General features: G+C 39.8%; 2 protein-coding genes across 3 annotated transcripts in view; one reads left to right on the top strand and one right to left on the bottom strand.

Annotated features, from left to right (window-relative positions):
• Positions 1-25,903: 25,903 nt before the first annotated feature.
• EIF3H (eukaryotic translation initiation factor 3 subunit H) lies at positions 25,904-125,375 on the bottom strand. Of its 2 annotated transcripts, XM_052651709.1 has the most exons (8): positions 125,212-125,375; positions 91,785-91,941; positions 40,957-41,124; positions 39,290-39,389; positions 37,895-38,044; positions 29,918-30,038; positions 27,800-27,932; positions 25,904-26,129 (listed from the first exon to the last, which is right to left on the bottom strand). In XM_052651709.1, exons 1-8 carry the CDS (start codon positions 125,341-125,343, stop codon positions 26,032-26,034), a joined length of 1,059 nt encoding a protein of 352 aa, XP_052507669.1. In that variant the 5' UTR covers positions 125,344-125,375; the 3' UTR covers positions 25,904-26,031. The 2 variants fall into 2 exon arrangements, with proteins under 2 accessions (XP_052507669.1, XP_052507670.1); XM_052651710.1 differs by lacking the exon at positions 37,895-38,044.
• Positions 125,376-143,524: 18,149 nt separating this feature from the next.
• UTP23 (UTP23 small subunit processome component) overlaps positions 143,525-144,179 on the top strand; it is a 4,849-nt gene continuing 4,194 nt past the window's right edge. The window contains exon 1 of the mRNA XM_052651994.1: positions 143,525-143,712. Within this exon, the coding sequence (XP_052507954.1) occupies positions 143,525-143,712 (188 nt within the window). The remainder of the gene's footprint in view (positions 143,713-144,179) is intronic.

The raw sequence follows: 144,179 nt of genomic DNA, 5'->3' as shown, positions 1-144,179 counted from the left end.
TAAAACTCACAAAGAAGCCTGATATGGAGTAATATTTACCATACTCTAAGAATAAACAATAAGGAGAAAAAGAAAGGTGAGAGGGAAGAAGAGGAGGAGAAGAACACAAGAAGTAGGAGGAGGAAGGAGAGGAGGGGAAGGAGAGGAGGAGAAAAAGAGGAGAAAGACAGTGGCAGGGGAGGAGGAAGGCAAAGGAGAAAAATAGAGGCGAAAGGAGAGGTGGAGAGAGGGAGGGGAAGAGAAGGGGCAAGAGAAGAAAGCAATTACTGAGGTTTCACTATGTGCCAGACACCGCACTGAGAACTTAGAGATAATCTCATTCTGTTTCTACAACAATCCTGCTGCTGCTGCTGCTGCTAAGTCGCTTCAGTCGTGTCCGACTCTGTACGACCCCATAGACGGCAGCCCACCAGGCTGCCCCGTCCTTGGGAGTCTCCAGGCAAGAACACTGGAGTGGGTTGCCATTTCCTTCTCCAATGCATGAAAGTGAAAAGTGAAAGCGAAGTCGCTCAGTCGTGTCCGACTCCTAGCGACCCCAGCCTACCAGGCTCCTCTGTCCATGGGATTCTCCAGACAAGAGTACTGGAGTGGCTTGCCATTGCCTTCTCCAACAACAATTCTAGGTACTATCAATTATGCCCTTTTTACAATTAAAAAAATTAGATGAGAAGAGAGAAAGTAGCTTTTTCAAGGTCACCCTCAGAAAAGTCCAGATAAATTCATCCATGGCCTCAACAAAAAAAGCAGAACACACATAGTAATGGGTGATGGGAAGGCCTCCTGATGAGAGCATCTTGAAGGATGCTGGAGTGATGCAGGTTATCCAAAACTCTTGACCAAGGGAAATACATCGACAAGTATAGTGTGCAAAATACCAACAATAAGCAAGCCAGTTCTTGTCTTTATAAAATGTAAGTCTCAGAGTAGAGAGACTCATGTAGATTCTGAGAATTTTGTGAAAGAAGTTCCATGAAACTGAATACGTACACAGGTGAATCCTTTGTGGTGCTGGGGTCATCCACGGGATCATCCACTGCAAAGCTAAAGAAAGTGAATCCCAGGGCTCTCCTCTGAGTGAGGGATTAACATACAAGCTCCAATTTTCTCTTAGGGCTTTATTTCTGCCCCAAGGGTGTCCTCACAGAGGTGACGGTTTGAAAGAGGCTTCCATTCTGCATGGAAGTCTGGTGGTTCAGACAGTAAAGAATCTGCCTGCAATGCAGGAGACCTGGGTTCGATCCCTGGTTGGCAAGATCCCCTGGAGAAGGGCATGGAAACCTACTCCAGTACTCTTGCCTGGAGAATCCCCATGGACAGAGGAGCCGAGCGGGCTACGGTCCATGGGGTTGCAAAGAATCGAACGCGACTGAGCACGGCAGAGCACAGCCGCCTCTAGAACTGCAGGCAGATCATTCAATTCTAATCCATCTTTCAATTCTAGTAAGTCTTTTGGAGGAAGCCAGGCACAACTAGCTCTGCAGCAGCACCAATAACCACTTACAAACCATCAACATGTTATCTACCTGCGGATTCCACTGTTGGATTCTTTAATCTTTCATTCCTATCAATTTTGTCTCCTTGCCTGTAAAAGGGCTTTCAACTACCTGTACATCTGCCAAACTCCTTCACCTTCAAAAATGCAAACTCCTCCCTTGTTTAGTCTTTGCTGAGTTGGGATGAATGGCTGGTTGAGAAACACATTTCTTAACTGCTCGATACATGCAGCCCTGTATCTACAGTCTCCCATAATCCTCAGCAACGCTGAGAACAAGATATTATTACTCCCACTTTACCAGTGAAGAAGCAGGATCAAGGGGTTAAATAACCCCTTGGTAATACAGCTCTTGTCTTAAGAAATCTGGCTCTCTTCCCGTCTAGTGTTTCTGTCCTGGTATAGACCACCTGGAACCAGCTATCTGCCAGCCATGCCAAGGCTAGAAGTACCTCAGGGAATGGTGAAGCCTCATGGATACCTGCTGGCTGTGTTCAAATATAATGATATTCAAAAGCATCCAATGCCCTCCCTGAGGGAAGATTTACTTCCCTGCTCTGTTGGCAGCAGCCTTGGCAGGACCACTTGATTTTGCCAGAGCACAATGAAGAGCAAAGGAGATGTGTTCCCGTTTCCAAGCAGAGACTTGAAGAACCAGCTGAGAGTTTGCCACATTCTTTCACTACAAGTAACACAACTTTCAAGGCAGAGGCTGCTCCTGCAGTCTGAGTCACAGACTGAAGCCGCCCACAGTGGACACAAAGCATGAGTGCAAGATAAACCACTGGTTCACAGGTCACAGAGATGGTGTCACATGTCACTGCAGCATGACGGATGAGCCTATTCAGAGCTCTGAAACTCCAAGGGGCAGGTCCACTGCCCCATGGTTGTTAGCTTCCTAAATGTGTGACAAATCCTCGAGGGGCCATGGGCCTACAGTCAGGAGTCGGGAGTGAATTCTGACCTTGTCATTTACAACCTGGCCATGTATCTTGGTGATTTGCTTAACTTTTCTGAGCGTTCCTTTCCTTCCCAGGTGGCGCTAATGCTGAAGAACCTGACTGCCAATGCAGGAGATGCAAGAGACGTGGGTTTGATCCCTGGGTCAGGAATATTCCCTGGAGGATATGGCAACCCACTCCAGCATTCTTACCTGGAGAATCCCCTGGACAGAGGAGCCTAGCAGGCTACAGTCCATGGAGCTGCAGAGAGTTGGACATGACTGAAGCGACTTAGCATGCAAAACTGAGAATAACGAGGACTTCCCTGGAGGTCCAGTGGTTAAGACTCTGCGCTTGTCAACTCATCCCACCTTCTCCTTCCCCCACCTTATCCACAAATCTCTTCTCTACATCTGCATCTCCATTCTTTCTCTACAAATAGGTTCATCAGTATCATTTTTCTAGATTCCATATATATGCACTAATATACAATATTTTTCTTTCTGACTTACTTAGCTCTGTATGACAGACTCTAGGTTCAGCCACATTAGTACATATGACCCAATTCCATTCCTTTTTATGGCTGAGTAATATTTCATTGTACATAGATGGCTGTGGGAAGCTGCTGTATAGGACAGGGAGCTCAGCTCAGTACTCTGTGATGACCTAGAGGAGTGGGATGGGGGGTGGGAGGAAAACTCAAGAGGGAGGGGATATGTTTGGTTTCCTTTAGGCCCTCAGTCCTGTCTGACTCTTGTGACCCCATGGACTATAACCCACCAGGCTCTTCTGCCTATGGGATTTCCCAGGCAAGAATACTGGAGTGAGTTGCCATTTCTTTCTCCAGGGGATCTTTCCTACCCAGGGAAGGAACCCGGGTCTCCTGTATTGCAGGCAGATTCTTTAACAACTGAGCCACTAGGAAAGAGGGAGGAGATATATGTATACATATAGTTGATCCCCATTTTTGTATGGTAGAAACTAATGCAATGTCATATAGCAATTAATGATACTCTAATTGAAAAAAAAATAAAAAGATTTCATGTTTCCACTGCTGGGAGCACACGTTCTACCCCAGATTGGGGAACTAAGATCCCACATGCTGCTAAGCATGGACAAAAAAAATTGAGAAGAATGCCTACCACATATACATTTGGAGTGAAATGTAAAAGAGATAACAAATGTCAAGACCCTCACTGTCTTTCTGGTCATCCATAAACATCCCTCCAGCCAACTGCCATCCTGAAGTTCAACCAGGACACACAGATGCGATCACACACACCCAGCACGCCTTCTCCAAGTCCTCGTCGCATTCCCCACCCCGTGAGTCTTTTCTCCCGTTCCTGTCCTCATCCTGTTATGACCAGTGTTTAGACCATCCTGCCTTCCCTTATACATCTAGACATTCTCTCCTTTTCCCCCTTCCCTCTCTCCAGCACCCCGCCATCTCCTGTACCCACACCTAGACACTCACCTTCCTTCTGAAAACTTCCCTCCCTCCTCCAGTAACAACTGCCTTATTCAAGAGCCTCAACCTCCTTCCCTGCATCTGTAATCATCACTGAAATGCTGAACACAGCTGGATTTTCAAAGCCAATGGTTAATTGCAGGGAGCTGAGGGTAACCCAATGGCGGTTTCAAGTATTCAGAGTGTAAAATAATGAAGGTACTAGTGAGCACACAGCTGAAAATCATCGTACAACCCCCTGAACAGCTTCCAAGGGTTCTGATGAAAGTGCCTCTCCGCAGCTGGTGAGGTTTGTGCTTGAGCTTAGAGGCAGACAAGAGCCAAAGGCCACCCCAGGGAGATGCACAGTGGGGAGAGAGTAGCCTCAGACCTACAGGAGGATGCTGATAACTTCCCCAGTTACCACGGCAGCTGGGCTCAGAAAGGATTACGCAGGAAGTAAGCAGCAAAGTCTTTAATGAGGTGATGACCTTGAGGGGCTGAGTCTCTCCTCACCAGACACAGCAGTCCTCCCCACCGCATCCCCATTAATGAATGACCCCCACTAACACCCCTCACACAAAGAATAGGCCTAGCCTCCCATGGATGAAGAGGGAACCTGATCAAATATGTCATAGCCCAGCTGAGAGGTCTTGAGAACAGCCATTCTGTGCCCCCATCATGCCATTTATTTAGCTGCTTGTTTTTGGCTGTGCTGGGTCTTTGTTGCTGTGCACAGGCTTTCTCTAGTTGTGGCGAGCAGGGCCTACTCTGTAGTTGCTGTGCACAAGTTTCTCATTGTGGTGGCTTCTCATGTTGTGGCACCATGGGCTCTAGGTGCATGGGCTTAGCTGCCTTGCATCATATGAAATCTTTCAGACCGGGGATTAAACCTGTGTCCTCTGCACTGGCAGGTGGATTCTTAACCACTGGACCACCATGGAAATCCCCTAGTATACCATTCTTTGCCTAATCTGCAAATTTTCAGACCACAATGGATAGATAACATCCAAGAATTATTAATATATTACTCTACCAGCCATCATGTAGTTGTATAGATTTATCTACACAGAGGGACGTTTCCTGAAGAGTCTTCAACTTTTAAAATGCAGTTTTTAAAGTGTTTACTCTTTGACAGTCCTGGGGACAAAGCAATGAAAAACTCAAAGCCCCTGCACTCAAGGAGTTTATGGTCCAAGGAGAAGAAATTGAAACAAGCAGTTTTAACAGTGAGGTAGGACCAGCAAGAGTAGGGAGTGGGGAAATGAGAAGTTCTTGTCTTGTGACAAGTGCTCAAAAAAAGATTTAATGTAAATGAATTTTTTAACTGTGGAAATAATCAACAACTGGAACAAAGCACCAGGTACCTCCCTAGGACAGAGCATTTGTACCTTCTGTTCCTCTGCTGGGAATACTCTTCCCCCAGTGACCAGTGTATGAGCTTCCTGTTGCTGCTGTAACAAATTTCTATAGACTTAGCAGCTTAACACAACATAAACACATTCTATTACCGTTCGGGAGGCTGGAAATCTAAAATCAAGGGATCAGGGACTTCTTAACCACTGATCCAGCGGTTAAGAATCTGCCTGTCAGTGCAGGGAACACAGGTTCCATCCCCGGTCTGGGAAGATCCCACATGCCGTGGGGCCATTAAGCTTGCATGCCACGACTGCTGAGCCCATGCTCTAGAGTCTGTGCTCCACAGGGAGAGAACCCACTGCACCGAGAAGCCCACAAACCACAGCAAAGACCCAACACAGCCTAAAAAATAAAATTAAAAAATTGTTTAAAAGTAAATATTTTTTAAGAAAATACATAAAATCAAGGAACCATCAAGGTTGCATTCCTTCTGGAAGCTTCAGAAGAGAACCTGCCTCCTTACCTTTATCTGCATTCCTGGCCCCTCTGCACATCTTTCCAGCATCTTACTTTGGTAAGATCATATCTCCTACAGGTGACTCCGACCTTTTTGCTTCCGTTTATAAAAATCCTTGTGATGATCTTGAATTTGCTGAAAAACAAACAAAAATAACAGCCTCAAGATAATCTCCCCATCTCAAATCCTTAACCATGTTTGCAGAGTCTGTTCCACCAGCTAAGGCAGCACAGTCCCAGGTTCTGGGGAACGGGGTGTGGACATAATTGTGAGGCCATTATTCAGTCTTTCGCAACCCTCATGACTCCTGTTCTTAAATTCTCTGCTTAGACACTATTTACTTTTGAGGGTTTCTTGGCCAATCTAGCATCAAATAGACATACTATCTGTACCTATGGCACTCCCTATCTTCTTTACCCTAATTGATTTTTCCCCTTTATTTATCCCCATCTGAAATACTATGTCTTTTCTCATTTATTATTTATTGCCCCCCATCACCACCATCACCACTAAAATATAAGCTGCATGAAGGCAGGAACCTTGTTGACCCTGATGTCACCAGAGCCTAGAACAGTGGCTGGTACTCAATATGTCAAATAAATGAAAGACAGTAACCTACAGAAGAGATAACACTGATAGTGAGACGTCAGCCAGACAAAAGGGTAGTAAAGAGAAACCAGGGGTAAGAGAAAACATGAACCAGGCAAGACGCTCGGTTAACTCCAGAAACATCACTCTGAAGTGGACACTGCTGTGCTCAGCCGCTCAGTCATGTCTGACTCTTTGCCTCCCCATGGACAGTAGCCCATCAGATTCCTCTGTCCATGGAATTTTCCAGGCAAGAATACTGGAGTGGGTTGCCATTTCCTACTCCAGGGGATCTTCCTGACCCAGGGATAGAACCAGTGTCTCTTGCATCTCCTGCATTGGCAGGCAGATTCTTTACAACGAGCACCACCTGGGAAGCCAGACACTGATGGTTGCCCAAATAATAATCCATTCTTCCATTTCCCTTCAGATGGAACCACAGTTTTGAGCATAACCCACTACTCAGGTACACACACCCCGTACACACTGACGTAATGCTTTGCTCTTTGTCACACAGCCCCTGGCCCCAGGGAGCTGCATTTCCCAGCTTCCACATCAGCCATTGACTTGACCCATGGAGGTGCTGGTAGGAGATAGGAAGTGTAATGGATTAAATTATGTCCCTTCAAAATTCGTATGTTAAAGCCCTTACTCCCAGAGTGGCTGTATTTAGAGGTGGGGCCTTTCAGGAGATAATTATGGTGAAATGAGATCAAAATAGTAGGGGCCCTAATTTGATAGGACTGGGGTCCTTATAAGAAAGGAAGAGACACCAGAGTGCAAGCCCTCTCTCTGCACACAAGGGGAAAGACCATGTGAAGACATTGCAAGAAGGCAACAGTTGGCAAGCCAGAGAGGCCTCACTAGGAACTAATCTTCACAGCATCTTGATCTTGGACTTTTAGCCTCCAGGACCATGAAAATAAATGTCTGTGGTTTAAGCCACTCAGGCTGTGACATTTCCATTATGGCAGCCTGAGCTGACGAAGACAGGAGGGAAAGAGAAAGAAAAAGCCGGGGCATTTCTCTCCCTCCTTCCCTGACCCAGGCAGCTTTGTCTCATCAGTGGTTCCAACTGGACAGGCCCACATGGCCCCTGCGTCTGCCAGGTGACTGAGGTCCCATCTGTGGCCTTTGTCCCTATACCTATGACTCTCTGCTAACCTCTGGGTGGCCACATCATCAGTGTTGACTTTTCAGCTCTTCTTTACCTGTCTGATCAGTTCCCTGCATTGAGTCCCCTCTGTTTAAGAATGCACAAGGTTTCCTATCTCCCTGGTGGGACCCTGCTTGACATCTCTTATGGCATAGAAGGAACCAGCTCAGAGGATGTTAGAGGGCATGTGGGGGCCGGTTCACCCCTTGACCATCAAATTGCAGGGGGCAGTGTCAGAGCTCAAGGTGGGGCATAGCCAGGGAGCAGTGGGAGCCAACACAGAATCATTTGCAGGAAGAGGAGGGCCATTTTCAGGGCTCCATTTTAGAAAGATCACATTACAAAAGGCATCTACTCCTGCACCTGGAGAATTATTCTCTGTAGCTTACATGTTCCACATGGTTTCTCTAGCACTGCATAGACACTACCTAAGATTTCTCTTCCAAAAGGAATGACAGCGAGAAGGAGAAAAGAGACAACATATTGTTCCGAAGGTGACAGCTGGCCCTCCCACTGGCTCTGGACTAGACATCTGACTCGTAAATTGTGTCTAACTCCTAAATCTTGCCTGAACCACAGCTGACACAGTAGGGCATGCTGTGGAAACTCTTGTGTCCCCATATACACCCTTCCTCGCTTTGCAAACCCCAAATTCTTGTGCTTAAAAGCCAAGAACAGTAGGGGCTGAGCCATGCAAGTCAGAAACTCCCCAGTCAGCACTTTGAATACAGGATTTATCGATTCCAAGTTAGGGGGTCATATGGGGGATACAGCACATACCAGCTGGCAGCTGTAACTCAAGGGCCCACATCTTGATCTGCTCAATCAATCATACGAAGCAAGCAGAGGCCTGGTTGTTCTCTATCATCCTTCAGCAAAAGTTCTCCAGCTTTTCTCCCTCTCTTCCCTCAACTCTCTCTTCCTTACTTTTTGTTTGTTTGTTTGTTTGTTTTTGAGTATTCTTGGAAACTCTTCTCTGCCAATCACTGTCAGCAGCTACTCAGGCCCGGGGAAAGCAACAGCAGATGCACGATGAGATGTACCGACTTGGAGATGAGCCACGGGGAGTGCGTGGGAGGCCGTCCTCCTTGGGAGAAAGAGCAGATAAAACACTAGATGCTAATCCAGCCCCAAACACATTCTAATCTAGTAAGACTCATTCTTCAGGTGCGCGGACAGGCAGACAACGGAACTGAATGCTTCATCAGGCAGAACTGATTTCTTGTAATATTAGAAACGTTATTTTCCTCCAAGAGAAAGCTGCTGAGATTGCTATGCGTTGCTAATATATCTGAGGCAGAAGAGGACAAGACAACAGCCTCCACCAGGGGCACAGGAACTAAATGGAAACAGAAAGTGTTGGAGCTCAAGGTGGGGCCTCCTGTCCCCAGAGGCCAGGAATCAGCCGAGAAGCTCTAATGACAGATGTCCTTGATTATCAAGGTCAGAGGGTCCAGCTGGGGTGAACAGGTGAAGGGAAACAGGTTTTAAGGACACTGGCCTATTTACAAATCAGCTAAGCTTTGTAGAGTTTAAGAAAAGCCATGGATTTCAGGAAGAGGTTCAAAGGAAATTTGGAGAATCTCCTGGTCCCTCTCCCTCAACACTGATCTCACAAATCTGTTTGTCAGAGCACAAGAAGCATCCTCCATTGTCTACACAGGGTCACTCGCATACCAAGGACTCAGCAGGGCCCGTGGCTGGGAGACAGCAGGCTTGGGTGGATAAGACATCATTGGTCTAATGCTGGGACTCCTGCTGTCAGTTTCCAAATATTAGAGCAGTACAGAGTGTCCCTGAGACACACTCACAGGACTAACTTCATAACCTGTTTTGGTATTTCATTAGTTTTAATACAGGAGAGATGACTGGGACCTCTCCCAATACTGAGAGGCCCTTGATATCAAGGACTTGATAAAATCTCATCAATAGTACCTGCAAGTCCCAATGCTCCCCCTAAGGAGCAGATAGACTCAGGCTTCTTTGATACTTTATACATTGGGTTGGGCTTCCCTGGTGGCTCAGCTGGTAAAGAATCCACCTGCAATGTGGGAGACTTAGGTTCGATCCCTGGGTTGGGAAGATCCCCTGGAGAAGGGAAAGGCTATCCACTCCAGTATCCTGGCCTGAAGAATTCCATGGACTACAGTCTATGGAGTTGCAAAAAGCCAGACACGACTGAGTGACTTTCACTTCACACTGGGTTGGCCAAATGTTCATTCAGGTTTTTCTAGACTATCTACAGGAAACTTGAATTTTTTAGCCAACTCAATACAAGGTTTCAGTTGGGTCTCCTTAGAATGTATGCTTGGGATAGGAGTGGGGGTCTTTTTCCTGGAAAAAAGGATAGAAACATTCATTCCCAAGGGACAGAACATGAAGAATGAACAGGAATAATTCTTTTTTAAACCCCTAGAATTTCTATGACTTTTTCAGACATTTCCACCACCCCTCTCCCTCTCTCTCTCTGGAAGGTCCATAGCCCCAGACTCTCTCTCTCTCAAATACTCTTCTAGCCCCTCTTTCCCTGGCAACTACTGCTTGTCTTTCCAACCTAAGCCCCAGGAAATCCCTTCCTCCAGTGAGTCTTCCTGACTTTCACAACAACAGGCTCTTGCAATGTCACCCTGTGGCCTACTGTACTTCTCCATGGCTCTCATCACAACTGCAAGTCACCGATTGCTTTTGTGACTATGTTTAACGCCTGTCTCCCCCTCCAGACTGTCAACCCCAGGAAGGCAGTGACGGCCCCTCAGGTCTCCTGCTGCAGGAAAGGTGAGTGACCGCAGGCCCCAGCAGCCACGCTCATCTGCATCCACCATGGTGTTAGGACAAGACCTCCTTCCTTCCCGTGGGCTGTTTCCAGCCACTGACCAAGGTCAGCTAGGAATGCAGGCCATCCCTGCCAGGTGCGGGACTCCTCTGACAGGTGACTTCAAGGGTTCCCTGTTCACTCGGCCAAAACTTTCTCAGAAATGGGCTGCAGTCCGAGACTTGCTACCCAGACTCCTTCCTTTCCTCTCCTTCAAAAGTTCATCAGAAGGCTCTCCCCCACCCTTTTTTCTCTCTTTTCCTCCCCTTCTCTTTCCTCTCTCTTCCTAAGGACCCGGAGGACTCGCGCTGACACCGGCAGTAATTTCTGCTTTTTCCCCAAGGCCTGCAACAAGGTCTGGTGTACAACAGGCGCTCAATTACTATGTGTAAAATGAATACATGCTCTCAGAACAGGGGAAGATCAGCCAAAAGTGTGTGGATGAATCAGCATGGATTGAACTCATTCTCTGGGAAAATGACACCAGGAATACACCCTAAAGAATTGATACTAGCGCCCCATTATTCCTCAGAGCCGTTCATCATGCGCCATGCAAGCTCCAATCATCATGCTTTCCTCAGAGCCTTTGTATTGAGAATGACCATATCAATGGCTAGAGAAAGAAAGCTGTTCTTAACACTGCATCAGCACCAACATAACTACATTTCACTGAGCATCTCATGTGTGTTAGGCATTGACCACACAATTTATAAGCATAGATTTACTGAATTCTCATGACAGTGGTACTTTACTCCCATTTTACAGGTAAGAAAACTGAGGCTTAGTAAATCAGGATATGGTTTAAAAAAAAAGTTGAAAACTATTTTTGGCTTAAAATTATTGTATGTAAATACAAGTGCTATTCCTGACACTCCACACCTCCTTCTAGCTTTCAAAGGAGCTGATAAACCTTTTGAACAGTATCAAGTGCTGAGTCTGACTTCTGCATCTGAGTTCCTACTTAGCTTGGACCTCACATCAACCAGGAATACCCAAGACTTTCTTGATGAAGTTGGGCTTCAGGGACCCCAGGTCGTAGCAACAGACATGCTCTTACACAGACACTCCAGTTCTTACCAGTTCCAGGAAAACTAATTCAGTTGTCTTTCCCACAGTACAAAGCCCACTTGCTAACCTTTCTTGTCCCTGATAAAAGCTGGCATCAGCCCTTTCTAAGATGAGGCATTTTATTATTTTTAGTCTTCACATTATCTCTGTGACTGCATCCAGAATCCCCTTACTCTGAGCTTACTGTTTTAGCCAGGCAACTAGGAAAGAGTCTATTTTTATTTCAGCCTTCCTTTTCTTTTAAAACTAATAAACATGAAAATCTCTCTATCTCCTGACAATTTTTAGACTGGCTAGTTATCACAAGTGACCAAGAAAATTTGGCTGAGCTGCCCTTTCAGCAAATATTGAGATGGGCAAGTTACAAAACCAACAGATTCCCTTTTATTTAATTTCCCCCAATACAAAACTAAACCATAATATTAAAGAGTGTATTCAAGCAAAATCTAACACTCCCAATTCTCAAACCCCACTGTGGATACTGCTGGAAATCCTGCTGTGCCCACCCAGTTGGTTCCCACTCCTTAGTAAAACTGCCAGTGACAAGTGATATCACAGCCCTCCAGATGGGAATTCCCAGGTGACATTAGTGGTAAAGAACCTGCCTGCCAGTGCAGGAGACAAGAGATGCAGGTTCCATCCCTGGGTTGGGAAGATCCCTTGGAGTAGGAAATGGCAACTTACTCCAGTCTTCTTGCCTGGAAAATCCCATGGACAGAGGAGGCTGGCGGGCTACAGTCCATGGGGGTGCAAAGAGCTGGACACGACTGAAGTGACTTAGCACCCACACGCACTAGTGGGAATCCATTTGGTTCCAGGCTTATTTTGCCCCTGTGAGACCACCTCAATACGAGCCACTCAAGAGATGGAAGAAACCAGCTCACGAAAGAAAGAAAAGAGACCCTGTTCCCACATTGTCCCGCTGGTCTTTGACAGACTGCAGCCTTCCGACTCAGAGCTCTGAGGCTGCCAGACTTCTTTCGCCCTGAAGCCACATCTGGTTTCCTGATTCAAGTCTCTCCTTTGTCAGAAGGGTTTCTCTCCCAGCAGGGTTTCAGGTCCTTCTAATGCTTCTTAAGCCTAATTGGAGTCGGGGGTCTGAGACGTCTCAGCCGCAGTGGAGAGTCAGGTAGTCCCAGGGAGGGAGACCTTGGTCCCATTCCTAGGATTCGCCAGTTGTGTTGGCCAGGATCCTATGACCAGTGAGGTGAGCCAATCCCATAACCAGTTTCAGTACCTCAGTTTCCCCACTCATAAAATGTAGCTCTGGGACTTGGGAGTCTTAATGAGCATTGGCCCTTCCTGGATAAATTAACCAGGTGCCGGAAACATCTGTGGCTGAAAGCAGAGTCTGCTGTATAAACAGAATATAGTATTCTTATACACAGAACTGAAGCTAAAGCTCAAATACCAACTAAGCCTGACTTCATCCTTAGTCCTATTTAGTGAGCCTCTCGGGAAAAGTCAATCTCTTCTCCTCTGGACTAGGTTATATTTGAAGAACTCACCTTCTCATTTAGCTCACTCTCTTAGACTCAGGACAAAGGGTTTTCAGTAAAAAATAGAGGAACCAGTCATACTTACTGCACCACTCTCCATTTAAATCATATAATGTCATATAATGATACTCCAGAAATAAATATCCCCAGGAGAATGTGTGTTCCAAGGACATGAAGAATATCTGTCTTCTTCACCATGAAATCTGCAGAGTATTGATTCACAGAGGATACAAAAAAGGACTATTTGAACAAATAAATGCATAGATAATAGCCCTAGAAAACAAATACTATACATGTTTGCATAGTAATTAGACTGGGCTTCCCAGGTGGTGCTAGTGGTAAAGAACTCGCCTGACAATACAGGAGACATACGAGACATGGGTTCGATTCCTGTGCTGGGAAGACCCCCTGGAGAGGGAAATGGCGACCCACTTCAGTATTCTGGCCTGAAGAATCCCATGGACAGAGGAACCTGACGGGCTACGCTCCACGGGGTCACAAACAGTTGGACAAGACTGAGCGGCTAACACTCACTTTCATGGCATCTCCTTCCATGCTGTCTTCTGTTTATGACTTGTTAGGGCAGAAAATACTTGACAAACCAGAGAAGGCTTAACAAAGTCAACTAGACACAGCCAGCGGCAGATCAGGTCTCCAAATACCCAATTCAGTCTTCTTGCCTTTAGAACTCATTTGCTTTCCTTTGTCTAAAGTAAAGATCAGAAAACGATAGCCCTGGAGCCCAATCCAGGCCATTGCCTGATTTCTTTGTAAATAAAGTTTTATTGGGGCACAGCCACACCCATTCCTTTACATATGGTCTAAGGCTGTTTTCCCACTACAGAGACCACATGGCCCACAAAGCCTAAAATATCTGCTATCTAGCCCTTTACAGACAAAAACTTGCTGACCTCTGCTCTCTAATGACCTTTGCCTGGAATCCCATCAGTCCTCAAGGTGCTGGTAGACAGCTGCTACTAGACAGCATATTAAAAAGCAGAGACATCACTTTGCCAACAAAATTCTGGACAGTCAAAGCTATGGTTTTTCCAGTAGTCATGTATGGGTATGAGAGTTGGACTATAAAGAAGGCTGAGTGCCAAAGAACTGATGCTTTTAAACTGTGGTGCTGGAGAAGATTCTTGAGAACCCCTTGGACAGCAAGGAGATCAAACCAGCCAATCCTGAAGGAAATCAACCCTGAATATTCAGTGGAAGGACTGATGCTGAAGCTGAATTTCCAATAATTTGATCACCTGATGCGAAGAACTGACTCATTGGAAAAGACCCTGATGCTGGGGAAAATTGAAGGCAGAAGAGGGCAACAAAGGATGAGATGGTTGGATGGCATCACCAATTCAACAGACATGAGTTTGAGCAAACTCCAGGAGATAGTGAAGAACAGGGAAGGCTGTCGTGCTGCAGTCCATGGGGTCACAAAGAGTTGGACACAACTGAGCGGCTCATCAACATGGAGTTACTGGTAGAGACAAGGCCTCTGGGATCACATGATTCTAGTCACACAGCCCACACAGTCAATCCACCCTTCAGGAATGCTTGCTCCTGGGAGTGCAAGAAGCTTTACCCACATTGATTTAAAACAGACGACCAGTTATTTGTCCAGCAAAAATAGGTTTATTTGGGATCAACAAAGAATTGCAATGCTGCAACCACAGAAAGCTGTAGGCAAGTCTCCACAGAGCAAGGAGAAAACTCTTTTACAAAGGGGGAAAGGAAGTTGCAACGGCTGTAGTGAACAGAGCCACTGGAGCAAGTTCAAGTTCAAAGTATAGTGGCTTTTCACTGGCTGAGTTTTGACAGTCTTATTGGCTGAACTCTTGCCAGGCAAGAAGAGGAAGTCCCTCTTCTTCCTGTTGCTCTATGAGAAGGCTTGACCATGATCCTAGGAGGTGACAGCCCCTCTTCCGACCTCCTGACTCTTAACTGAGGGTTCCATTTATTTATTTTTACACATTATCTTATTTAATTCTCCCAACTGCTATGAGGTATGCATGTGTGCATGCTAAGTCACTTCAGTCATGTCCAACTCTGTGTGACCCTGTGGACTGTATGTAGCCCACCAGGCTCCTCTCTCCACGGGATTCTCCAGGCAAGAGTACTGGGGTGGGTTGCTAGGACCTCTTCCAGGGGATCTTCCCGACCCTGGGATTGAACTTGTGTCTCTTCTGCCTCCTGCATTGGCAGGCAGGTTCTTTACCACTGGCGCCAACATGCATAGTCATATAAAGACATATGATGCTAATACCACTGGACTGAGCAAAATGAAACTGCTAGTTTTTTGTAGGTCAAATGTTGGCAATTTCATGTAGGTCGATCAAGTCAATACTCTCCATTTTAAAAATGAGAACACAGGCGCAGCTGGCCCATTGGCACTCAGGCAAGTGTCCAGATACTAACCAGCTCTTTGGCTAGAGCAGCCACTGGCTATACTGCTTCTTCTTAAAACTACACTTTGTGTACCAAAGGTTGTACTAATACTGAAGTAAAGAATTAGTCTAAGGCTATTTAAACACAGCTTTTTTCAGATTTATTTGACCAGAAAAGCTCTGGGATCTTACACCCTTTCCCCCTGCCGCCAAGTATCACCTATAAACATCCCACAAAACTAGTCTTTCTTGGCAAAACACATTTTAGGAAACACCTCCACTCCCTCCATCCTTATCAAGAGCCCGCAACACCTCACAGGCATTGCCCTCCTCAGTATTCTGGCTGTAGCTACCTCCTGCCTCTCCAGAATGCCCACACAACTGCTCTGGGCATGCCCAATTTAAGACATGCTGTACCTTGCTCCACAGGCAAATGGAACTTCATTTTCACTAAAATAACCTGAATAGTTCTTGCTGTTGCAGGAATAGTTCTTTCCTGCTAATTCCATTTGCAGGAACAGTGAAGCTCCATCCTTGGGTGACTTTGGATGTTCATTTAATACACTTTCATCATCCCATACCTCCTATTTGTAATGCAAATAAACTGCATCTTCCATTAAAACTGCTTGCTCTCCCTCTAAATCCAAATTCTTTATAGGATTTATGTGCCGAATCAGTTGCAGGCTTTTTTCCAAAGGCAGAATCCAAAATCTGAGACTGCCTTTTAGTCCAGGTCAATCAAACAATGTGGTATTGTATATATACTCAGTGGAGTTTTCTTTTCTGCTTTTTAAAAGAAAATAATGGATAGTATAAAGTTTACAGTCAGGGCCTCATTACAAATTTTCTTCAGGAATACTATAAGTCCATACTTATGACATGCATTCCTCCCCTGTCCCCTCTTAAAATATTAATTTGATGAGGAGGTTAGAAATCTATCATAACCAATGACAGGCATCAAGGCACAAAAATAGCAAGGCTCGAGTGTAATATTTTATTGCCATATTTTGAAACAACTGGTTAGGCAGATGCTACTGTTATCTTCCAGTTACTTCTCATTTTTCCAGAGTTTTAAATGCAAGCTGTGACAAATAAAATTTCTATATGCTTTTCTTAAAAAAAAAAAAAATTTCAGAAAACACTGCACACACAAAAAAGTTGAAATAGAGAGGAAGAAAGGGATATTGGCAGCAAGCAAGATGAGAAATCTACTTTCAATGTCTCCAATGAGTTGCTTCGATGGCCCCAAGGCATGTAGATACGCCTTCCCCACGCTGGCCATGCAGTCTCCATCCAGAAAAGATTCTTTGCATCCTACAATTTGCAGTTGCTAAAAATGCACTCTGCTGGCTAATTTTATAAAGGTGCTGAAGAAATCCCATCATCAAACACTGAATCTTTCTCATACTCTGGTGTAACACTTAAATATGACCCATTATATCATCAACCCTCAAAAGATATAATGGGTCACGTTTCGGAGCTATTAGCTCAAACAGAATTGTGCATGATTTCAATGGACCATGGAGAGAGTATACAAGGTGGTTATTTTTTCCCCCAACATCAATATGCTTTTCATCATCAACTACGGGGTCACTGTTCAGCAATTATATTTTTGCTAGAAAAATATATTTGAATCACATTTTTAAAAAAAAATCTGACTCCTTGACCCTAATTAGGGGGAGTTGGGGATGAAGGTAGAAAACAAGATTATCACGATTCTTTTCCTTCCTCCTGCTGGGATTAAAACCAGAATTCAGTCACCCAGCCTTCACTCAGTTCCAGGATGTTAGGTGGCACAGGCTTGTTTCGTTTCTCTGAAGTGTTAATACCACTGCCTCTAGGTGGCCGCTGCCGTCGGGAGTCAGGTTAACAAGCCCTGCTATTGCTACCCTCTGAGCTCCCTGTGCATCTCACCTGCCTTTGTCTTCCATCCCTCTTCCTCCTTTTCCCCCACCACCTCCTTCCCCTTCTCTCCCACCTTCTCCTCTGCTGGTTCTGGCCAAGCATGCCTGCAGGCTTGGCTTCTCTCTGCTCTGCTCAGAATCCTTCTCCAGGACCTGACACGACTATTACTCTTAACCTCTAAAAAAGGTGGCTACTCTAAATTTATTGCATTATTTCTTCCCAAAATCATCTTTAAAAAAGTTCCCCAGGCCTATTTCAGACCTGAATTTAAACTCCCCAGGCGATAATGACACACAGCCAGATTCAGCCCCCACTGTTCCAGAGGAATCTTTCACAAGGCTCTGAAGCCCCTGGATGCTTGTTAAAATACCAGTTCAGCTCCACCCTCAGAACTCCCGATTCCTAAATCTGGCGGGAGGCCTGCAAATTTGCATTTCTGACAACCTCACAGGTGATGCTCCTCCAGGGACTACACTTTAGAGAACTATTGCCCATGGCTAAGTCCCTTAGGGTCAGGACTGCCTGTAATTCCAGCCCCAGGGTCAAGCACCAAGTGCTACACCTGTCTGCTGAATGACCACCAGAAAGTGCTCCAACGTTCATATGCACAGGACGGAGGAAAACACACAACAGTCACCATGTGGAAAGTTTAAGTTTGTGATTCTACTTTCATCCCACAGTGATGCTCCATTGATAACGCTAAAACCTACTTGCCTGTGGTGCTGCAAAAGACTCTTGAGAGTCCCTCGGACTGCAAGATCAAACCAGTCATCTTCAAGGAAATCAACACTGAATATTTATTGGAAGGACTGATGTTGAAGCTAAGGCTCCAATACTTTGGCCAACTGATGTGAAGAGCCAACTCATTGGAAAAGACCCTGATGCTGGGGAAGACTGAAGGCAAAAGGGGATGACAGATGATGAGATGGTTGGGTGGGTGGCATCGCCGACTCAATGGACATGAGTTTGAGCAAGCTCCAGGAGACAGTTCAGGACAGGGAAGCCTGGTGTTTTGCAGACATGACTGAGCAACTGAACAACAACAAAGTTAGACACAAAGAGGGATGCAGAAGAGCAGAACTGATGGAGTAAGCAGCACTCAATTCTTTTAAAGGAGAATGCCATTCTTAATTGGTTGGCTGGTTGACTTTTCTTCCAAAGGGTAATGAAGCAGGCATCCAGGACATAAGAGCATCGGGAGAAAAAAATCATTTTGTCCAAGTGTGTTTAAATGGGGAGCAGTAATTTACTGCTCACGCTAAATATATTTGGAAGCTATGAAGGATGTGCATAGCCAGCCTTTGATCCCCTTTAGCAGAGCAGCCCACAGTTGCCGCAGTCCGTGCACGCAAGATGGGAGACTGTCATCTGAGACGTGTGAGCAGGGCTTCGTCAAAATGCAAGGTAACACCTTCCCTTTCTCCTTCCCTTACCCCAGATGATTTCTGAATTTCTGAAGATTTGTGAATTCACAGCAGCAGCAGCAGAATGACATGAACATCACAAATGCAAATGTCTTTGTTTCTAACAAATTGCTCCAGTTCACTGCTCTCGCCTAAGTATAGGAGGAAGAGGGAGTGATCTCCACAGGCCATTTCACCCTAAGATCTGAAGGCAAAAGCAAAGGTAAGTTGTGGCGTTCCAACGTCTGTGTGTTTAAAACACAGACACACAGACACACACACACACACGCCCTGTCAAGTATCCTTTTCTATTGTTATGTACTTTTAATAAGACTGACATCTGCCTCTCTAAAGAAATATTTCACTGTCAAAAGAATCTAACTTAATTTTGTTTGCTTGAAGTGTTTTCATTTCAGACCAAATTTAGAATCCCCAGCCACCTGTTTACACCGCTCATCTCCAGCAAAGCGGCAAAAGCCCACCTCTGCCATCCTCTTCCGAGCTGGAACAGTCAGGTTGGGGGAGAGATAGTTATCAAAGGTTGTGAATTAGCCCCTAACATCTTGCTCTTTCTCAAGAATGTGTGACCATAGTGCTCCAAATGCTTCAGAGGACACACCTCAACTCCACGGGGCATCAGAGAACATCTCACAAACAGAAAGGTGGGAACATGAAGGGACAACACTTAACACTGAAGCTCTTTTAAAAATGTCAAGACACAGAATAATACAAGAGAAGAATGAATGATCTAGGCTATTTTGGAAACAATATTTAAAGCTCTTGGAGCCTGTTTCTTCATCAGTAAATAAGAGTGTGTGAGGTGGCCAACAGCTCAGGCTGGGTTCCCTCCTGTTCTAGAATATTATTAATGTATCTGCAAAGGAACTCTATTACCTTGCAAGGCATTCTCAAACCCACTAAGACCTAACAGCGAATAAGCCTTGGTATATACACGAGTTGGATTAGGTATTTTGAGGTTAAAAGGAACAGAAACCAACTCAAATTTGAAGGGGGAAAAAAGGCAGTGTTATTAAGAAGATTCAAAAGTGTTTTTCTAAGACCCAAAGGCAGGAATACAAACAGGCTTCAGAAAAGAACTGGAAATAGAAAATCCAAGTGTTAGGAACTTGGAAGCTCTTTCCCACCTTTGTACCTTTCTGCTTCTGCCTCCTAAGCTCCTCTCTGCTACTCACCATTTTGTAACCTATACTGCAAAATGTTTAAGAAGAGGTTAGATAGTCTTGTGAAGAAATGAGCCCAAATGGACATGAGAATCCTTTCATCTCAGTTACTATGTACCAGAAAAGGATCACTAATTGGATGAGGTGTCCACCCTGGTCTAATTATAAGGATGTTGGGGGTTCACCAGTGGGATCCTATGAATTTAGGGAGTGGGGTAAATTAGGGGGAAACAGTTCCCCAAAATTGGTGGAAGAAGGGGAGAGAATGGCTTACCACAGCAGAAGTGAAGATATCATACAAGCGGGAAGCTGTGTGCGTTGAGAACGATTTTCCTAGTGTTGTGCTGAGCAAAGAGGTTATGCCAAGTACTCACAAGAGAACTTAAGACCTGAGCTCCAGTCTTGGTCCTGCCACCTAGGAGTATGTGAGCTTTAACTAATCATACCTTTTTCAAGCTCGATTTCATCATCCCTGAGCAAAAACTACCAAGTACCAGATACATTGGCTTCATAACACATTTGTACACCTTTCCTATCCCAAGTGAGAAAACACACGAACAAGTACTTTGCAAACTGTAAAACAATTTATTAATGTAAGAAATTGTTTTAAAAGCTGTTTCAAATGCAATGTCAAATGCAATGTCATTCACTTTCTTTTCCACGTGTCTGGAGCTTTCGCCTCCAGACAGGCAGGCAAAGAATATCAGAGGGACCAGAAGCCAAAACACCACCACCCAACGATTAAGACCAGACTAGGTATCTTGTGTAGTAGCACATGCATTTTCGTATTTCTTAAGCCCACTGCCTCCTGAGAGTGCATTTGCATTATAGTACAGTGGGCAAGAAGTGGGAATCATCAGCTGCAATTCTCTCTGTATCTCGTTAGAGGCTTAGTTTCCCCTTAATGCACATGAAGACCTTTCATTAGCAGTAATGGTGGCTGCACGAATTGAGAAGAAAAATAGACCCTCACCATTTTGATCTAGGAGATGAGGTTACTGGGACACTTGCCCGACTGGAGAATTATGACATTCAGAGATGCATGATTCCATCAGGGGAAAAAAAAAATTAAAATCTTTAAGAATGAAGTGCAATTTAAAAAGCCTTAAAACAGAGAAGGGCAAAAATCAAAATCAAAGAATTACAAGCAGATTGAGTTTACGAATGGGTTAAGAAAGTGAAAGCCAAATGACAAGATAAACAAAGGTGGGGAAAGATTACTCAGGGGATCTGACAAAATAAGAACAGTTTCCAATACATACAAAGTAAAACGTTGGCAAGAAGACGACTCCGGCCCAAGAAGAAAAGACAAGGACCATTTACCGTCAGGAGCAGTAAACACTGCTGAAAGTTAAACAAATCCTTTGCCTTCAGGTCTACAAAGGAAGATGGAAGATGCCAGAAATGGCTGTGCCCTGGAAAAGGGTCAATGAAAAAAAAATATTACTGAAGGAAATAAAAGTGACATCTGGGTTTATGCCTTGAGGTTGACACAAATGCTAGAAGCAATAAGAATATTTTCCTACTGCAATCAACTGTAAAGAAGGCCTCTTGGAAATTGGATACCCTGCATTGTTAAGGGTCTGATGAAGCGGTCCTTTACCTTTGTCCAAATGTAAAAACAGCCATTTTTGGATTAAAACAGGAGAAAAATCATTTTTACCTTTCTTCACAGTACAGCATCCATGTATTACAATTTCTTTATACAGGGGAATTAGAGGGGTTGGTAGGGGAGAAGGCACATGGAAAGAAACTTTATCTGTTCACAGGCTGCATCTAGTTCAAGTCCATGGGTTCGCTAAGAGCTGGACACGACTGAGCAACTGAACTGATGGAGTACGAGTCCTAGAGTAAGCATGGATTCAACATCCCACTGCCATCCCCTCAACTCACAAAGGTTCCTTGCAATCCTTAAGTTAGTGAGGTTCTGAGGCTGCACCCAGTCTTTGGCAGTCTGCTGGCCATTGATTTAATGAAAAGATTGAAAATGGGCTGCCTACCTCACAGTTGTAAAAAAAAAGAAAAAAAAAAAAAGCAACTGACTTCAAAATCAAGCCCATCAAATCAAAACGGCAGTTCTATTAAACTGATCACATGAGTTCATGTGACAGCTTAACAGCCTCTGAGAACAAGGAGGATGTAGGTATTTAAAGAATTATCTGGGACAGACCAAATCCCCATAGAAAGGCCCAAACTCTGCAAGTTAGGGGTGGAGGCTCTTTGAAACCATTCCACATAGAAGGACTGTATTCCTAAAATCATGATGAGGTTTCAGTATAGCCATTGTGGGTTACACTGCAGAGCGAAGCAGGCTTAAGATGCGTCTGGGGACTTCCCAGGTGGCGCTAGTGGGAAAGAACCCGCTTGCTAATGCAGGAGACTTAAGGGACGTGGGTTTGATCCCTGGGTCGGGAAGATCCCCTGGAGGAGGGCATGGCAACTCACTCCTGCATTCTTGCCTGGAGAATCCCATGGACAGAGGAGCCTGGCGGGAAATAGTCCATATGGTCACAAAGAGTCAGACACAACTGAAGTGACTTAGCATACATCCACACAGGGAGTATGCATCTATGTAATAAGAAAGCTCAAGGCAACGGGTATTAGGCCACACCTGTTTGCTTCCACAATCAGCAATTTCCCAACAGCTCTGGCTCCCCAGGCCTCCTTTTCTACCTCAATGGGTCACATCAATCCCTGTCCCAATCGGTCTGAAGAGGCTCACTCCAGTCTGGGAGTCACTGCCAGATAAGCAGGTTCGAACTTCTCCACAGCACATTCTCAGGCTACAGGAAGCAGAAACCATTCATTGCTTTTCCTGTCTTTATTAATACTGAAAGACTCAGATCTTTAGCCTCCCCTTCATTATGTACCTATTAACCACCCCTTCCATACATGCCAAATAAAGAAGGAATCCTCTGCTCGCAAAGATGACTCAGTCACGCCCTCTATAGATGGACACTTAAGTTATTTACTAAAACAAGCCCTAGCAACCATTTGAAAAGTTAAGTCACACAGTCCATGTCTGACTCTTTGCAACCCCACGGAATGTAGTCCATGGAATTCTCCAGGCCAGAATACTGGAGTGGGTAGCCTTTCCCTTCTCCAGGGCATCCTCATAACCCAAGGATCGAATCCAGGTCTCCCACATTGCAGGCAGATTCTTTATCAGCTGAGCCACAAGGGAAGCCCAGGAATACTGGAATGAATAGCTTATCCTTTCCCCAGTGGATATTCCTGACCCAGGAATCGAACTGGGGTCTTTTTCATTGCAGGCGGATTCTTTTACCAACTGAGTTATCAGGGAAGCCCACGAACTATACAGTCCATAGAATTCTCCAAGCCAGAATACTGCAGTGGGTAGCCGTTCTCCTCTCCAGGGGATCTTCCAAACTCAGAGATCAAACCCAGATCTCCCACATTGCAGGTGGATTCTTTACCAGCTGAGCCACCAGGCAGGCCTCATCTTGACCCAATTTGAGTATTATCAGCCCCATCTCTGATAGAATTATGGTAGAAAGAGATGCCTAAAGGGAAAATTGATGAATGGTATATTCATATTTAATTTGAATGAGAAATGTTTACTGTAAGATGGAATTTACAGCTTAAGTAAAACATTCTTTCATGACATTCTCATATCCACACCCGAGTTTAATGCCAGCATGGTCTGAAAGTAAAGTTGACATAGGTTTTCCAAAGAATGTTATAAAAACATACTGTGAATAGTGTAGTAACATTTTAGAAGACACTAAAATTTAAATATTTAGATGTTGTACATGAGAAATTACTGTACATGAGCTCCATTAATGAGGTTAACATTAGATAACCACATCTCCATTTCCGAGCTTCAAAAAACGAAGACGAAAGTTCTTTTAGTTTTACCCCCATTTAAAAAGGACAAGGTATTTTGAGCAGGCTAAAAGATTCATTCTCTTGGGCATTTTTTAAGAAAAATGCCACTTTTTCTAGAGCCTTATAAAACATTATCTATGATTATGGGGTTAATATCAAACAGCTTTTGCTTTTCTTGGCTTATAACATTTAATTTTCCATTGATTAACATGCTAGCTTTTTCTGTTCTTTTTTGTTCTTGGGTAAGTAAATGATTTATTAGACCTGGTACTCAGTTTATGAGCTTTTCTCATTTCAACTTGAAGAAACTGCAAATATTTATAGAAGATGAGCCACATGTATTTGTTCCTGAAAAATGTCAGAATATAGCACTCAAATCAAATGCTGAACAGAAGCTATTCCTTAACACTACATACTGTGGAGATTTAATTTCCATTGACATGTTTTCCTAAACAGTTTTTCCCACTACAGTAATTCCTAACTCAAAAACTACTGAAATCTCCTGTTAAGTCTATGCTCACATATTACTGAGTTATGGGCACCTAAATAGTCATACAGAATTTCAGAAAGATTCCCATCTTTAAAAAATACAATAATGAATGAATGAATCCGTTAACCATATGCCACGAGGGAAACATTTCATAAGACTATGTTTGAACCAACTTTCTTTCTTTTTAGTTTGCTCTCTGATACTTTAAGGCCACTTTGTTTTTATTCACAAGGAAATTCTAAATCTAGGCAACAAGAATTCGGGAAATGAACCAACAGTCTACCACCCACAAAGGCAGGGACTGGCTCTATCAATAATCCCCTCTGCCTAACAGTCAAACTCAAATACATGCTCACTCAAATAAGGAATCACCATGGAGGGACTGAAAAGCAGTATAATGTTCCTGAAGGTAACATGGTAATAAAAAGCCTCAGAATTGTATATACCTCTGACCAGTAAGTCTGCTTCTAAGAATTTATCCTAGGAAAACAAATTACATGTGAGCAAAAACCAATATCCTCAGTGGAGAGCCACGGAGCACAGCCTTGTCACAGCTCCCACTGAGGCTGCTCCGCACCCACCACGGCCCCCTACAAATCTGCCGGTGCTCACACCACTCTACAATACACCTGCCTCCTCCTCTCATCTCCTCTGGACAAGCAGAGTCAGGCACAACCTGTCACTAGGCAGTATCCAACTCTTTGCAACCCCATAGACCACAGGCTTCCCTGTCCTTCACCACCTCCCGGAGTTTGTTCAAACTCATGTTCATGGAGTCGGTGATGCCATCCAACCATCTCATCCTCTGCCGCCGTCTTCTCATTTGCCTTCAGTCTTTCCCAGCATCAGGGCCTTTTCCAATGAGTCAGCTCTTCATATCAAGTGGCCAATCTGCCTAAGGGCACACTAAAGGGAAAAGAGCCAGGGTGGAACCCGGCTGATTGATCCCAGGGTCCCAGTGCTGCCTCCAAAATAATGTTAAAAAAAAAAAAAAGTCGCTTCTTATCTGTTACCCATTCCTTTTGACTATCTTTCTAGAGGCCATGTCTTCAAAGGGAAAATCACAGCAAGAGTCTCACAGGCATACCTCCACCATCTTGGTGACTCACTGATTGTGGTATACAAATGGCAGGATTTTTTAAAATTTTCTTTCAAACAAAAAATTATTACAACAGTCCTTTCCCTCCTAATGTAGTACCTATTTCTCAATTCCTCTTTCTTCACTCATAAAACTTGCTATTAGCAGAATTATTAATACATTTCATGGTATAAAAAATAAACATGAAGTCCTCAATTCAAACACACACACATAGAATGAATTTCATTTTCACACAAAACATGGTCCATTAGCAACATGATTTTTTTAAAAAATTCTCATCCCCACTGAATGGCCTATAAGCATGGGGACTGGCCAACCATCATCTGAAGAAATGAAAAGCCAGCCATCGGGAGTACACCAAGCAACCCCAGGCCTGAGAACAAGGGGTGCCAGGGCAGGAGCAGGAAGCCTGGGCTCCAGGTGCACTCACTGGTGAGCAAAGAAGTCCGAGAATTCATAGTAGGTGCCAGGGCCTCCAGGGCAGGCGTCGGACAAGCAGCACTGGGCTGGGCGGTTGAAATGTGGCACCGAAAAGGTAACAAATGTGATGAAGCCTGTAGGTGTGAACTGGTGAAACTTTTGGTCGGGCCTGCTTTATCTTCGGAAATACACAGGTGAGAGCAAAACAAAAATAAGCAGCTTAATATAATACATATATATATATACACACACATACATATTGTCTAAAACCAAATGAGCAAGCGGTCAAGATTGGTTTATTTTTATTTTATTAATTGCTAGAAAGACTTTCCAATATTCAAATGTGCTTCTTCTAGGAGTTGCCCCAGTGCGATCTTAAGAGTCTATGTTAACTTCTTTTTCTGGAAATTTCCTCTTCTTAGTTGTTGTATTCTTGAAGAGCCTGGGCCATGAAGAGCTTGCCTAAGTTCTGGGCAGTGAACTCCTTGATGTTCTGGCAGTAAGTGTTAATCTGGCCTGTGCATTCAGGAAAGGGAGAAAGAGTCATAATGTTCCACAAACTGCAAAATGACCTAGAATACTAGTCACATGATAAACTCAGCATAATACAGAATCATCGGAATTTTATTATGTTTTGAATCAATAACAAAAAAGCAGCAGACTCAAGGATATAGATAACGCACTAACAGTGGAGAGAGGGAAGAAGGGAGCAGTAATACAGAGGTAGGGGAATAAGAGGTACAAACTATTAGGTATAAAATAAGCTACAGGCTATACAACACAGGGATATAGCCAATATTTTATAATAACTACAAATGGAGTATAAACTTAAAAAAAAACTGAATCACTAGATTGCACACCTGTTACTTACATAATATTGTCCAGCAACTATACATCAATAAAAATTGTTTTAAAAGAGTTAAGAATTCTATTCACTCATAAGGGATAATAAACAATGTCAGTTGTTTTGAAGATAAGCTATCTTCCATTCTTGGTTACATGGAGAATGAAGAAAAATGACAACTTTTTAAAAGATAATCAGCAGTTACTAGCACATGTTAGTTGTCAATCAAAATGTACTGACAGTGCAGATCAGACCAACACTGTAACTAAGAGAAGTGAGAAAACAGCACTAGCTCTTCTCAGGTAGAAAGGAGACACCAATCAAAGCACGGTAAACTGACCAGATCCCCCTGCCCCAGATGTTAACAACTACAGGAGTTTTCAGTCCATGCTCTGGAAATATTAACAGCCTCCTGCTGCAACCCCAGAGCCAAGACAGAGCCAGAGTGGGGAGACCACGTGAGGGGAGGGCTCCATTACTGCCCCGAGTCCTCATCTGATGCGACAGTCACACATTTCTTAGAAGCGTAAGAAATACAATTTCGCTTAAACTGGACCTTAGGTAAGAAATGTGTCTCAGTTTTCCAAATTTAATTTATACGTGTACCAGAAAGCTTTAAGGAATTTGGAATTTTCTCCTGCTCTAAAATATGTCAGCAGAAATGAGAAACTGTAGAGGATCAGCTTTTCTGTGAGTTGGATTTTTACACTAACAAATCTCTTGGACAACTGGCTGACTGAAACAAACAGTATTCAACCACATTTACACACAAACAAGTTTTACAGCTAAGTAAGAGCATGAATGTTATACATTCAACATCAGGTCCTAGCACAGGACACAAGGCCTCCACTACCTTAAGGCAGTGTTAAATGTTAGGTGTCCCCAGAGAAACTCCATCCAGAGTTACACTCATGTTGCTACAAGACGAGTCACAGTAAGAGACGCTTCTTCGAGTCAAAACTACAGTTCATTTCAGACACCCACAGTCAGGCCAGGCTCAATCAGGCTAGAGCACCAAAAGAAAGGGGTTCCAGCTAAATGGTCTTTTCCATTATGGGACAATAAACACTTTTTCTTGGTTTCCATGTTAGATGATCCACAATAAAAACTTTCTCATTTTAGAAAGTTTATATAATCCCACCTCACCGAGGGAAGCACTGAAAGGACCTTAGAAATAACAAAGACTGACAAATTCTTAAATTTCAGAAATTACAGGTGCCAGATTCAAGTTCATCATTCCACCATTTGAAATACACTATCTTACTGTTAGTGAACCTCCCACCGTCTTCTGCTTCCTAAAGAATAAAGAAAACCAGCCATGCTCTGCACGGGCCAGCAGTACCTGCAATGAGCAGAGAATCCATCCTGGCAGGGGGCTGGTGCGGTTTGAAGAGTTTGGACAGATCCTCCTCAGGGAGCGGGGGTTCTCCTCGGCTCTGCCGCTGCATGTTCTCCTGCTGGCGACGCTGCTGGTACTAAAATTCAGACGGGGGACGGCTGGGTTACTATTCTCTACCCGAAGAGAAAAATAACACCTCCCTCACTTATGCGATCAGCAAAAATCCCACTGCTTTGAATTCCAATCTTGGTTTTATAAACGCAGCGCTATCTAATCCTTGCCTCTAAGAGGTTAAATATGGCGACGGTCGCAACGGTCAAAGAAAACTTCGTTATAAACTCTAGTGTCATTTTGAGTTCTAAGGGTCTAATCTAACTAATGATTTGGAAAAGCAAAACTGGTTATGTGAGGGGGCTTCAAAGGCAAAGAAGCTCAAGATGAGTGAGCAAAAAGGGAGGAACTTGACCATTTATGACAACAGGGTAATAACAGCACAAGTACGATTCATCCTAACTTACAGAACTACGTAACGAAATACCACAGTGTAGAAGTTTTTCAACTTTATCTCTCTTGACCAAAAGAACAAAAATATTGATGATGTTACTATTCTAACATCACTATAACAACATACTATTATTATAATAGTAAATACTATTATTATTCTTAACCACAGATAATCATCTGTGCTTTAGCACCACAGCTGAGAATGAATATTAACTCAGATAACACTTTAAAAACTTTCAAACTCTGGATTCTATGATTCAACGCAGAAAACGCGGGAGTATATATAAAGATATAGACCAACTATAAACTTACATTTCTAATTACAATCAACATGCTGCTTAAAACAGCAAACGGAGTAAGTCCATGCACAGCCTTAGAAGGTCAGGCAATGGCAAACCAGGGTAGGCTGGTAAAAATTTTAAGTTCTTAGGTTCCTGAAGAAGGGAAGTAACTTGCCTGGAGAAGATTTCTATTTAGTATGAGGCATGAGAATAGAAGTTAGACAAATCTAAAAAGGGTTATGAATGGTGCTAAGAACAAATGTCAAGTGTAAAAATTTATGACAGAATTTAAAAAAAAAACTCTCTTAAAATTGGTTCCCAGAATCAACTGTCTCATTGGTGACAGAGTCTCACAACTTGATCTTCCAGTTGAGCCTGGACTATAGGAAGGGCCAGTAGGAGAAAGGATCAAAATGGTTTTACTCTCCCCAGAGACATTCACCATTACCATCTTCATCACCATCTTTTCAGTTAAAAAATAAAAAGGTATTTTATAGACATATATGTGCTTTTTAAAATTTTATGTATGCTGAAACAATGTATTTTAAATTTCAGTAAATATATGAACACTGAAGTTAATTTTTAAATAAAATACTCTCAGAACCACTTAGTTGTGCTTAGAATTCTACAGTTACCAACACCTAAAGTACATTGTAATGAACAGACTAGTCAAACACTCGCATGGATGTACATCCTGGAATCAACTATCTATGAACCAAATACTAAGAATATTCTGGAGCAATATAGTCCAAAACAGTATTTCACAAACTGTGAGAGTCAATCATGTGGCCTTCAGGCAACACTGACAAAGAAAAGTATGACTGGCCAGAGCACTATGGATGTGCATATGAGAACATCCAGGTAATCCTAGGGCTTTTTCTGTATTATACTATCTATTTCACAGCAGTTGGTCTATTATTTCCTATCAAAATTGCCTGCTCTTAATCACAATTGCTCAGTTTTTTAAATGAACTGAAGATTGCTAACTGTACTGCAATAAGCCACTAGCAGACCTAATTGTTAGTAAAGAAATGAGCTGTGACCCTCCAAAATCTCTCTGCCTGATTTTCTCAATAAATGTAGCCCTTATTTGCATAACCTTGGCATTACCATCTGAGCTTAAAATATTAGCTCTCTTCAAGACAGGTATTTTTAAGTACAACTTGCAAATAATCTATTAGGAACATACTATATAAAGAATAATCTTTTAAAATATGATACAGAGTTCCCAGCTAAGAGTCAATGATTTATTAATTTAGGTCATTTTGAAGATGACTCTTGAAGGATCACACTTAGAAATGAATTCTATGTTAGCTGAATTTTCCCAAATACCAACCTGATGCTTCTGCTGCTGCTGTTTACTCGTGTTCCTCATGTATGTGTTGTATTTAACTATATCTTGGCTCATTTCATCCACTCTGTCCATCAGCAACTGGAGTGTCTTCCCCAAGTGATTGCTGAAATATAAAGTACAGATACTGACATGTCGAACAAAAAAGCTCTGCCACTGCTCTAATGTGTTCTGCCATTTGCTTAAAAAAAAAAAAAAAGCACACACATACAAGAAAGCAAGGTGGAGGAAAGAATGTGAGTCAGCATGTTATTAAACTTTTTGTATCAAACCCACAACTGTAACTACAACGGTATTTGAAATAGTTCAGTTTCTTACTGTCAGAGCATACACACGTCAGAGCAGTAAGCAGTTAAACGTAGCAGCAGCGGGTTATCTAAAATGTGTACTTTTGAACAACCAAGTTTAACCTAAGCTCAGTACTCCTGAATGCACTTCCTTAACCCCACCACGGCCCTCCCAAACTGTGCTCCAGACATTCGGATCAGAAGTCACAGAAAGGAAGAACCAGGCAAAGAGACTTGAAACTTCTGGCACGTGATTTCTCTACCTAGCTGATTCTGAAAGAGTAACAAAAGCATTATTCTGCAAGGCCAAATGAAGAGGGCTCCTTTCCCTCTATCCTTCCTAGAATCTGAAATACAGTCATTTTTCATCTTTTCTTCTCCAGAAATTTCGACTGTAGCTTACTTACCAAAATCTTCTTATAAAGTGATGCTAACAGTTTATACAATGCCCATCATATTCACTGATTTCCTCCTGCAACCATCTCCTACCATGGTAAGGCCCTCTACACAGAGATGCAATCTAAACGTAACTAGCTGACAAACAGGATTCATTCATTCATTCCAGAAGACTATTTACTAAATTACTATTATGTTCCAGCCTCAGTGTTGTTAACAAATAAGGAGACAACAGTGAATGAGACGTTCCTAGTCTTGGTCTTCACTAGCTTACAGTTGACAGGAAGAAGGGAAGAGATGAAATAGACACTTACACAGTATGGTCAGAATATTTCTTTTAAAAGATGACAGGTTGAAAGCAAAGGACTAGAAGGCATCAGCCATGCAAAAAGTATTCTAGGTGGAAGAAAGCACAAGTGCTGAAGGCCTGAGATGGGCAACAACTAGACAGATTTTAAAATATGGGGGCCTGGCATGGGAGGAACACAGAGACAGGTTAGGGAGGTCAGACAAGCACGTATGAGGAACTGCTGGCTGTCCATGCAACACTCCAAAAACACAGTGAGTGGGAATGAGACCCTGTGACTCTAATATGAACGGTGCCCTGGTGACATGTTTTGCCTTAAATTTTAAAATGACCACCCTGGCTGCTATACAGAGACTACACTGGAGAGTAGAAACCAGAAGATGATAAAGAGTCAGAAAACTAAGATCACGGCATCTGGTCCCATCACTTCATGGCAAATAGATAGGGAAACAAAGGAAACAGTGACAGACTATTTTTTTGGGCTCCAAAATCACTGCAGATGGTGACTGCAGCCATGAAATTAAAAGATGCTTGCTTCTTGGAAGAAAAGTTATGACCAACCTAGACAGCATATAAAAAGCAGAGAGATTACTTTGCCAACAAAGGCCCATCTAGTCAAAGCTTTGGTTTTTCTAGTAGTCATGTATGGATGTGAGAGTTGGACTATAAAGAAAGTTGAGCGCTGAAGAATTGATGCTTTTGAACTACAGTGTTGGAGAAGACTCTTGAGAGTCTCTTGGACTGCAAGGAGATCTAACCAGTCCATCCTAAAGGAAATCAGTCCTGAATATTCATTGGAAGGACTGATGCTGAAGCTAAAATTCCAATACTTTGGCCACCTGATGCAAAGAACTGACTCATTGGAAAAGACCCTGATGCTGGGAAAGATTGAAGGTGGGAGGAGAAGGGGACAAGAGAGGATGAGATGGTTGGATGGCATCACCAACTTAATGGACATGAGTTTGAGTAAACTCCGGGAGTTGGTGATGGATAGGGAGGCCTGGTGTGCTGTAGTCCATGCGGTCATGAAGAGTTGGACAGGACTGAGCGACTGAACTGAAGTGCTGGAAAGGATGAAGAAAAATTAAAACGCTCATACATTTGTGGTGAGAATGTAAAACGGTGCTGCCACTATGGAAATCAGTTTGGTGGTACCTTGAAGAGTTAAACGCAAAGTTATCATATGACTCAGCAATTCTATTCCTAGGTGTGTGTGTGTATATATATGTATATATACACACAATCAAAAGAACTGAAAAATCATGCTCGTACAAAAACTCATATGTGTATGTTAATACCTGCATTATTCAAAACAGCCAGAAAGTGGGAACAAGAAAAGGATAAATAAATTGTGATACATCCATATAATGGAATACTACTGCATGATAAAGAGAATAAAGTATTGATCCATGAATGAAACTTAAAGGCATTACACTAAGTGAAAGAAACCAGACACACAAGGCTACTTATAATATGGTTCTATTTATATGAAATGTCCAGAAGAGGCAAATCCACAGAGACAGAAAGCAACAAGTGACTGGAAGGGGACGGGGAAGTGAATTGGTATTGATTGCACAATGCTGCAAATATATTAAAAATGTGTTCCTTAAAAATGGTTAAAATGGTACCTTCATTTTCTGTGAATTTTATCTCTACTTTTAAAACTGCATACACACACGCACGAAATATACCGTGGTATTAGACAGCAGCAGTAGTGGCATGGACTAGCCAGTGGCAGTCAGCATGGAGGAAAGTGGGCAGAACTGAGCACGGCATCAAGGCTGACTCCCTGCTTCCTGGCCTGAGCAGCTGAATGGCTGGTTATAGCACTTAAGAGAGAAAAGAGACTGAGGAAGAAACAATGGGAATCCTGGGAATGAGTAAAATAAAATCCAGCTAAGATACGAATTCTATATGGATTCCATCTGTAACCTAAAAAAAAAAAGAAAGCGTTGACTCTTCATCTTAAATAGTAGAAAGAGCATAGATCTGGTCTCTGTGGGTGTGTGTAAATTAATCTTTTAATTTTAGGTCTGGCACTACCTACCTTACCTTGATATAGTAGCTTGGCCTAATGACTTAACCTAAAAATGAAGTGCTTTTGGCAAATTAAATCTTATTTCATACTTATCTTATTATAATTTTGTGAATCACCTTTAACTTTCAGACATTTCTTCTTCCTTGGAATCAGATTAAGTATTCATTCACTCTGTTTTATTTTTTCAAATTTCTTAATAGTCTGATTTTAATTCATCTATAATTTGAGCTGATAGTGCAAGATGAGGATTAAAAATTTTTTTTCCCAATATCTAATCAAATGTCCAGATCAACTGATTATTTACACTGCTTTCCAAATAACTTCTGAAATTTAACAACACTGTGTCCTCTAGCATGCATTCTTTCAACATACATTACTAAGTATATACTTACTTTCCCAGTCACACTCAAAACATTCTACTGAGAAGAAGGGAACACAAAGAGAGAAGTACAACACAGTGGTGGGAGACTCCATAATAGAAGAGAAGCATAAAAGATAGTTTGATAGGATCAGATTATGTGACAGTTGAATTCTGAGTTTTTGAAGGAGCTGGAGATGGGAGTTGAAGACAAGCAACAGGGGGAGGGACGCTTCAGCTACTGTGTGTAGGAAGCCTGTTCAGAGACACTGGCGTGAGAAGTGTGACCCATCTGCAGAACCACAATTACCTCAGTCTATCAGAAGCGCGGAAGAAGGGCAAGATGTGGGCAGAAGGGGAGCAATGAGCTGAAGAGGCAAACAGTCACACAGCAGAGACTCTTGGAAGCCAGGGCTAGAAGTCTGGATTCTATTCTAAGGACAAAGGGGACTCAGCCAAAATTCTAAGCAAAGGAGTAATGTGATCATACACTTTAGTTTTAGCAAGATAACTGCAACGAAACGGGAAAAGGTCAGAAGCAGGAAATTAAGAGACTGTGAAAGTAATCAGGAAAAGAAATAATGAGGCCCTAACTGAAGGCAGCCACAGACAAGGATGTAGATGAGATTACCCCAGGAATCACTTACAGGAAGACAGACCCCAAGAAACACATATTTAGGGATGAGCAGAGGAAGGCTAACTGTGGAGAAAGACAAGTAAGCCAGTAGTAGAATCCTAGACTCAAAATATTTCAGGAAGAAGCTGTTATCAACACATTAAATGCTTAAGAGTCTACCAGGTCCAGCAATACAGTGATAAAGTCATCTTGTATGGCTTGAGCAAAAACTCTATCACAGAATAGATGGAACACTGAGTGTTTAGGATACGTCGGAAATGAGTAAATAGAGAGCGACATGCAGAAAATCCTATTAAAAAGTTTGTAAAGGAAAAAATCAAATAAATGATGAAAGGAAATGGATAAACTGATATAAGGTCAAAAGGTGTTCTTTTTGGAACTTCGTCTTTTAAGATGAGAGAAGCTTAAACAAGTTTAAATGTCCTTACTTATTCTCAGGAGATGCACGTTCAAGTATTTAGGGGTTAAGTATCAGGTCTGTAATTTACTTTTAAATGGTTCAGGGAAGAACCCATTTATGTCTACAAAAAGAGTGGGTGCAAAGGTATACAAGTAAAGGTTTATGTGTGTTTACTGTATAATTTATCATTCTTTCAATTTTTCTCAAGAGTTGAGCATTAAAAAAAACCAAACTTTTTTTTTTTTTTTTAAATGGGGAAAGCCAGTCAACAAATGTAACAGGAAAGAACCAGCACAGAGAGGAGCTGGAGATACTCCGGAAAAAGGGTGCAGAAAAAGAGAGACCGGGTGAGACCTCATAGAGGCCGTGAACTCTCATGTTCACCAGTGAAAGAACTGAGGCCCCAAGAAATATGAAATACTGAAATTCACTACAGGATTATTTGTTACATAAGACATTTATACCCTGAAGTGCAAAGAAATTCAGAGAAGGGAAAGGTCAGCCCCAGTCCTTGACTGGGTGATGGAAGAGAGAGTAGAGACACAGGAAAAAGCCACTGACGAGAATTACTGCCACTGCCGAGAAAGATCGAGTATTTGTTTCCAGATCTCGTATCCGCGAGTCTGACTGCACCGATTTCAGCAACAAGAAAGGTACTACCAGAATAGACCTTCCCTCACCACCAAAAACTGTCTTTCCTGTAAAGTACTAACATCACGTGTTATACAGGTACATGTTATAGTGGAAGAGCGCGAGCACAGGGATGTGGACTGTGAACATATCATAACATTCTATTACCACGGTGCTCTTAAGCAATCTAACCAGCAAGAAATACCTGAAAATCTGCACAGTTCAGGTCTCGAAGGGCAAAAGGAATTAACAATAACAGATAACGTTCACAGGGAATCAGGTACATTACCAAGAGCAACTTTATGGGGATTTTTCAGTACCAGTGCAACCAGAATACTGAAACAGAGCTACGGTTCAGAGTCTCAATAATATAGTCTTTTCTTTTATTGCCCAGGAAACAAAGAACTGGAAGCAGAGAACTTAAGCAGCTGTGAGCCAGGACGCACAGTGACAAGCCTGCTCCAGCTGCAGCGTCAGTTTGTCCTTACTATCCTTCATGTATGATGCCCACACTTAGTTTACTTTTTTAAAGAGGAAATAAAAGCAGAATTTTTTTTCATGTGTGAAAAACTGAAGGCTTGTGTAACACATTTTAAAAAATTAATAAAGGCTGTTATGAAATACCAAAACTTCCATCTAATAAAATTGAGAATCAGAATTTTTCCAATGAAAGGGAATGTAGTATGTTTTATTCATAGCATAGAGCAAATTTATCAGGTAAATCAAAAAACTGATACACACATATGGGTTGTGAAAAGCAAGACCAAGCACAGTGTTTAAGGAGCTACTTCAGAATGATTTCTGAGGCAGTTTCTTAGAAAAAATTTGTATGGCAAATGATGATTAACATCATTGTGCTACTAATGTTAGAAATTAAAATTTGAGAGGCATGAAGGTTACATTTATTTCAGTGTTTTAAATTAGTATTATCAATTCGGGTCAATGTAGCAGTCCATTAATATAAGCACAGCTTCAAGGTTGCTTCTTTTTTTTCTCCCCAAAGGAATACCAATTTACTGTTTTAAATAGTTTCACATGGAAAGCTAAGGCCTTTTCCTATTTCACATAAAATACAGAAGATAAAAACTATAATAAAATAAATATTTGTCCTGATCTTAGTTGCTATGGGAACTATGAACAGTTTCTTGGCTATTATAAATGCTACTCTGGACAGACAGACACTGCAGACCAGCTCACTGGTAATGGGAAAGCAGAGAAGGGCTGTATTTGTTTTGTATGATCAATGAAGGAAGCTTGGGAAAAGGTGAAGACATAAATTATATAAGCAAAAGCTTTCACATAGTAAATTCAAAATTATTATATAACTATATACTTAATACATCAAATTGTAACCTTGCATGTTGAAAAAGGTTCTTAGCTCAGTGCTTTAAATACAGGTGTGCCGAGTGTGTTTGTGAAAGCAATGAAGAAAAATATGACCTTCTAAAAGAGACAAATTAAAGGACTATTATGAATGTATGTTTGCAGTCCAACAGTACACTCTTCAGTGCCGAACGAGCCTTGCAACCTGGCTGTATTACTTAGCACTCCGTTTACCATCCAGTTTCCATCTCCTTCCCCCGTAAAGACTTTCTAATGGTCTCTGTGCTGAGTTCATGCAATGGGAAGGTGGTTCTTCAACCACAGCCGCACCCGTCCTGGTGCGTGGACAAGAGCACTGGGCACACTGTGCTTCGGGGTTTATCCTCACTTGTCTTACACTGAGGAAGCACAAAGCCTGTATATTCTTTTGTAAAGCTTCTATCTGGGATAACTAAAAATCTGATGAATACCTGAGCTTCTGTTCCAAGCTGGTTGCTTTAAGAAAACACACCTTGCTTTTCTCAGCCGTTCAGCAACTGCATATTCATAGTTTACCTACACCTACCTGAAGATAGCTTCCTTCCGACACAGAGAACAATCACTAGCATCAAGCTTAGAGAGCATTTAGGAGGAGCTATATATTATGTATATATAGTTGACTCTGTTCATATTTCTGTTAAAAGCAATAAATGAGGGGAAATGAAACATTAATTCCACAAAGGAAATACCCTGTTTTGGCACACCTCAGTCAGCATTTTACCAATATAATAAATAGTATCTTAGCAACTAGATAGCTAAGGCAGTCAGGATGGGGCAAATTATGCCACCACTGTCTAAGCAAAAACCAGTGTCAGGTTCAGAAAATTCTAATTTTGGTTGAAAATTCAAGTTGAAAGTTTACTGCTAAACAGAGTCTACATCTGAACAAGGGCAAGTGCCACAGTAAAACAAACAAGCATTTCTGGTTTTCTCCTAAAGCATTATTAAGTATCCAGACATAACACCATAGCCTCTAATGTTGGTATACAATAAATAAGGCCGAGCCACATCAAAAAACCCCTCCTCCATGGGCATTTACCATCTCAAAGCAAAAATGACATGGCAAGGGAGCTGTCAGCTACAATGACAAGAGGTAATTAGTATTCAAACCTCATCTCACGTTATCAATAACCACGGTGCTCTTCCAGGCTTCCCTCATGGCTCAAACAGTAAAGAGTATGCCTGCAATGCCAGAGACCTCGGTTCAATCCCTTAGTCAGGAAGATCCCCTGGAGGAGGGCATGGCAACCCACTACAGTATTCTTGCCTGGAGAATCCCATGGACTGAGGAGCATGGGAGCTACAGTCCATGGGGTCACCAAGAGTCGAGACTAACACTTTCACTTTCATGGTGTTCTTCCTGGGATTTGAGCAGAGCTGGACAAGTACTACGTGCTGTTACTATGGCTCAAGAACCTCCCAACATGCTTAAGCCATTTTCCCCCCTTGTTTCAGAGGTAAGGTCTAAGTTAAAAAATCTTTTGCAGAAAGTGATTTAAAATAAAAATGGGGGCGGGGGAGACTTTTCATGAGACAGGGTTGCTTACCTGCTAGCAAGACTGAGCAATTCATGTTTGTCTGCTACAGCTGACTTCTTCTCTAGCTCCCACATTAGAACGTTGATCAGATGTGAATTTTTAATTACAATCGGCACTTCTTCAAACATGTGCTCAAAGGTGATATTTCCCTTTTTCAATCTGCGAGGCATGTTAAAAATACTTTATAGTCTGGTGGTCAGAAGTAAGTGTTAAAGTGACTATTTCATACATTTTACGTTATTCCTAATTACAGGCCCTCTTCAGGGTTTTTGTTTGTTTCATTAGCAATCTTTAAAAAAGGGAGAAAAACTAGAGATGTACAGAATCAAGCACAAGTTGAGTGATTTGAACAATTCGGAAAATGATGTGAGTTGGAGCTGTAAGACCAGAAAATAAGACTCTTAGCCAAAGAAACAATTCTTTCTTCATAATCAGCTATCTTTGAAATTTCACATACTAAAAAATGCAAATGTCATAAGAAATTATGCTATATAATCTATATCTAAAATATTTAAAATAAACAGCTAGAAAAGAGAAATACTCTCATTCTTGGAAAGTTCACTTTAAAAGCCAACTGAACTCAAAGAGATTAACAATGAGCAGGACACTCACAGGCTATTCCACACACAATGGTTGAAAACACAGGAAGAATGCAACTTCTCACAGTTTAATTATAATTACCATACCCAGGAGATGTTCATGAGTTAGCTTTTCTTTTAAAATTCTTTGTATCTTAATTTCTTTAGGAGCCAAATGGGAAATTAGTCATGAAGTGCCTGTCCCAAATGAAGTCAAAGCCACTAACTTTAATTTATTAAGAAATACATATTCTTATAATTAACAGAAAATTAAAGAATTCTGAATTTTAGAAAATTTTAATGTAAATATCCCAGTGCCATTATGCAGGATCACAAAACAGCTTTAATAATTAGTTCTCTGCATTCCTGTCATCCATGAAATTTCCCAAAAGCCACACTCCTTATTAAACCCTTAAAATGTTGAATCTTTCCACACCCCGTCCCCCACAATGAAACAGGAGGTCAGAAAATAAGACAAACGGCTCACAACCGTTCTGACGCAGAGCTTACAATCTGACAGCCGCTGAACACTCATCCCATCTCCTTTTATTTAATCATGCATTTCTTCAAATCCAGTAGCTAATTAATTCTCATTCTAACTGCATTCACCCATGGTGAGAACAACAGATGAGACATTCCATAAAGAACAGTTTAAACATGGAAACGGAGAGATCAAGGGGCACTCAGCCATGCAGACACTTCTACCGTCCACATGGCAGAGGCATTACCGCACCACCGCCAAGGACTCAATACATGTGGCAAACTAGTATCTTAAAAGAAAAACACCAGTCCTTAACATATGCCTTATAGGCCCCCAAACACTTACGCTTCGGGAGAAAAATCCTTTTCTTTACAAACTTCCATCAATTTAGGAGTCAGTCTGTATGCCTTTAGTGACAGAGACCCTTGGGCAGTTTTTATGGGATCTCAAATAAAGAAAAGAGAAAGAAATTATTAAGAATCTTGTCACTACCAGTGCTCAAACGACACTGGTTCTGAGCACATTCTGTTAATTATTGTACAATCTTGGCAAAATGAAGATCAAAATAAACATAAATGAAGAATAAAATAAAAATAAATGAAGATCAGAGCACAATCTGAAGCAGATTCAAAGCAATATAGCAAACGGTAAGTGAAAAGGCAAAAAACTATCATCCTACTTATACTAGGCAGAATAACTTCCTCCTGAAAGTATAAATATAAGATACAAAATACAGTTATTTTCAAATCTACTCAGCTGGAACCAGCAATCCTGACAAAGGTTAAATACAGCATATGTTCCATACATCTTATATATATCTTGCATAATTAAAAGAAAAATACTAATATTAAACATGAAAACTCACTGGATGCACTTGTGTATTTCCTTTGTCCCTAATTTAAATGAATGGCCCTGCAAACAATTTATCCATCCGAATAACCACTGTTCACATTTTTTTAGTTAAAGTAAATTCTAAAAACAAAACCATTAAAGTCAAGGTGCAATCACAAGTGTCTTTTTAGTTTTAGAGAAACTAATTTTGTCAAAACTAACTGCTTAAACACTCCAAGAGTAAGGGAGCTTAGCACTTGCTGCATGATAACGGCTCCGGCATGCCAATATTCGCCTAAAACCTGTGTTAACATTCATGTTGCCTGAAACTTAACACAGTGAAACTTTTAGCAATAGGTGATAAAATGAAAACCAAAATAGATTGAAACAAGTGGAAAATTCATCAAGGTCTGATGATGCAATGTTTCCAGCCAATATAAGTACACTTTAACAACTTGTTCTTTACTGTAATCCAATTGTTAACATACTGAAACAATTTGGGGGCAGCTCATAAGATTGATCGTATTCATTAGTATTTTTTCTGACAGATACTCAGGACGTTACATTTACTTCTCAGCTGGAAACTATATGCAAGTCTGCCAGATATGGCAAACTGTGAGTGTTTGGGGAGGGGGAAGGCTATAAAGCTGTTAAATTGCCTACAGTTCTGATACAGCACAGAACATCTGGTCTGGAGAGCTTGAGGAAACACCATTAAATAGGCCGAAAAGAAAAAAATCTTTGTGCTAAGAAACAGTCCAGGTTTTGTACGCTGCTGTCAGAGGTATAAAAAAAAAAAACAAAAAAAACTTGGCACACTGTGTTATGATTGGTCAGTCACGTACAGAGCCAGACACTCTAGCAATCGGGGTTTGTTAGACATCTGGTCTAGTTCCACCAGCCCCTTCAAATGAGGGAGGGGAGATGGAGGAATAAAAATGAAGCAGCTACTCCAGCATTCCAAAATGTACACATCAGGGCTCTGATAGCAAGAAAAATAAACAGAAAGAAGGAAACCCTGTCTAGACTTAGCTGCTGCTGAGGCTGCTGCAGAAACAGGGTTGGTATTTACTTGGGAAGGCCTGCCAGGCTGCTCTTAGAGGCAAAAAGACAGAAAGCAAAAATAGTAGTAGCAATAATATTAAGGGAAGAAAAGAATAATAAAGGAAACTCCTACTAACCGTAAATGAGAACGACAGATTCTTCAATGGCATGCTGGTAACTGAACTGAGAATCCAGAAGGGCCCGGGTGACGAACGAGCCGTAGTATGTGGACTGGTACCAGCCCACGTGGAGGTGGTCGATGTTTACATGGCGAAGGCTCCGCATCATCTCCATCTGATACTGGACTAGATGATGGGCATGAGAGGGACAGAAGAACAACTGTTTAGTGACATCACCCATATGAAAAAACAAGCCTTTTTGGAAACAAATTTCTATACAGCTATTTCTTATCTAAAGGGAACATTTTTCCAGATTTTTAAATTCATTCACTTTACACATAAAGAAAACAAATTAAGCCTTCAAATCATTAGGGCATTTCTTTTCTCATTAACCAAAAAAACATTCTGTAGAAACAGTATTAAAAATAATATTAATAGTAATAATAGTATATTAGTAGTAATATAATATAGTATATATTGTAACAGTAATTATATATACTATAATATATATAATATATACTGTATTATAATATTAATACTAATATTAACAAGTAATAATAATGCTTTATTGCAAACAAGTAATTATGTGGTCTCTTTTAAGAAGAAATTTATGAATTACTAAATTGGTTGGCTGTAAGAAGTTTTGTTTGAAAGAATAAGTTAAGAGCAGTTATCACTGTTTTCAACAAAGCTTTTAGAACTAAGAAGATAAAACAATCAAGAAAACTAACAGGGAAACAGTTAACTACTACACGATTTAAGTATGAATGGTACACAAGCTGCAGCTGATTAAAAATATAAGAATTCATTTTTGCCTTCGTCTGGTGCCCCCTGCTGCATGTGCTAAACTTTAAAAAAGAATTTTTTTCTTGTCTGGGAGTTCCTTTACGTTAAGTAATCAATATTATTTATTAGATAAGTCATATGCTAATCACCATGTATGGAACGGAACAGTTGAATTAACTTTTATTGTTAATGACTATAATGTACATTATTAACTCAAAGCTGTATTACTAGGAAAATCAGTGCAAACTGACAATACAATAAATAATGTATTTTAAAAAGCAATATAGCCCAATAATGAGTAGCAAATATGTAAAACAAGAGAAAATTTTATAGTTAGTGCAATAGTCAAGCTATTTCTGTATAATAAATGCACTTAAACATACTTGTTTAACTCAAAATCCAACCATTTCATTTTTAAAATTTTTAATCAGGTTTCAGCAAAAGTGGGTTAAATGTCATTTCCTTGGTCACAGTGCTATGGTTTTACAAATCAAACAAAATTCAGGATCAAAGAATATAAAAGAAACTTCCTCAGATGGACATGGTCTTTTCAACACCTGTTACTAGATAAAGAAATTATAAATCTGCTTATTCCAAAGAAAGTTGTACTTCTCATGATAAAAGATGGCAGCCAACTCATCAACTATTCAGAATTAAGTGCTTTTTGAAATTTTCTTTTTATATACAACATGATGGTCTCAAGAAGCAGCAGTATAAAATTAATACGGTGATCCTGTATCAATTATCTCTTAATTTTTTCACTCTCAAGCATATAAGAGATTCCCTTCCTGGCCAGTTAAGAGATTTCTATTGACCACACAAAACTGGGATAGAACCACTACTGTGATCTCTATTTTAAAATTTCACAACTCTTCTAAAGTAAAATCACTGATTTGGCTAGTAAAATTTAATTAAATGTAATTTATGAACGAAAAATTCTAACATTACCAGTAAAACAGGAGCCAGAGCTACTAAATTTAGTATTTATTCTAAACGGATAGGAAAGTGGAGATAGGGATCAATTATAAGCAACTGACAGTGCAAACACGATTGTACAGGATGAGCTTTTTTTAAAAACAGGAACTTCTTAAACATCTGTTAATGTACAATTTAGTTATAAAACAAGCACAAATTTCTACCAACTTGCAATAGTAATAAAGAAAAGACTTGGAGTCTAGCAATCTAGGTTCTCATGTTGGTGCTGGGATTTCTCTCGTGGGGAATCTTGCTGTCCTTCTCTGATGCTCAGTTTTCCCATCTCCAAAAAGATCTGAGAGCTCATCCCAGTCAAAACGCTCTGACTCCACACTGCTCACTGGCTATGCTACTTGTAAGTAATGATTTTTCTATAAACTAAAGCTGGGCCTCTAGCAGGCATTAACAATTAAAATAAAAATGCCATCTCTAAGAAATATTCTTTAATCTTACTGAGTCAAACAGCCTGAATACAACAGATTTAATAATAGCATTTTCAGGAAGCATGAAGTAAAATATCTTACAATTGGTAGCAAACATCCAGATTCCTTCTTCATACAGAGTCTTACCTACCTCAAAGCCCCCTGAATAAGGATAAGAAGGAAAATGAAGTATTTCTCTCAGCTAGAAAAGGGACTAAGAGATATGAGTAAAGCCTGTTGCCTTATGGATTTGCCATTGTAATAAAAATTTATTTTTAAGGTCACAAGAGCTTTCATATGATGAAAAAACAAATTTAAGGGTTAAGAACAATGACAGGGGAGTTAATAAAACTGCTCTTGAAAAATCTACAATGAACTGAAATTTCACTATTACACAAAAAATATGTGAAGTTGCAGGTCATTCTTCATCTTGGCTTAGACTTTAAACCATTTATTTTTTAAATTAAAAAACACATTAAAAAAAAAAAAATGAACGTCTTCTTGGCGGTATCGCAGGGAAAGAAAGGATCTAAAAGGACTGCAAGCGACCCTTGAAAAGGTGAGGCTAGCAGTGCCAGAGCTCTCAAGTGAACCTGGGGTCACTAAGGCCCAGTCCTGGCTGGAGCTACACACACGAGGCTCCAATAAATGCACAGTTTAAAGAAGCGGCGGTCAGTCGCTCAGTCATGTCTGACTCTTTGCAACCCCATGGACTGTAGCCCGCCAAGGTTCTCCATTCATGGGATTTCCCAGGCAAGAATACTGGAGTGGGCTGCCATTCCTTTTCCAGGGAATCTTCCTGAGCCAAGGATCAAACCTTGGGTTTGATCCAACCAATGTGTCTCCTGCATTGGCAGATACATTCTTTATCACTGAGGTACCCGGGAAGCAAAGCTTAAAGAAGCTACTTTGATTTAATTTAAAAAATTTTTAAAGAAGTCATATTTATCCTATTATATGCAAGCAAGAGACAACTCAAAAACAGCCAAGGCAATTTTTATCTCTGCAGCCTTTCAGGTCTGTGTCCTTGTTCTAACGTTCAGATAAGACATATGACCGTTGGCTCCTTTCTCAGTTTTTCCCCTCCTCCTCCAACCCAGCTTCTCAAAAAGTACAAAATCAAACCCTACAAAAGCTAAACTGTCTCAAAACTGTGCTCCCAACACTCCCACCAATCAACGTAGCTGAGCTGCCACACCAGCTGACACGCATTTATCCCTCTGACACGGCAGCAAACTTCACACAGGAAATAAGGGATGGTCATTCCAGATTCTAATCTCCCAGGCAAATGCCACTGCTTTAGTGGCTTTGCTGACGCCCCTCAGGAGTTATGCTGGAGGTGAAAGGGAGAGATACTGGAGGTGGGCAGGTGAGGGATGAAAAGGGACCAAGTTTAGCTAGGATACTGGATGAACTGGGATGAGAGGGGCTCATGTTACCTGGAAGGGACTGTGAGGACAGTGTCCCAGCCCACAGGCTTTGGCGAGTGGGGACTGCTGCTATTTCCTTCTCGTTCCCAGCCATCCTCACTTAACACCCCCTCACCCCTCTCTGGAGTTTTAAAAGAGGGGTAGAAAAGATGCAACTACACAGGGAGATAGGTTCACTCCCAGGCAGGGACGGCCTCACACCTCCGGAGGAAGAGAATCAGCAAGAAGAAACACAGGAGCAGGAAAAGAAGACCAGAAGCTCCTTGATACAAAGTGCCACAGCTCCCTACTGTGGAGTTAATGCGGATTAATGAAATAATAAACAAGCCTTTACTGGCAACTTTGCCGAGTTGGTTCAGGGTTACAGACACTTTCATTTTTGTTCTCAAGTTCTCGGATTTAACAGAAGCCCAGGCAGCAACTTCAACCAATGACACTCACTTCTGAGTTAATGGCTAAATATTTTTGGAGAACTTCCCAAAGATGAATAGCAAGGAAAAACCTTTTGGGAGAGGGAAATACTTCAAAATTTATTATAATACTCAACAGAAAGGCTCAGAATTGTGTAGTGAAAAGTTTATGAAAGAACATTTTAAACATTGTTCATTTAAAAAGCAAACACACCCTCCCGACTGAGGAGAAACAGTGCACAGCAAATGAATTTCAAAGACAAACTGGAAGTTACTGCTAAGCCAACTCAAATTACTAATACACACACTACACTCAGATGCAACTGAGGTGGTGCTACAGAACTTGGAAGGTTATAAAAATGAGGTGAAGTTTTATAAATCTCTTCAACCTCTACAATCATCTTAATTGGTTAAGCCTCTCCCAAGCAAAGGACAGCATGGTTTACAATACTGAATAACTGTTCAGTTTGGCACCAGTATATTCATATTCACTTTTTCCAGATATCTTCTTTGCGAAACAGGCAATTTTAAATTGCCTAGAGCTAAAACTGTCTTAACTGAGGCAGGCTGCCCAATAGTTAACTATTCCTTTCACAAATCCACCACATTTGTAGGGCTTTCCCTCGTTTTTATCTCCAAATGTGAAAACACTGAAAATAATATGCAGTCTTCTATTTAAATGCTATGCTGGGACGCACACTGGCAAACAACCAAATAACACTTTGAGTTCTCCTTAAGACCACTGGGAAGGATGGTGGCTTAGAAGATTTTCAGTTCAGCAGAATAATCAATTAGTACTTCTTTCACCTCCAATTTCTCACCATTTTAAAAACCATCTTTATTATTTTCAGTGAGGTCTCATGAATGCAATTTATCACCAAAAACACAGGAACAAGGAATTAACACAGCTGGCCAGATGGGGATGAGCTGAAAGAAGGAAACTGAAACATACTCTAAAACGATCTGTCTGGCAGATTTGGGGGTGAGGGGATGCACTGGGGAGAGCTTACAGATGTCTTATTAGAGAACAATTAAGGAACTAAGGAATAATCTAATTTAAATTTTAAAAATTAAAAACAATTCAACAGACCTATTATTTGACAACATTGTAGCAAATAAATCTAAATCATTAAAAAAAACTACAAAAAAAACACATTTTAAAATGTGCACATGCACTGACATAGTGTGCAGAAAAAGGGAGAGAGCTCGGCAACAGGAAAGGAACCAGCACTTAGTGAGCACCTACTGAGTCAGCCTTCCTGTTAAGAGGTCTACACACGGTATTTGACTTTATTCCTCAGGATGCCTCTAACGAGACAAGCATGATTATTGACATCTTTTTTAAAAAGCTGTGTATTGCAGCTTGTGAAGGGGCAGGACTCAACTGGACTTCAGACTTTCTGACTCCGAAGCCAGGCAACCACCCATTTACAGGATCTCATCTCTTATTAGTAAAGTCGAGAAAATTATTTCTGAATCAATAAAGCATAACAGAGATAGAGTAGAAATACACAATTTCTAGGTTTTCAGAAACCACAGCGTGTGCATGTTTGATCACTAAATTAACCAACAATTTAGCACTATCAGTAAGATTTTAAGTGGTAAAACTACCATCAAGGATTTTTAAATGTCAAAGTTGAGAATTATCACAAATATATAATCAACCTCCTAAGACACTACATTCTATGTTAGCATTTGAAACTTCTGCCAAGATCACTTTGTAACCAAGCACTGGCTCAGATCAAAGATGCACAAACACATCAAGGAAAGGAACAGAGAGAGACCAGATGTAGTATACATGCTCCTTGCAGCAAAGAACAAACTAAGCTCAGGCAAGAGATGCAAATAGCTTTAAAAGCAAACAAACAAAACCCCACAACTCTGAAACAAATCCATGATTACCACAAGCATCACAGGGACATGGAATACATCAAAATCTCCTATCTGTCCTGGCATTAGGGCTGTCCTAAGGAGGGCTTATGAGAAAATTATCACAAGCCTCCCTCCCAGCAGCGCCACAGGTTGCAACGAGCGCAGAAGGGTTATCAACTGTGAGGCTCTACCCCAACTACTCGGTGCTTTCCCCTTTGTATCAGGTTTCCTGCCAAGCCACACATACGTTTCAGGCAGTGTTCAAAGCTAGGAGCAGATGTAGATTTAAGCAAACAGAATGTGCATTTGAAAAAAAGAATTAAATAAGAGTCTACTTTGGGTAGGAGAAGGTAATGGCACCCCGCTCCAGTACTCTTTTGCCTGCAAAATCCCACAGACAGAGGAGCTTGGTGGGCTGTAGTCCATGGGGTGGCTAAGAGTCGGACACGACTGTGTGACTTCACTTTCACTTTTCACTTTCGTGCTTTGGAGAAGGAAATGGCAACCCACTCCAGTGTTCTTGCCTGGAGAATCCCAGGGACAGGGGAGCCTGGTGGGCTGCCGTCTATGGGGTCACAAAGAGCTGGACACGACTGAAGCAACTTAGCAGCAGCAGCAGCAGCTACTCTGGGTGGAGTACACATTTCTTAAAACTTCCATACTCTCTTCACCAAGTCTGCATTTATGTAATCATCTGTTTTCCCCTCAGTTAATATACCTGTTATTAAGGTCACTCTGGGATTTCTTAAGAATTATGGTAAGAGCTCAGTTTCTCACAATAAAGTGTCCAATATAAATTGTACTCTAGACATGAACCTATTCTATTTAAAATGAAATAACCAAAATACTTTCTTAATCTTACCAGAAATATCCTTTAAATTGTTCATTTGCCCTGGGTGGTTTAATTCCTTCTTTAAAGTATTTATGAATTCTGACATGAAGCTTCTGTAGGCCAATGTGGGAATGGGGGGAAGAGGATGTGTGTGCTACTCTACCTTTTAAAACCAGCAAGTGCTTAGAAAACTATTGGAAGCCAGAGGGTTTTTTAAGAGGTTTTAATGTAACTCAGGAAGTATCCTATGAAACAATGTGGATTCTTCACAGAAAATACTGTGTATATATTGCAACAAATTGATATAGTTATGAATTTGTCCATAGGGGTTCTTCAGGCAAGAATAGAGTGGGTTGCCATGCCCTCGTCCAGGGGATCTTCACAACCCAGGGATCAAACCTGAATCTCTTATGCCTCCTGCATTAGTTGGCAGGTTCTTTATCCCTAGCGCCACCAGGGAAGAAGTCGCCTATGAAATAAACAGCATTCTTCACAGAAAATACTATGTATATACACAACAAATTCATACTGTTATGAATATGACTTGTTACAATGAAGAGCACAAATGTTAGAAGACCAAATGAGAATCTCTGGATTTAGAAAAATAAATATTTCATGCTCTTTTCATGAGGACAAATAACACTCCAACATATTTACATATATATATACCATGTTCTTGTTTAATGTTGGCACAAAGTGAGGTGCTAACAGAAATACTTCAAAATTGTGATTGTTGTTAATGTACTAGGGAATGGTCACAATCATTAAGAAATTATACATATATAGGTATATGTTGCTGTTTACTAAGTCGTGTCTGAGTCTTTTGTGACCTCATGCACTGCAACCTGCCAGGCTGCTCTGTCCATGCGATTTTCCAGGCAATAACACAGGAGTGGGTTGTCATTTCCTTCTCTAGGGGATCTTCCTGACCCACGGATCAAACCTGAGTCTGCTGCATTAGCAAGCGGGTTCTTTACCACTGAGCCACCAGGGAAGCCCCAGATAGGTAGACAGATAAAAATCGATATATCTCCATCTTAGCATGTTCATGAAGCACAGAAAGCAGCTTGCATGAAAATGTAATCAGTGAAATCACATCTAAGGAAAGTAAAATTAAACAAGGTGGAAATTAAAGGTGAGGCAGAGACCTGAACAAAGTGAAGCAAGCCACAGATATTTTGGTTAAAATACACAAATTTAGCTCTGAGCACTGGCAATCAATGGAGAAGGAAATGGCAATCTGTTTCAGTATTTTTGCCTGAGAAATCCCATAGACAGAGAAGCCTCGCCGACTATAGTCCATGGGGTGGCAAAGAGTCAGACACAACTTAGTGAGTGACTAGACAAACAACTGGCAATCAAAGCAAAATGGAAAACATGATGATTTATATTATCCAAAGGGGGTAAAAAAACCAAGATCTCAAAGTAGATTTACTCTACTTCTTAACCCTAAAATAAAATTTTCACGTGGGGTTTTAAAGGAAAACTATTATGCAGCTTTTTGAGACGCAAAAACATTTTTCTAATAAAACAATTACAACTGATTTACCTTTTAAAAAAAATCTAGGTTTTTAAAATAAAACAAGGAGAGACTGTCTCATGATTATTTTTTCATAAAACTGATAACAGTTTGTACAACTTAGCAACAGAAGAAGAACAAGCAGCAGCAGAGGAAGAAAAGAAGAAATGGCTACTGAAATGAATCAACAGTCTCATCCTATAAGAAACTACCTAACAAACTACTAGTAGTAGTTCAACTACCTATTGAACCACTGTTAAAACAGACTGGGATGCATCAGGAGTAAGCACTAAATACTTTAAATAAAGAACAAACGATCCTTTCTGGAAGTATTGTTTGCAGTGTAGGAGCAAAACTGTTCATTCTGAAACCATTCTGAGCATCACCTGTGCTGGGAGCTTGACGAAGTTATGGTGACACGATCTTTAAAGACAGTCCCTCCTTCAATAGGAGCTGTTGGTTAAATATGCATTTCTCTCTCTGAACCTTAATTTCCTCACCTAGAAAACAGTGGTTTCAACTTCCAACCATCTGATGATGGCAGTTTTAAAAACGTACCTCCAGTTTGGACAACTGCTTGCTTGTAACGAGCATTTTCAAGGGGGAGTTAAATAGGTAATGCGCTCTGTAATCCCACCCTCCACACACACCACTAATTCTGTTTGCTCTTTCCCTGAGAGGTCCTGAGTCATCAGTCTTGACCACCTTCTCCCATACTCGGCTCAGATAATACTCTACTTTCTCAGTAGCTCTCAAATCTGTTTTCTCCAAGGCAAAAATCACTTAGAAGTTCTCTAGAATTTTAACCGGGAAATTGCTTATGAGAGGCCAAGAAGAAAAAATTCAAAAAAGCACAACATGTGAAAGTTGCTCCCTCCTCCTAAAGAGAAATACTAGAAAGAAATATGCTGAAATGGTAAAGAAATACGCTGAAATGGTAATGGCAACAGTTCTCCAGGGTGTGGGATCATAGATGATTTCTGTTTTCTTATTTATTCTTACTTTTATTTTCCTTGGTTTTTAGCAAAAGAAGTGTAAAATACGTATGATATTAAAGGAGTTGCTGCTGCTGTTTAGTCACTCAGTTGTGTCTGACTCTCTGAACCCCATGGACTGCACCCCACCAGGCTCCTCTGTCCATGGGATTTCTCAGGCAAGAACACTGGAGTGGGTTGCCATTTCCTTCTCCAGGGCATCTTTCCGACCCAGGGGTCAAACCCATGTTTCCTGCTTGGCAGGCGGATTCTTTACCACTATGCCACTTGGGCCGTATTAAAGGAGCACATACACATGTATCAATAGAGTTTTCTTTTGCTGGCCAACTTATTACATTTAACAGAGTCACCAAATAGTCTGGATACCAAAGCTCCTAAACTGCGGGAGCAGAGAATTCGGCACAAGCTTACTCAGAATCTGAAGTGGCCAACCTGGTCTGAATGTTGTCTGCTATGGACTGAAGTGTGGACACCCAAATTTGTAGGTTAAAGGTTGCAATGTGATGGTATGTGGGGACAGGGCCTTTGGGAAGGAACTGGTTTTAGTTGAGGTCATCAGAGTGAAGCCTTCATAATAAGGGAGTAAGTGCCCTTATCAGAAGAGATACCTTAGAGCTTCTTTCCTTTCTCTCCATCCATGGGCAGTACTGAGTAATGAGGCTGTGTGAAGACACAGTGAGAAGCTGGCTACAACCCAAGGAGACAGTGTTCACTAGACACCAACCCTGACAGCACCTTGATCTTGGACTTTCAAAGGTTAAACTGGAAAATAAATTCCTGCTGTTCAAACCATCCAGTCTACAGTATTCTGTCATGGCAGCCCAAGCCCAACAAGACACTGTCTAAATTTAACACACATTAGTTGTGTGACCTGTGACAAATTATCTCAGCCAAGGTGTCTGCTCTTGTAAAATGAGAATAAATCAGTATCAACCTCGTGAAGTCATAAAGAGGATTAAATGAAAGCCTTTGCAACAAAGCAAAGGCCTTCTGAAGATTACTGAATATCCTCAAGAAGAGTTCAACAGGTATGCACTGTCACCTATTATTCAGAAATGTTATTTATAATCTAGAGCCTATGAAACTTATCTGAATCGCAAGTTTTTGAGAATTGGGTTTGGTTAACTTGGTCTCCAAGTATTGAGTAAATTCCCCATTTTCATCTGCATTTTGGGAGGACAGAGAAATCAGGAAACTGGGGAAGAGAATCAGAGGTAGTATCCATGAATTTGTAACATCAACTTCATGAAAAAGAATTCACATGTACAAATATGAATATGATCAAAAAACAACCTACCATGAAAAAGGATTACAAAAGGAAAAAAATACTTCTTAGATACTAAAACTATAAGCTAATTATATTCAGTACAATAAAGAACAGATTCAATAAAGAAAGAGACAAGCTACAGAAATTAGATTTCGGGAAAAGGTAATCTTGGGTGTTCTATTATTACTGTGTATATAACAATATAATTGCATTGTACTATATAAGTTTCTATCTCCTGATTCCATTTGTAACTCTTCGGAAGGAAGGAAGGAAATCGGCTTCCTCCCCCACCCTGCAACAGGTGACTTTACAAACTGCACTGAGAACAAGGGTGGAAATGGGAAGCAGACTGAGCAGCAGCGTGCCCCATACACAAACACTGACTGGGCACACTGCCCACCCAAGTGACAGGGCTAGACTCAATTTCAATACAGCACACACCTCCCACATGTGCCATCTATTGCTTACTGGGGTGATCCACTCCTTTACCTTCAAAGGTCAGGACAAGTGGATTAGAACATTCGTATTAAAGATGTTCTCAGAAGAAAGGGGCTTCCCTGGTGGCTCCAATGGCAAAGAACATGCCTGCAACACAGGAGACCTGGGTTTGATCCTTGTGTCAGGAAGATTCCCTGGAGGAAGGCACGGCAACCCACCCCAGTATTCTTGCCTGGAGAATTCCAGGGACAGAGGAGCCTGGTGGGCTACAGTCCATGGGGTCTAAAGCTTGAAGGATACAATCTTGTAAGAGTGTCCTTAACTACAACCCAAAGAAGGGAAAGCTGGCAAGAATGGCAAGTGACAGGAGTTACAAAAAAAGCAAAGGTTAGGAAGAGGAAATAATTTTCTACAGATTAGTTACATCAACAAAACAGAAGTACTTATAACCACAGCCTCTATCCAACCCTTTCTTGCCCATCTCTTTGCCTACATGCTCAGTTCAGTTCAGTTCAGGTGCTTAGTCGTGTCTGACTCTTTGCAACCCCATGAACTGCAGCATACCAGGCTTCCCTGTCTATCACCAACTCTCTACACACTCAGCTTCATCCAAACTTATTTTCACAAGGTAAGGAATAATGAGGTGTATGCTGAGAACATGACCGAGCAGAAACCCTCATAGCCACCACAATAAATCTGAGGTTTGATTCTCATGGTTTGTTTTCAATGAGGCCATGTTACTTCCCTGTTACAATCTCCTTTTCCCAAAACCATATGAATATACACTTTTGTGGAGAGAGGGTGTAAAGCTTTCACTAAATTCTCAAAGGGGCTAAGATCCAACAAAGAGTAACAAGCACTGAGATACAGTGGAGAATGAGCCAAACATGATCCTGGCTCTCAGAGAACTTCCATTCCTCTTAAGCATGCAGTGGAGGGGGATGAGGCGGGGCGGGGGTGGTGGTAGGGGGCAACGGGGAGAGACAAGACGAGAAGTAGCAATCAGTTCGGTTCAGGGGCAGCCAAACAGATCACCAATGACACACCATCAGAAAAAGTAGAAATGACAGGCCAAAGTTCCCAAGAAAACACCAGTTTTCAGCAGGACATGCAACAGATGGTCACTCTTACCCCTGTCCTACCAAGACCAGGAAGTCCATCATGGGAAAAGGTGGACAGAGGCTTTATCCAAACTACTCTGCAATTTAGATTAGTAATTCTCAGGGTGGACACGAGAAAATACTCGCGTTTACCCACTAGGTGATATGACCAGAGCTATTAATAGTAAGCTAAGACTGGTCTAAAGGTAAGAAGTGAAAAAATAATAATAATAATAAAGGCAAGGAGTGGTGATCCCAACACAGAGGCAACCCTTCTTCATTTGAGATGAATACACACTCTGGGGAAAGCTGGTCTCTAGCAAAAATGTTACATTCTAAAAATAAACAGCACAGACTGTGTTCTGCTATGTTACAAACGTCCCTTGGAATACAGTTCTAGAGTCACACACACTAAAAGCCTTCCTCAAGAAACCCAGTGATCCTGTTGTCTTTGGCAGCTTTCACAAGGAAACCTCCAGAAGCCATTACTGAGGCTGCTCCAATCATAGGCCACTATGTAATCTGAGGCTCCTGAAGATGGTTTTCTATGGTGGGCCTCTCAGATTAGACAGAAGATGAAACAGAGAGTACAGGTGAGAAGTAAAAATCTTTGAAAGGGGGAAAAAAAAATTATTACAGAAAGACGCTGGAAGGCTACAAAACAGACCAAATAATTCTCTTGCACAATTGGCAGGCAAGATCCTGCCAGATGTTTGAAATAGAATTAACCTCTATGGGCTACACTGATAGAAATAAACCACACAACTATAAATAAATAAATACCTAGGGAAGCATAAGTAACTACCTAGGGAAAGGCTATCTTTGTTTTACTTTCCCTGAACTTGATTGTTCAACCCTCACTCAAACCACACACACACACACACACACACACACACACACACACACACACACACAAAACACAAAAAACTGTCCCTCACTGCAGTATCCAGATATAGAGCCAGCAGCTTGTGCCGAGGCTTTAGAAAACGTGCCAAAGGCAGATCAAACAATACCTACTTACAAAGCTAGTAAGTTTAATCAGAGCATTTGCAATGTTTCAAAGCATTTTCAAACCAGGTAATATCACCTTAACAACAAAAGCCCTCTTTTATCCCCAATGGATATGTATCTATTCCTTGCAGAAAAGACTATGATAGTCAGATAAAGGCAATACAAACAGCTTACAGATGCTTCCTTCTTCTATTTAGCGGAAGAAAAATCTTGAACAGCAAATTCATCCCTTCATATATTCACACTGCAAGTGTATGTATCAATCTATAATGTGCTTGTCCAGAAACAGGGCGAAAAAGACAGAAAAGGTCCCCACAGCTGACATTCTAGTAGAGAGGAGCGGATATGACACAAGGGGACAGCTAGCATTCCTGGGTCTACTCAAATGCTCAACGTTCCCTAAAGAGAGTAACTAGGTAATCCCATACAGTTCTCTGGGCCTTTAAAATGAACAAACTAGCTCTGTTAATAACCACCAGGAACTGGTGGTTGGGACTCAAAGGTCTGGCTACTTACCTTGCAAAATAATACAGTGCGAAAGAATAGTTGCAGACTGAGAAAACAGCAGACTTGAATTGCTCTGCCATTATATACAATAAAATGAGGCAGAAGAAAACCTCCAAATAACCAAAATGCCCTTAAAAATACAGTTTAAAAATCATCTAATTTTTAATTCACCTCAAATGAAAAAAATGATTTGGATTAATGCTTATCACAGGGTAACAGTAATCACAGTAAACAGTTGCAAAATGGCAATGATTACCCATGTGAGAAATCTGACATTTTAAGAGTTAAGGCATGGACCAGCTAAAAATCCTTCATGAATAAAATTTCATGTGTTCCTTTTCCAGCTTTTTAAAGTGGAATCAATTATCTCTAATGTGCCTTTGGGTGCTAATATTCCAGAGGTAAATGGGAGGGGGGTCAGTTTCACTAAAAATATAATCACGAAACCCTAACAAGAATGGTCAGAAGAAAGGGAGAAGTAACAAGAATCAAGAGTTTAAGACGTGACAAGAGTGCTAGACTACGGAGGATATGTGGGTTGCTCACGAAGAAAACAGGCCTCAGGCTGATCTCTGAAGGAAGGAGAGGGTCGAAAAACATTAGATTTTCCTCCCAACACAATTTCAGTTCATACTAAGAAGCAATGAAACAATCTCACACTTGAATCATTTGTAGAACATTTAAACGGACATTGGCACTCAGAAAAACCACCAATTTTGAGTTTTTAAAGCATCTTAATTTTAATTACATAAATAAAAGTTTAAATAAAATTAAAAACAAAACAAAACTGGTGTATATCAGTGACAGAGATGATCTGCATTGACCTCCAGGGCTTAAATATACAGCCTGGAGATGGATGACGTGGAGTATAGGTTATATATCTAAGAAGCTTCTTTTCTCATTCTGTTTCTACTAAATTCAGCAGTTCAGTTCAGTCGCTCAGTCATGTCCGACTCTTTTGTGACCCCATGAATCGCAGCACACCAGGCCTCCCTGTCCATCACCAACTCCCAGAGTTTACTCAGAGTCAAGTCCATCGAGTCAGTGATGCCATCCAGCCGTCTCATCCTCTGTCATCCCCTTCTCCTCCTGCCCACAATCCCTCCCAGCATCAGAGTCTTTTCCAATGAGTCAGCTCTTCTCATGAGGTGGCCAAAGTACTGGAGTTTCAGCTTTAGCATCTACTAAATTAGCAGCTCCTTAATCAGACTTCTAGGTCATGAGGAAAAGCAGCCAGCATTTTTACTGTCAGATGATCCTACATTTATGAATGAATGTCACAGACTAGATTCTAATCCTTGATTTCACCAAGTTCCAGAGCTATAGATGAAGTTTTTAAAACAGGCCTAGCTATCTCTTCAATTTCTTCCTCTAATAAACTAGAACTATCAAGGCTCAGTAAAGTAGGAACACTTTACTCATCCCAGTATCATCATCTCAATGTTTAAAAGTGTGATATTTTTACTCAAAATTAATACTGTAAAGCTTCTCATGGTATTGTATGTTTAGCTAAAATATGCCGTTTAGCAAATTATTTGAAGGAAGAAATGGAAATAGTTTTTATTGGCACTTACTACAGTCATAGAGAAGGCATCTATGCAAAGACTCCAGCAGGCATCTTTCTCCTTACATGCAGGTTAGAAAAGCAGGGTCAGAGTTAATCTCCTGTCCCACATTTTTCATTAAATATAAAGATAAATATTGAAAGACTGAGATTTTAATTTCATTATTTTCATTATTTCCTTCCATACCAAATTAAGGCTAGAAAGCATAATAGCATTATTTTATCAAGTCTAAAACTAAGCATAAAAAAGAGAGCTGGCAATGTTAATTCCAAGACACCATGGATTAAAAGACACCTAATTTCATAGAAGTTCAGATGCAAAGCCAATGAACCTGTTACCTGTAAATAAAGCAGTGTGTGGGCAAGCACTGTGGCAGCAATGCTCTTTTCTTGTCAAAAATACAATTGTATTCTATCAGTATAATATACTTTTTCTGGGCTATATAACTCACAAAATAGTTAAGTTAAAAACTCTCTTCTCTTTAAACATGGATTTCCCATGATAAACAATAAAATCACCTGGCACCTTCATACAAGAGTAATATATATGCTAAGACTGAATGCTTTTGTGCACATCAATAGTGAGGCTGAGTATCTAGTAACATGCCCATATAACAGGAAGTCCTTCTGCACATTCTATACAATTGAAAGCACACAATATAACTAGTAGTCATTTTGTAAAGGGAAGGATATAGGTACTCCACCTTCTCTCCAAACACAGCATTTCTCATTAACTTTGCAGCCACTTTACAAGGTTCTCTGCAATAGTGTTGACTTCTCCTTGTGTTACTTAAAAGATCAAAGAAGACGTGCTACTTTGAACGCTGCTCTGACAGATGGGACTCTCGTCCACCGTTAGCAACAAGATTCATTATATTTGGAAATAATTCTTTGGAAAGTAATACTGCTTAAACAACAATGAGGAAAATCATTCAATAATACAATAATTTAATGTAATATAATATGAAAGATAAAAAGGGCGTTCCTGGTAGCTCAGCTGGTAAAGAATCCACCTGCAATGCAGGAGACCTAGGTTCAATCCCTGGGTTAGGAAATTAACATAATATAATATCAAAGATAAAAAAGGTAAAGACACTCTAAAATTAAAAATGTTAAACACATTTTAAAACCTTAGAAGGAAATATACCAAATTATTAACCATCACTGTGTTAAAGATATAAGACGGATAATTTTTCCCCTTTTCCAAATTCTCTGAAATACTGTTCTATTAATTTGTTATAATTCAAAGAGTGTACTTAAAATGAGAAAAACTTAGCAAGGGCTGAAAGTTCAAATAGAGTACATTCTGTTCTCTAATTCATAACAAAATTTGCATGCTCACAAAAGTGATAGTTAAGTTTAAAGATATAGATAAGAAAGGAAGAGAAAAGGCAAAAAAGAGATGCAAGATTTTGAGTTCAGTAACAGAAGCATTTCAAGAAGTAAACCAGATGTTCCTACTATGGAACTTCAGCAGAGGGTCCATGAGACAAATTCGTAATGTCAAAGGCTATATTCAGATCAAAGAGCATAAAAATAGGGTCCATTTGCTGCAGAACTGTCCATGACACTGAAGGGATCAAGTCACACTAAGCTCTCAGCAAAACTCAAAATCAGCCGAAGGCTGTTGAGAAGGAAAGCAATGGAAAGATGAGAAGACTGCTTCTCGAACATGTCACTGGGAAAAGGAAGCCCCGCAATGGGGTCAAAGCACAGAAGTCAGAAGTGTCTCATTTGAGGCCATAAAAAAACTTAGTTACCAACAGTAATTAGCAAATATTCATTTTATTTGTTTTTACTGCCACAAAAACAGTAAAAGCTTTACTTTACTTCTTTCTCCCTAAGCATCTCTCTTCTACTTTACTGTTCTATAGATCAAGTAATATTACAGTCCTTTCTCCAGGACTTCTCAAAACCAAATGAAAAAACTCTTTTAAAACAGACATCCTTGTCTTCAGAAGCACCATGGATCAAATGTCCAACTTTACAGGTCACATTTAAGAGGGCAGACGATGCATACTCTGACTAAATTACCTGCAGTAAGTAAACAGCAAGCATTATTCTAAGTGCTTGGTCTATATCTAATAAATTTACCTTCCCTACAAAATTAAAATGGAATCTTATTAAAGATCTGCAGGGTGGCATGAAGCCACTTCAGCAGGAAATGTTTGATTTCCTGGAAATAAGTCTTAGCTTCCAATTGCCAGTTACTTCGATTCAACAACCTCATCAAGAGAATATATAAAAACGAAATGTTGATATGCTGTTTGCTATGGCTGTGATGCACCAACTTTTCCCAGGACCTCTGCTTAGCTGATAATCATCTGACATTGAATTATGACTAGTACACTAAGTGCCTGTCCAGAGAAAATCAGCTACACTCACATGACTGTTGAAGGTCAAAAACATCTCAGAACACCTACCATCCACAAACAGTAACATCTTACAGATGGTGTCATAAAACAAAAATTTCAAAACACATCTGCTCTCCTATCAGGAATAAGAACAGATAGGGCCATACTCCAGACATTGTCACAATGTCCTCAATACCGAATTTCTCTCTTTAGTATCAGAGATCAGCCTACTTCCTTACATAACTTCTGCAATTCTGACTGTTCCTTGTGTACTAACCTGCTCGGGCTGCCATAACAAAATACCGGAGAAGTTTACTTACTCATGGCTCTGAAAGCTGGGGGACCCAAGACAAAGTGTTGGCTCATTCAATTCCTTGCGAGGGCTCTCTTCCTGGCTTGCCAACCTTCTCCCTGGGCCTTCACACGGTAAACAGAGAAGGAGAGCAAGCTCCTAGAGGGACTCTAATCCTATCAGACCGGAGCCCCACCCTCATGGTTTCATCTAACCCATTACCTCCCAAGGCCCCATCTCTAAGTACCAACGGGGGTTAGGGTTTCAACATATGGACTCTGGAGGCACACAGACATTCGGTCCATAACAAGGTCTATTTAAATTTCTCAATTTGGAAATGCTGTGTGTGGACAGGGGTGTATGACAAAAGCAAAAATGTTTATTTAAATCATAAAAAATTTTTATTAAAAAAGACTGACATTAATATTCATAAAAAGAACTGTAAGGAAACAAAACCAAAATTGGGCAGAAGCAAAAGATAAAATCTCTGGTTATCACAAAGATGCTGTTCTGTAAATGCTCTGACCAAAACAGTGCTCAATGATTATATAACCCAAGCAGGTTACATACATTGAATTCTTTTAACTTTTGCCATCTTTATTTTTTCAAAGCCACAAGATGAATAATAATAGTCTACATTTATCAGTAGCCATCCCAACAGTTCTATGGTATAGGTATTATTATCTCCATTTTACAGACAAGAAAAGTTTAAGAACCGTCCATTACGGTAGCACAACTTTAGAATGTAGAGTTTTAAAGAAGAAAATAAGACCTGTCTCTAATAATTCTCTATCTGGAAAAAGGACTATTCACAAATCTGTAGCCTTTCACTTTTATATTAATAAAAAGAGCCTGTCTTTGTTCTGTGTTTTAATCTCAAAGAGAAGCTATTATGCTACAACCACTGGAGAGAGCCAAGATGAAACTGGGCAGAAAAGATCAAGTTTTCACCAGATGGAAGTCCTGCAGACATGAGGGCTTTTTCCAAAATATTTGATTGAAAGTAGGAAGAAACAGAGTGTATCTTCTTAAATGCACTATAAAACTGTCCTTGCTGGATCCCCCACTAAAGTGAAGATGCAGAATGAACATGAATAAAGCAAAGCTTCCAAAAGAGAAGACGCCAGATTCCTCCCTTTCTTCAATTAATACTCATTTTTAATTACCTTGCGGCTATTATATTCATATTATTCCAAAGAAACAAGATGATGCATTCTTTAACAAGATCACTACTTTTACAAAGTTAACACTCCTAACATTAACATAAAACTGCTAAACCATTATGGATGGGAAGGAAAAACACAGAAATTTGGAATATCATGAAATCTTTTCCAGACTCAGAATTATGACCAGTGGTAAAATTCAAAGATTGAAGGAAATAGATAAGAAAATAATTCTTTTGAACTGTAAGCATACACTACAGGAAGTATGCATAGCATGAAAACATTTTATAGTGTTTATAAATCAACATCCTGCAGATGTTATGATTAAGAATATCCACAATTTGTTCAATTATAAGATGTTTTAAATTGTCAAATTAGCAAGAAACTCACATTTGCTTCAAATACTTTTTGGGAAGGAATATGTAAATCATAAATAGTCGTTGCACAACCAACAAAGAACACTACTTTACTGTTCATTTCATAAGAAATATATTCTTGAAATATGTATTTTCCCAAACCTTTTCGTGCAGAATATACACACACAGTATCAATGACAAAAGTATAAAGTGTGGCTGTAGGACAATTTGTTTGATATTATGCAAATCACCCAGTCTTTCAGGTTATAAATGCCTGTGCCTCTTCTCTTCTTTATAAACAGCCACAGGCTGCATAAAATGAACTTCAAATTCTGATTTCTTAAAGAGTGACTGATATAAGAAACTAACCAGAAGTTTGCCCTAAAGAGAAATGGAACATCTGGTGAAATGTGTGCATGCTTCAGGACCTCATCTGCTGCTCAGGTTAGTATTCCAATGTGATGGCTGTCATCTCCACGCTAAGTGGTAAAAGCCTCACGTACTGAAGAGGCATCTTCTTCAACCGCAGAGTGCGTTCTTTTTCTCAGCAATGTGCTAACAACTGGGCCTCACAGAGTACTCAGAGAACTATTTCTGTAATAAGTACACCCTTCAGTTCAAAACACAGACCATTCAACAGACTGCTTTCACCATGGGGTTGCTGATTGCATCCCTCTCCCACATATTTTAACCTCAGCATTAATCAAGTCAAAATGTGCGCTACTTCTTGTCTGTGATCCATCGATCTATTCTTTTATTTTTCAATTCACCAATAAGAGAATCCAGAGAAGAAATGGAAGAGGAAAACTGAAAGTCCAGGTGACCAGGAGAAATGGCATTATTAATTCGAAAAAGAGCTGCTTTCACGAGCACACCATGCTCAGTAGCCTTCCTCCTCCATTTACTTTTAACTTTCAATTTTCTGCCATAAACAGCAACAACAAAATTCTACACTTACCGCAGTATAAATTGCCTTACATTTGTGACACTTTTAAAAGCCCCTACTGTGCCATCAAAGGTTCCCAAACAAGGAAAGATCTGCACAGCAGGAGAGGAACCCACTTACATTTTCTAACAGCTGTGAAGGATCAGTCCCCTCGGGTAACAGAAATCAAATGCAAACTGAAAAGTGTTTAGAAATAAAATGTTTCCATCACCTCACACTATCAGCTACTTCCATTAGTATCCAGGAAAGGGACACAGATTTTACTCAACATTTTAATACAATAAACTTTACTGACAGTAGAAAAGAGAACACAATTACAGACTAATCCTACTATTAAACACAGGAAGTCATCAATGAAGAAAATGAATACTAAACTTCCCATTTCAGCCGCTTCTCTACTGGACTAAACAACGAATCACAAAAGCCTTAGGGAAGAGTTTACAAGTGTTATTTATGAAGCTTATTTGAAGTTCCGTATTCTGAATTAAAAACATATTACTTAAAATATAAGACATTTAGCATCACATCAGGAACTGATTTTATACCAAGTTCAAAGCTGATGATAAAGCCCTATGGAGGGAATTTCACATTATTGTGATGGTTCTGTAAATATCTTGACTACCTACTAATCAGAAAGGATAACACAGTCTACAGATCCTGGAAAATAAAAGATGAGTGACCAAATGGGCTCAAATCATCCAAAATACACTAAAAATAGAACGATGTGAAAAGATATTCAAACATCACTACAGAGTGAATCCGAACTCTCCAGTTTCAGATGACTTCCGCCTGTTATTTCTTGAGCACCTATCTCAACTTCCAGACACAAAAGTAAAAGTTGACAGCCAGCTTTAAATCAGGACATAGTCCTTCAGCCTGCCAGGCTCCTGTGTCCACGGAATTCTCCAGGCAAGAATACTGAAGTGGGTTCCAAGCCTTCTCCAGGGGATCTCCTGACCCAAGGACTGAACCCAGATTTCCTGTATTGCAAGTGGGATTCTTTGCCCCTAGCGCCACCTGGAAATCCCATTAGCAATACCACACGATAAATTGAAGGTGTGTGGGTTGCAGAGTTAATACAAAGGGGACTACCGGGACGGGCAAAGAAAAGGCTTTACAGAGGTTCAAAACCTGTGCTGTTTTGAAGGATGGGTAAGAGCTTGCCACGCAGAAAAAGTTAAGAGCTACAGCTGAGCCTGAGGAAACCACCATGCAAGGTACAGAGTGTAAAAGACTCCAAATTTTTAAGGAGCTCTATAAACAATCTCATACTATATAATATGCACAGGGAAAGGCAGAAGAAATAAGGTGGAAACCACACACCTGAGCCAAATCTCAAAGTGTCACAGGCCAGGGAGACACGGGCTTTACTCTGCGGGTACAGAGGTGCCAGACAAGGGTTTTAAAGTAGGAAAGTGACGCTCTGAGACTTCAAGTTTTTTTTTTTTTTTAAGGTATCACTTTGGAGGGAAAAATGGACTAAAAAGGAAAGACTTGGGCAAGAAACCTGTTAAAAGGCTACCACAATAATTTCAGCAAGAGATGATAATGAAAGCCTGAAGTTAGGTAGTAATGTAGACAGAGTAGTTAATATGAAAAACGGAATATGCTCAACAACTTTACATGTTAACTTTAAAAGGGGCTTGTGCAAAAAGTTTAAAGGAGCCACCAAGAAAACATCAAAATTCCAAAAGGCATTTTAGGCTGTGTACTGCATTAAAGTAATACTGTAAAACAATTTAGTTAGTAAGAATCAAAGTTTACACATTCAAGAAAGGACTAGAAATACACATGGTGCCTTTTCCAACCTCGGCATTCCAGTAAAAGACACAACTTACCAAGTGTTATGACAAAATGCATTAATCAACAGTGCAGCCTAAAATATTCCAAATTAATAACTGCTATAATTTATAATTACATTATTTGTTACTACACTATACTACCTAGAAAAAAATAGATGTAGAAATTCAAGAGAAACTGTTTCAGCCATTTGATGCGTTTTATGAAGTATTTTTTACTTGGCTCAATTTTTTTTTTCCCAAGTGAGAAGAAGGGCCAGGAGAACTTTGTTTAATCTGGTGCATTTTTACAGGGTTTTAAAACAGCATCATTTCCAAACTGCTTTTCCCATGACTGCTTTCATTCCTGGAATGATTTTCAAATATACTGAAAATCACCTAAATTTACAAAAATCTCTAACAATGAGGACTGCAAAGTTATTTATGTACTGTATGATTCCTTTTAAAGATACTTGTAATAAAAACTTGGCCACAAAAGCAATCAATCATTCATTCAAGTAAGAAACCTAAAATGCCCAAGACACTAAGCTCGCATCAATCAGGTCTGACTACTGCCTACTTATACTTATACTACAAGTTCTCTCTCTTGTCGCTAAGTCATGTTCGACCCTTGCAACCCCATGGATTGTAGCCTGCCAGGCTCCTCTGTCTGTGGCATTCTCCAGGCAAGAATACTGGAGTGGGCTGCCATTTCTTTCTCCAAGATATAAGTCCCTCCCGACCCAAGGATCGAACCCAGGTCTCCTGCACTGCAGAGAGATTCTCTACAACTGAGCTACGAGGATAACACAAGTTAAGGTTAGTCAAAAATATAGTGCTTCAGAAAGTCAAGAGGCACCTTCTGAACACAGCTTAAATGTAACACAAGACAATGTTACTGTCAATGCAAAGCAATAAACAAATAAATAAATACTGTATTTAGTCAGCCCAATTTAACCCATAATTTTCCTCACTTTTATCTGTATGATAGTCACATAACTTGGAAAAACTAAAGAAACATTTGAATACCAAGGGAAAAGTTTCAAAAATTCTGAAAGAAGCAACATCAAACTCACCACAAATATATTAGAGAGTAGGGAAATGCCTTTCTCTGAATAAGCTCAAGTACTAGCTCTAAACACAGAATGGTGTCTAATCTCTCTGGTATTCATATCTTAAGGAAAGGTCCTATATGGCCAACTTCAGCATACAAAACATTCTGACAAATACAGTGCTTTTAAAAACCAAGACATTTTACATAAAAATTGGAAACAATTCAATAGCCCACTGAAGACAGAATGAGTAAATAAAATGTGATATTCACACAAGGCTGCTGCTGCTGCTGCTGCTGTTGCTGCTAAGTCGCTTCAGTCGTGTCCGACTCTGTGCGACCCCAGAGACGGCAGCCCGCCAGGCTCCCCCGTTCCTGGGATTCTCCAGGCAAGAATACTGGAGTGGGTTGCCATTTCCTTCTCCAATGCATGAAAGTGAAAAGTGAAACTGAAGTCGTTCAGTTGTGTCCAATCTTAGCCACCCCATGGACTGCAGCCTACCAAGCTCCTCCGTCCATGGGATTCTCCAGGCAAGAGTCCTGGAGTGGGTTGCCATTGCCTTCTCTGATTCACACAATAGGATATAGCAATTAAAAAATGAATGAGCTACAGAGGTTGAACCTCAGAAATATAAGGCTGACTAAAAGAAGCAAAACAAAAAGTTCAAAGATAAATAAAATCAAATTAATAATACATTAAAACACAGCTAGTAAAAACTATACAAGATAAAGCTTCATGAAAAGTCAGAATACTAGGTATTTCTAGGGGAACCTCAAGGGAGTTGTGATCAGGGAGATTTGAGGGGTTGTGTTATATTTCTTAACCAAAGTAGCAGTTCCGTGGATGTTTGCTCTATAATTGTTTATCAAATTATGTTTGTTTTCTGTACTTCTCCTGCAAATAGATGTAGGAATTCAAGAGAAACTGACCCAGCCATTTGACGAGTTTTATGAAGTATTTTCTACTTGGCTTTTAATTGTGGGTTGTTTCTTTTTTTTTTTTTTACATTAGAATGGCCAGGAGAGATTTCTTTAATCTACGGCCTTTTTACAGGCTTTTAAAACTGTACATATTCTTAAAAACTCAAATACAATCAGAGGCCCTATCACATTAAAAAGTAAGATTCTCTGTATTTTAATTAAAACTATTACAGGTAAAATGAATCACATCAGTAGGAAAGTATATATAACATGAACATATCTCAGAAAATCCAGGGGGGGTCTGACATCTTAATGCCGAATCTACTCCTCCCACATATGATAATATATTTCTACCCAAAATAATCACTATCACTTTAACAACTGTTGAAAAGCATTTCTATTTTCACAATTACTACTAAAAGTCAGCCTTACTAGTTCTTAGAAAATACTAAGCCCAGGACCCCTTCTTACTGGCCTCCACTCCTTTTTGTTGTTGTTTCCTAAAAGCAAAAAGTCAGCTTAGAAACTTGGAGCTGACAATTCTCTGACACATCACTAACTACTGAGTCACTTGTCTATTTTCTGAATACAGAGCAACCTGAAACAATCAGATGGAGGGCAATATAACTAAAAAGAAAAACAGCTCATCTCTTTCTTTATCCCTCAGCTCCACCACAACAGCACTTTACAATACAAAATGGTTGGGGCGGGGGGCGGGGGGGGGGGGGGCCAGAAATTTGAAAAGAAGTTCTAACTGAGCAGAGGCAACTTACTTTGCTTGCTAAGTATTGCAGACGCTGAACTAAGATTGCAGACACTGAAGCCCAGGAAAGGGTGTACTGAAATTATTAACTCTTTCGACTGCTGATAACATTACTTTTGATTCTGACTACCATTTTCTAGGTTAACTTACAGCAGGGTCTAATTATAACCTACTTTTCTTATCATTCTCAGTGTGCAAAAGAAAAATGTCTTAACATAATAGATATAGCAAATATTCAAAGATTAGTTCTGTTGCATGTATTCACATTAAAGAAGATTTAAAATACAGGTAGAAAATGCTTTAAGTATATTTGCTAAATTAAGCAAGTGACTAAGAAGAAAGCCACTGTTCTCAACATAGTAACGGCTCTGACAAATGTGAGAATGATATGAACAAGTACCATATCTAAGGCAAAGCATTTACACCAAAATTAGCGACAGTGTTGTATCTTTGAGAATACCCTCAACCCCAATGCGCACTCTTCAGGTAAACACTGTTTCCTAGTATTCATAGATCCAGTTCAGTGCCATCATCGTTCAGTCGTGTCCGACTCTTTGGGACCCCATGGACTGCAGCACGCCAGGCCTCCCTGTCCATCACCAACTCGCGGAGTTCACCCAAACTTATGTCCATTCAGTCGGTGATGCCACCCAACCATCTCATCCTCTGTAGTCCCCTTCACCTCCCGCCCTCAATCTTTCCCAGCATCGGGGTCTTTTCAAATGAGTCAGCTCTTCGCATCAGGTGGCCAAAGTACTGAAGTTTCAGCTTCAACATCAGTCCTTCCAATGAATATTCAGGATTGATTTCCTTTAGGATGGACTGGTTGGATCTCCTTGCAGTCCAAGGGACTCTCAAGAGTCTTCTCCAACACCACAGTTTAAAAGCCATCAATTCTTCGGCGGTCAGCTTTCTTCACAGTCCAACTCTCACATCCATATATGACTACTGGAAAAACCACAGCCTTGACTAGACAGACCTTTGTTGGAAAAGTAATGCCCAAGAGGCATTTAATAAACAATCTTGGTGCAAGCATGACTTATTACATAATAAGCTTGATGGCAGCTTCTAATGAGAGCAAACATTTATGTTAGGAGTATAAGAAAAACTTTCATTTTCTATTTTAAACAACAACTGCATCCACGATACACATACATACTGCACTTTGAAGGAAATGCTGCTAACAGTGCGCAGAGCAGACTCCAGTTCAAGACCAAATGCCACCTTTTGGTTTTGACCATCACTCCCCCTCCACTCCCTGCAGACCCAGCATGGGCAATGGGGGGGGGGGGGGGAGACAGGGGGAGGGAGAAGGGAGACATGCTTAAAAAGCCCCAAGGGCACTCCGAATAATGTATTCAAGTGTTCTTTCTTTTGGTTGTTTAACATGTACTAAATCATCTTGCATTTCTTGCCTGCCACACTCTATGCACTTTTCAGTTATTTAAATTTTAATTTTGCTTCAGAACACTACTACCAGGAACTTTTATTAAATAAAAGAAATAAACATTTTAAAGGCTACAAAAGAAATGCCCTTCCATTGAAAATAAAAAATGAGGAGGGGGATGTACAAGTTTCTATTTTCAATTTTAAGGTTTGGGAGATTAGACACAACGGCTTCCCTGGTGGCTCAGAGGTTAAAGCGTCTGCCTGGAATGCGAGAGACCCGGGTTTGATCCCTGGGTCGGGAAGATTCCCTGCAGAAGGAAATGGTAACCCACTCCAGTATTCTTGACTGGAGAATCCCATGAATGGAGAAGCCTGGTAGGCTACAGTCCATGGGGTCGCAAAGAGTTAGACACGTCTAAGTGACTTCACTTTTTACATTATTCCTCTTGGAACAGAGGTTGCTCACAGCTAGTGAAATCACCAATACAAAATTCCCTTTTCTCAGTGCTCACTTCTTAACACAGCAGATAAGGTCCTGTTTTCTAAATTAACAACCTGCTAAGAAATCCTCCACAGTCAATACAGCAGAAATAGATATTTTTCTGGAACTCTCTTGCTTTTTTGATGATCCAGAGGATGTTGGTAATTTGATCTCTGGTTCCTCTGCCTTTTCTAAAACCAGCTTGAACATCTGAAAGTTCACGGTTCACGAATTGCTGAAGCCTGGCTTGGAGAATCTTGAGCATTACTTTACTAGCGTGTGAGATGAGTGCAATTGTGCAGTAGTTTGAGCATTCTTTGGCATTGCCTTTCTTTGGGATTGGAATGAAAACTGACCTTTTCCAGTCCTGTAGCCACTGCTGAGTTTTCCAAATTTGCTGGCATATTGAGTGCAGCACTTTCACAGCATCATCTTTCAGTATTTGAAATAGCTCCACTGGAATTCCATCACCTCTACTAGCTTTGTTCATAGTAATGCTTTCTAAAACCTGCCTCTATGCAGAGTACATCACGAGAAACGCTGAGCTGGAAGAAGCACAAGCTGGAATCAAGATTGCTGGAGAAATATCAATAACCTCAGATACGCAAATGACACAACCCTTATGGCAGAAAGTGAAGAGGAGCTAAAGAGCCTCTTGATGAAAGTGAAAGAGGAGAGTGAAAAAGTTGGCTTAAAGCTCAACACTCAGTAAACTAAGATCATGGCATCTGGTCTCATCACTTCATGGGAAGTAGATGGAGAAACAATGGAAACAGTATCAGACTTTATTTTTGGGGGCTCCATAATCACTGCAGATGTTGATTGCAGCCATGAAATTAAAAGATACTTACTCCTTGGAAGGAAAGTTAGGACCAACCTAGACAGCATATTGAAAAGCAGAGACATTACTTTGCCAACAAAGGTTCGTCTAGTCAAGGTTATGGTTTTTCCAGTGGTCATGTATGGATGTGAGAGTTGGACTATGAAGAAAGCTGACTGCCAAAGAATTGATGCTTTTGAACTGTGGTGTTGGAGAAGACTCCTGAGAGTCCCCTGGACTGCAAGGAGATCCAACCAGTCCATCCTAAAGGAGATCAGTCCTGGGTGTTCATTGAAAGGACTGATGCTAAAGCTGAAACTCCAATACTCTGGACGCCTCATGCGAAGAGTTGATTCACTGGAAAAGACTCTGATGCTGGGAGGGATTGGGGGCAGGAGGAGAAGGGGACGACAGAGGATGAGATAGCTGATGGCGTCATCAGCTCGATGGACACGAGTTTGGGTGAACTCCGGGAGTTGGTGATGGACAGGGAGGCCTGGCGTGCTGTGATTCATGGGGTTGCAAAGAGTGGGACACAACTGAGTGACTGAACTGAACTGAAGAAATCCTCCTAGCATCCCACTCTAACACCACCCTTTTTACTTATAGGACTGAACCAAATCTAAAGGACTAGAGGGATAAAAGCACAGAAAGATAAACACATAATTTTGCAAGCACTTTGAAAGGCTCTCAAAATCCAATAAAAGTTTACAATGATGTCAATAATATGAAACAAACTAATAGAAACTGGAGAAAAGAACCATTCCCTTCATAAAACTTACCTAAGATTCCTCTTAATGGCAAATTCTCAGTGCATTTGAAAAGACTGTTAGATGTGCAAACATACAAACTACGTACTTTTTCAGGACCTCAATTATATATAAGGCATCAATGCAGTAAGGACCAATTAAATTTCTCATTTACAGAAAAGACCACCTCACTTATTATCTTGTACTAAAAGTAAATATTGCTTTCAAATCTAACCGAAGTGGAACTTAGGCAAAACATTTAGAGAATGTATTGGCATAATAAATGACTAAGAATCAAGACCACACCACAATTAAGGGAGTCTCAGGAAAAGTACTCTGTTTTTCAAAAATCCTTTATCTGATACCCTCACTGAATCTATATCTTATATAGTAGCTCTGAGACCTTAATGAGTACCTCTCACTCCTATGACCTCTGACATCACCACTCTTCCTGGTTTTTGAAAATGAAAGTTGCTCAGCCATGTCTGACTCTTTACTACCCCATGGACTATACAGTCCATGGAATTCTCCTCAGAATTCCATATTCATGTATGGAATAGCATATACATGTCATATATGCATATGGAATTCTCCAAGCCAGAATACTGGAGTGGGTAGCCTTTCCTTTCTCCAGGGGATCTTCTCAACCCAGAGATCAAACCCAGGTCTCCCGCATTGCAAGCAGATTCTTTACCAGCTGAGCCATAAGGCAAGCCAAAGAATACTGGTGTGGGTACCCTATTCCTTCTCCAGCAGATCTTCCTGACCCAGGAATCAACCGGGGTCTCCTGCACTGCAGACGAATTCTTTACCAACTGAGCTATCAGTGAAGCCCAATAAGCAACATTCATGAATAATAATAATAAAGACTTGATATAATAAAGTAATAATTAAGACTTGATAAAAGATCAGCATATTTCATGACTACATCAAGGAGATCCCAAAGCACTACACAAATTGTTTCTGAAATAGTTTATTACTTCTGCCTGAAATATAGGGTCCAATGACTAGGGCTTCAGAATACTTACAGTGGAGAGGGATGGGGTGATATTAACATGATATCAAATTTCTACTACATGCTTAATCCTTGTATCTTGCTTAGTCTTCTTGAGAAAAAAAAATCCACATAATTCAAGAGTAAAATTAATGAAGTATAAATCTGACTATAAAATATGAGGCAGAACACCCTTGCTCCAAAACCAGAATGAAAAGCCAAAACAAACAAACAAACAAAACCTTTTTAAAGAAAACAAAGCAAATGAAATAAAACAGAGACAGCTAAGGCAGCATATGCAGTCAAACAAAACAGGCTAAGACACCAAGCCTGCCTGTGTTACAATAAGGGCACAGACACAGTGGTCTCACTGTGGCTTTTCCAAGGAGTTCCAGATCATCCCTAGGGAAATACTTCGCCTGGATGAAAATTTTTTATAAGAAAGAATTAAAAAACGATAGAATTTTAAGATTTTAGAAAAGCATTTTAAAAATGCATGCCTATTTATATACATCTGGATGTGTGTGTTAGTTGTGTCCGACTTCTAGTAACCTCATGATCGCCTGTAGCCCACCAGGTTTCTTTGTCCATGGAATTCTCTAGGCAAGAATACTGGGGTGAGTTGCCACTCCCTTCTCCAGGGGATTTTTCTGACCCAGGAATTGAGCCCAGGTCTCCCGCACTGCAGGTAGACTACTGACTGAGCCACCGGGGAGCCCTGGTGGATACTGAATACTGAAGACATCTGGGTACTGCAAATCGATTGCTGCCTTCACCAACCCAAAGGCTGGCACATTTGCTCACTCTCCTCCTTTGTTCTAGAACCAATAAATACCTTGCTACAAACTGGGAACAATATGGGGCTTCACTCTACCAGTGAGCTTTATGAATTAAACTGGAATTAGGATGGTTCCTAGGTGATGCAATGGTAAAGAATCGGCCTGCTAATGCAGGAGACACAAGAGACATGGGTTAGATCCCTGGGGCTGGGAAGAGCCCCTGGAGAAGGAAATGGCAATCTACTCCAGTATTCTTGCCTGGAAATTCCATAGACAGAGGAGCCTGGCAGGCTACAGTGCATGGGGTCACAAAGTTGGACTTGACTAAGCACACAGCACAGGCACGTACAAAGAATGCCCACAGCCCTCTATTGTCTATATACAAGCCACTCTCCCTACGCCTTACACTTCAAACAGGTGGGGCTTCTTCTGCATTAGGTTACAAACATTTTTTTGCCCCCTTTATTAGGAACCTCTTTCTGAGCCTATCCTCCTCACACTGAATTAGTACTAATGGTTTATGTTTCTTCCCTCAGGGCCTAAATCTTTATTTGTTCCTATTAAATATCACACTGTTTAAAAATCTCCTAAATTTCAACTTGCCCTGATTAGTCTGAATTATACAATGCAAATTAGACCTCTCAACAAGGCTTGATCTTAAAATGCAATAAACATAATCGCAACTGATTAAGTTAAATTATGCTACCACAGAAGGTAGACTTTACATATTTCATATGCTTCCAAGCTATAATGAACTCAAAACTGTACCCTAAATGTACCCAGAGTTATGCTTTTGTGAAAAATACGGTATCTACCACTCATTAAGTGTTTACTATGAATCAGGTACTGTCTTAATGTTTTACATGCATTCTTACTTAACCCCCAGAACAACCCTAAAGGTAGATGGTATCTATCTCTCAAGAGCAGATCACATTCGACTGTAGCAAGATCCTATCCCTGAACCACCATACTAGAGACGTATGATCATGCTATTAGGTATCTAAGGTTTCACATGCAAAATAATTCTAAGAACAGTTATTATTACCATAGCTTTAACATGTTGATGGATGTGATATAAAATAAATTTGACATGGCTGGTTTTTCAAAAAAGTAAACCTATACATTTCCTACACATTTAATTCAAAATTGAGTTTAAGGTGCAATTTTCTAGATCATGTAAGTCTAGTCTACAAGTCTAGACTTAGCTGTCACTCACTACTGCAAATTATCCAGAAGACATCAAATTTCTCATCTCGACCCCTCTGGTCACTGCCACCACCAATGCCCAAACTGGTCTTGCAGTTTAACATTTTTTCTTAAACCAGATCTGAACATTGTTAAAATACAAAAAGCTTATATAGTTGCCCACTGTCAGTGGTACAAAGGTCAAACTTCGACAAAATGATCAAAAACTAATATGCCCTCTGTTGTAGATATCAATTGTCTCCATTTTACAGAGGCAGAAACGAAAGCTGAAGGACCGATTTTTTCCATATCCCACATCTATCTGTCAGTACACTGGCCATGCAACAGCCTCTGTTTCGAAACCTCTTCCCACAATCACCTTCCTTCCTCATTTTGAGGAATTCTAATCTCTCATGTGAACTCCAATTCTTTAATGCTGCCAATCCCTAAATTTCATTATGATTTTTTTCTACCAAGAGATTCAAGACATTGTTAGCATCTGTGGCTCATCTTAGCAAAGGACAGCAGTGGGGCTGTTAAGAATTTACACATATTTTACATATAGACATACATACATTTATTTGGGTGTGTATGTCTAAAGTCACTGAGCTATACATTCCATTTTACTAATTAAAATTGACTTGGTAACATTTGTTTACGTTTCCATCCATTTCATAATTTTACTTCCCAACAATTTTTGTCATCAGTAAAACACTTGACGTTTGACTCCTCTAAGTTCAACAAACTTTTCCCTTATATTTCACCAAAATGGTTAATTTAAATGAGCACATATGTGCTATCATTATTTTCTTCTAAGAGCAAGGGCCAGTAAGATCAATGGCAAATGACAATGTAGTTTGTTTTTTTAATGAAAATAATGAAAGAGAAGACAGCATTTTAACAGTCTCAAGTAGACAATGATTACCTGGCATTGGTGCAAGACTGCTTAACTGTCTAGAAGGTAACAAAACTCATCCTGAGTAGGACGGTGGCAACAGCAGCGGAAACAAAAGACTAAAACCAACTATCAATTTCCTTAAGCCTTCAACTCCTTAAAGAAAACGCCTCTTCACTTTTTAGTCACTACTTAGCAAAACCATCAATGGCCAAAAGCAAGTATAGTTTATTGTTCCTGTTTTTAGTGAATCAACCAACATTCTTAAAAAAAAAAAAAAAAAAAGATTTATACAGTCTGAAGGGAAGGCAGAGCATCCATAAGTAAAACTGTAATCTAATATGGAAGTTAAATTTAGCATGCTTGGAGTTCAGAGAGTCCATTTATAAGGTAAAAGTTAGGAAAAGTTGGGTTAAACTTAACACTGGTACTTTTAAACACCTTTTTTGAGAAATGGGATGGGATTTTTCTATCACTGCTAATTTACTTAGAAATTACATGCTTTCCCAAGTTAAATCCACCCTTCTAAATACAGAGTATGCTCAAAACATTCAACCAGCTACCTTTAATCATATAATAAGACTTCTGGTCTAAATTTATTTTGTTAAATTTCTTTATTCTAATCAGTTGTCCTTCAAAGCTAAGAAGAAAAAATACTTTTTCTAAATATGTTCAAATCAGGGAAGAATATATTCTTTAATCACAAACAAAATTAAAACTAAGAAAACTAGAACACTAAAAATTTTTGTTACATTATTCAAACACTGTTAATACTATTCCACTACCTAAAGGATCAACTTAAACTAATTTAGCTTTGTATGTAATTTACAATCTCCCTTTTTTGGTTCTAGCCATTCAACATTTTATTGCGCATTTACCCTATGTCACTGTTCTACATATAAGGGAAACAATACATCTTAGCTCCTGAGCTCAGTAAACATCCAGTCTAATAAAAGTGAATAAAAGAAAAAGGTAATTAAGATTAAGTCTGACAGTCCTCATAATATTTACTAGTTACTGAAGCGTTTTCATTTATCTCCAAAAATTCTTTGCTGCTTTTCCCACCAGGAGGCGGAACTTTACTCTCCCCTTAAGCAGTAACTTACTTCTAGGGACAAATAGTAACTATTCGGTGGAGAAACCTGGCCGTCACCCCCTAAACTGAGTGGCCAAGGTTAGTCTCACCAGTACTAAGACATGCTGAGATGATGGCCTTCCCAGTATGATGTGATTAGAAAGTCATTTCTCCTGTATCCTTCCCCAAATTCCATAACGTCAATCGAACCATGAGAAAGCAACACACAAACCAAACCAACAGACAGTGGAGAACAGACCTGGCAGTGCTTCCCAAAATGCCAGTCAGGAGAAACAAGGAAAGGCAGACTGCAGGGGACTAAAGAAACGTGACAACTAAATGCAACAGGCATCCCGACCTGACCTCTGAACACAGAAAGAATGTAAGCAGGAAAACTAGAGAAATACAGATGAAATCTGTAGTTTACCTAACGGTGTTGTGCCAATTCTTAGTTTTGACAAAGGCACCGTGGTTATAAAAGATATTAATAATAAGGGAACCTAGGTGAAGGTTATACAAGGACTCTTTGCAATTTCTATAAATCTAAAATTATTTCAAATTAAGAGAACAGAATAATCCACTATCCAGGAACAAGGCGGATTTCGGTTTGGGCATAAAACAAGTGGTTTAGTACAGCTGGCATAAAGCAGGGGAGAGGCGGGAATTGAGGGTAATGTCGCAAGAGAGAAAAGCAGGAACCACGTATCCTCAAGATTTAGCTCAAATTCCACTAGTTTCAAACTAGTGCGTAAGTGGCTTCCTCTTCTGAAATCACTTCCTATACAGTCAACTGTACATAACCAAGTACCACCTGGGAACAGTACAGAACTTAAGTTCATAAAGTAGCCATGGGGATTATATTTAATGCATGCCAAGTGCTCAACACAATAGTGAAAGTGAAGTCGCTCCGTTGTGTCCAACTCTTTGCAACCCCATGGACTGCAGCCTACCAGGCTCCTCCGTTGATGGGATTCTCCAGGCAAGAATACCGGAGTGGGTTGCCATTTCAGTGCTCAATAAATGTTAACCATTACAACTGAGGCTGTAATGTTATCATCACCAATACAATAATAATGACGACAATGACAATGATAATGACAATATTCAAAGATTACTGCCGCCTCATGGCTAGTTTTCAAGACGTTTACTTTTTAGTGATCTTTCCCAGTTAAAAAGAGAAAAATGAAAACTTCTTGCTATGTTCTTACTAATAGCTAGGAAAAATACCTATTTTACTAATAATAGCAAAATTTTTATGTACAATTCCTTTTTTCCCCATACAAAGAGCCATAATAAGGTTAGTCAACAGATATGAAGAGATACTTGGAGTCAACAATCAAATAGAAGTTTAAGAATTGCAAAACGGGGAAATCAAAGAGATGTCCCTGAAATTTCAAAATAATCAAGCTTCCAAATCTCCCATGTTTCACATATGATCAACTGCAGATTGATAGCATTCAAGGAAGGGAAAACAAAACTTTCAAAAAGTTCCAAAATAAGAATATAAAAGATAGGAACATGAGCATCTGTGGATTCTGGTCTTCACTGACTGCAGAGGCCCTAGCAGCAATCCCCCTTGGGTACCAAGGGACAGCCGTACATCCTTTCTTATTTTCTTAACTGGGAAGTTAAATATCTGAAATGTTTCAAACATCTCAAGGGAAAAAACAAGCTATTTGGTTTTCAATTATTTCAAGCATTTTTTCTTCATCTCTTAATTTCACGAACTGTATGTCCATGTGAAGCTCTCACAGTGGTAGTATACACTATGCTGGCGGTCAAAGTTGTGTTGACACCAAATGTGAAAGTTTGACGAGGTCCTTTGTACATATTTTGCAGTGTATACAAACTATTGCCAATAATACTGTGTAGGACCACACATGGGAAAATGTTAATTCCTGCATCAAATATTCCTGATATTGAAGTTCTGGTGAGCTATAATGAATGTTCTCCAACATCCAATTCATATTCTGTAAGAGATGAACCTGAATCAGCCAGAATAAATTTAGATACTCAATAGTATGTCTGAGATGGTACAGTGTAAAAGTAAAAAAAAAAAAAAATTCACCTAACTTATGTGAAAAGTTACAGCACATTAATATACAACTCTGCCCATGTTGTTTAGATATTAAACTATTAGAAGTAGACAGTAAAGTTGCAAAGTTATCTGAGTTGTTTCTTCCAGGAGAGAAACTCTTTTTCAACTGAAATATCAATGTTCTAATGTTTCTGTAAATTATAGAGATTTCCAAGATAGAGTGATAATTCAAAAAGGATACCAGACACCACCTTATCCAAGTGACCAAAGTTAACATCACCAGTGATGTCATGTGGATAACACTCTACCATCCAATAGGACGTAGTAAAAAGAGCATTCACCATTGTGGGTTTTCTCCTCAAAACTCTAGTCTAATCATGAAAAAATATCTGACAGACCTAAACTGAGGGACATTTTACAAAACACTTAATTGGTACTCCTCAAAACTACCCAGATGAAGGGAAACAGGGAAAGACCAAGGAATGGCAACAGACCAGAGAGGACTATGGGAGACACGACGACTAAAAGTAACGTGGAATCCTGGACTGGCTCCCAGAAAAGCAAAGGACACTAATGGAAAAACTGGTGAAATCTGGGTAAAGTCTGGAGTTTAGTTAACAGTAATGTACCAATGTTGGTTTCTTAAGACTTATGTACCACAGGAATGTTAAGAGGATAACATTAGAGGAAGCCTGGCTGAGGACTATAGAAACCTCTCTAAACTATCTCTGCAAGTTTTCAGTACACCCAACATTATTTCAAAGTAAAAAATGTAATAAAAAAATAAAAACTCCAGAAAACCTTTTTATAAAAGTTATCTAGGAACAAAATTATGGCTGCCAGGGGTGTGGGGGCTGGGGGGGAAGGGACAGTTAAGGAATTGTGGATGGGCATGTAAACAATGCTATATTTAAATGGATAAGCAACAAGGACCTACTGTATAGCATATGGAACTCTGCTCAATGTTATGCGGCAGCCTGGACAGGAGGGGAGTCTGACGGAGAACAGATACATGCATGTATGGCTGAGCCCCTTCCCTGTTCACCTGTAACTATCACAACATTTGTTAATTGGTTATACTCCTATACAGAACATAAAGTTAAAAAAAAAAAAAAAGTTATCCAGTAGCCACGGATAAACCTTCTTGAAATGAACATTATCACTAATGCATTCAATCACCAAGCTAAGTTTCATAAATATTTCAAATACACCACCAAGAAGAAAAATCTGAGATTGAGTCACAGTATTATAAAGAACACGACAGTCATTAACTCAATTACATTAACTTAAGACTTTTCAGTTCAGTAACTTCTTGCTACTTACTGAACAAAACCCAAATTCCTATAAGGCTCTAAATGACAGAGCCCCTTGTTTCTCACTCAGCAGGATTTATTCAGATAGCCAAGCTTTCCGAGAGTTGCTAGACAAACGGCAAGCTCATTCCCACCTCAGAGATGGCCTTTGCACTTGGTTTTCTTCTACTCCTGGCTCTCAAACAGCTGAATGCACCTCAGTACCAGGGACTCGGAAGGGACCCATTTAAGGTGGGGTACCACCTGCTACAGTATCTGTTTATTTCTTCCACACTACTTAACACAATTTATAATTATTTCACCTGGATAACTATCTTATGTTTCTCTCCTCTAGGTGTTCACTAGATTGTCTCTAAATATCTGGCAAAGTTTCTGAAATAGCTGGACTCAGTAAATATCTTTCGAATGAATGAATGAATCTACCAACTTGTAAAAACTATTCTCAAGACAGGACATGACTGTCTAAAGAATTCCATCCCATGAATGGACAGTTCTGTCAGAAGAGTGAAGTAAATCTTTTTTACTCTTTATTTCTATTTTTAGTACATCTTAGTTCTGTCCTTTGGAGCTTTAATCCTCTCTTCTTAAGACAGCCCTAAAAATACCAATCCATAGCTATATCACACTGACTCTTCCAAACAACACATGTACTTTTCAAAATGCCCCCCAAAGCTCCCTGAATTGAAAAATATCTAATATTTTAGTAAAGCTTGTATTGTGCCCTGGTGGTTATCAATAGCTCACATTTACCTTACCCACCTGCTCTGTCATACACACCAGTATCTCAGAACAGATGCTTTTCACAAATTATGCGAGAGGAAATGGGATGACAAACAGGATTTAATTCTTCTAGAATATGTCAGATACTAAAGCTATTTGATACATGAGGTCAAGCCCTCAAAATGTGTGTATAAACCTGAACTCACCCTTTTGCCATTTCTTCCAACTCTTTCGTATCACCTTTTCACTCTTATTGCTACTGCCCACATTTCATTCAAACCCCCATTATCCATTTTGTTTTTCCTGCTTCTAGACCAAGTCAGACAGATAAATTTTATACCCTCATACCTCTGCTGGGGCACCTAGAATGAATGACACACAAATGCTCCAAGTTTGAGCCTCTTGTTTTCAAGCATTCTGTCTTCCATAATCTGACTCTGTTATTATTTCAGACCATTCCCCCAAACTAAGTGGCAGGCCTCATTTTTCTCTGCTTGTATCACCTGCTTGCTCCTAAGTCTATGCCTCTGCAGTTTATATGCGCCCACCTTTCCTCAATCAGTGGGTTACAGACCTCTGAAACTTAGCAGCACTGCCTACTTTCTAAATAAGAATGTTCCAAAGCTCTTGCTCAGCAATTTTTCCAATGATCAAAGATTTTCCTATTTTTAATAGTTTTTCCTTTGTCTTATCATGGAAAACAAAAAGGCTGTTGATGGACTAACACTTCCATACGCTTCTTTCAATACCAAGGGCAAATCAGGTATATTAAAAGAAGACCATTATAGTCTTAAGTGCCTTTAACCACTTAAGGCTTAAAAGTTATACTGAGACATGGAAACTTCAAGCCAAACTAACAACAGTTGTAAGAGTACTCAAAACTCAAGACAGTGAAAATTAATAAGCACATCAATCAATGTACAAAGCATTTTACATGTAAATTTTCAAAACAGCACTTTTAATATGCTAAGGACAATAACATCTTAAATTATTAAATCTTCCCTGTCCTCTCTTTACTAATCAAAATGAATACTTATGTCCCTAGGCCAAAACATTGTCCCTAGGCCAAAACATTTGCTTAAGTATCATCCTTAACAAAGATACTATTAGGTACTTGTGAAAGACTATTTCTAAAATTAGTAGAAGGAATATCTGTTGATTTTAATGACTAAAAATTTCATTCATCTATATCAACAGGCTAACTAAAGTTTAACATTTCAAGTTCAAAGACAAAAAGCAAGACAATTTATCAAACTCTGTGATTAGTATAATTTATTCATTATGGGTGAAGTAGTTAAAAAATCTTTCCATAAATTCTCAAAGATGCTCATCAAAACCACTTAATACCAGCTGAAGGGAAACCAATAGCAGTACCACATTCTCAAAACATGAATATATATTTTAAATGCATGTATTTATATCAAACAATAATTAACTGAATTATGCCAAATAGCATTATAGTGCCCCACTACTATATGATAAACAAAAGTGTAATTATGATCCAAGTAAAAATCTAAAGAGAAGCAAAGTCAGATGAACTCGATACTTAACTGCTGTACTTTCAAGCTTTTAATTTTGTTTAAAAGCTTTTCTCGTTCTAAGGATTGCTGAGCTGTTGAACTTGCACCTCCCCAGAATTTCAGCTTGGCCAGGGCCTTTCTTTTCAAAAATCTCTCTGCAGTGAAAGAAATTATGGTCTAAATCACAAAGATGACAAGAAACCTTAGCAATTTAAATAGACAAGCCTTGAAATAATATTGTGATCAAAGTATCAAGCAGCCTAATAAAACCCAGGTGGCTCAAGCTTATCATATATGGTACTCATTACCACAATTGCACTATTTAATCTACTTCCTGGTGTCAACAAAAACTTTCTGTTATTAATTCCCTCCAGTTATGGATCTGCTTAAGTTACTGCAGTTTTCTGATAAGACAGCTCTTTGTCCAAAAAAAATTTTTAAAAGAGGGAGCGAGTCTCATTTTAAATGTTTCAGAACTAGAGCCATGGCTGGTAAAAACCACAGAAACCACAGTGGCTTTGTATTATTAGTCATCTATACAAGGTTATGTTAATTCCTAAGGAGGTACCAGATGACTCATGATTAACACAGTTTTATAAGGGCTCCTATGTTTACATCAAAAAGGTAACCATATGCATATACAAAGAAGGGCTTTACAAGTTATAAGCCTCAGATTCAAACAAGAGGTTTACCTACTGACAAAGCTATATAGGTTAGATTCTGCCAGTCAATTCCTTTTACCCATATACAACTTCTCCATCATTCACATGGTTACAACTTGTAAGATTTTGAAGCAATTTTCTCATTTATAGGTCTTACTGACCTTTTTAAAAAGTATTTAAATGTTTCTCAGGAAACTTGTTTTATAGTATAATTTCTTTCCAAAAAGATTCCATTTAGGCAAAGTAAAAATGCTAGCATTATTACATCTACCTCAACAATGGTGTCAAACCCTAAAGCAGCATAAAGATTCTATCCCCCCCCCCCAAAAAAATTGAGAAAAATATAACAGGGTGGCAAGATCATGGTTACTGTCTTTGGATTTTCTACTTGGTCTCAAGCATAGGTACCACAATATCCACAAGCTGAAGCTGAGAGCTGAATGTGTTTCAAGCCTCCAGTTTACAGACAGCTGGCTGAACTGGGTACAAAGAAAAACCACTCACCGCTCAGTGTGTCATGAGTGGCACCCAGTGTTCACACAGATTCCTTACAACTAACACATCTATTTCCTTTCCACACTCTCTTCTCTTTCACTCTGCTTGCGCAGATGGCAGGCACAGCAGACTGGAAGCACTGCACAGCATACCACTTAAGCATACTGTGTACTCAGTAAAGAAGGAAATTCACATGACAGGCTTTATCAGTATCGTCTGTTTAAGTCATCTGCAAAGCAGTGTATTCTAGAAAGTCTTCCTGTGTCATCAGTTACAGACTGATCTCCAAAGTTAAATTAAACCATCTATTCAACCTATTGTTTGTAACCTCTTTCGACAGCATTTAATAAGAACGTATTTTTCCTCCCTTAACCTAACCAGATCAATTTATACTTTCAATTAGGTCCTTTTAGCATTGAAATGGGCTTAAGAGTGCCTGAGCTGACTGTATATATTCAACTATCACTAATTTTCTTTTGACCTGAAGGTTAGAATTGCCCTTCATTTTGACTTAATACCTCATATACCGGCACAGACTTAAGAAACTTTGTGAATCTAGTGTTAAATTCAACAATCCAGCTGTGCTGATAGCAATGATAACACCAAAAAGTCACCTTTAAGTAAATAAATCATGCCTATATGTCACAACTACATGTATCTATAGCCCTCACTCACATTGATCTCAACAAAACACTGGGAATATGGAAAACCCTCCTAAACTGTGGTGAATTAATAGATGAGCAGAGTGGAATTTCTAGTTCTGGATTAGCCACTTAGTTTAAACTTGGGCCTCTCTAGGCTTCAGCTTCCCATGTGTACAAAAACAATTACAAAAGTTCCTCTTGTGATCCACTCTGCAAATGTGAAAGCTGAGACTAGAGACTCACGATTACAATTAGTAATAAACCAGAACCTTACCAGAACTCCATCTAAATTTATGTCTTTCAGAACGTTTACAAGATCTGTATATAAATGATTCAAAAATTTTTCTCAACCAAGAGCTATAACAGTAAATGTGTACACACACCATTTCCACACATGTGGAACTGGCTGCAACTTATTTTTTATCAAGCTGCCTGTAGGATGAGGAGACAAGAAACAAAGAAATATAAATCTGGATTCTAGCAACACATCAGTCTCACGGTTAATCATGTCAAACATCTGAAGGAGCAGGGAGGTAACCCAGACATGCTTACAGTGATTTTAACATTTCACAGTATGTCTAATACCATCCCATTCCTCATTCATTTATCAGAAAAAATGGCTAATACCCATAAAGGTGTTACGTCACCACTCTTCATATAACCCTTCACTCTCTTCTAATAATGAATCTTTGCAATGTTTCTCTATCTGTGTTTCAAAATAGGAACGGTGGTAAGAGTGGTATGAGGAGGGAAAGAAGAAATTTCTAAATTAAGGAGAAATAATTCACCTTAGCAAGAGTCTTGCTCACAGACTTTTAAAACTGAGTATATTTGTTTACAGATTAAATTACTGACAGAGGAAGTTTTACCTAAAGATTTGGGAACCCCACCCAAGTGATATCAAAAAATAAATATAAATATTTCTAAGACAAAAATGAAAAACATGGCAATTTACAAATCTTGAGGAACCATGTTATTTTACAAAATAATGGAATTACCCTGAATCTCAAATCCATAGATGTGTAGATTTAAAGACACATATTTATAATCCTAAATCATTCAACCACACAAAAACTTTCCAGAGACTTCCACCTGAATAGCAACATAATCTTCGCTTGGTATACTAACAATCTGATTTCACTAACATAATGTGCTAACAAATCTCCCCACGCTTCAAGTCACAAACATTGCTCAGAACAGCTAGGTTCTTGAAATAATGAACACCTCAGAAAACATCCTTAGCAGGTATAGACACGAAATGGCCACTGGAAATGCCTGGCACATAGTTCCCCCTGAAATACTGACTTGATGAGTGAATAACACAGGGATAAAGAAAGAAAAGAAAAGGAGAAGGTAAAGTGAGAACAGAGCTACCTGGAAGCTACAGTCACTTGAGGACAAATGCTATTTGTGGAGGGACTGCTGCAACCGCCTTTACTGCTTGCTGGGGTCATTAACATGTGCCCCAAGTCCAAAGCCCCCATGAGGATTCTGCTGTGGGACTCTTAACAACCACTACTGCTGCTTGTGGGACTAGTAGCCTGCCACCCACTCAAGGTCCTCACCCATCCAATTCTACAAAACAGAAACAAGACAGATATATTTCTGCAAAGACCACCGAAATAGCTGTAATCCTCTCACCATTCAAGGAGGAAAGAAAGATTGTCTGTATATTAAAAAGTCTGTAGGTTAAATATTAGAGAAAACAAAGGGTGAATGTGTAGAGGGTGAAAAGAGGGGCGATGCAGGGTTGCATTATAAACTCATGCCATTATATTGTTACTTAAGTCAAAATAAATATTGCCTTTGTTTTCAGAAATATTAGAAAGCATCTAAAATGTACTGAGTAAGAATTACTGATTTAAAAAAAAAGCCAGCAAATAATCCTCATGTTGAAACGGGATAAAGGTATGAAAAGATCAGTCTAAAACTGATAATAGGTAAGTCTTGGAGAGTAATCTCAAACAGATAAAAGTTTCAAGAGCTACGAAAATTTCACCTAGAGAGACGAATACAAAACAAACAGAACACTTCACTCTTAATATAAAGGTTAGTTTGCAAAACACAATTATTAGCACCAAAACATCAAACCTAACTATAATTAATCTATCAATCTATAAAACTTGCAGGTCAGATAATGCATTGAATGGGGGGGGGGGGGGGTGAAGCCAGGTAACACTTCTCCTGGGTAAGATAGAAAGCTAGCTTTAACTATGATGATTAGGACAATTTTTAGTAAAACAGAAATAGCAAGGATCTTTGGTTACACACTAACTGTGACTTTTTGACATTTTAATTAGTGCCCAAACAGGTTCATTTTTAATGGTTATTATCTTAAAGTTCAGTAATAAATTCAAATATCTATACCTAATGTCACTGTGGTCCAAAAGTAAGGCTATTTTTATTTAATTAAAATTTAAACCACTGGGAATAGTAATTTAAGGATTACATTTTTAGACTTGGGAAACAGGAATTTTAAATACTATTTAAGTATTGTATCCACCTGTAATTTTCAAATCTTAAAGTATTACTTTAAGTCTGCACAAAATTTGAACAGGTTTTACTTGGCTTCTTTCCAAACCATAGCACTTACACTTCAGGGACCAAGGGAGGGTACAGTGTAAAGCGCTTTAATTTCTTAAAGCAGAAAAATCTTTTACCTTGACCACATTTTCAATAGTATATCCTTCCATGCACAGGAGTCTCTCAATTCACTTAAAAAGCGAGGGGAAAATCCTAAATTTTAAAACATGAAGTAAACACAAAAAATATTTTTCAAGCTTTTAAAGAGAAGTAGACTTTGCTCCTACTCTTGTATTTTAAAATCTTCAGACACCCAAACTGGAAGAACAAAAAAGGCATACAAATGTCAGGATTGAGGCTTTATATCTGGATTTTACTTCTCATATTCTAATCACCTTAATAAGCCAAAAAACTAAACATATAAAATATGGCTAAGGTTATTAAGTTCATTTCAAATCACAAACCATAGCTTTATGAGTGATCAAAATAATTTAAGTAAGCAATAATATAAAGTTCATTACCCTGAATATTCAGCAATAAATCACTCAGTGTGAAGGATTTAACATTTTCAAAACACTACCGTGAATAACCACCAAGGATGTACCCTGGAGAACTGCGGCGTCAGTCAGAGTACGGATTCTCTCTAGTTATCTGACCACACAGTATTTCATTGAGAATGAAACATATATGAAATAGTTTATTAAATATTTAAGATTTATTAAGCATTCTATTTAAATACCTATTAAATATTTTAAATAGAGCTAAATGAAGCAAGGGTCCTGAGTTTCTATAAACAAAGCACTCAATTACCATCGGGCATCTTTTTATGTATCAAAAGAACCCAGATGTCAAAGACAACTTCACTACCTGATAGAAAATCAGCAACAAAATTTGAAAAATACTATCAAGGGACATAATCAGCTCTGAATAATAAAGATGCCAAATTGAATATATATTAAATAGTTTGTTCTTTGTTTCTGGAGATGCTTGTGTTATGGATGAGGGCCCAAAAATGCGAATAATTTAAACAAACTCACAAGACATAACTTTCTTAAAAATTACTTAAAATGCAACTGATAATCAACTTTACCTCCCCTGTAACTGTAAAGTCATCGCCCAAAAGGAATGAGTAGCTCATATCTGAGTATTGCCATCATTTTTTCCTCACTCTAAACTTACATCAATTCTATTTCACAATTCTTTACACACTTATCTCTCCCACCTAAAATCTTTCAAAGCAGTAACTAGATTTTGTATCTGTATCTTTTTCACCACCCACTCAATGTAATTTGCTGGATAAAAGCTGAAAAGAAATTTTTTCCTAAGATATCGGAAACATTTTTATCATACCTCCTCTACTTAATGATTTGATGTCACAAAGTAAACTTGCTCCTACTTCTCCAATAAGTTTCAAAACACACTCCAATACGGTCTACATAAACTTTTCAATATTTCTACCAAGAAAAGTTCTTTGGGAGAAAAAATAAAGCAAGAAAAGAAATGGTTTTTTTTAAAAAAACTAAATTTGTCTAACAGATCACAGTGATCGCTGACTATTCATACAGATAGAAGATAATACAAAATAATAACTAAACATCATGTCTTTTCACAGAATGTCCCCATCGGCCTGAGAAAGTATGAAAAGCTTTCTCTATTCTGACTCGGTGCTTCCCTGAACTCAGAGGCAACACACAGCTGAAGCAGTAACCACCGGCCAGGTTTAAAGCCATTTTGCCCTCACCGTGTGGGCTGCAAGCAAAGGAGAAGGTGAGACTTCAGGAAGCAAGCAATTAAGCAGAGACTTTCTCCAATGTAAACTGTGGCTTAGCAAGGCAGAAAGTAAGGAAAATAATGTAACCATACAAACCCACTCTCTCTGAATCCAGTGATACCAAAATAACACCTATGCCATGAAAAATCACTGTGATTACATTTCATTTTAATTACATTTTGGCCAATCTATACTTTAGTCTTTAAAAAGTCTGTTGAAGGCTACACTGCTACCTTTCTTTTGGAAGCTTGATAATAAAGTGATAGCGTACGGCACAGTGTTAAGTAGTGTTTCTTGCTCTAACACTAACCTTAAGTAACGAAAAAGAAAATAATTTTCAAGTACCTGAAAATAAACAGAAAGGTTAAGAGCTATGTGTGTGTGCGTACTGCTTCACTGTGTGAAATTACTTCAGTAATTACAGTCAATACAGTCTCAGTTAGGCATCATCTCATTCCCGACTCCATTTTGGTAGCACAATAGTCTTCATGCTTCATTTCTCTAAGAAACTTATTTGAAGGCCAAGGATCATCCTTTGTGACTGACTTAATAGGAGCAAAATTTTCAAAATTGTCTATTCTAAATAGGAAAATTATGGATTTGGCTCTGATTCAGAATAAAGTAAGCTTCTTGTATCACCTGCAATATTATATTGATTTAGTTGACTGAAAAACAAGACAGTGAGTTATTGGATCTGTGTTTAATTTACTGCACTTTATAACCATATTTAAGGAATTTGATTGTATAAAAAGTATCTGAATCTTATCAGATGAAAATATTTTTCCCTTTTAGCAAGCCTCGGGTTGCGTGTCTGAGAAAACAAATTAATCTCTAGTTCTCCTAAGCTTGATAATAGTGCCCCCTAATGGGAATTTTAATATGAGTTTTTCTACTTAATTTTTAAAAAATCATATATTCTCTAATATGAGCACATTATCTCTCTAGAAAGTAAATTCTGTAACATGAAAGTGTATCAAGATTTAAACCACTCAAATGAGAGTTACCACATATGCAAAAAAAAAAAAGAGTGAAACTTCATGCCAACAGTTTCTTATTTTCTGAATCACCTTATTGTAACATAAATCCACTGTAGCACTACCCAAAATGTTAACCTCGTAAGGAAATTCTCCTTCAGCTATGTTCCGAGTATTCAGTAAGTGAGCAACTAATACGTGCTTGATCAACCAGTCAGATAAAAACTGGTTCAGAAGTGAGTTATCCAGAGCCACACAGATCCTAACTATAGAGCTGAGATTTCCACCTGAGTTTTCTGGCCTCATACCACTCTCTTTCCACAATACCTGGTCACAAACCTACAACCATAATCGAAAGCCTTCCTTTCCTACTATCTACAGATGCGTCGTGAGCTCAGTCAACTCAGTTGTGCCTGACTCTTTGCAACCCCACGGACTGTAACCCGCCAGCCTTCTCTGTCCAGGGGATTTTTTAGGTAAGAACACTGAAGTGGGTTCCCACCTCCTCCTCCAGGGGATCTTCCCTATGCAGGGATCAGAAGAGCGTTTCCTGTGTCTCCTGCACTGCATGCAAATTCTTCACCATTGAGCCATCAGGGAAGTCCATTATCTACAAACAGTTCTCCCAAACATCAGTAATTCAATTTTTTAAAAAAAAAGGAAAAATGCAGTAAAATTAAAGCAAAAACTACCATTCTGATATTTTCAGGTGCACCAGTGAAACAAACACTTGATAATACCAGCATTTTCATTACTGTGCCCACGAACAGTCTAGACTGAGAGTCAGAGTCAAGGGCAAAATCTAAAAGAAATAAACAAAAAGCCATCAATTCATGATAAAAAGAACTATCTAACTTTATGAGTGGGAAAAGAATAAGAAAAAGATATATATATAAAAGAAATGGTCCGTTTTTCTTAAAGAACCAGACAGTAAAAGAAACAATTTCAGGCCAGGTACCCATATGATCTCTGTCACAACTACTCAACTAAGCCACTGTAGCAGGAACACAGCCACAGAAAATACACAAGTGAATGGGCATGACAGTGTTCCAAAGAAACATTACAACCCGGATGGGAGGGGAGTTTGGGGGAGAATGGATACATGTATATGTATGGCTGAGTCCATTTACTGTCCCCTTGAAACTATTACAACATTGTTAATCGGCTATAGTCCAGTACAAAATAAAAAGTTCAAAAAAAATTTTCATATGCAAAAGCAGGCCCACAGATCACAGAATCTCTAGTTTACACTGGGCACAATAACAAACCGAAACAAACAAACAAACACAACGCAATACGTAATCACTAAAATTATTAAATGTTTGGTGAGTGTTTTACTTCCTTAGGGTGAAAGTCAGAGCAAAAGATCCTTCCCTGAACAAATATTAGTTTTAGCAAGCATAAAACAACAGAAAAGCAGTAAGCAAAACAATAGGCCTTTAGCATGATTTAAAATAATAAACATGCAGAACTATAACAAAAAATTAGCTTTTATCAAGTTTGATAAAAATATAATGATGACTGCATACTAATATCCATTAAGATAAATAAACAGATTAAATGAAAAAATCTAAAACTCAAAAAGAAATACTGGGCACTGTCTTAGATTTTTCACATATACAAGAAAAATGGCAAGTCCTACTAGTTTCCAAATTAGCTTTCCTCATCTGGAAAATGGAATGAATAAAACCTTCAACTATGCAGAGTAAATGATTATAGAAAATGCACATTTCATACACAGCAAACAATGTCCTGTAATATTTTTATTATTTAATGCTAAAGTGAAGTCTGTTGTTACCTCAGTGTTATTTTTAAATGAGCTTCTTAAAGCATATGTTAATGAAAGGCACACAGGCCAATTATCTCAAGTCCATAAGAGAAGTTAAGCATCCAATGATCAAGCTCTTTGGTTGGTTCATCTACCATAATTGCACTAAACATTATTCCTTGCTCATATTTCAAATTAAGAATTTTAGGACTTCCCTAGTGGTCCAGGGGTTAAGAATTTGCCTGCCAATGCAGGGAACACAGGTACGATCCCTGGTCTGGTACCATTCCACATGCCCAGGGGTCACAGCTACTGAGCCTGTGCTCTGGAACCCATGCTCTGCAACAAGAGAAGCCACCACAATGAGTAGCCTGCACACTGCAACCACAGACTCCCCCGCTCTGTGTAACTAGAGAAAGCTCACACACAGCAATGAAGAGTCAGTGCAGCCAAAAAGAATTCATTAACAAATAAACTGAGGATTTTATAAAACAAAATTAACTACTTGAGAAAACCACGAGACAATGTAAACTCTTAAGGAATGGATTCTGCTCCCAACTGTGCCACTAACAGGGAAACTGAATAAGTCACTTCAAATGAACCTCTTAGGCTCAATTATAAATCAAAGAAAATATGCTAGCAAGCCATGGTCTTCCAAATCTAAAATAGTTATTACTGAATTATAATTGTGACTCTCCAGGTAGGGTGGTGAATATGGGAATCAGTTCAGTTCAGTTCAGTCGCTCAGTCGTGTCCCGACCCCATGAATCGCAGCACGCCAGGCCTCCCTGTCCATCGCCAACTCCCGGAGTTCACTCAAACTCATGTGCATCAAGTCGGTGATGCCATCCAGCCATTTCATCCTCTGTTGTCCCCTTCTCCTCCTGCCCCCAATCCCTCCCAGCATCAGAGTCTTTTCCAATGAGTCAACTCTTCGCATGAGGTGGCCAAAGTAACTGGAGTTTCAGCCTCAGCATCAGTCCTTCCAATGAACACCCAGGACTGGTCTCCTTTAGGATGGACTGGCTGGATCTCCTTGCAGTCCAAGGGACTCGCAAGAGTCTTCTCCAACACCACAGTTCAAAAGCATCAATTCTTCAGCGCTCAGCTTTCTTCACACTCCAACTCTCACATCCATAATGACCACTGGAAAAACCATAGCCTTGACTAGATGGACCTTTGTTAGCAAAATAATATCTCTGTTTTTGAATATGCTATCTAGGTTGGTCATAGCTTTCCTTCCAAGGAGTAAGCGTCTTTTAATTTCATGGCTGCAATCACAATCTGCAGTGATTCTGGAGCCCAAAAAATAAAGTCTGACACTGTGATGGGACCAGATGCCATGATCTTAGTTTTCTGAATGTTGAGCTTAAAGCCAACTTTTTCATTCTCCTCTTTCACTTTCATCAAGAGGCTTTTTAGTTCCTGAAATCTATTAATTAAGGATTAAAAATTATCTCTCAAAACTAAAGAAGCATAATTTTGTATCAGTTCAGTTCAGTTCAGTCGCTCAGTTGTGTCCGACTCTTCGGGAATAGAGATATCCAAATACTGCCAGAATAGACTGAAGTGAAATCCCAACCATAAACTTGTGTTTTACAGACATTTAACAGGCATATTATAGCCATTCAAATGAAACAGGGAGATTCTGGCTGGCTTAAGATAAAAAATTGTAAAACTTTAATAAGTTTTTTAAAAATTCAAATACTTAAGTGCCTAGAATAAAACAGCCTTGGTTAGTTTCTAAAAGTACTACTTCAATTAAAAAAAGATGTGCAGATCAAACTGCAATATCAAGGTATCAACCTCAGTAAGAATATACTTTGTGTTACTATACGTTCAAGGTACTATGAGGACATGAAGTCAAATGAGATAACATTTTACCAAAGTTAAAAGTGATCAATAAAATGAATGAAAGGAATTTAAAAAACAATCACATTTACAATAGCATCAAAAAGAATAACATACTTAGGAACAAACTTAACCAATGCAGCAAAACACTTATATGCTGGAAATTACAAAACACTGCTGAAAGACAAAACAAAAGGAAAAGACATCCATCTCGTATTCCTGAACTGGAAGACTGAATACCGTTACACTGTCCATAATACCCAATGTGATCTACAGATTCAATGCAATCCCTAGCAAAATACCAATGACATTTCTTTCTTTTTTTTTTTTTCTTGCAGAAATAGGAAAAAAAAATATCTAAATTCTTATGGAATATCAAAGGACCCTAAATAGCCAAAATAATGTTGAGAAAGAAAACCAAAGTTGGAGACCTCACACTTCTTGATTACAAAACATATTATAAAAGCAACAATAATCAAAAGAGTACAGCACTAGCATGTTATTCCTAGAAGAAAATATATGGAAGAACCTTCGTAATACTGGAACCTTCATAATACTGGTCTTGGCAATGATTTCTCGGAGATTACACCATAAGTATAGGAAACAAAAGCAAAAATAGACAAGCTGGATTGTATTAAAGCTTCTGTGCAACAAAAGAAACACCAAAAGTGTGAAAGATAATACCTGCAAACTATATATACAAAAAGGAGTAAATACGCAGAATATATAAAGAACTCCTTCAACAAAGCCCTAAGAAATTAGCAAAAGACTTGAAAAGACATTTCACCTTCTAAAGAAGACATAAAAGCAGCCAACAAGCATATGAAGAGGTGCTCAATCACCAATATTAGGAAAATGTACATCAAAACCACAATGAGAGACTGCCTCACACCTGTGGAATGGCCATCATCAACAAGACAACAAATAAGTGCTGACAAGAATGTGAGAATTCGGACAACCTAATTTTCAACTAGATTTTTTAAAAAATCCTTTAGGATGCTGACCTTGGCCTTTGGTAAGATCTTACTATTGGCCTTCGCTAACAAAGCAATTACCCCTGCAGCACAAAGATTCTGAAATGCTTAAGGAGTATCTTCTTTCTCAAGTAGACAACTCATCTCTTCTTAACAGTAAGTCAAAAAACTACGGAAGGAAATGGTTGTGGGACATAGCAACGATTTCTGTCCTTCACACTGTAATTGGTAAGCTGCTTTCACAATGAGAAAGTTAACATCAGCACAGCTCCTACCCAAATTATCAGAATCACAAATCCCGAATAACTAAAGGCCAAACTAATCAAGTTTTTGATAATATAACTTCATTTCAGAGAATCTGTAGAATCTTTTTCAAGAGACGGAGAATTAGGTTACTCTGATGAACTCCCGGTAACAATTACCAAAGGTTACGGTGAACACTGGATCAATAACCATTTGTGTGAATACCCTTACCTTCATCAAAGTCAGCATCATCTTCAGTGTGCTGAGGGAAAGGAAAGCAGTTGGTAATCTCAAGTCGATCTTCTACAACAAGGCCCAAAAGCACTCCTTGAACCACCTCAGTTCCTTGTCCTTCTTCCTGGTAATGTTTGATAATCTTTAATACCACCTATAAGAAAAAAATAAAAGTTTAAATATCACTCTTATAGTTTACACTTCCTTTATTTCAAAGAAAAAATAAAACTATATTGATGAACCCATAGTTATATGACAGAACTGACCAAATTTCTTACAAACCATTTCCTTTACCCTTACATTAAAAAAAAAAATCTTACATAGTCTCAATGTACACCTGAAACTCTTGGAATCTGAAGACGTGTCAGAAATGTCCATGTGGGCTTCCCTGGTGGTTCAGTGGTGAAGAATCTGCCTGGCAATGCAGGAGATCCAGGTTCGATCCCTGATCCAGAAAGATCCCACATGCCATGGAGCAACTAGCTGGAGAGCCACAGCTACTGAAGCCTGCGTGCCCTAAAGCCTGTGCCCTGCGACAAAAGGAGCCACTGCGATGAGACGCCCCCACAGCACGAGAGAGCAACCCCCACTCACCGCAACCAGAGCAAAGTCCGTGCAGCAACAAAGACCCAGCACAGCCAAAAATAGATGAAAAAGAAGTAAATGAAATTATATTCTAAAAAGTGTCCAAGTAGAACACTCACAACCTTTAAGTCAAAGATGCTTAAAGGTCTGGCATCCAAGAATTCCTTCAGTTGAATCTAACATTACCACTTCAACCTGAGACTATTACAGAGAAAGTGACCCTGTTAACCTTTGTTAATAGCAATATCCTGCCACAAAAGATAAAAATATCAGTAAGACACAGAGAGAAAGATCTCAATTATCTGAACATCTAAAAACAGAACCCTCTGACAAACTCTCAACACCTCAAGATGGTTCCTGGACAGAGCATCTCATTAATCAGAGGAAGCAACAACAGGAACAGGTATTCAAGAACTTGCTTTGTCACAGAGAACATAATGACAGCCCAGTCACCAACACTACCTAATTTTTCTCAACAATAAGGATATACCAAATAACCTCTAATGGAATAGCCAGCTCTTCTATTTACTCGCTCCTTTAATATTGCCATTAAAATGAAGAGGTACACTGCATGACTGAATAGGCAATTAATTTAAAAGTTCACAGTAACAGTCATGATTAATAATAATTCCTACAACATGAGACTGTTAATATATTAATGGGCTTTGAACAGTGCTTGGCACATAGTATTATTAACAGTAGTAGTCTATATTATTCAGTACAAGGACGTGGCCCGAAGACTAAAGGGCAATATAGTCTAAAATACAATGGAAAGCTATCAGAGGGAGAAATAAGTCTAAAAACAAAATGGGAATTAGAGTTTTACTGATTAGTATTCAATTTAAAACAAGTATATTATTGATAGAAATAAATCATCAGTAACCAGTTAATAATACAGGTTACAATTATTGAACATCATGTGCCAGGCAGTATTCTAATTAGTATACCTGTATTATCAATCATGGAATCCTCATAAGTACCTCAGGAAAAAGCATTATATTATACTCATTTTACAAATAAGAAAGCTGAAGCAGAGAAAAGTTGAGTAAATGGCTAAAGATCACACAACCAGGAAATGGCAGAACCAAGATTTAAACTCCAAAGCTTATGGGCATATTTTAACAAGAAGATGATTCTCATATCAGCAGCTTACTTATTAAAACCATGAGTTAGGAACAGACATGAAGCAAAGACTCTGTGATGAATGGACTCAGAAAGACTTTACACCAGTTTAAGATCCAGACCTTCTAAGAACAGCAAGCAGTCAGCAGGGAAGAGCTTACTGCAGGACACCAACTAGACTGGCAGACCTTCAACACTGTGAAGTGGAGAACGTGCATAAGCCTCACACATTTCTGTATAAAAGACCTCTCCATTTCTTGAAAGGCACAAAAACAGGCTCTAGGGGTCATGCAGGAAGAGGAAAAATGGTTTCCAGCTCTAGCATTTATTAGCTGTGACCTTAGGAAAGCTATTTAATCTTCCCAAGTCCTAGATTTCTGACTTGCAAAATGGAACCATTTCACAGCATTACTTAAGACTATTAAAAATGAGAAAAATGTACAGTTAATATTTCACACAGGATCTGCCCTGAAATGATACTTAATAATCAATATTATTGACTTTATCGATAAAAAGAAAATAGAACTGTTTAATTCCCATTCAACTTAACTCTGCCAACAACAACCATTTTCCCAATTAAAAAATAAAAGAAACATCGGTGACTAAGAAGGAATACACAAAACTGATAAAGAGTTATTACAAACACACCTATCAGCTTGCCCAGGTTACCTAGTTTCCTGGATACTGAACTCTATCAATGAACCACAGCTGAAATCAAAGTAAATGAGAGATGCTAGAAGGTAACTGAGCTTAGTGTGTATCTTTGCACCAACTGATTCCTAGCAGCTGATTCCTACATGTGGGAAACGGAGTATTGATGACCCAGCATAGTTTCACCAGAAGCCAGACCAAAATAACCTTATTTCCCTTTACAAAGAAAATAGAAGTGAGAAAAAACAATTATTATCTTTAAAAACAAATTAGCATAGACTATCTTACTTTAAACAAAGTAAACTGTGAAGGGGTTGGGAGCAACATAACAGAATAGCATGGCAGCCTGATATGCCCGCCCCAAGAATCAGTGCAATTTATACAGTATCCACAGAAGCACAGTCCTCCAAGTAAGAAAAATTATTATCTCACTCTTTTCTGCATCACTGACCTGCTACAGCCAGTTCTCTACAATGACCAAGAGAAAAGTTACCAGTAACAGTATTCACCTGAGTAATGGAAAAAGCAGTGGTTTAACTTCACTGGCTAAAGACAATGAACATGAATAGGTGTACCCCCTAAAGGACTAATTATAAGAGAGAAAGTTTAAAACCCTGTGATGAGAACCAGTTCAATGAATTAAAACCTCTCTACAGGCTAGGGACAATCACAAAGAGCCCTGTCCAAATAGTGAGGCAGTAGAGAATGTGTCTTACTTTGAAAAGCAAAGGACGCACCACAGGTGACAGTTTCAGGAAAGAGGGTATCCATTTTGAGGATGAATTCTCTCTAGCATTTTTGGTTGACAAAACAGAAAGCTATAGGAAAGGCCTGGTGATCATTAAAATAATTTCCAACTCTAACATTTATGATCTTGCCAATTTAATAAAGTCAAATATAATAGCGCATTCAGAAAACAAAAACCTTTTAACAAAACTAAGCAAACTCATTCTCCATTTTGACATTTTATAGCCTTCCCATTTCCCGCATACACACTAACATCTCAATTCTTTAGTTCAAAAACAAATGTAGTGGAACTGCATTACAAACTTCCGAGGACACTTAGATGTCAGAAGGAAATTCCTGAGCAGAAGCAACCCACTGACACATAGGCTTCTGCTATTCTATACAAATAATGAAGAACTTACTATATCTAGAAAAACATTCTGTAGATTATCGGTATTTATGAGTAAGACAGAATCCATGTACTGCTCATGGGTCTATATACTCAAAATGTATTTGCTAAAGGAATTAATGGTAAATACCGGTCAATTACTTTTGTCAAAAGCACTCCACTAAGTGCCTCAAATGCAGTTACTCATTAAATCCTCACAATCACTCTACAGAGTCAGTAATATTATTTTCCCATTTTACAGAGGAGGAAACAGATAATCTGACATAGATTTACTACAGCAGGGAGGTGAGATCTGACTTCCAACACCAAGGTGTATTTAATTACTTCACAATAACTGAGTAATTTGAGGCTCCAAATAGGTTTTTTTTAACAGAACTGAAACTGAATGTGGTGGCAACAGCTCCAGAAGTCTCCATAACAAAGTTGTAGGAACAGGGTTACTACACAGAGTAAAAAAGTTCAGAGAAGGGTTTACAGGGACAGGCGGCAAAAAGACTGAGGGAATGGTGCTGGTGGTCACATTTTTTGTGCCCTAATCACGGGAAGTCTAACAGCATGAACAACTGCCCCTAGTTGTGTAAATTCGTACATAACTAAGATAAAGAGGTGCAGCTCTGTATCTTTAGCAGCACTGTCCTCACTAAGCCACAAGATGGGAATGTTCCACCACACAAGTCCTGTTCTCCTGCTCACGGGCCTTCCATGGTCACTCCCCCGAACCACTCATATGCTTCTGTCCACAAAACAGTGCTGACAGACTCTTAATTAACCCTGCTTATTAATGTCACGCTCCCTATTCTTACTCTTGAAAACAAGATACACGGGGAGTTTAACAGGTCTCCAAACAAAAGCACACTCCTCTATTATATTTTGTTTATAAGTGTCACAAATGATCCCACATGCTCAGGAGCTCTATTATCATTTGTTCCTAGCTTATAAAAATGACCAGGGGAGTTTTTTTAAATAACTGAAGAGAGGTCTTTACTCTGGTGACATATTACAGCCATTAGTATTTTAAAAAATACAGATGCCTGAAACCCAGTCTCTGAAAATCAGAGGTAATTAACCTGGCCTGGGGTTCCTATCCTGTATTTTAGGGTTTGGGGGGATGTGGGATTTCTTCTTTTGGGGGGGGGGGGGGTGGTTTCTATTTTCATTTTTATATTCTCCAGTTGATTCTAACATCCTGCTGCTGCTGCTGCTAAGTCGCTTCAGTCGTGTCTGACTCTGTGCGACCCCAGAGACGGCAGCCCACCAGGTTCCTCCATCCCTGGGATTCTCCAGGCAAGAATACTGGAGTGGGTTGCCATTTCCTTCTCCAATGCATGAAAGTGAAAAGTGAATGTGAGGTCACTCAGTCGTGTCCGACTCCTAGCGACCCCATGGACTGCAGCCTACCAGGCTCCTCCATCCATGGGATTTGCCAGGCAAGAGTACCAGGGTGGGTTGCCATTGCCTTCTCCGCCTAACATCCTACTTCATTCTAATTTTTAATGACGTAGCATGGACCAGCCTTTGTTTCTGCTCTAACACCTCAGGTGATTGCAATGAACTCAACTGATTAAACCATAAGTCTCCTTCTTTATGACTCCTTGTGTTGCTAAAAACTGGGTACACTGAGAAATACAGATCCAAGAATGAACCTTTTATTTACAAAAGTATAAAGAGAAACTTAAACCCTAATTAGAAGGATCTCCACAGTAAAGAAATGAGAGGAAAGATAAAGTGAGCAGTCCAACTGAGAAGCATTCAAGTGCCCTATCAGAGTTAAGATTTATTCTTTATAGCTTGACCCCCTAATTTACAACTACTTATGAACTTGTGCCGACCAGGTTACTTAATCCTATATATCAGTGGGTAAATGAAAAGTCTTCTATAAATTATGCCCTAAGGGACAGAAACAAACTAACCAGCAGAATCTGAAATTACCAAATTCTTCTACACCTCCCTAACACTGTCATATTCTGGGTCTGCTGCTGCTGCTTAAATCGCTTCTGGGTCTAAATGCTTATAAAAAACTTCCCTGATGTGACCTACACAATCAGTATTGTTCTTGGAATAGGTGAGCAGTCTCTAGAACCATCTCCTAGCTTTCTTAAGTTTGCATCTTCTCAGGATGGGCAAATCTTAGTAAAGAATTCCAACTTGCAGGACAGTAAACGGATTTAATGTCTGCTGAAAATACCTGAGAGGAATAAATTTTTTTTTCCTTACTATCATTTATTATTCAGTGTGGGCAATCTGAAAAAGCAAAACAGACTCTCTGTACTCTACAATGAACAAAATACTATTTAAGTGTCTGGCATTAAAAAAAAAAAAAAAGAAAACCTAACTTTGTCCAAAGGCTAAAAGCAACAAAGGATTTAACTTCCATGACAGAAAATATTTTTTATTATAAAGTATTCTGTATTTATTATAAAATACAGAAAGTATTTTATAAGTAAAATATAAACAACAATCTAAAATATACAAATAAATTATACTAGAAATCAACTTAAACTTTTGAGTTAGTTAATAAGCATGATGGGTAAAATCTTCCATCCTTCCTAGAAAGGAATATTTAACAGAATCTCTAACCAAAATCACATCAAAAACTTTCAGTTCCATATCAGGGAACAATTAAACCTGGCCAAAATAAAGATTATGCTTTCTGATGAACTGGAGTAATTTTCTATCAAATATGATGTCTACAAAAACCGGTTACTTTAGAAAAACTTGAAAGCCCTGTAGAGAATTACCAGAATTCTACAACCGTCATTTTCTTTCATTCATTCATAATCTGTTCACCCAGATAATTCAGTGATTTCCACAGGCCAGTTTTACCTCTGCCAGGCCCTACGAATATGAAACCAAATCAAATACATAAGGTCTTTACTTTCATGGGACTTTTATTTTAAGAACACCAGTTCTCAAATTTTTTGGTCAAAGGGCCCTTTTAACACTCAAAAATTATTGTGGACCTCAAAGAACTTTTACATTGATATTTCACACAGAAATTCAAACCAAAAAATGTTCAAAATACTTTATTCGCTTAAAATTTAAATTTTAAATTTAAATCACGACACTAATTTAAATTACGACATTTTTCACACTTCTGTAAACTATTTACCTTTTCAAAAAGAAATTTTAATCAGGATAAAAGAGTGACAGTGTTCATAGTTTTGTAAATTCTATTAATGTCTACTTTAATAAAAGACAACTGGATTCTCATATCTGCTTCTGCATTCAATCTTTTATATAACACATAATGGAGCATCTGAAAACCTCCATTAGACGTTCATGAAAGAATGAGAGTAAAAAAGATGAATAACGTTTACTTTTTATTACAAAAATAGTTTAAACCTCAGAGAGTGCTGGGAGTCCACACTTTAAGAACCACTATTTTAAAATGAAAATTAATAAAGTTAATGTGCTTATAGATTGTTTAAAGCACCAAGAAAAAGACAGAGAAATGTGCTGTTAAGCTGGGGCGATCTGGTAAAGGCTTCTCTCAGATGACACCTCCGCCGAGGGCTGATGAACAAGCACCCAGCCCTGTGAAGACCTGAGTGAAGGAAGAGAGTATGTGCCAACTATGATTTTAAATACTAGTTTAGCAAAAGAGACACATATGTATAGAACAGTCTTTTGGACTCTGTGGGAGAGGGTGAGGGCGGGATGATATGGGAGAATGGCACTGAAACGTGTAAATTATCACATATGAAACGAAATCACCAGTCCAGGTTCGATGCATGATACAGGGAGTTCGGGGCTGGTGCACTGGGATGACTCAGAGGGATGGGATGGGGAGGGGGGTGGGAGGGGAGTTCAGGATGGGGAACACAGGTACACCCACGGCAGATTCATGTCAGTGTATGGCAAAACCAATACAGTATTGTAAAGTAAAATAAATAAATAAAACTGAGATTTAAAAAAATTACTAGTTTCAAATACTAATACTTGCTTTTCATAAAATATACAAGTTGTATTTTAAGGGTACAAAAGGGCCTAAAGATGGATGAACAGCAGGGCAGCAGGAATACACTCTCAGGCTTCTGCTAAAAGCACTGATACATCAATAAGAAACCCAATCTGCAGACACAGATACTACTGCATAAGTCAAGACTAATAATTTCACATCGTTTTTGTTGATATAAAATCCTTTTAGAAAAGGTTTGCCATAACTTTTATAATCAGCAATATTTCTAAGAGCAGTGTCAAGGTTATTTTACTTGGTAGATATATGTCTATGAAGTTACCATCCAAGATTCCTCTAATGAAAGTGGCAATTTGAAGTTCACAGTTAAGAAGCAATTTAAGAACTGTCTCTGGAACTTTCAGGCCTATAAAGTACCTCAACCTTCTCTGTTCTGTGTGCAGGTAGAAATGTTAAATAAACTGCGTTTCGGAAAAGCTTAACTAGCCAACCAAGCTAGAAGAGAGAACTCACAAACCAGAGCATTAACTCTCTGAGTTAATACGGCAATATCCATAGGTACATCACAGATACAATCCCCAAGAGCAAGGAGCTGGGCTGCAGCCCAGTCTCAGTCCTGGGTCAGCAAATGGGGTATTGGCCTTGTTTGACTCAGAAAAGTGGAAATTGAGATCTTCCCAAAAAGCTTATTGCCAAAATCAGACTCAAATTGAAGAAAGTAAGGAAAACTGCTAGACCATTCAGGTATGACCTCAATCAAATCCCTTATGATTATACAGTGGAAGTGAGAAATAGATTTAAGGGCCTAGATCTGATAGACAGAGTGCCTGATGAACTATGGAATGAGGTTCCTGACACTGTACAGGAGACAGGGATCAAGACCATCCCCATGGAAAAGAAATGCAAAAAAGCAAAATGGCTGTCTGGGGAGGCCTTACAAATAGCTGTGAAGAGAAGCGAAAAGCCAAGGAGAAAATGAAAGATATAAGCATCTGAATGCAGAGTTCCAGAGAATAGCAAGAAGAGATAAGAAAGCCTTCTTCAGCAATCAGTGCAAAGAAATAGAGGAAAAGAACAGAATGGGAAAGACTAGAGATCTCTTCAAGAAAATTAGAGATACCAAGAGAACATTTCATGCAAAGATGGGCTCAATAAAGGACAGAAATGGTATGGACCTAACAGAAGCAGAAGATATTAAGAAGAGGTGGCAAGAATACACAGAACTGTACAAAAAAGATCTTCACGACCCAGATAATCATGATGGTGTGATCACTCATCTAGAGCCAGGCATCCTGGAATGTCAAGTCAAGTGGGCCTTAGAAAGCATCATTACAAACAAAGCTAGTGGAGGTGATGGAATTCCAGTTGAGCAGTTTCAAATCCTGAAAGATGATGCTGTGAAAGTGCTGCACTCAATATGCCAGCAAATTTGGAAAACTCAGCAGTGGCCACAGGACTGGAAAACGTCAGTTTTCATTCCAATTCCAAAGAAAGGCAATGCCAAAGAATGCTCAAACTACCGCACAATTGCACTCATCTCACATGCTAGTAAAGTAATGCTCAAAATTCTCCAAGCCAGGCTTCTGCAATATGTGAACCGTGAACTTTCTGATGTTCAAGCTGGTTTCAAAAAAGGCAGAGGAACCAGAGATCAAATTGCCAACATCCGCTGGATCATGGAAGAAGCAAGAGAGTTCCAGAAAACATCTATTTCTGCTTTATTGACTATGCAAACGCCTTTGACTGTGTGGATCACAATAAGCTGTGGAAAATTCTGAAAGAGATGGGAATAGCAGACCACCTGACCTGCCTCTTGAGAAATCTGTATAAAGGTCAGGAAGCAACAGTTAGAACTGGACATGGAACAACAGATTGGTTCCAAATAGGAAAAGGAGTACGTCAAGGCTGTATATTGTCACCCTGCTTATTTAACTTATATGCAGAGTACATCATGAGAAACGCTGGACTGGAAGAAACACAAGCTGGAATCAAGATTGCTGGGAGAAATATCAAGAACCTCAGACATGCAGATGACACCACCCTTATGGCAGAAAGTGAAGAGGAACTAAAAAGCCTCTTGATGAAAGTGAAAGAGGAGAGTAAAAAAGTTGGCTTAAAGCTCAACATTCAGAAAACGAAGATCATGGCATCCGGTCCCATCACTTCATGGGAAATAGATGGGGAAACAGTGGAAGCAGTGTCAGACTTTATTTTGGGGGGCTCTAAAATCACTGCAGATGGTGACTGCAGCCATGAAATTAAAAGACGCTTATTCCTTGGAAGAAAAGTTATGACCAACCTAGACAGTATATTCAAAAGTAGAGACATTACTTTGCCGACTAAGGTCCATCTAGTCAAGGCTATGGTTTTTCCTGTGGTCATGTGTGGATGTGAGAGTTGGACTGTGAAGAAGGCTGAGCGCCAAAGAATTGATGCTTTTGAACTGTGGTGTTGGAGAAGACTCTTGAGAGTCCCTTGGACTGCAAGCAGATCCAACCAGTCCATTCTGAAGGACATCAGTCCTGGGATTTCTTTGGAAGGAATGATGCTAAAGCTGAAGCTCCAGTACTTTGGCCACCTCATGCAAAGAGTTGACTCATTGGAAAAGACTCTGATGCTGGGAGGGATTGGGGGCAGGAGGAGAAGGGGACAACAGAGGATGAGATGGCTGGATGGCATCACTGATTCCATAGACGTGAGTCTGGGTGAACTCCGGGAGTTGGTGATGGACAGGGAGGCCTGGCGTGCTGCGATTCATAGGGTTGCAAAGAGTCGGACACGACTGAGTGACTGAACTGAACTGAACTGAGAGCTCCCTGAAAATTGCTGGTGGAGAGACAGAAAACAGTAATTGAGGTATCTTAACATAAAATATAAATTTACTACATGACCCAAATTCTGACTCCTCAGAATTTACCCAAGAAGAATAAAAAATATTCACATAAAGATATGATCACAAATGTTCACAGCAGCACTATTTGTAATAGCCAAAGCCTGGAGGCAAACCAAAGGTCCACCAAACATAGATGGATAAACAACTACAGTAGCATATCCATTCTGTGGAATACTACTCAGCAATAAAAAAGGAACAAAGGATCAATACAACAACAGGTGATCTCAAAAAACATTGTATGAGTGTTAAGAAGTCAACAAAACATTACTACTGGGTTGGCCAAAAAGTTCATTAACATCTTACAGAAAAACTCAAGGGAATTTTTGGCCAACCCAATACTATATGACTTCCTTTATGTGGAACTCTGCTGCTGCTAAGTTGCTTCACTCGTGTCTGACTCTGTGCGACCCCAGAGACGGCAGCCCACCAGGCTCCCCCATCCCTGGGCTTCTCCAGGCAAGAACACCGGAGTGGGTTGCCATTTCCTTCTCCAATGTGTGAAAGTGAAAAGTGAAAGTGAAGTTGCTCAGTCGTGTCTGACTCTTAGTGGCCTCACGGAGTGCAGCCTACCAGGCTCCTCTGTCCAGGGGATTTTCCAGGCAAGAGTACTGGAGTGGGGTGCCACTGCCTTCTCCATATATGGAACTCTAGAAAAGGTAAAACCGCAGCTGACAAGTGGTTGCCTTGGGGCCAAGGTGAGTGGGAAGATACTGAGAGCAAAGGGGCACTAATGAGTGCATAACTGTGGTGCCCATAATACAATCCATTTACAACTAATAATAGTAAAGTTCATCAAACTTTACATTTAAAATAAGTGGGTATGGACTTCCCTGGTGACACAGTGAACAGGAATCTGACTGCCAATGCAGGGGACATGGGTTCAATCCCTGGTCCAGGAGGATTTCACATGCCAGGGAGCAACTAAGGCCATGTACCACAACTAATGAGCCCACGCGCCACAACCAGTGAAGCCTGCTCACCTAGAGCCCGTGCTCCACAACAAGAGAAGCCACCACAGTGAGAAGCCCGCACACTACAAACAAGAGCAGCCCCTGTTCACCACAACCAGAGAAAGCCTGCACACAGCATCAAAGACCCAGCAAAGCCATAAGTAAATACATACATAACTAATTTAAAATGAGTGAATTTTATCATATATAAATAAACCTTAACTTTAAAAAACTGGACATACTTTTACAAAGTCTATTTGATGAAGAAACAATTCGTATGTATCCACTCCAAATTTTATTCTTAATTTCAGAGTTCAAAGATCCTAAGGAAGGTCCAAGAAATTAGATTGAGAACCACTGCTACATTCTGACCTATATACACATATAAAATATAAGCTCAAGTTTATAATAAGTCTAAATAATCAAAATAAATCTGTATTATTTTAGAAGCCAAGTATAATATTTAGACATTTTCCTTTGAAGTATTTTAGAATTTAATAAGATTAATTAGGTAACTAATACATAATTTCAGTTACCCAAAAATATCTGTTTAGGAAAAACTAATTCACCACAAATTGGATGTTTAAATGTTTACAAACATGCATACACGCCCCATCAAAAAAAAAAAAAGACGTCTAAAATCCACACTATCCAAAATTCTACATTAACAAGTGTACTTCTCCAAGTGCATAAACCCTAAAAGCAAACACTCAAACCTGAAGGTTGCAAATAACTGAGAGAGATCTAAGAAGTTCTTAAAATCTTACACAATATTTTGTGTGTATGCACTTAAGGGCACGTTCTTGGAAAAAAGACCCATGGCATTTGCTAGATTCCGAGGCCCAAGACACACAAAAAGTTAGAAAGAGTTTTTAAAATTACATAGTACTAAAAATGTATTATATATATGCATTTATGTTTATATGAACAAGAACGGTGTGGAAGGACATACCTTTTATTAACCTTGGTATTATTTATTTAGTTCTAATTACTTACCTAGTACTAAGCATGTATTTGTTTTTAATTCAGAAAACACTGAATAAAGAAAAAAATTAAGGGAAAAGATTTTAATCTATAGAAATCATTGCAATTTACTGCATGGAGTTGCACAAAGAACAAACTAATTTAATTTCCTTTTTTGACAGTGCTACTGAGTTGATGGAATGCTATGGACATAAGGTATGTCTTGATTTTAGTATGTTCTTTAGGGTATATTAAAAAAATATATGAACTGAATGAAGCATGGTTAAGTGGCTTTGAAAAAGGGAGAAAAAGAAAAAATCCACACACTATAAGCCTGAGCACCTGCTGACTTTAAATTCTAATCTCTTGCTGATACAGTTACTCTTCAACTCAATTCACAGATGTTGCTGCACACACATATACAAATTACCAGAAAATACCCATATGTACATACTATCAAGGCAAAAGAGGTAACTTCTAGATATATAGACCAGTTTTCAACAAGCAGAGAGATCTGTTTAAGAGAAGTCTAACCTAAGCCAATTATAAATCAGCAAAATATCAATTCAAACTTTGCACAAACTTATCGTCATAAATCTTCCCTAGAAAAAGCAGCAGGTTTCCCACTGTCTTTGTAATACACATAAAAAGGTTCTGTTGAAAGCCCAGTTTAAATGATTTGGGACCAAACTAGTTTCAAATTGTTAGAACTACACCATTGATCATTTTTAACCTTCCTTACAAAGCTGAGCTCATAAAGAATGCTCAGAGGTTGCAACCTGTGTTGTGTACCTAAACAGTGAATCCACTTGTTCAGCTTGATAAAAGAGTTCACAGACCAAGAAATGCTGACATTAAAATGGTTTGCCATGAAATCTAATCATAAAAAGTAAATCTAGTGGTATTTAGCGATTACAATATTATTGAGATGCTGGTTATAGGAAGATGCTATTATACAAAATAGGTATAAAAGTCGCTAATTTATAACCGTGCTTCTCAAACTACAAGTGGTGAAGAATTCATTTTCCTCCAGTCCACCACAGACCAAAATTTCAGTCAAAGAATAAAAATTACTTACTAGAAAGTGAAAAAAAATTTAACAGACATAAGAGAATACAAGCCCAGGGATCACAAGCCTGGCTACATAGCAATATTAAACTGCTGTCAAAGCTTCTAAAGACCGAGTCTCAATCCCACGCTTATCTCAGGCAGACCAGACAGACAGGTCAGGGACCACACCTCACACCTTCCAACAGCACTGGTTTACAGACCCTGTAACATTAGGCAGGTACAGTTCTCTCCCAACATCAGGAGTGGAGCATTCAGGGTTTCTAACCAAACACTTCCTAATTTATGCCACTGATAATGAAGTCTCTCAAAATATAACAGCACCTCAACAGATGTGAGCTCTAAACTATGTAGCTATCAAATCCATAGCTTTCCCCAACCCTTGGTTGCTACCGAAGCAGACAGGCTCCCGCTGGGGTTCTGACCACTACTATTAGTTTTGATTCTATTCCGAACATTGTATTTTTTAAGAAAGGTAAAAAACAAAAAAACTCATTTCAACAGCAGAAGCCGACTTTGAATCACATACTCTGTAAGATAGAGTTGAGACAGTGAATTATTACTGAGTAAGCCCAGCTGAAGCCCCAAAGTGGAAACCTTGATCTGCTGTCTTCCACTTATTGTCTAGTACACAATAACTCAAGAACTAATCTTTATTTTTGTCAGGAAAAAAATAATGCTCAAGTGAGAGAGAAAACTTTAGTAAAAGCTTAAAACTTAATTCTTGTAAGTACACACAAATGTGAGTTTCTGGTCTGTACAAACTGGAAAATCATACAGCATAGTTAAGCCTGAGCACTAGAATTCAAAATTAAGTTTGAGTGCCAGGTCTGGGGCCGTAGGCAGGTTATCATATCACTTATCTTATTACCTGGGCTTCCCTGATAGCTCAGATGGTAAAGAATCTGCCTGCAATGCAGGAGACCTTGGTTGATTCCTGGGTTGGGAAGATCCCCTGGAGAAAGGAAAGGCTACCCACTCCAGTATTCTGGCCTAAAGAATCACATGGTATGGGGTCACAAAAAGTCGGATACAACTGAGCGACTTTCACTTTCATTTATCACCTCTCCTGTGAAGATAAATGAGTCATTTAGTACCTATCTCAGAGCATCCTTTGTTCCGCTGCTAAGTTGTGTCTGATTCTGAGACCCCATGAACTGCAGCCAGCCAGGCTTCCCTGTCCTTCACTATCTCCCGGAGTTCGTTCAAACTCATGTCCATTAAGTTGGTGATGCTATCCAATTATTTCATCCTCTGTTGCCCCCTTCTCCTCCCACACTCAAATCTTTCCCAGCATCAGGGTCTTTTCCAATGAGTCGGCTCTTCCCATCAGGTGACCAAAGTACTGGAGCTGCAGCTCCAGCATTAGTCCTTCCAGTTAATATTCAGGGTTGATTTCCTTTAGGATTGACTGGTTTGATCTTCCTGTATCTTTATGAGGACCAAAAAATCATTCAGCCAAAATACCTAGCACACTGTGCCTGCTGCTGCTGCTGCTAAGTCGCTTCGGTCGTGTCCAACTCTGTGCGACCCCATAGACGGCAGCCCACCAGGCTCCCCCAACCCTGGGATTCTCCAGGCAAGAACACTGGAGTGGGTTGCCATTCCCTTCTCCAATGCATGAAAGTGAAAAGTGAAAGTAAAGTCGCTCAGTCGCGTCCAACTCCTAGCGACCCCACGGACTGCAGCCTACCAGGCTCCTCCGTCCATGGGATTCTCCAGGCAAGAGTCCTGGAGTAGGTTGCCACTGCCTTCTCCAACACTGTGCCTGCTGCTGCTAAGTAGCTTCAGTCGTGTCTGACTCTGGGCGACCCCAGAGACGGCAGCCCACCAGGCTCCGCCGTCCCCGGGATTCTCCAGGCAAGAATACTGGAGTGGGTTGCCATTTCCTTCTCCAGTGCATGAAAGTGAAAAATGAAAGTGAAGTCGCTCAGTCGTGTCCGACTCCTAGCGACTCCATGAACTGCAGCCTTCCAGGCTCCTCCGTCCATGGGATTTGCCAGGCAAGAGTACTGGACTGGGTTGCACTGTGCCTACTAAAGCTCAATAAATGCTAGCTACTATTACAACTACTATTATTACAATAAATATTTCAACCAATCTCATTCATTCATCCATTCATCTATCCCACAAATATTTAGTGAGTGACTGTTGCTGCTGCTGCTAAGTCACTTCATTCGTGTCGGACTCTGTGGGACCCCATGGATGGCAGCCCACCAGGCTTCCCCGTCCCTGGGATTCTCCAGGCAAGAACACTGGAATGGATTGCCATTTCCTTCTCCAATGCATGAAAGTGAAAAGTGAAAGTGAAGCCACTCAGTCATGTCTGACTCAGCGACCCCATGGACTGCAGCCCACCAGGTTCCTCCTCCGTCCATGGGATTTTCCAATATGACAAATATCCCCATGGTGCTTACACTTGTCTCCTCAGAATGTTTGGTCTATTCCTTAGAGATCTTTTTCAGCCTTATAAGAAACAAATATGACTTATTAAAAGTCAGCCACCCGACACCAAACTTCCTTTTTCTGTTAAGACTTATAACGCACTTGTACCTAGAGCTTTATTTTTTGTTGTTATTTAGTCATATCCAACTCTTTTGTGATCCCAAGGACTGTCGACTGAAAAGCTCCTCTGTCCAATGGTACCTGGAACCATCTCTTATAATAATCAATACCACAGGGTTTCAGGACAAGATTTTTTTTAAATCTGCATTAAAAAGTCAATGGTCTGATTAAACTGATTTATTCAAAATATTGCACGTATGTGTATGAACAGATGTTAAGTTTCTTTAAAAACATTATTATCCCCACTAAAAACATATACTAGATCCACTACTAGAGTTTCTTAAAAGTTTGAAACAAAAAGGCAAAGTCCAAACTGTTCCAGTTGCTGGCCAGACAGAAGAGGTCAGACAGGATGCATGATTCTTAGCTGGCTTTATTCCAGTTGTATAGATTCTGGGAGGTAAGGTCCACAGCCTGAATTTCTCACATCAATCACCGTCAAAGAACAACTATTACAGTAAAAGAATTTAAGTCTCAGAGAAATTGTAATGCCACAGAATCTCCCCTTAGCATATTTGGTAAAGTCAATATCTAGACTTTCATTTAATTCTGGCTTCTCTCACTGACTGATCTGTGAACTTGGCAGATTTCTTATTTGGTTAAGCCTGGATCATTTTTTTCTAGCACTGAACAAAGAAGGTAGTTACTGCCAAAATGTAAATTCAAAAAGCAGAAAGCAGCATTAGTCTTAAATTTAACACATTTTATGGCTCAAATGGGATGGGGTTTTATTTCATAAAGGGCTGAGTCAAATAATAAATAGGATTTAAATCACTGCTGTTAAGTTTTGATGTGAAAGAAATTCAAGTAACTTCAGTAAGGGAAAAAAAAGATATTTTGCTCCTGACACATATGGGATTCGTTACAATACACTTAATCAATATCATTTCCATAATACTAGAGTTGAAAAAACATTTTGTAATTATTCTCCTGTACCAATGTTCATTGATGGCCCACAGTTTTAAAGTTAAATCAACTAATAACTATTGGGCAAAGGGGAAGAAGGACAATGCAACCTCAAGAAAGTCAACAGAACAGCTCTGCTCTCATCATAAAAACGAGTCATGAGAAAGTACAATGATACAACTGAACATACAAATGTATAATTTCAGTTAAATGTTAACTGATAAGGATGTTTAACTTATAACATTAAGTTTTTACTTTACCAACTCAATATATATAACTAATCAGCCAATTTCCCCACATATAGCTAACAGATAATGTTCCTAAGGTAAAAGGCTTAGATGGAACAAAATTTTCTCTCATACAAAACAAAAAAAATTTCAAAGTTCTCATAAGCTGTCTGCTTCCTAATACAGTTTAATTTTATTATATTCAGAAGCATGAACGACTGCTTAATCAGCAAGCCTTAAGGTGATTTTTAGGTGCTTCTATTACAGTTTATTTCTGCTTCCTTAACAGGATGCGATATTTGCTAAAATAGGTCCAGAAAGAAACATTAAAAAAGAGTAAATAGGATTTCCCTTAGGAAGAGGGTGGTTGAAAATAGAACTGAAAGTGACAATTTCTTTGTCACTACCTATTCTTTTTTGCCTTTTGATTTGTGAACCATGCATACCCAGCAAAATGGCTGTTTAATGAAATAGGTTTAATATATTAAAAACACTTCAATTTTCCAGCATAAAAAGTATACCACAATAACCCCAGGAGGAGGTGGTTATTCATGCTTTTTATCCTCAAGAGGTCCTTCAGAACAAAACTGAAGATGATGCATTTCTGTACAAAATGTAAAAGAGGTTTTCTTCTATCCCAAAGGAAAAGATGCTGGTCTTGTTTTAAAGTGAAAGTCGCTCAGTCGTGTCCAACTCTTGGCGACCCGTGGACTATAGCCCACCAAGCTCCTCCATCCATGGGATTCTCCAGGCAAGAATACTGGAGTGGGTTGCCATTTCCTTCTCCAGGGGATCTTCCCGACCGAGGGATCGAACTCAGGCCTCCCACATTGCAGGTAGACGCTTTTAACCTCTGCACGGTTACTCTTAAACCAAACTTGAAAGCAGTATACCTACAAGTCCTTGTTTGAAGGCTGTGAACAGAAGATAAAGAGTATCTTCAAAGTCAAGCTGTAAAGTTTTGATTTTATTTTGTGTAATCACTTTTTTCCAAAGGGCTTTTGCTACTAAGTAAGTGATCTTAACAGAATTCAAGGGAAACTCAAAGGGACAAAGATAACACCAGAAGACTGGGTAATCTGGGGATACATGTGAGTGTTATCATTATCAGACAGGAAATATTTACCAAACTGCTGAATCACACTGTAACAAGCATACTAACAGGCATATTTAATTTTAAAAAGAAAGATTAAGAAACCATAACTTTCAGTTGGCAGTGGTGCCAAGCAACAGCACTTGATACTGTGTAAGTGGGAAAGCACACTGAACTACACAAGTATTTTAGAGAGCAGTTTGGCAACATGCTTAATATGCTTAAAAACATGCACAACCTTCTTTAACTCATTAACTTCAATGATAGGTATTTATTAAATATCTATTTATTTTACAGGTATTTTATTTTATCCAATTTATTACAGCATTGGAAAAACAGAGAAATATTAAATTACAAACTCTTAATGTTGTAATAACCCTCAAGTCATGAGCTTATAAACTGACTACCTTTGTGTTTTTTATATTTCTCCAGATTTTTATGAATGTATGTTTTTGTTTTCTAAAACATCTAATGTTAGTAATTATTGCTATCCCATATATACAACAAACATCTGCTACTTATATGAAATGAAAACTAGTTGGAGACAAGGATAGAAGGTAACGGTATTGAGAAAAAAAAGTTTCATATTAATCATCAGGATACAATGAATACCTACAGCATTCAGGTACTTGAGAGAAAAATAAATCCTTAAAATTTTATGTCAAACTACAGTTAATATTCAGACTCAAAGAGTGAAAAAGCTTTATACTTTTATTAAGTTAATACTCAGCTACCACTATTTCACTGAATTCATTTTTTTTTTCTTGTATGCTTGGGCTTGGTACCAAAATCAATAAACTCCAGAATATGATGCTTGTATATACCAGTACCACTTTAGCCCTTTCAGTTTTGATGAAACAAGTAGTTTTCATCAAATAGATGGCTTTGTAAATTATACTGTACTTTGCTATCAAGTCTAATCTTTACAGGAGATAATCATTTTATAGAATGATCTTGTACAAACAGTAGTTTGCAGAGAAAAAATAAAGCTATTCTCTATTTTCCCATGTCGAGCCAAATGAAATAATATTCAAGTACCACAATTTATTTTTTTCTCTTTTATTTTCACTTTACACAGTTTAATTCATTGATTTTAATTGGAGTATCATTACTTTAAAATATTGTGATGGATTTTGTCATCCATCAACATGAATCGGCCATCAACAGGTATACATGATAAGTGAAAGTGAAGTCGCTCAGTCGTGTCTGAGTCTTTGCGACCCCGTGGATTGTAGCCTACGAGGTTCCTCCATCCATGGAATTTTCCAAGCAAGAGTACTGGAGTGGGTTGCCATTTCCTTCTCCAGGGGATCTTCCCAATCCAGGGATAGAACCTGGGTCTCCCGCATTGCAAGCAGATGCTTTTACCATCTCCAATATGATATTTTACAACAAAATTATGAACTAATTACCCAGAAAAAAGCAAATGCAACCAAGTTTTCATGTAAGTGCCAAAATCAGAAAGTTTTATCTTAAAGACTATCTAAAGTCAGCTTGGTAAGGTAAGAGAATCTGACCACAAAAAATAAGAACTGACAAACACCGTCTTCAAAGCTTAATGCTTTATAGAGGCTTTTCTTCCCAACACTGGGGCTAAAGGCCCAGAAAAGGGTTGCCAAGGCTGAAAATAGCTGGATAAACTTGTGAAATCCTGTACATTAAGATCAGAACTTCTAATCATAACAGAGTTGGTTGAAGCCAAAGGTGACAAGAGAGCAAAAGATAAGAAATCAGTAGTCTACAACAAATGCTAAAGGAACTTCTTTAGGTGGGAAACACTAGGGAAAAAAAAAAAAGACCTACAAAAACAAGCCCAAAACAATTAATAAAATCATAATAGGAATATGCTGCTGCTGCTAAGTCACTTCAGTCGTGTCCAACTATGTGTGACCCCACAGATGGCAGCCCACCAGGCTCCTCTGTCCCTGGGATTCTCCAGGCAAGAATACTGGAGTGGGTTACCATTTCCTTCTCCAATGCATGCCTGCATGTCAAGTCGCTTCAGTCATGTCCAACTCTGTGTGACCCTATGGACAGCAGCCCACCAGGCTCCTCTGTCCACCAGGCTCCTGGAATTCTCCAGGGAACAGAACTGGAGTGGGTTGCCATTTCCTTCTCCAATAACAGGAATATACATAATGATAACTACCTTAAGTGTAAATGGGTTAAATGTTCCAACCAAAAGGCACAGACTGGATGAATGGATACAAAAACAAGACTCATATACACGCTGTCTACAAGAGACCCACTTCAGGCCTAGAGACACATACAGACTGGAAGTAGGGGGATGGAAAAAGATAATTCATGCAAATGTAAATCAAAAGAACGCTGGAATAACAACACTCATGTCAGACAAAACAGACTTTAAAACAAAGACTATTACAAGAGACAAGGAAAGACGCTATATGATGATCAAAAGATCAATCCGAAAAGATAAAACAACTATAAATATTGATGCACCCAACACAGGAGCACCTCAATACAAAAGACAAATGCTAGTAAGAGCCATAAAAGGGGAAATCAACAGTAACACGGTAACCCTGGGAGATTCTAACACTCCACTTATACCAAAGGATACAACTGCACTCATCTCACACACTAGCAAAGTAATGCTCAAAATCCTCCAAGCCAGGCTTCAACAGTACATGAACTGTGAACTTTCAGATATTCAAGCTAGATTTAGAAAAGGCAGAGGAACCAGAGATCAAATTGCCAACATCTGCTGGACCTTCTAAAAAGCAAGAGTCCCAGAAAAACACCTACTTCTGCTTTACAGACTACGCCAAAGCCTTTAACTATGTGGATCACAACAAACTGGGGGAAATTCTTAAAGAGATGGGAATACCAGATCACCTGACCTGTCCCCTGAGAAATCTGTATGCAAGTAAAAAAGCAACAGTTAGAACTGGACATAGAACAACAGACTGGTTTCAAATTGGGAAAGAAGTACATCAAGGCTGTATATGGTCACCCTGCTTATTTAGCTTATATGCAGAGTACATCATGAGAAGCACTGGGCTGGATGAAGCACAAGCTGGAATCAAGACTGCTGGGAGAAATATCAATAACCTCAGTATGCAGATGACACCACCCTTATGGCAGAAAGTAAAGAACTAAAGAGCCTCTTGATGAAAGTGAAAGAGGAGAGTGAAAAAGTTGGCTTAAAGCTCAACATTCAGAAAACGAAGATCATGGCATCCGGTCCCATCACTTCATGGCAAATAGATGGGGAGACAGTGAAAACAGTGACAGACTTTATTTTTTAGGGCTCCAAAATCACTGCAGATGGTGACTGCAGCCATGAAATTAAAAGATGCTTGCTCCTTGGAAGAAAAGCTATGACCAACCTAGACAGCATATTAAAAAGCAGAGACATTACTTTGCCAACAAAGGTCTGTCTAGTCAAAGCTATGTGGTTTTTCCAGTAGTCATGTATGGATGTGAGGGTTTGGACAGTAAAGAAAGCTGAGCGCCGAAGAATTGATGTTTTTGAACTGTGGTGTTGGAGAAGACTCTTCAGAGTCCCTTGGACTGCAAGGAGATCCAACCAGTCAATCCTAAAGGTCAGTCCTGAATATTCATTGGAAGGACTGATGCTGAAGCTGAAACTTCAACAGTCTGGCCATCTGATGAGAAGAACTGACTCACTAGAAAAGACCCTGATGCTGGGAAAGACTGAAGGCGGGAGAAGGGGATGACAGAGGATGAGATGGTTGGATGGCATCATCGACTCAATGGACATGAGTTTGAGTAAGCTCCCGGAGTTAATGATGGACCGGGAAGCCAGGCATGCTGCAGTCCATGGGGTCACAAAGAGTTGGACACGACTGAGTGACTGAACTGATATTCAGATTATTCAGGAAGAAATAATAAGGAAACACAAGCTTTGAGAGACACATTAGGCCAGATACCCTTAATTGATGTTTAGAGGACATTCCATCTGAAAGCAGCAAAACACACTTTCTTGTCAAGGGCACATGGAACATTCTCCAGGACAGATCCCATCTTGGGTCACAAATCAAGCCTCACTAAATTTAAGAAAACTGAAATCATATCAGGCATCCTTTCTGACCACCCTGCTATGAGATTAGAAACCAATTACAGGGGAAAAAAGACCATAAAAAACACAAACACATGGAGGTTAAACAATATGCTACTAAATCCACTCCAGTGGATCTCCAGTATTCTTGTCTGGAGAATCCCATGGACAAAAGAGCCTGGCCAGCTATAGTCCATGGGGTCGCAAAGAGTCAGATGCAACTAAGCGACACACACACACACACACACACACACACACCCAGAGATCACTGAAGAAATCAAATAGGAAATGTGAAAAAGCCTAGAAACAAATGACCAAAAAAACACAACGAACCAAAACCTATGGGATGCAGCTAAAGCAGTTCCAAAAGGAAAGTTTATATAATAGCAATACAATTCTACCTCAAGAAACAAGAAAAGTCTCAAATAAACAATCTAACCTGACACCTAAAGCAACTAGAGAAAGAACAAATAAAACTTAAAGTTAGGAGAATGAGAGAAACCATAAAGATCAGAGCAGAAATAGATGAAATAGAAACAAAGAAGACAACAGCAAAGATCAATGAAACTAAAAGCTGGTTCTCTGAGAAGAGGACCAAAATTAATAAACCTTTAGTCAGACTCATCAAGAAAAAAAGGGAGAGGACTCAAATCAATAAAATTAGAAGTGAAAAGGAAAAAGTTACGGCTGAAATACAAAGGATCATAAGAGACTAATACATGTGAACAACCTGGAAAATATGGACAAATTCTTAGAAAGGTACAACCTTCCAAGACCGAACCAAGAAAAAATATAAAATATGAGCAGATCAATCACAAGTAATAAAACTAAAACTGTGATTAAAATCTTCCAACATACAAATATCCAGGACCAGAAGACTTCACAGGCAAAGTCTATCAAATATTTGATATTTGAAGAAGAGCTAACACCCATCCTTCTCAAACTCTTCCAAAAAACTGCAGAGGGGAGGAACATTCCCAAGCTCATTCTAGGAGGCCACCATCACCTTGATACCAAAACCAGACAAAGATATCATAAAAAAAGAAAATTACAGGCCAAATATTACTGATAAACATAGATACGAAAATTCTCAACAAAACACTAGAAAACAGAATCCAACAACACATTAAAAGGATCATATACCATAATCAAGTGGAATTTATCCCAGGGATGTGAGGATTCTTCAATATATACAAATCAATCAATGTGATTCACCATATTAACAAACTGAAGAACAAAAACCATATGTTCATTTCAGCTGATCCATAAAAAGCTTTCAACAAAATTCAACACCCATTTAATGACAATAAAAAACTCTCCACAAGATAGGCATAGAGAGAACCTACCTCAACGTAAATAAAGGCTATATATTATATTACAAACCCAGAGCAAACATCATCCTCAATGGTGAAAAACAAAGCATTCCTCTAAGATCAGGAACAAGACAAGGGGGCCACATTCACTACTATTCAACATAGTTTTGGAAATCTTAACCACAGCAATCGAAGAAGAAAGGGAAATCAAAGGAATCCAAACTGGAAAAGAAGTAAAACTGTCACTGTTTGTAGATGACATGATAGTATACACGGAAAATTCTAAAATGCTACCACAAAACTACTGTAGCTAATGAAAGAATTCAGTAAAGTTGCAGGATACAAAATTAATAAGCAGAAATCTCCTGCACTCCTATACTAACAATAAAAGATTGGAAACAGAAATTAAGTAAACAATTCCATTTATCATTGCAACAAAAAGAACAAAATACCTAGGAAAAACCTATTTAAAGAGTCAAAAGATCTCTATGCAGAAAACTATTAAGATACTTATGAAAGAAATCAAAGATGACACAGACAAAGATATACCATCTTCTTGGACTGGAAGAACCCATATTCTGAAAATGATTACACTACCCAAAGCAATCTACAGATTCAATTCAATCCCTATCAAACCACCAATGGTATTTTCCACAGAACTGGAACAAAAAAGTTTACAATTTTTATGGAAACACAAAAGACTCCAAACAGCAAAATCATCCTGAGAAAGAAATGGAGCTGGAGGGATCAGGCTCTCTATACTACAAAGCTACAGTCATCATGACAGCGTGGTACTGGCACACAAAAAAGAGAAAGATCAGTGGAGCAGGCTAGAAAGCTCAGCCATAAACCCACACACCTATGGTCACTTAATCTATAACAAAGGAGGTAAGAATAGAAGAATGAAGAAAAGACAATCTCAACAAGTGGTGGTTGGAAAACTGGACAGCTACATGTAAAAGAATGAAATTAGAACACTCCGAACACCATACACAAAAATAAACTTATAATAGATTAAAGATCTAAATGTAAAGCCAGACACTATAAAATTCTTTAAGGATAAAATAGGCAGAACACTGTTTGACATAAATCACAGTTAAGACCTTTTTTTGACCCACCTCCTAGTTATGAAAATAAAAAAAAAAAAACACACAAATGGGACCTAATTAAACTTAAAAGTTTTTGCACTTAAAAGCAAAGGAACTGCACAGAGGAAAAAAAAAAGGCAAAGGAAACCATAAACAAGACAAAAAGAAACCCCTCAAAATGGGAAAAAAACATTGCAAACAAAGGATTAATCTCCAAAATACACAAACAGCTCATGCAGCTCAATACAAAAGAAAACAAATAACCCAATCAAATGTTTAGAAGATCTGAACAGAGATTTCACCAAAGACACACAGATGGCAACAAACTCATGAAAAGGTGTTCAATATCACTAATCACTGGTGAAATGCAAATCAAAAGTATAATGAGGTATCACCTCACTCCAATCAGAATGGCCACAATCAAAAACTCTATGAACAATAAATGCCATCAAGGGTGTGGAGAAAAATGAACCTTCTTACACTGTTGGTGGCAATGTAAACTGATACAGCCACTATGGAGAACTAAAAACAGAACTATCACATAACCCAGCAATCCCACTACTAGGCATATTATACCCAGAGAAAACCATAATTTAAAACAGACATTTAAGAAGAAGACACATAAACCCCGATGTTCACTGCAGCACTATTTCCAACAACCAGGACAGATGCAACATAGCTGTCCACTGACGGATGGATAAAGATGCTATGGTAGATATATACAATGAAATATTACTCAGCCATAAAAAGGAATGGATGTGACTCAGCTGAACTGAGGTGGATGAACCTAAAGTCTGTTATACAGAATGCTTCATATTACAATATGTAAAACAAATAGCTATTGGAAAAAATTGCTGTGTAACACAGGAAGTTCAACCTGATGCTCTGTGACAACCTAGGGGGTCAGATGGCTGGGGGCTCGTAGGTGCTGGGAGAGAGGTTCAAGAGGGAGAAGACATATGTATACTTCTGGCTGATTCACAGTGTTGTATGGCAAAAACCAATACAACACTTAAAGCAATTAACCTACAATTAAAACTAATTTTTAAAAAATTATTTGAAAAAAAAATACAAGCACCCCACTGTCTATTGCAGCACTATGTACAACAGTCAGGACACAGAAGCAACCTAAACATCCATCAACAGAGGAACGGATAAAGAAGATGCGGCACACAAATGCAGTGGAATGTCGCTCAGTGACAAAAAGAAACGAAACTGGATCACTTGCCAAGAAGCAGATGAACCTAGAGACTGTCATACGAGCAGAGTCGGAGAGAAAAAAACAAATATTGTATATTAACACATATATCTGGGACCTAGAAAAGTAGTATAGATGATCTTAGTTGCAAAGCAGACACAGACATACAGATGTAGAGAAAAAACTTATTAATAACAAACGAGAAGAGGGGGTGGGATGAATTGGGAGATCAGGACTGACGTATATACACTTGTGCTTTGTGTTTAGTTCCTCAGTTATGTCCAACTCTTTACAATCCCATGGGCTACAGCCCACCAGGCCGCTCTGCACCAAGGAGTTTTCCAGCCAAGAATACTGGAGTGGCATGCCATTTCCTATTCCAGGGGATCTTCCCAACCCAGAGATCGAGGTGGGATTCTTAACCACTAGCACCACCTGAGAAGCCCATATATACACTAGAATATATAAAAGAGACAGCCAATGAGAATCCATTGTATAGCACAGGGAACTCTACTAGGGCTCCATGATGACCTAAATGGAAAAGAAATCTAAAAAAGAGGGGACACGTGTATGTATACATATGGCTGATTCTATGCAATACAGGAGAAACTGACACAGTGGTGTAAAGCAACTATACTCCAAAAAAAAAAAAAAAAAAATCCACTGCAGCACTGCTGACAACAGCCAAGACAGAGAAGCAACCTTTTAAAAAGGCAATGGATTTCACAAGCTCTCTGACCTCAAGGGCAAGAAACTACAGCCAGGATGTCTGCAGGTCATCCAAGTCTTAAAAGGCAACCTGACATGAAAAAGTCAGATGGACTTAGGTTTGCCTACATGAGGCAGGTAACTTCACTTAGGATACCTGCTAGTACTGAAAGAGGAACTCCCCAAGACGGTAGGTGCCCAATATGTTGCTGGAGATCAGTGGAGAAATAACTCCAGAAAGAGACAAGAGATGGAGCCAAAGCAAAATCAACACCCAGTTGTGGATGTGACTGGTGATAGAAGCAAGCTCCGATGCTGTAAAGAGCAATATTGCACAGGAACCTGGAATGTTAGGTCCATGAATCAAGGCAAATTGGAAGCGGTCAAACAGGAGATGACAAGAGTGAATGTTGACATTTTAGGAATCAGTGAACTAAAATGGACTGGAATGGGTGAATTTAACTCAGATGACCATTATATCTACTACTGTGGGCAAGAATCCCTTAGAAGAAATGGAGTAGCCATCACAGTCAAAAGAAGAGTCCAAAATGCAGTACTTGGATGCAACCTCAAAAATAACAGAATGCTCTCTGTTCATTTCCAAGGCAAACCATTCAATATCACAGTGATCCAAGTCTATGCCCTGACCAGTAATACTGAAGAAGCTGAAGTTGAACGGTTCTATGAAGACCTACAAGACCTTTTAGAACTAACACCCAAAAAAGATGTCCTTTTCATTATAGGGGACTGGAATGCAAAAGTAGGAAGTCAAGAAACACCTGGAGTAATGGGCAAATTTGGCCTTGGAGTACAGAATGAAGCAGGGCAAAGGTTAACTGAGTTTTGCAAAGAGAATGCACTGGTCATAGCAAACACTCTCTTCCAACAACACAAGAGAAGACTCTACACATGGACATCACCAGATGGTAGATACCAAAAACAAGATTGATTATATTCTTTGCAGCCAGAGGGAGAAGCTCTATACAGTCAGCAAAAACAAGACCAGGAGCTGACTATGGCTCAGATCATGAACTCCTTATTGCCAAATTCAGACTGAAATTGAAGAAAGTAGGGAAAACCGCTAGACCATTCAGATAGGACCTACATAAAATCCCTTACCATTATACAGTGGGAATGACAAATAGCTTCAAGGGATTAAATCTGATAGAGTGCATGAAGAACTATGGATGGAGGTTCATAACACTGTACAGGAGGCAGGGATCAAGACCACCCCCATGGAAAAGGAATGCAAAAAGGCAAAATGGTTGTCTCATGAGGCCTTACAAATAGCTGAGAAAAGAGAAGCTAAAGGCAAAGGAAAGACATACCCATTTGAATGCAGAGTTCCAAAGAATAGCAAAGAGAGGTAAGAAAGCCTTCCTCAGTGGTCAGTGAAAAGAAACAGAGGAAAACAATAGAATGCGAAAAACTAGAGATCTCTTCAAGAAAATTAGAGATACCAAGGGAACATTTCATGCAAAGATGAGAACAATAAAGGACAGAAATGGTATGGACCTAACAGAAGCAGAAGATATTAAGAGGAAGAGGCAAGAATACACAGAAGAACTGTACAAAAAAGATCTTCACAACCCAGGTAAACACGATGGTGTGATCACTCACCTAGAGCCAGACATCCTGGAATGCGAAGCCAAGTGGGCCTTAGGAAGCATCACTATGAACAAAGCTAGTGGAGGTGATGGAATTCCAGTTGAGCTATTTCAAATCGTAAAAGATGATGCTGTGAAAGTGCTGCACTCAATATGCCAGCAAATGTGGAAAACTCAGCAGTAGCCACAGGACTGGAAAAGGTCAGTTTTCATTCCAATCCCAAAGAAAAGCAATACCAAAGAAAGTTCAAACAACCATACAACTGTACTCATCTCATACACAAGCAAAGTAATGCTCAAAATTCTCCAAGCCAAGCTTCAACAGTACAGGAACCAAGAACTTTCAGATGTTCAAGCTGGATTTACAAAAGGCAGAGGAACCAGAGATGTAATTGCCAACATCCACTGGATCATCGAAAAAGCAAGAGAGTTCCAGAAAAACATTTATTTCTGCTTTATTGACTATGCCAAAGCCTTTGACTGTGTGGATCACAACAAACTGTGAGAAATTCTTAAAGAGATGGGAATACCAGACCACCTAACCTGCCTCTTGAGAAATCTGTATGCAGGTTAAGAAGCAACATGGAACAACATGGAAGAACAGACTGGTTCCAAATTGGGAAAGGAGTACGTCAAGGCTGCATATTGGTACCCTGCTTATCTAACTCAGATGCAGAGTACATCACACAAAATGCTGGGCGGGATGAAGTACAAGCTGGAATCAGGACTGCCAGGAGAAATATCAATAACCTCAGTATGCAGATGACACCACCCATATGGAGAGATACAAATGTATAGAACAGACTTTTGGATTCTGTGGGAGAGGGAGAGGGTGGGATGATTTGGGAGAATGGCATTGAAACATGTATACTATCATGTAAGAAACGAATTGCCAGTCTAGGTTCAATACAGGATACAGGATGCCTGGGGCTAGTGCACTGGGATGACCCAGAGAGATGATATGGGGAGGGTGGTGGGAGGGGGGTTCAGGATTGGGAACTCATGTACACCCGTGGCAGATTCATGTCAATTAAAAAAAACAAGAAAGAAAGAAAGTGAAGACGAACTAAAGTGCCTCTTGATGAACGTGAAAGAGGAGAGTGAAAAAGTTGGCTTAAAATTCAACATTCAGAAAACTAAAATCTTGGCATCTGGTCCAATCACTTCATGGCAAATAGATGGGGAAAGTGGAAACAATGACAGACTTTATTTTGGGGGGGGGGGGCCTCCAAAATGGTGACTGCAGCCATGAAATTAAAAGACGCTTGGAAGAAAAGCTATGACCAACCTAGACAGCATATTAACAAGCAGAGACGTTACTTTGCCAACAAAGGTTAGTCTAGTAAAAAGCTATGGTTTTTCCAGTAGTCATGTATGGATGCAAGCACTGAATTATAAAGAAAGCTGAGCGCTCAAGAATTGATGCTTTTGAACAATAGTGTTGGAGAAGACTCTTGAGAGTCCCTTTGACTACAAGGAGATCCAACCAGTACATAAAGGAAATCAGTTCTGAATATTCATTACAAGGACTGATGCTGAAGCTGAAACTCCAATACTTTGGCCACCTGATGTGAAGAACTGACTCACAGGAAAAGACCCTGATGGTGGGAAAGACTGAAGGCAGGAGGAGAAGGGGACAACAGAGGTTAAGATGGTTGGATGGCATCACCAACTCAATGGACATGGATTTGGGTGGACTCTGGGAGTTGGTGATGGACAGGGAATCCTGACGTGCTCCATGTAGTCCATGGGGTCGCAAAGAGTCGGACACGACTAATCTGAACTAGTACTCTTCCTGACTCTCCTTAATATACGTAGACCATTCATTAACAGCATATGATCACATGCCAAGATGAGTAACACAAGCTGTCACCATAAAAATAAAAAGTTCAGAGAAAAGAAGAGATTGATGTGGCCCAGAGCAGCACTGCTCAAACATTAAAATGTTATAAATCACCTGAAACAACAGATCAAGAGAAATTCTGAGATACTGTGTTTCTGTCTTTCTAACAAGCTACCAGGCAAGGCCAACTCTGCTTGTCTTGCTGGTCCTTGGACCAGACCTGGAGCATAAAAAGTATAATATACATAAGAAAAGTTAAGAGTCAGACTGGTTTAGGGGGATCAAAGAGGGTTTTTACGTGAAAAGTCCAATAGGAAGAATTAGCTTGATCTTACCTAGGAATTAGGAGATCACCTGACTACAATGACAATTCACACATCCATTCTATAAGGATATACTAAGTACCGACTGCAGAACATACAATAAAAAACTGGCTGTCAAGTCTACTGGAATGGACAGTTAACATTACTGAGAGATACCATTTCACACAAGGAAAGCAAGTCGTCTCACTGTCCATTAACATGTAGAAGAGGAAAATTATGTTCTACTCATGCAATGAAATGCTAAGTAGTAATGATAATGAATGAATTAGAGCTCCTCACTCTAGAACAGAATAATCTCAAGATCATGGTGTGAGATACATATATATATGATTCAAGACACAGGTGAACATGCACTATGATTTAACACTTCATACTTTTTATTAAAATAAACACGCCAAAGTAAACAAATCGTTTGGGAATACTCTGTGTGGTACAGCTATAAAGAAAACCAAGAAATTACTTAAACAAAGCTCACAAGAGTGATTACAGGTACAAAAAAGGGATGGGAGAAAAGGATGAAATGGAAAGGACTTCAAAGAGACTAAAAATTCTATTTCTCAAGTTAAAAGGCAGGTAAATGGATACTGATTCTGTGATTACTTAAATTATGTATTAAAGACATTATTTTACAAGTATATCCTGTTGTTTTACAGTTCTTTGCTAATGTTATCAATCATCTTTTAAAAAACTAAATCAAGAAACTGGTGATGGCAGATTCTAGTAGCACTGAGTTGAAGAAAGAATGGAAGACCACAAATACAGATGACTTGTTTAACCACTGACATCAAAGGAAAGAAGTGGGGACTAAGAACAAACACAAATGAAAGTCGTTCAGTCGTGTCCAACTCTTTGCAAACTGATGGACTATGGAATTCTCCAAGCCAGAATACTGGAGTGGGCATACTTTCCCTTCTCCAGGCAATCTCCCCAACCCAGGGATCGAACCCAGGTCTTCTACATTGCAGGAAGATTCTTTACCCGCTAAGCCACAACGGAAGCCCAAAAATACTGGAGTGGGTAGCCTATCTGTTCTCCAGCAGATCTTCTCAACCCAGGAATTGAACCAGGGTCTCCTGAATTGCAGGTGGATTCTTTATCAACTGACCTATCAGGGAAGCCCAAGAATGAACACCAAGTGCTAAGTAAAAAGAGACAGGGTTGGACATTTTAATATGGAAAAGTCTGACAATCACCATGTGTTAAGAGAAAGGTAAAATTAAAGATTGGTGAAACAAAACTAAAGGTTCGAAAAGAAAGGCTCAAGAAGAAAAGGAAATCTGGCCCTGGCTATCACCAAGGTGCCAGAAACAAATGTGATTAAACATCAGACTAAGCAAATTAGTTCTGTGTGGCTGGAATGAGCCATTCCTACAAAGCATGGAAACAGTGGCAAGTTAACCTGAATACAAATGCCAAGGACATCTTGGTCAGCCTTGAATTCATTGCAAAGGCACTAAAAACATTTCAAGAGGGAAGTTAACCATGTCTGAACTTTCACATTAAAGTGCATGTTTTAACAAAAGTATGAAGGATGGACTGAAGCAGGCTAAGAGAACAATTCAAGATGCTATGAAAATAATCTACAGAAAAAGGTATCAGAACGTGAAACGGAAGTACTACAAAAAGAAACTAAAATACTTCATTCATCAATTTATCCTATCTCAATTAACTGATTCAGTTTTGGAACGTAACAGATGAAAAGTCATAATACCTGTCTGCCCTCAGTAGCTTGCATTCTACTGGGAGAGAAAAACAAGAAAACAAACCAGACAAGTGCAAGTAGTGGAAAATGCTATGAAGGAAATAACGGTGATGTAAGGGAGAGTAACCGGAATGAAGCTATGTTTTACACGGCAGTTAGGCAAGGCCTCTCTTGAGATGCTGACACTTAAGCCAATACCTTAAAGGCTCAAAAAAAGCCACGGAGTAGGGAGATATATTTAAGACAGTATTTCAGGCTGAGAAAATAAAACACTGAAAGCTGTGACTGAGGCCTAGAAGAAAGTATGAGGTGAGTCTGAAGAAAGAGACAATAGTAGCAGGGCCTTGAAGACTGAGTAAGAATTCTACATTTTATTTTAAGTGAATGTGGTCGGTGGAATCTAGAAGAAAAGCAAAGGAAATCTGATGTATTTTGGACGTAGAACCAACAGAATTTGCTCAGAGACTGGACGCCAAGGGTAAAATAAGAACAAGCATACATTAATGCTCAGGTTTTGACTTTTCAAACAGGTAGATAGCAGTTCTATTTACTAAGATAGGAAAGAGTGAGGTAAGATCGATGCATGGGAGAGAAGCAGGGCAAGGGTCAAAAATTTTATTTTGGACACATTAAGTTTGAAGTTCCTATGAGATATCCTAACAGTGACAAGCAAGATGCATAAGAGTGGCATTCAAGAACGACGTTTGACAAGAAACATAAACCTACGAGTTATCAGAATACAAATAATATTTAAAGTCTTGAAAAGACGGCCTTAAAGAAAGTCTACTACTATAACTTTTGCAAATGTAACAACAGCAGCTAAAAGTACATGTTAACACCTCTTACCATTTAACATACCAAGCACAAAGAGATTAACAATATGCCCGACGTCATTCAGCTCATTTTAGCGCTGGCTTTCAAGCCAAGCCGTCTGACAGCAGAGTTGCGCTTTCATCTGCTTTGTCAAGCAGAGACCAGGTGGAAGGACGCCTAAACCCAAATCCCAAGGCACTCCAATATTCACAGAGAGGGAAAGAAGTCAACATAAGGTATTTATTCCAATAACGCGGTTTCACGTAACCGCTGAACCACAGGCTCAAAAGTGGCTACAAACTAATCTCCACTTGGAAAGTTACAGATGTCAGATCCCAACAGGGAAACAAAGTTTACTCTCCCCTTCCAAAATCCCTATATCCTTCTCGACACCTCCGTCACATACTTGCCTCCCGCAATAGTCATTCTCCAAAAACCCTGTCCCAAGCATCTCAAAACAAGCCCCCAAGAATCTGTCACACACACACAGCCGAGCCCAGGTCCACTTTCTGAGTCCTCAATTCCCTGATGACACGGCAGAGAAGGTAGCCGCGTCTTCCGAACATAAAATGAAGATAAAGAAAGAAGGTTTTACGGGAAAACCTTGGCCCAGCTTCAGCAAGCCCAGAGGGGAGACTGCCGGAAAGCACGCCTGGCAAGACCGGGCTGGAAACTGAGCTCCCCACGTGGGCTGGGAGAAAAGGAACCCCACTCACCAAGCCATCTATCTGCACTTGCTTCACGGCTGAATCTCCGGATCCTCCTTTGCCTTTGCCTTTGCCTGCAGCGCCGGTGGTAGAGCTGGAAGAGGTGGCGGAGGAGCCGGTGCCTTCCTTGCGGGACGCCATCTTTCCAGCCGGACAGGGAAAGAGAAACGTGAGTTGCCGGAAGCGGAAGTAAAGTTTCACTTGACGTCAGGCGCAGTCTGGCGTTCGAGGGGCGGAGCTGTTAGGAAAGGCCGGCGGGGGAGGCCCCGCCTCCCTTCTCTTTTCCAGCCTTTCTTCTGCATTGAAACGCCTTGCGCATGTGCATTGTGCCTTGCGGGGCTTCTTTCCTATAGAAAGCTTTAAGAAAGGCAAAAAGGAATTTTTGAAAGTGTTTTTCCCTTAGTGTTTAATCGATATGCATTAGGTAGTGAATCATAATTGCTTTATAGCTAGCATTTATGTAGCGCGTCATTCGTATAAAATGCTTTCACTTCTAATTTTTTTAATTAATCGGTAGTCCCAGTGTGACAAACTATGAAGAGCTGTACTTACTTCAATAGCATATTTGGCAATTGAGACATGATTTGTCACACACCATTCTGTTCATTAATGGCGAGCTTATATTGAAGGGCTTTTTTTTAATTTCTTTCCAATTTTTGTCCTTGGCAATATCTAAGATTTTCTAGTCATGTATGTTAATCACACTACATGTGAAACTGATTAGTGTCATTTCAGGGGGGCTCTGAAGAGCTCCAGTGCTATAGTCCTTTATGTCTCAGTGCACAGAAGAATTCAACAGGAGCAAAGTGGTAGATAAAAAGTGACTCATTAGAATAGAACACTTGTGAGACCTACAAGCAGGTGGGCAAGAAATGCCATGCCCCAAGAACTAGTTGGCTACAGCTTTATAATCAAAGGAAAAGGGGGAAAGAGGAGAAGACCTCCTTTGTCTTTCTTGAGTAGACAGCATGTTTTCATCATTAGCTCCTCCAGACTGAGCAGGGGAGTTTTCTTGTCCCTGTGTGGTCAAGCTAGGTCCACAAATTACTGTTTTTTACGCATGCAGAGAGCATTTCGGAGGGATCACTGGGCAGGATGTGGGTCTCTTGCCACCATTGTTTTATTGTTTGTTGGTGTGTCCCTTGCTTCTCTTGCATGGTTTTGTTGCTAAGCAACCCTGCTTGGTTTTGTGGTGAGGCAAACCTGCTTTCTCAAGTAATCATTAACTTACAGGGGTCTCCCATATTTTTCTACTTATAGAAAATCCCTTGTGGGATTAACTATTTAGTCACCTATTTTATCCTGTCATTCTGTCCCTGTCACTGGGTTCTTGTAATCTAACCCTAACTCGAAATGGCCTAGAAGTGATAGGGACAGAATGCGTGCGTGTGTTCTAAATTGCTTTAGTCCTATTGAACTCTTTGCAACCCTGTGGGCTGTAGCCCCCAGGCTCCTCTGTCCATGAGATTCTCCAGGTAGCAATACTGGAGTGGGTTGCCATGCCCTCCTCCAGGGTATCTTCCTAACCCAGGGATCCAACCCACATCTCTTATATCTCCTGCATTGGCAGGTGGGTTCTTTATAGCTAGCGCCACGTGGGAAGCTCAGGGACAGAATGTGAAAGTGAAAGTCGCTCAGACATGTCCAGCTCTTTGTGAACCCATGGAGTAGATAGTTCATGGAATTCTCCAGACCAGGATACTGGAGTAGGTAGCCTTTCCCTTCTCCAGGGGATCTCCCCAACCCAGGGATCGAACCCAGGTCTTCCACACTGCAGGGGGATTCTCTACCAGTTAAGTCACCAGGGAAGCCCAAGAATACTAGAGTGGGTAAACTATCCCTTCTTCAGCGGATCTTCCGAACCCAGGAATTGAACAGGGGTCTCCTACATCTCACGTGGATTCTTTACCAGCTGACCTACCCGGGAAGCCCAATAAGATGATCAAATAGTTAGCTTAGAAACCCCATTAGGGAATTGTAGATAGAGAGGGAACTTTAGGGGGATTTGGGAGACCACAGTAAGACTAATGATTGCTCAAGAAAATAATGGGAAACTTCTGAAACAATGTGGGCGTACTTGAATCATAAAGCAAAGCAAGTCACTTAGCATCAAAGTCAGATTGGCTTGCTTAACGATAAAAACAAGCTAACCTGCTGGCAACGAAGCCATGCAACAAAAACAGGAGACATGCCCCAAAACAATAAAACATGGTGCCATGAGACCTGCATCCTGCCCTGTAAGCTAAGGGAATTAATAACCCCCAAAACATGCTCTTTGGCCCCTAAGACATGTTCTTTGTGCCATTTCGCCCAAATAATAAAACAATTGTAGAAAATAACTACACTCTGCCCAGTGCTATCCAGTTAATGACTTCCAAAACAGGATCTGCACACACACACACACACAATCATTTATGGGAAGATGACTTCTCAAAATGAAAGTCACCATTGTACTGAAACCTGAAAATATGTTTCCAAAGTGCTATGACAGTCCTGGCTTGACCGTATGGGGAAGGACAAATAAACTTCCCTGCCCTACCGGGGGAGGAACTGATATCGAAACGTGAAGCCTACTCAAGAAAAACAAAGATATTCTCCTCCTCTTTCTTCCTCTGATTATAAAAATGTAACCCAGTGAGCAGTCAGGGCAGTGCAACATTTGCCTGTATGCTTGTGAACCTTACAAGCATCCTATTCAAATAAATCACCTCTTATCTATCACATTGCTTCTTGATAAATTCCTTTCTGCGTTGAGACATAAAGGACTGTGAGACTGGAGCTCTTCTGGAGCCCTGACGCCTAACGGTTTCAGAAGGAATGACATGTCCTTCACTTGAATGCCTAATTTTAATTAAATTTTTAAATTTAAGAACAGGAGCGTGTTCAGCCCTTGTACATCTTCATTCCCTTATCTTTACTCTGTATCTCAATTCTCCTCCTGCAATGCCGATGATTCCTGAATTTATATTTACCCAGACCTCTCCACTGAACTCCACAACGGCATGTCTGTCTGTTCAACCTCTTCACTTAAATGTCCCACAAGCAACTGCTTCAACTTAACCTTTCAAAAATTGAGCTCCAAATACCTCCCCCTCTTGAAAAAAATGTTTTTCCTCAATCTTCCCCAGTCATTAGATGGCAGTTCTTTTCTTAAGAACAAAGCTTTTGGGGCATCGTTGACTCCTCTGTATCCTTCACACTCAACCGGTGATTCATTGGAAGCTTCTGTAAACTCCATGTCAAAAATATATTCAAGGGCTTCCTGGGTGGTCCAGTGGTTAAGAGTCCACCTTGCAATGCAAGGGACGCTGGCTCCATCCCTGATCCGGGAAGACCCCACATGCTGCAGGACAACCAAGCCTGTGTGCCACAACTATTGACCCTGTGCTCTGGAGCCCGGGAGCTGCAACTACTGAAGCCCAGGTGCCCAAGAGCCCATGCTCCGTGATAAGGGAACCCACCGCAATGAGAAGCCCTCAAAGGGCAACTGGAGAGCAGCCTCTGCTCGCTGCAACTATAGAAAGCCCAGGCAGTAGTGAAGACTCAGCACAACCAAAAATTAATAAACAAATTATTTTTTAAATGAAATAGTAGTCTTAAGCCTAAACATATCAATAATTAGATTAATATAAATGTTCTATATTAAAATACAACTATTGGAACAATTTCAGGCTGGTTTTAGAAAAGGCAGAGGAACCAGAGATCAAATTGCCAACATTCACTGGATCATCGATAAAACAAGAGAGTTCAAAAAAAACATCTATTTTTGCTTTATTGACTATGCCAAAGCCTTTGATTGTGTGGATCACAATAAACTGTGGAAAATTCTGAGAGAGATGAGAATACCAGACCACCTGACCTGCCTCTTGAGAAACCTGTATGCAGGTCAGGAAGCAACAGTTAGAACTGGACATGGAACAACAGACTGGTTCCAAATAGGAAAAGGAAAACGTCAAGGCTGTATATTGTCACCCTGCTTATTTAACTTATATGCAGAGTACATCAAGAGAAATGCTGGGCTGGATGAAGCACAAGCTGGAATCAAGATTGCCAAGAGAAATATCAATAGCCTCGGTATGCAGATGACACCACCCTTATGGCAGAAAGTGAAGAAGAACTTAAAAGCTTCTTGATGAAAGTGAAAGAGGAGAGTGTAAAAGTTGGCTTAAAGCTCAACATTCAGAAAACTAAGATCATAGCATCCAGTCCCATCAGTTCAGTTCAGTTCAGTTCAGTTGCTGAGTCGTCTCCGACTCTTTGCGACCCCATGAATCACAGCACGCCAGGCCTCCCTGTCCATCACCAACTCCTGGAGTTCACTCAAACTTGTATCCATCGAGTCAGTGATGCCATCCAGCCATCTCATCCTCTGTCGTCCCCTTCTCCTCCTGCCCTCAATCCCTCCCAGCATCAGAGTCTTTTCCAATGAGTCAACTCTTTGCATCAGGTGGCCAGAGTATTAGAGTTTCAGCTTCAGCATCAGTCTTTCCAATGAACACCCAGGACTGATCTCCTTTAGGATGGACTGGTTGGATCTCCTTGCAGTCCAAGGGGCTCTCAAGAGTCTTCTCCAACACCACAGTTCAAAAGCATCAATTCTTCGGTGCTCAGCTTTCTTCACAAGTCCAACTCTCACATCCATAATGACCACTGGAAAAACCATAGCCTTGACTAGATGGACCTTTGTTGGCAAAGTAATATCTCTGCTTTGGCAAATAGATAGGGAAACACTGGCTGACTTTATTTTCTTGGGCTTCAAAATCACTGCAGATGGTGATTACAGCCATGAAATTAAAAGGTGCCTACTCCTTAGAAGGAAAGTAATGACCAACCTAGACAGCATATTAAAAAGCAGAGACATTACTTTGTCCACAAAGATCCGTCTAGTCAATGCTATGGTTTTTCCAGTGGTCATGTATGGATGTGAGAGCTGGACTATAAAGAAAGCTGAGAGCCGAAGAATTGATGCTTTTGAACTGTGGTGTTGGGGAAGACTCTTGAGAGTCCCTTGGATTGCAAGGAGATCCAACCAGTCCATCCTAAAGGAAATCAGTCCTTGGTGTTCATTGGAAGGACTGATGTTGAAGCTGAAACACCCATACTTTGGCCACCTGATGCAAAGAGCTGACTTATTTGAACAGAAAGACCCTGATGTTGGCAAAAGATTGAAGGCAGGAGGAGAAGGGAACAACAGAGGATGAGATTGTTAGATGGCATTACAAACTCAATGGACATGAGTTTGGGTAAACTCCAGGAGTTGGTGATGGACAGGGAGGCCTGGCGTGCTGCAGTTCATGGGGTCGCAAAGAGTCGGACTCAGCTGAGCAATTAAACTGAACGGAATTGGAAGAATGGATAAAAACACTGGTAGAATGGGACTTCCCTGGTGGCACGGTGGATGGAGTCCACCTACCAGTGCAGGAGCTACGGGTTCAATCCCTGGTCCTGGTAGATACCATATGCCTCAGGACAACTAAGCCCGTGCACCACAACTGCTGAAGCCAGCGGGCCCTAGAGCTCATGCTCCCCAACAAAAGAAGCTACTGCAATGAGAAGCCCATGCACCACAACGAAGAGTAGCCTCCGATCGCCACAACTAGAGAAAGCCCTCACAAAGCAATAAAGACCCAGAGCAGCCAAATATAAATAAGAAAAATTGCTTTTAAAAAACTGGTAGAATGGATAAAAACAACCTAATAGGCTGTCTAAAAGAAACTCATATAATGATATAAGCACATTGACAGTAAAATGATGGAAAAATATATCAGTCATCAAAAGAAAGCAGAACTGACTGTATTAATATCCAATAAAGAGAATTCTGAGCTAAGATAATCAGCAAAGATGGAGGAAAGTATATAATGATAAAATGGTCAATCACCAAAAACATAGCAATTCTAAATGTGTATGTTCTAGCAACAAAGCTGAACTTACTGTGTTGAGAAAAAACTCATAGAGCTCAAACAATAGATACATTCACAGTCATAGTTAGAGATGTCAACTCTCCTTTCTTAACAATTGATAGAACAACTACAGAGGAAATCAGCAAGGATATAAAGGAATTCAGCAACATCATCAATCAAAGGATCCAATCAACATTTATAAAACATTCCACTCAACAGCAACAGAATACACATTCTTGTCAGAACCCCATGGAACACAGAAATCATATCCTGAGTGAGGAACCAACCTCAACAAATTCAAAGAAATTAAAATTATTCAAAAAATCATTCAGAGCATGTTCATCAAGCAGAATGGATTCAAACTAGAAGTCAAAATACAAAGGTAACTGAAAATTTTCCAAATACTTGAAAAAATATACAAAATGCTTCTTTTAAAATTTATTTTTAATTGAAGGATAACTGCTTTATAATATTGCATACAACATGCTTTTAATAACCCATGGATCAAAGAGGAAGTCTTAAGGGAACTTTTAAAACACACTGAATTTATTCAGAGGAAACTGAATGAATATGAAAATATTAATGTAAAATGTCAAAATTCATGGCACACAGTTACAACAGTACTGAGAGGAAAGTTTATAACTAAATGTATACATTATAAAAGATCATACATCTCAAATCAATAACCTAATCTTCCTCTTCAAGATCCTAAAACAAGCCTGCAACATGCAGAAGAAATTGAACAACCCTAAACATATTTGATCATCCAAAGAAGATTGCTCACAGCCATTCAGTTGTACTTTAGCAGCCCTCCAAAAGGCAGTTTTGATGTTGTGGTTATTAACTTCACTATAGATATTCATATACTGGAAAAGACAAATTTACCCTATATTCCCAACAGTATGTTCTTCGTTCTCGCTATCCAAGAAACTAAAATTTTCAATAAAGTTCTATATTTGCTGGAAATATTTCAGATTTAGTCAGAGGTACAGAGAGAGGATGGCAAGGACCTTCCAAAGCAAGCTGTGGGCCCTGTCCACGGTTGATTACCACATGGGGACAGGAAGCAAAGGAGAGCCTGCCATACCTGAGTGAAAAAATGAAAAAATAAACAGTCTGACTGGATCTGCTTTTGTGGCATGGTAACTCAACCCACTCAGAAAACACAGCCCAGTGAATGTCAGACTGTGACCAGTCCATGCCTTAGACCCAGCATTAGAGCTGTTTCTAATACTCACAGTATTAGAGCTGTTTCCTCTCAGTTGGCTAAGACTCACCTAAATACCCTTCAATGCAATAAAATAGACACCAAAGATGAGCCAAAGAATTTCTTAAAATGTCACTTTATTCCTACTCAGTATTAGGATGAGCCAAGGGTTTTTTTTTGTTGTTGTTGTTTTTTTTTGAATGTCAATTTATTCCTGTTAAGTTGTTGGCTTTTTCCAGCCCTCTACGGAAGGCAAGGTTCCTTTGGACATCTTGCCAGTCTGAGTTGAGCAACGGCTTTTAGGCAACCTCATTGCCTAACTTAGCATCAGTTCCAGCCTCAGTATGAAGGAAGAGGGTAGAAAGTCCTCTGACCTTTCTATTTACTGTCCGTCTGGGAAGTAACTATATGCTCATGACATACAAGTGAAGGATGGTTCTTCTTTGGTAACCATTAGGAACAAAGAAACCACCATTTTTAATAAAAATTTCAGTGGAAGGCTGTAAGGGTGTATGCTTTTATCTCATCTGTGTAGATTATTTTCTAGGAAAGGAACAGAAAAAAATCTCCTTTTTTCCTTGAAAAGGAGATACTGTTACGGGATGGCTACAAGTTCTCCCCAAACATCAGATTAGTCACTCCACTGTTCAGTTCAGTTCAGTTGCTCAGTCGTGTCCGACTCTTTGCAGCCCCATGATCCGCAGCACACCAGGCCTCCCTGTCCATCACCAACTCCCGGAGTCCACCCAAACCCATGTCCATTGAGTTGGTGATGCCATCTAACCATCTCATCCTCTGTCGTCCCTTTCTCCTCCTGCCCTCAATCTTTCCCAACATCAGGGTCTTTCAAATGAGTCAACTCTTCTCATGAGGTGGCCAAAGTACTGGAGTTTAGCATCATTCCTTCCAAAGAAATCCCAGGGCTGATCTCCTTCAGAATGGACTGGTTGGATCTCCTTGCAGTCCAAGGGACTCTCAAGAGTCTTCTCCAACACCACAGTTCAAAAATATCAATTCTTCGGCACCCAATTTTCTTTATAGTCCAACTCTCACACCCATACATGACTATTGGAAAAACCAAAGCCTCTAGATGGACCTTTGTTGACAGCGTAATGTCTCTGCTTTTTAACCCTAACTCCAATTGTTAGGGTGTCATCAGTAAGAGGGTATAGAGAGAAATAGGAAGTCTACTTTAACACTACTCAGTTATAAGGAAGGGATCGGAAACACGCTACTCTGAAAATGAGAGGGAAGGGCAAGAGTTGGCTCATCTCCTCCCCTCTGAAAGAACATGTAGTGCCATCACAATGAACAAAGCCCGGGGAACAAAAATCAGACATAAGCAAAGCCAGAAGAAACAACATACAAAGGAGGCAAAACTGAAGTTGTGAATTAAATTCACATACGCTTAAGAAGTTCACAAATATTTTCTTGATCAAAGAAAATCATTTGGCTTAAAATGCTAAACACTTTGCTTAATATTTAACTGGAATGGAAAAGATGCCTTTGGGAGATACTTGAAAGCAGCCAGTAGCAACACTTACTTCTGCATTCCAGCCTCTTCATGATGGTATCTGGGATAAAACAAGAACATATACAGAGCATCCAAAATGTCTTTAAGGTAAAACATTATACAGGTCATATTATTTTTCCTTTAAAAATAGATTTTGTTGTCTAGATTTAACAAACAGTCCATCGGTTAGGATAGCTCATCGATTTGGGCTATGAGCAACCAAAAATAAATAAGTAAACAAAAAACAGTTAATTTTAAACAAGAAGGACATATGTATACCTACGACTGGTTCATGCTGATGTTTGACAGAAAACAACAAAGTTCTGTAAGGCAATTATTCTTCAATTAAAAAATTAATTAATTTAAAAAAGGAGGAAATGTATTCTGTCACACAATTAAGTGTCTAGAGGTATCCACACTGCAACTGAAGCAGCATGGAGACTCCAGCTCCACATTTTTATGAATCTCTTGTCTGTCTTCTGTCATGTTTTGGTTCTGACCACACCCTGGCTGAAGCTCCAATACTCTGGCGACCTGAGGGGAAGAGCCAACTCACTGGAAAAGACCCTGATGCTAGGAAAGATTGAAGGCAAGAGGAGAAGGGGATGACAGAGGATCAGTTGTTTGGATGGCATCACCAACTCAATGGACATGAGTTTGGGCAAACTCCAGGAGATAGTAGAGCACAGAGAAGCCTGGCGTGCTGCAGTCCATGGGGTCTCAAAGAGTTGGACACAACTTAGCGACTGAACAACAACACGAATTGGCTAGCTACCCCATAACCTCAAAATAGCTGCTAGTATCAAAGAACACAATACACTTCATTTTTATAATTCTTGTAAGAAAAAGAAAACCTATTCCGCAACTATGGGGGAAAGTCTTTCTCTTTAATCTGAAATCAGTTTAAATCATATGCCTTTTTCTGTATACTTACATGGAATGAGACTAAGGGAGGTTATACTTTGAAGAACCAAATGATTTGTTCAGTATTATGAAAAGTCACAATAGAGAGGGTAAGGAGAGAGCCAATGGAAAGAAAATAATACTATGAATTATATTACCTATGAATCAGCATGTAGGTATTTTCTATATGTTTGTTAAAATAATAATAGTTTTTTAAATGATATTTGATCTTCTCATCCCAGTATTTTGATGTATGACCTACCAACTAATATTAAAAGAAAATGAGTCCCATTGAAAACATTAGCACAGATTCTAAGAGTGACTTTTATTTGGTATAATATCATGTAATTAATACCTTGTGTTGGTGTAATTCAGTTATAAATACAAGACTTTGAAATAATATTCTACTGAATTATTGAAAACCTGTTTAATTTCTTGCCACTAGAAATTCAGTTTCTGCCCTGAAGTCTCCCTGCTGCTTAAAAATATATACTAAACCATGAGTGAAAGGGTTGTCTTCAAAATTTTGTTTAATATAAATAAATAATGTTTTTAGAAAATCCTTTAATGCCATATTTGACATAATTCTCAATTTTTAAACTCCTTTAGGTAATAGTAATAATATTTGCTTACCTAGAGTAATTTTATAAGGATTCATTAATCTTCTAAAACTGCTTTGATAGGTTAAAAAAAATGACCCCATACAGCATGAACTTCTCTGGCAGTTTCAGTTATGATTTCATTAAATTTCAAATGATGGTTTATTTATTATGCATGTATCAAAGTAAAACATTTTGCACATTGCTACCACTTTTCAACTTTTTGCTTTTCTCTCCCAATGTATATTTTTACTACTTTAATTAATACCACTGAACACTTTGTTAGTGAAACTCCAGTGGAGAGCATTATTCAGATCTATTGTGAAATATTTAATTCCTTTTAACTTACCTCAGATGGCAGTATTTTTTTCTCTGTATAATTTCATTCAAATAAATTATTTAGCAAGCAAATTTGCTAGTCTAATTTTACAGCCACCTGACAACAGCCATCTGATAACCAATGGTAAATTATTTGCTAATCACTGTCTGGTTTAGAAATATCCTTGACAAAGAGCAATCCCTTGTGATTTTTTTTTCTAAGACACAGTTTCTCCTTCATCATTTCAGGAAGAGGCCATGGTACTAGATAGGCCAACAGACAGAAATTTTGCTTGCTTCCTTTAATTGACAGCTGGGTGACACAAATAGTTCCTTGATGTTTCTTGCCCAAGCAGCTAAGGGTCTTCATATTTAGCTAACTTTTCCAAACAGGAGATACATCTCACTGACACTCTTATCAATTTGTTTATACTTTCAAAATAAACAAATGTCAAGATAGCTTCTATAGAATGTCAAAAGATTCAGTTTATTTTATTTGAAAAAGTATTTTACGTTTACATCTACTTCTGCTTTATTGACTATGCCAAAGTCTTTGACTGTGTGGATCACAACAAACTGTGGAAGATTCTGAAAGAGATGGGAATACCAGACCACCTTATCTGCTTCCTGAGAAATCTGTATGCAGGTCAAGAAGCAACAGTTAGAACTGGATGTGGAACAACAGACTGGTTCCAAATAGGAAAAGGAGTATGTTAAGGCTATATACTGTCACCCTGCTTATTAACTTATATGCAGGGTACATCCTACGAAATGCCAGGCTGGATGAAGCACAAGCTGGAATCAAGACTGCTGGGAGAAATATCAATAACCTCAGATATGCAGATGACATCACCCTTATGGCAGAAAGTGAAGAGAAACTAAAGAGCTTCTTAATGAAAATGAAAGAGAAGAGTGAAAAAGTTGACTTAAAACTCAACATTCAGAAAACTAAGATCACGGCATCCAGTCCCATCACTTCATGGCAAATAGATGGGAAAACAGTGAAAACAGTGACAGAGTTTATTTTTTAGGGCTCCAAAATCACTGTAGATGGTGACTGCAGCCGTGAAATTAAAAGACGCTTGCTGCTGGGAAGAAAAGTTATGACCAACGTAGACAGCTTATTAAAAATCAGAGAACTTTGCCAACAAAGTTCCATCTAGTCAGAGCTATGGTTTTTCCAGTAGTCATGTACAGATGTGAGAGTTGGATCATAAAGAAAGCTGAGCATCAAAGAGTTGATGCTTTTGAACTGTGGTGTTGGAGAAGACTCCTGAGAGTCCCTTGGACAGCGAGGAGATCCAACCAGTCCATCCTAAAGGAAATCAGTCCTGAATATTCACTGGAAGGACTGACGCTGAAGCTGAAACTCCAAGACTTTGGCCACCTGATTCGAAGAACTGACTCACTAGAAAAGACCCTGATGCTGGGAAAAATTGAAGGCAGGAGGAGAAGGGGACGACAGAGGATGAGATGGTTGGATCGCATCACCAACTCGATGGACAGGAGTTTGAGCTAGTTCCAGGAGTTGGTGATGGACAGGGAAGCCTGGTGTGCTGCAGTCCATTGGATCACAAAGTCGAAAATGACTTAGCAACTGGACTGAAGTGATTTTACGTTTCAAAAAAATAACAACTTATTTACTAGGATTTTGAAACTGTTCAAAGAAAGTGTAATTATATTGGCAAAAACTAACCAACATCAAAGTTTCATCAAAGACATCTGCCAAGATAAAATTCTCTAATTCTGGCAATAGTTTAACTTGGGCTTCTGTGATGGCTCAGCAGTAAAAGAACCAGCCTGTGATGCAGGAGACGGGAGTTTGATCCCTGAGTCAGGAAGATCCCCAGAAAAAGGAAATGGCAACCCACTCCAGTATTCTTGCCTAGGATATCTCATGGACAGAGGAGCCTGGGGGGCTACAGTCAATGGAATCATAGGAGTCAAACACAACTTAGTGACTAAACAACAGCTACAACAAACAACAGCATACTTTCATGCCCTTACAACCGGAGCAGGCAATGGCACCCCACTCCAGCACTCTTTTGCCTGGAAAATCCCATGGACGGAGGAACCTGGCAGGCTTCAGTCCATGGGGTTGCTTAAAGTAGGACACAACTGAGCGACTTCACTTTCACTTTTCACTTTCATGCATTGGAGAAGGAAATGGCAATCTACTCCAGTGTTCTTTACTGGAGGATCCCATGGACAGAGGAGCTTGGTGGGCTACAGTCTATGGGGTGGCAAAGAGTCTATTCCGACTGAGGGACTGAGTACACACACATAGTTTTAACTTGGTTTAACTAAGTTTAACTAAGTTTTAACTTAGTCTGTCAATGTTAGGGTATGGCTGTACATAAAAGAAAAATGTTTCGATATAGGGTCCTTCTTGGGTGAAAAAGCTGTACCATTCTGGTGAGTGGCATTGATACTGGGGGAGGCTCTGCATGTGTGGAGGCAAGGGCTACATGGGGAATCTCTGCACTTTCCTTTAAATTTTGCTATAAACCTAATACTGCTCTAAAAAAAATACAGTTTCAAAAATGAAAATAAATCAAAAATAATATTTTTAGTACAATAGAAGTTTATTTTTCTTCTTATGTAAAATAAGCTCAGAGGTAAAAAGGCTAGATTTGGAAAGGTAGTTTCATAGTCACTGATGGCCCAGGCTCTTTCTCTTTTCTACTTTGCTAGCTTAGTACATGGCCTCCATCCTCACATTTACCTCTTCCTCTAAAATAGGCTACAAAATCCCCTTTATCACATCCAAATCCTGGGAGTGGTTAGAAAGATGATGGGGAAAAAAAAAAAAATCAGAAGTGCCCACCACCAAATGAAACCAATTTCCTTTAAGCAGCTTTCCCAGAAGTCCCTTGTAACACTTGTACTTAACATATCTTTGGCTAAAACTTAATCCTATGACTATACTTAACTGCACAGAGTCTGGGACATGGATTCTCTTTTCTGGGCACACTACTGTCCAGAATGAAATTAGGATCCTATTACTAAAGAGAAGAGAAGAGATATTGTCAATTCACAGTTTGTGTCACATCCGTTATGTTACATGTGGGATTTTGTGGGAAATTTCATGCAGTCATTAAAAATAATGAAAAAGTACTATGCCAATTAACTTGGAATATGCACTGAGAGGATTTTTACAAAGATCATTGGGTGAGAAAACTAAAATAGACAGAAGTGATAAAATATTTCATTTTTGAATAACAAAGTGACAAAAATCTCTAAATATGTATGCAGATGTACATGCAAATGAGTATGTAAATATGAAAAAAATCACAGAAGGGTACCCAGTGGATTATTATGTATTATTTTGGCAAGGAAGAGGAGATAACTGTCTTGTGTTGTTCTATTTTTCCTCTTGTTATAGTAGGCCTGTGTTATTTTTATAATTTGAAAACCATAAAATGTTTTTTTTAAATATGGCAGCAGAACCAACCTTTTAACACCTTCCTTTATATATAAAAATTCACAGTAAGCAAGTCCCAGATGGAGTTTAGAGGATCTTAGTGAAGAACTAATAGGCTCTCAATGCAAACCAGTTTACCTAAGTTGCTTTATTTATTTTTGGAAATTACTTATTTAAGGAATATGTTAGCTGGGTAACAGTAGGGAAACACTGCATTCCTTTGGAGCTAATGGATGTTAACAAATATTTGTAAATATTTAAATATGAATATAAGGAAGAATAATATCATGACAGATATCTTTGCTGAATTATTGGAATATGAGCATTTATGAAATTAAACAAAATAAGCTTTATGAACTTAATATTTACCTATTTAATTCCATTTAGGACATGAATCTTTCATGAAAAGTCTTGTTTGGGAATTAGTCATACCTTGCAAGAATAAATCATATTCATGTCAACTTGGCTTCATCAAAATTTCATGAAGAAAGAGCTTCACAATTGTGTACAACAACATATAAATTATATTTGATCCAGGTGTAATAAAGAATATGAAGACTATGAAAAAAATAAAGAAAAATAAATTAATTCCCTACTGCAACTGAATGTCTATTTGGCTTGGAAAATATCCAGTGTTTGACCTGAGGGGGAAAAAAAAACAGCAGCTAGAAATGCTGAGACATTACTGTTCCTGCACTCTAAGGTCAAGAGAATTTTCAATGATTATTTTTAAAAGTTAATAATATTATAATAATTTTCAAAGTAAAAGTTCAGGTCAAACTTATATCCAAATAGTTTGTCCAATAGTGGCAATATTTGGTTCCTGCCTTTGTTGTGGCCAAATGTTGAGTTTTCAATACTAGGTCATTTGGTATCAGGCAAAGATATACTCAGTAGACCCAGAGAAGGCAATGGCACCCCACTCCAGTACTCTTGCCTGGAAAATCCCAGGGATGGAGGAGCCTGGTAGGCTGTGGTCCATGGGGCCTCTAGGACACAACTGAGTGACTTCATTTTCCCTTTTCATGTTCATGCATTGGAGAAGGAAATGGCAACCCACTCCAGTGTTCTTGCCTAGAGAATCCCAGGGATGGGGGAGCCTGGTGAGCTGCCGTCTATGAGGTCACACAGAATAGGACATGACTGAAGCGACTTAGCAGCAGCAGCAGCAGCATACTCAGTAGACCACTTAATGAAAACATCCCATTGGGTAAACAGTGACACTTTACTGCAGATAGTCCTGGAACACTAATAGGCATAAGAAATGACTTGCAGGAGATTGTAATAAATGTCACCTTCTCTCTGAATAGTATCCTTCTCCCTCAATACTTGTTCTGAATCAAATGGGCATATTAAACAAGCATACTTGCAACCTTTCTGCATGTTCCAGGATCAGGTTTTGAGAAACACTGATGTAACAGAGAATTCCATTTTAAACTTGATAATCACCAGTATCTACTGTCTTCTTGCTTGTGCAATAAAGGATGGTTGTGTAAATAGCACTGTCACATACATAGACCTTGAAAAAAATTGCTACAGTTTACTAAATTGAAAAAAAAAAAAAAGAATATGACTCAACCCTAGTCCTGAGCCACACATTTCTTACTAGTGAAATGCGGCCAACAGGATTGTAGATAAATCTGTGAGTCTGTTTTTAAAACTAACTGTTTTGCAGGACTGGGATAGTATATTTTCTCTGTCTGTGGTGGGATTATAGTCAGAGTGGGGTGTTGGCACACAGGGATAAAGAGAGTATTCAGATTGAAAGGTCATGAGGAATTCTCAAGAACTGTGATTCCAGTTCTACAGTAACTCTTCATGGCTGCCAACCCCTAGATTTATTTTTGGTTAAAAGATGCAGCCATTTAAATGATGTTGTACTGGGAATCAAGACAGGGTTTACATTATGGATTTCAATTCCAGTTTCATAAACCTGTGTCTTCAAATAAAACCCCAAATGCAAATAATATGTCTCTATCACTTTGTAAGTTATTCTTCTGCATTGGTTCTTTCAATCTTCAGCTAGAACTAGATCTGGGACAGATCCAAGTCAAAAGAAAAAAATGCAAAATCCCATACTCCCACTCTCTAATTATTTTGCCTAGAATTGAAGTAGATATGTAGCGATTAGTCATTGGGGAACTCAAAATTTTCAGATTCACCCTCTTCATTAATCAAGTTGACCAAATAATTTCTAAACTTTTGGTCTGCTTTGTACCTCCTTGTTAGTAGCCCAGTAGGTAATCTTCCTACCTTAGAGACTATAGACATAAAAGAGGTTCTTAAAAGTCATCTAGTCCTGCTGACCTATTTGACAGTGAGGAAGTTGAACCCAGCTTTTGTGGGGAGTTGCTCAAGGTCAAATGACTTGGGTTACGGAAAGAATGAGAACTCTAGTTTAGGGACACTGACTCTTGGAAAAGGAAGCTCTTGAGAAGTCCTCCTGAAACGCTCCTTGTGAGTCATTTAGGATGGTCTCCAGAAGAAATGCAAAATGGTAGTACTTTTTGCCCTGACATTTGGCTCTTTAGAGACAGTGGTCCTATGGGGGAGATGTGGAGGGGTGCCAGAACACTTGAACTTCAGGCAGGAGACCTGGGTTCCACTGGTAGTTCTGACACTAAAGAACAAGGTGTCCTTAATACTCAGGCTCAACTTCTTTATAGGAAGGCAACCATTACAAACCAGCCCAATCACAGTCATCCAATATACTTTGGTCCATTTCTTCCCTCATTTGAGAATTATTAGCTTCTTGAGAAACCTATATGCAGGTCAGGAAGCAGCAGTTAGAACTGGACATGGAACAACAGACTGGTTCCAAATAAGAAAAGGAGTATGTCAAGGATGTATATTGTCACCCTGCTTATTTAACTTCTATGCAGAGTACATCATGAGAAACGCTGGGCTGGAAGAAGCACAAGCTGGAATCAAGATTGCCGGGAGAAACATCAATAACCTCAGATATGTAGATGACACCACCCTTATGGCAGAAAGTGAAGAGGAACTAAAAAGCCTCTGGATGAAAGTTAAAGAGGAGAGTGAAAAAGTTGGCTTAAAGCTCAACATTCAGAAAACGAAGATCATGGCATCTGGTCCCATCACTTCATGGGAAACAGAGAGGGAAACAGTGGAAACAGTGTCAGACTTTATTTTTCTGGGCTCCAAAATCACTGCAGATGGTGATTGCAGCCATGAAATTAAAAGACGCTTACTCCTTGGAAGGAAAGTTATGACCAACCTAGATAGCATATTCAAAAGCAGAGACATTGCTTTGCCAACAAAGGTCCATCTAGTCAAGGCTATGGTTTTTCCAGTGGCCATGTATGGATGTGAGAGTTGGACTGTGAAGAAGGCTGAGCACCGAAGAATTGATGCTTTTGAACTGTGGTATTGGAGAAGACTCTTGAGAGGCCCTGGACTGCAAGGAGATCCAACCAGTCCATCCTAAAGGAGATCAGTCCTGGGTGTTCATTGGAAGGGCTGATGCTAAAGCTGAAACTCCAGTACTTTGGCCACCTCATGTGAAGAGTTGACTCATTGGAAAAGATCCTGATGCTGGGAAAGATTGAGGGCAGGAGGAGAAGGGGACAACAGAGGATGAGATGGCTGGATGGCATCACCGACTGGATGCACAGAAGTTTGGGTGAACTCTGGGAGTTGGTGATGGACAGGGAGGACTGGCATGCTGCAATTCATGGGGTCGCAAAGAGTCGGACACAGCTGAGCGACTGAACTGAACTGAACATTAAAGGAGGAAATATAAGGTAATTTATCTAGAACAGTGGCTAGGACATATTACTTCTCAACATTTTCACTGATTATTATAACGCCAATTTTTCAGCTGCTGTGCCAGGTAACATGCAAGAGGCTGTGTGTGTGTGTGTGAGCTGCTGTGCCAGGTAACACGCAAGAGGCTCTGTGTGTGTGTGTGACTTCACGCGGGCGCCAAATCGCTTCAGTCGTGATCGACTCTTTGCGACCCTATGGACTGTAGCCCACCACCAGGCTCCTCTGTCCATGGGATTCTCAAGGCAAATTCTTGAGAATCTGAAGTGGGTTGCCATGCTCTCTTCCAGGGGATCTTCCCGACCCAGGGATTGAACCGACGACCCTTAGCATTCACCGACATGGCAGGCACGTTCTTTAACACTAGCGCCACCAGCGAGCAGTAGTTTTAGTCTGATCCTTGACTGCGCATGCGCGCTCCTAATCACACGCCTAGTTGTTTTCCCGCTTAAGCTCAAGCTCCGCCTCCGAGGGCGTGCCCCTTAGAGCGCGGGCACCACGGTGAAGCGCGCGCTCGACTGGGTGTGACGTAAATCGGGGCGACAGATGGGGGCGTTTGCTTCCGGGGCCAAGGCTGTTTGTTTCCGGGGAAACAGACATTGCCGGTAGTGGGATAGTTTATTGGTTCGAAGCTGCCTCCTAGTCGGGTGGCCTGGGTCCGTGAAGCAAGGCATGAAGATCACCAGGCAGAAACATGCCAAGAAGCATCTTGGCTTCTTCCGCAATAATTTTGGAGTCCGCGAGCCATACCAGATACTGCTGGACGGCACTTTCTGTCAGGCGGCGCTACGGGGCCGCATCCAGCTGCGAGAGCAGTTGCCCCGCTACCTCATGGCGGAGACTCAGCTGTGCACCACCAGGTGGGCCTGGCCGGTCCGGGTGGAGGCGCGGGGGACCCACGGGTGCGGTAGCAGCGGTGCGGCAGCTCGCAGGCATTCCAGTGCGAGCTGTGGAGGGGCAAAGCGCCCCCCCGCTCCCAAGTAGGAGTTGACCGTTCAGCCGGGCCGCGGAGGAGGGTAGGCGAGTATCTACCGGGTAGACAGATGGTACTATCGTGGTGGTATTTGCTTGTCGTTAGTCTGGAGGACAAGCGCATGTCCTTTGCAGTCCAACCTGGCTTCCGCCCCCCGTGCTACCAGTCTCCGGCAAGTTACTTAATCTCTCTCGAGCCTAGAATTACTCATCTGTTAAAAAAAAAAGCTCGTAACTACTTATAAATTTGCTATAGAAGTCTGACGAGATATAGTATTTGGGGATCGTTTATTGGTATCTCAAAACCTATCTTCTCGAAGTGGCTGCTGGTTGTTTGCAAAGCTTTTCCCAGTTT

Source organism: Budorcas taxicolor, chromosome 14 (genome assembly GCF_023091745.1).
Source record: "Budorcas taxicolor isolate Tak-1 chromosome 14, Takin1.1, whole genome shotgun sequence".
NCBI classification, from domain to species: domain Eukaryota; kingdom Metazoa; phylum Chordata; class Mammalia; order Artiodactyla; family Bovidae; genus Budorcas; species Budorcas taxicolor.
Note: the sequence above shows the minus strand (reverse complement) of the source record. Positions and strands in the feature narration are given on the sequence as shown.

Excerpts from the sequence above, each read along its gene's own strand:
- EIF3H (XM_052651709.1), bottom strand. The coding sequence starts at position 125,343 with ATGGCGTCCCGCAAGGAAGGCACCGGCTCCTCCGCCACCTCTTCCAGC. Across the intron at positions 91,942-125,211 it reads AAGTGCAGATAGATGGCTTG|GTGGTATTAAAGATTATCAA; the intron begins GTGAGTGGGGTT and ends TTTTTCTTATAG. Across the intron at positions 27,933-29,917 it reads AGCAGCAGCAGAAGCATCAG|TACCAGCAGCGTCGCCAGCA; the intron begins GTTGGTATTTGG and ends TCTGAATTTTAG.